This window comes from Lacerta agilis, chromosome 7 (genome assembly GCF_009819535.1).
Source record: "Lacerta agilis isolate rLacAgi1 chromosome 7, rLacAgi1.pri, whole genome shotgun sequence".
NCBI classification, from domain to species: Eukaryota; Metazoa; Chordata; class Lepidosauria; order Squamata; family Lacertidae; genus Lacerta; species Lacerta agilis.
The window spans coordinates 14,670,718-14,814,896 of NC_046318.1; the positions used below are offsets into that span (position 1 = coordinate 14,670,718).

General features: G+C 42.4%; 1 protein-coding gene across 1 annotated transcript; it reads left to right on the forward strand.

Moving 5' to 3' along the window:
- The first annotated feature begins 86,391 nt into the window (after positions 1 to 86,391).
- Positions 86,392 to 88,934, forward strand: LOC117049699. The gene is given in 3 exon segments (XM_033154530.1): positions 86,392 to 87,292; positions 87,555 to 88,160; positions 88,283 to 88,934. Coding segments are annotated over 3 exon segments (2,136 nt in total). The 3' UTR covers positions 88,912 to 88,934.
- The last annotated feature ends 55,245 nt before the right edge of the window (positions 88,935 to 144,179 follow it).

Sequence of the window (144,179 nt, forward strand, 5' to 3'; positions counted from 1 at the left end):
TTCTTGCAGTCCATGGGACTCTCAAGAGTCTCCTCCAGCACCATAATTCAAAAGCATCAATTCTTTGGTGATCAGCCTTCCTTATGGTCCAGCTGATCACCGAAGAATTGATGCTTTTTAATTATGGTGCTGGAGGAGACTCTTGAGATATGCATATGTAAAATTATATGAGATCCTTTGGGATTTTGGAGGGATTTCTCATTTGAATGATAGATAAGAGAAGTTTAACCCAACCACCACCGCCAAAATAAATAAATAAATAAAAACCAGAAGGGCTTTGTATATCTCTGTCTTTCACTAGGCTCCCAGCTCATTCTGCTCAACAGCTTCTTCCAGCAAAGTGATAAAGCAATGGAGAACCCAGATAAAAATCTGAAACCTCTCAGATGTTGTCTCCTAATGCGGATTAACATGTTTGATGTACTGATTAATACAATGAAAGTCTAACTTTGGAAGCTTGCTGAATTAATGTGTTTTGATGAGATGCAGTGCCCTGAGTCAGCAGGAATCTCATAGCCATTGTAATTAATTAGTAGCGACTCTCAAGGCTCCTCCTGCATACTGTGCAGTTGGTCCCCTGAGGAGCAAGGGGAGGAAGGGGGAAAAATTCAGATGACCCCCGTGGTGACCTTACATTATTGAGAATTATGCTGGCACAGAAGATATTGCAAAAAGAATTGCCTATGCATACTCGCAGTGTGGCAACAATGAATATTCAGGTACAGTGATTTTTATGTGTGTCGATATAGGTAGGATGTGAAACCAAAGCGTTACGCAAAACTGACAAGCTCCAGTCCACAATTTCTATTTTAAGCAATTAGCAAATGCCAGGTTGCCAGCCTCGATTTTTACCATGAGTCATCCTACGTCCATTGATTATACATTGTTCAGAATGATTTTGTAGGACTGCTCATAAAATGAACTCAGTTGGGGTAAGAGGCTACCCAGTCTATAATTTTTCCCTTTCAAAGCAAGGGAGCCTCCTAGCTTCCAAAAATTGATCCATATAAGCCCTACATTATCTAAGAGAAAATGTAAGCCCTACATTATATAAACGATAAAGTCCTTATTCATGCAGCACAGACCGGTAGTTAAATGGTGGAACTTGCTCCCACAGAAGGCTGCAAAAGCCACCAATTTGGATGGCTTTTAAAGAGGATTAGACAAAGAGGACCATGGCTTTGTTCTGTGTCCACAGTCAGAGGCAGTAAAACTTCTGAATACCTGTTGCTGTAAACCTGACGGGAGAGTTCTCTTGCACTCAAATTTCCCACAGGCAGCTGGGTCGTCTCTGTGAGAACAGCATGCTGGACTAGATGGGCTATTGGCCTGATCCAGCAGCCTCCTCTCATTTTCTTATGTGGGGATTACAGAGCTCTGGAACTGTTCCAATTGAGATGGGGGTATTTCCCCCTCTCCAGCTTGCCCCCCCCCATGCACAACTTTTAATACATCAATTAAAAGCCAATAAAATTTAGCTCAGCTGTAATGCGCACAGCATGGCCTGTGATATTCACAGCAGTTGTGAAAACACACACCCATCAATCTTCCCATATGTATATGAAAAAGAGAGGTTGCTAACCTTTGGTTCAGGGGCCTTATCCAGGCAACCAAGCACATTTTTCAGGCCTTCCAATTTGGGCAGTGGCAGCAAAAAGCAGGGGGATTTAAATAGACACAAAACAGTGGGACAGAGCCCAGATGGGGATGCAAAATCACCCACTCTTTAGTAATCAGATCAATCAGCCGAAGAACAGAGATGAGGAAATACCCCCATTCGTCAGCTGATTTCATAGAATCACAGAGTTGGAAAGGATCCTGAGGATCATCTAATCCAGTGGTTCTCAACCTTGTGTCCCCAGATGTTTGGGCCTACAACTCCCATCAACCCTAGCTAGCAAGACTAGTGGTCAGGGATGGTGGGAGTTGTAGTCCAGCAACATCTGGGGGCCCAAGGTTGAGAAAGGCTGATCTAATCCAACCCCCTGCAATGCGGGAAGATGCAGCTGTCCCATATGCAACCTTGGCATTATTACGTGTGAAGACTCCCAAACCCCCTCCAAAATAAATCACAAAGGACACAGAATATTTGTTTAAGATTTTTGGCATTAATTTGGCCACAACTTTATTGATTACAGCATGTGAGTGGTTACTTAAGCATTGGTTCAGACTATCTGAACCTGCACCAGCAGGAACAGGACTGACAACTGGAACCTTCAGAGGTCAGTAAGGGAAAACATACTGGGGGAGCACAGAGGTGGATTCCCGCCTCTTAGTTAACCCCAGATGCTCCCAGGAACTCTGGCATGGCCTTACCCCTGAGAGGGTATTGGACAGAGCAAATCGAGCCCTGGATTCCTTTAACAGAATTCCCTAGCAGCAGCAACAAAATTGAGGGGCAGGCACAGCCAATCCATAATCCCCTCCACCAAAGAATGAACCAATGCCTAACCGCCAACCTTACAAAGTTGTGACGATTTGCTACACGGTAGGCAAAAACCAAGTGGCACCAGCCAATCAGCCAAGTGGGAAAATTCCTACCGGGCCCCTGCTCCCAAAACAGATGACCCCTAGACAGGCATAGCAAGGTCAAAAGCACAACCTCAAATTATAGGGAGGGAGGGTGGGAAATCCACTGCACAATGCGAAAGAGAAAGTACTTCGACTCGTGCAGCCCCTTAAATAGCCCTTTCGTTGCCAATCAAACCCCAACCGACAGGAAATTTTCCCCAGCAAGAAAGGGGCAACCAATGAGGTGAGGAGGTCATCCAAATGGGCCTGCCCTAGCAACAAGAAGGCAGTTTGGTGATTTCACTGCAACACATGGCTCTCCATGATTTGGAGGACATGATTAATCACCATGCTCTAACCAGCTGAGCTATCCAGACTTCCATGGATTACCTTGAATGTAGCTTTTGTGCCTGTGTCTTTGTGTGAAAGAGTATGAAATGGTCATACCCACTGTTGGCCATATCCACAGTTAGCATGCTAGGGTTGGCAAAGGGAGAATATGGCTGGAACTGGTTAGCCACAGTGATCTAAAAGAATGTTCTGTGACACCATAGTTGTGCTTTAGTAGTCTTTGTGAAAGCAAGCCTAAGGAAGCAAAGCTTCTTGAAATGTTCTCTTTTGACATCATGTGGAATTGCTACTTTCCCATTACACACTGTAGAGATGTGGAGCAGGTGGTCTGAGGATTCAAGTTGTTATGTTGCTGTCACTGTGTTTAAATTAGCACACAATGGGCCGCTCTTTGTCTGGAATCTCTAAACGCTAAAGGAATCTAACTTTAATTTCTCGCTCATTGTTCGGAGCAGGAGAAAAGTAGCCTGCCTTGTCCTTACGTATAAAATCCATTATTGGATACAATCTTGATTTAGATATGCAGTTCATGTTTGAGAGCTGCAGCCTTTGGATAATGGGAGAAAGGCGAGCCTTAAATATGTAAAAAGTTAGTTAAATGGATGTCATTACCCGATCGGTAAGGAAACGAAGAGTGCACAAACGAATGTATAGAGAGGAACTCTATACATTTGATTTGTGTATCTATGGCACTCTTCACAATGAAGTGCCCTGTTAAGTAGAAAGAAGTGTGTGTGTGTGTGTGTGTGTGTGTGTGTGTGTGTATCCTTTCCATTCAGTGGCAGTAGCCCAGGAAAATATTTGAAATTTGCTATTGAATTACAAATCAATATCTTTTATAAGTTTTGTGTGTGCATCTGAGGTGCCATCTGTAGAGCATGAGCTGTAGACCCCCACTGTGTGTTTTGTAAGCTATTTGTTTTTTATCACTGAAAACGCGTAGTTTCTTATAAGGTTGAGAGAGGGTAGCACAATGGCTATAGAACTATACAGTATTGTTTTCACTCAGTAGTATGGTAGGAGATTACAAAGCACAAAATAACTCCTGCTTTTTAGGCTTGGAGAAAGGGCTTTTCCATGGTTATGCCACTTACATATGTGAAATGTTCGCCACGGAGAAGTGAGTGAGAAACCTTTACAACTCTGTTTTGTGTTTAAGTCACTGCACAAAGCCTATGAGGTTTGAAACATTTATAAAAATAATTTCTCAAAAGTCACCTACTTTCACAAATGGTGGGATTCAACTAATGAGCCCTGCTAGTGGAGAACTTTCATTAGTGAAATGGGGCTTCACCCCCAATGACATGCAATGCAAATTGGCTCTGAAGGTTCAGGAGAACTCCTGAAACAGGGCATTGCATGAGTAAAGGACAGATCATTCCATCAGGCAAGCAAGAAATGTTTTCCCCGAGAGCAATATGCTCTGTGCCATGTTGTATTCTTCTCACTTTACTCATGTGAATACATCAAAGTTCTTAGAAATGTTGCTTTAAAAGTGGTGCTTTGAAATCTGAGCACCCATGGTCCAAATTTCAGTGTGTTTGATCATCTGCTGTAAGCGGCGTCACTACTCTTACTCCTTACTCTTTGCAAGCAATCATACACTGATAGTTGTGCAGGAGCAGAGGCTGTTTCATGATCGCGCAACCGGTGCTGTTGCGCTGGGCACCACCCTGAAGGGGGCGCCAAAACAACCCTGTAGAACAGAGCACAAGAGGTGGAGGGGTGGCAAATTTTAGCAGCACACAGGGGGCTGCTGAAATTTGAGAGTCCAAAGTCCGCCATTGTCAGGAGCCTTACCAATTAGAGTCTCAGAGCAGTGTTCAATTCATTCCTGTTGGTGCAAAGATTTACATTTGCACAACAGAAGTCCCCCCTGCTTCCCCCTATGTATGTCCCCCACCCACGCCACCAAGCCAAAGGCTGAGCTTCTGCTGTGCACTGTGGTCTGCCAGGCACTTGACAACACCCGTGTGTCTTCAGTACCAGGCAGGCAGTATAGAGAGATGATTTCTCAAGACCCTGGTAGGCTTTAGTACATGGCTGATGGGTTGTGTGCTCAGCTTGGTGGATCACAAATTGGTGCAGGTCTGAAGCGGAGCAGTCACAACATTGCAATGCTGAATTCTCTATGAGCCTCATATAACAATGAGCGGAAAGGAAATAAGGCACACAAGGAAACACAAGGGAAAGGCCCTGTTTTCAAGTGGCATGCCATCAGGAGTGTCTTAGCCATAGAGGCTAGTGGCGTGGGGAACCACGGCACCACATTCTGGAGGGCGCCAGGGAAGAGGCAGAGGCTGGATGTGGTGCCTCCCAGCATCAACTCGCCACCCTCATCTGCCTCTGTGGCGATCGCACACAGGGTCCCCTGACGTTTCACCATCAATTGATCCCTGTGCTACCACACTCTCTTCTCTCGCTGCCACCAACCAGGCCCTGCCTGGTAAATCTATTGAGTTCGGTCAGGGTTAAATTGTAACAGCAAAACTTATGTTTATTTATTACAGAATAACAAGCATGTGGTTTCATAAACGATTGCAGACAATGTCAAACATGGGTGTCTTTCCAGACCTATAACTCCCTCTACCAGTTTTCCCTCACTTAACCACCTCTCAGCTATTTACTTGTCTTCTATTCTCCTAACTGGTCTTGACCCAGTTTTCCTGTTACACTAACTTCACCTACCCACACTCTTTGCTAACTCACTCCTACTCCAACCAACCTCTCAATTCCAACCCACGCCCACAACTAACTCCCTCTCTCCCTCAGCTGCCAACTAACTGTCACTCTGACTCCACCCCCTCTGGGTTCTGATTGGTAGCCTGGTTTAACCATTTCACTTCCAGCACCTTCATGTTACCGTCACAGCCTCCACCATGCCGCGCTGCGCCCTTAGCCTCCTCCCTACCGTAGGAGCTTCCCTCCAGCCCCTCCAGCAGCGCTGCCCTCGCCCGCCATGACATGCCACCACACCCGGAGTCTCCATCCTGCCGGAGGAGTCGCTCTCCAGCTGCTGCCTGCCCAGAGGAAAACATGGGGTTGGGGGGCGTCGGATGGATCCTTGCACCACAGCGCCAGATAAGCATAAGACGGCCCTGCATGCCATGCTCAGTTGACTGCAATAATCAAGGGATATACAGTGCATTTTTACTCTGATGCAGTTTGCTGGGTCTGTGTCACATTACTAGTCTTGTCAAATAAAGCAAAAGCTAAAAACGCAGCACAGTGTTTCGCCCTGTTAAGCTCTGAAGAAGAGTGACATTGATGGGCTTCTGGTGGCAGCATATTCCAAACAGATCAGTTTTGCATGATCCAGCACTTTCTCCACTGGGGTGCAAAATAAAGGGGAAGAAGCAAAGCTGATAAATCAAAATGGCAACAGCAAAAAAGTCCACCCATGATTTCAAGTAGGGTCACTAAATGTTATTGTATAGCTCTCAAAGCCATCTCTAACACTCTTTCAGTGGCCCAGGGGCCTCTCTAAGCAGGGTGGTCGTAACAAATTTTGTAAATGCTGATGATCAGCCAGGCAGGTCCTCCTAATGAGAATAGGTGAAGAGGTTCCAAAGGTGAAGTGTCACAACAGAAAATACTGTTGTTTACAGCCTATGCTTCCAGCAAGTGCTGTGCCTTGTCTGAAAATTATGGAAGACGAGTGGTAACACACTGAACAAAAGCATTCCTACAGATATCCAGGAACCAAGCTCTTCAGAGCTTGAAAGATCAGTTCCAGCATTCTGAATCAAATTAGCCTAGTATATTTTCAAAAGCCAGTCTAAAAATAATTCCATGTACATCACCTTGATTAGCCAAAATCATTAATCAGTTTCCTTCTTCCAAATTAGTGCTGAGTTGTGCTGTATTTTAACATCAACGCTGGGCATGATGTTGTGTTCCAAATTACAGTGACTTTGGCTTGCCCAATTCTCTGCAGAGCCACCAGGCAGTTCAAAAAATTATGTAAGTACACAGTGATAGCTGCAGGAAAAAAATGTCCGTCTCACATTCAACGTATAGCGTTGCAGCAGTAATGAATAATTCTTTCTAAAATAAAACAACAATCCGAGGTTTCACAAATCCAAAACAAGCTCTTCCGCCTGGCAAGAGACAAATATTACAAATTCTGTGAGGTGCTCCGGATTCCCCAGTACATGGAAGGAAACAGAAAACTAACTTGTTTTAAGTATGGTTTATTAATTGTAGAAAAAAAAACCTATGAAAGCCTGTTTGAGCTGAAATGCATTTGGCATTAATGAAAAGTGTGTTACTCTTTGACACCTTTACATTAATTCTCCTTCCCTACCTCCATTCCATTGGATCCTTCCTGTTTTCTTTTCTTCTTTTTTGTATGCCTGCTTCTTCTTTAGGCAAGTAACTTCATAAAGGCCTGAGAGAACTGTGCGTTCCCCATCCATTTGCTTACTTCAATCTCCCTGCGAAAAGGCCCCACCTGATGGATTTAAAATATGCTTGCAAAAGAAAGGTTAAGACCTCACCCACTCTCCATTTGTCCATTCCGAGTAATATAGCCTGGAGCCGCCTCCTACAGAAGTAAATGAGAAGGTTGGGCTCTTAACTGGCACTTATCCCCATGCAAACTAGAAACTTGTTAGGCTAGTCATCTAAAACAGGCGTACAAAGTAGTAATGCAAACTTTGTCACATCCTCACTTCTCTAGATTTTTCATCAGGCACAAAAGTGTAAGATTATCCTGACCACTCCACAAATCAGTACAGATGGCTGACTTCCAGAATGGTTGCATGCATATATTTCACATCAGCCACAGTCTGAAGGCAAGCACAAGAATCCAACAAAGTGTGCATGCAGCAATTGGGGCTGCATCTGCAGGGACCCAGTCAGCGAATCATCAATGGGCTTGGTCAGCTGTTGATGGAAGGATAAAGGGATTTGAGAGAGATTCAATTCACCCCCCCCACACACACACACTTCAGTTCAGATTCCTCCAACCTGGTGTAAAGGGGAAATACATCAGTCTTTTGTCAAGAAATGTGCTTCCTGTCCCACCAGAAGTATTGTGGTGGATATGTTAAATGTAATGTTGAGAACCCTCCTTTGTTTTTGGAAGTATTGAAACTACAGGGATGGAACTTGGTTAATTGGCATAGCTGTCAACTTTTCCTCTTTTTTTAAGGGAAATTCCCTTATTCCGAATAGGATTCCTCGCAAGAAAAGGGAAAAGTTGACAGCTATGTTAATTGGACCAGTTCCAAATTTATTACTGCCGCATGCTTTTGCCACTTCAGTCTACTTCAGTTGCACAAACCTAAATTTGCTACAATGCAGCTGAATCCCTCCCACAGAATAGGGATCACCTGGAAGCAACCCTGGACTCCCTCCAAAGGTGGGGAGAAAACATAGGAGTTTCTCCACTGCTTTGCATGCAGAAGCCTTTGCACAATGAGCACTGAATTTTCCAAGACCAGCAGCTGAATGCTAGAACTGTTGTGTAAGCAAATAGGTAAGAGGGAAAGCAGCAAGATGAGAGGAACTGGAAAATGTGCACACCCACCGAAGTAGTTTGGGAACTCTGCAGATATCCAGGACACACCACATAGTTTTGTGATTATCTGACATAATGAGGCAACGGCAGACCACTTCAGGAAAGTAATTGGATGCAATTCCACACATCCTTAATCAGTACAAGAACAATAAAATGGGGAAATGTGTTTCACAACAAAATATCACATACAAGGTGACCAATCTCACAAAGAACAAAGGCCCTTTCCCATTTGTTACTCCCTATTTATAAATACAAATTATTTACTTTTGTTATTTATAGAATGAACTGACATTTAAGTACCCTCTCTAACTTTTAACATATGTTATTTTTTTCCACAATGACAAAGTGCAGCACTTAGATTTTGCCACTGTTTTATTTTGCATCTTTCCAGAATTTGGCTATACAGATTCATACTGTCACCAGCAAGTATTCTACAGGATTATGATACTTTTTTTCTGAACAAATGATTGAATATTTCTCAACAAAAGTACTTCATTTTAAGATAATCTATAGCCTTTCATAGTTCTGACTGTGCATACGGTAATTTCTTCTGCTGAGAAGAAAAGAACGTGTTACATTTTCATGATGTATGTTAGCACAATATTTCCACTATGAAGTATGGAAAAGTGGCTATGTCGTGGGGTGTTTAACCCAGAGGGGGATTTAGGGAAGTGCAACCAGTTCAGCTGCCTTTGTTTGCAACTTAACCAATTGCAAGAAAGGGTGTGGCACAAAACACTAGAACTTCTTTACCACTGTTGGGCAACAAAAGTGTCCTGCATTTGAAGGATTAGACCTGGGCCAGACTTAGGTTTGATGAGGCTCTAAGCTACTGAAGGTAATGGGGCCCTTTATAAGTCCAGCTGTCCTTTGTCAACAACAAATTGTCGTTTTTTTGTGTTGAATATATGCTATATGGTAATTTATGGACCTAATAGGTATCTAAATCCATTTGCACATTTAAAAAAAAATGTATTTTCTCAAAGTAATTGTTGAACTGAAATACAATTAAGAAGAAGCATAGTAATAGTAATTTTATACTATTTTATAAATAAATCATGTATTACACGAAATCAATCAATAGGCATAAGACTCATACCCTTAGTCTATGGTGGAGGATCCTCAGTCTACAAGCACTCTTTAATATTAGATAATAGGTACAACAGCTTGACATACATTCAACTGTGCTGCACTGCAGTCTGCAGCTGCATGCTACAATTGCTACATGTTGCCATGCAGACTGTAAAGTTAAAATTAAAGGACCCCTGACAATTAAGTCCAGTCATGAATGACTCTGGAGTTGCGGCACTCATCTCGCTTTACTGGCCAAGGGAGCTGGCATTTGTCCGCAGACAGTTTTTCCGGGTCATGTGGCCAGCATGACTAAGTTGCATCTGGCAAAACCAGAACAGCACACGAAACGCCATTTAGCTTCCTGCCGGAGCGGTACCTATTTATCTACTTGCACTGGTGTGCTTTTCAACTGCTAGGTGGGCAGGAGCTGGGACCAAGAAATGGGAGCTCACCCTGTCACGGGGATATGAACTGCTGACCTTCCGATCGGCAAGCCCTAGGCTCAGTGGTTTAGACCACAGCGCCACCCACATCCCTTTTATGCAGACTGTAGGCACCCTATATATAAAGGTAAAGTGACTCCTGACCATATATAGAAATGAGCAAACCAGTGATATTTTAGTGAGCAGGCTAGCAGGTTGGGCCCATTAGGAGCCTACACAAAACAAAACACTGTTGCTGTATATAGGTTGTGTGTGTTTTTTTTTTATCTTATATTTTGGAAATGTACATGCAGTTGTTGTTTTTTCCTTTAATTTTTTGGGGGGCCCCTAAGAGAGTGGGGCCCTAAGCTATAGCTTTTTTAGTTTATACGTAAATCCAGCACTGGATTAGACGTGTGTGTGTGCGTGTGCAAGATTTTATTAAGACTTTTCAAAATACAATAAAAGATCAAAACAAAGCAGAAACAGAAGCAAAACAAAGAAAATAAAAGAGTAAGGATATTAAAGGAAATAATAACATGATAAAAAGAAAAAAGCTAAGAAAAAAAGGAAAAAGGAAATAAGTAAAAGTGACTTTCAACTATCCGTCAGCTATACATACAAGAGTTCCTCTAAAGAACCAAATGTTCAATCCAGAGTAATATACAGCTGTTCCAACCTCTGATTAGACCCATGTTAACCCATTCTCACAGGCACCAATGGGGATAGCCTCACTGATGTAACTCAGACAGGATACGTCACCAAATAAAACAAGCAAATCTGATTTTTCGTATTTGTGAATTTTTGTACTTTCTCATGTCTATCACCTCAAGCATACTTCTCTGTATCCATCCACTTTTATGTAGAACAATGCACAGCTTCATTTTCCAGCAGTGTATTATGAGTCTATTACATGTGTTTGAAGATAATTTTTCATGTCATTATGATGTGTAGACTTGTAAATGATTCATCTGAATTTATAAAAATGCAATTCTAATAGGAATGCAGCTGCAACCATTTCCTGTGCTATAAAACGACTGTGGTGTAAGCTGCTGTAACATTTGTTATGAATTAGGAGGGCATCCTTCACAAGAGAGCTGGGTTTTCATTAATGTCGGACTGACATTTGCGAAATTGATTTGTGTTGACATTTAGAGTACTTCTGTTGTAGTATGGGCCCATGTTTGACATTAAGCAAACTAAATTACATTGGTTATGCTTAACAGCCTCCTACATGGAACCCTCCTTTAAACAGTGCTACTGTGTAGGGGTTTTAGAAGATTCAAGGGTACACATCAAGTGGACAGAAAAGCACTGCAGTCTCAAAGTATAAATGAAACCTTTGTGGAAAGTGATGACTTTTTTCGGTGGGCTGCATTTTGTGGGGTGTGCTGAAGAGAAATTGATCTTTCAGTTTCAAAAGAAGGATACAGTTTTGTTCCTCGAAGCACCATGAAACTAGATCAAGAAATCAGCCACAATGCTCAAAATCTTGCACTGACAGTAGATAATGTGCAAAGGAAAGGCATGCACAAATGAAAGAGAGGGGCCCTGTGCCTCTAGGCTAGAGGGTTTAAGCATCTTTTCTTAACCCTGTATGATGAGATGGTAATGAGGGTTGCCAGGGCAAGAAAAGGATAGGGCTTCTACAGCAGTTACAGTTGTGTGGTACAGTGGAACCTTGGTTCTCAAACGGCTTAGTGGATGAACAAATTGGCTCCCGAACGCCGAAAACCCGGAAGTAAGTCTTCCGGTTTTAAAACTTTTTTTTTTGGAAGCCGAACATCTGACGCAGCTTCTGCTTGAGTGCAGGAAGCTCCTGCAGCCAAACAGAAGCCGCACCTTGGTTTCTGAATGGTTTCGGGAGTCGAACAGAATACCGGAATGGATTTAGTTTGAGAACCAAGGTTCCACGGTAGAGGGTATTTCAATAGGTGTAGCTTCCCCTTTCTACACAACTGTTAAGGGTGCAGGAGCTCTGTCCTCTGCTGCAACAGGCCACCCAACTGCCAAATTTTGCTTCTTTGTGGACTTCAAACATTTTGTTTGCTCCTGTTTGTATCAGTGGCAACTAGTTTGATTGGGGCACAGATTGCAAGCACATGTGTGTGAAAAGTAGGGCCACAGGCAATCAATACAGAGCCAAACTTCAGTGCCAAACTTCAAACAAAGCCATTTAATGGCTCTAGTAAAAGGGGAGGTCCAAAATGAGCTGGGAGAAACTCATAACTCATTGGTGGAATACATGCATCCCTGGTGTCTCTAGGTAGTACTGTGAAAGACTCCTGCCTGAAACCATGGACAGCCCTTCCAACAAGCACAGAAAAACACTGACCTAGATGTGCATATGGTCTGATTTGGTATAAGGTAGCTTCCTACGTCCTTAAGATGCAATGCACCACGTGGAAGGTAAAGATCAGGAGGAAAGAAGGCAGACAGGGAAGGCCTAAATTACAGTGTTGCTATGAGGAAGACACACACCCAATTTAGAAGTGTTCACAGCCAGGCCGTGTTCCTCCTTCAGGCTTACCAACGAGCCACTTCTAGAAACATCCCTCTCCTCTCGTTAAAATAATCATCAGGGTGACATATTGAGAAATTCCCTATTGGAGCACAGATTGTGATGGAGGGAAGAGGAAATTTGCAGTCCAATCCTATACATGTCTACTCAGACCACTGTGTTCAATGGGACTTCTTCCTAGATAAGCCTATATAGGATAGATTGCAATCTAAAATGATCCCCTATTCATGGTCTTGAGATTGACTTTATCTCTCCAGTGTACTCAAATGGATGGCAAGTTTAGGTAAGTAAAATAAAGTCAGTTTATTTAATTTAATTACAAATTAAGATCATTCATTGCTTACTTTAAGTTAACATTCAAAATAGCACATTTATTATTATTATTATTAACCTAAAAGAGTATAAGAATTGATCTGGTTTGTGCATTTTGGGGGAAAGTGATTGCACATGTAACTATCTTATGAACTAATAAGTCTTTATTTTGCAAATGCATGGGTTGAATGAGCTCAACAGCTGACATGTTTCAATTTGCATTTTAATACTGTTTTGCAAAGTGATATGTCAAATCAAGGACATCCAAATGTATTTACATAGAAAGAGGGAACCAGTATTTAATTCTGACATTTAGTTTAAGAAATGAGGGGGAGGGGTGAGAGAATGGATATCAGAGTTGTTCTGAGGACCGGATTACGTGTTACATGAAATTGCAAGTGAAAGGGGATGGTAGTCAGCACTGGGACTTTGTTGAGTGATGAATTTTATCCATTTTCCCACCATAGTCCAAAAGAAAGCCACCCCCTTCCAGCAGCTACTATTTGTATGTGCACAAAAGGTCCCATTGGTATCAATGGGAGTTTTTCTTCCAATACAAATAGGAGCTTTGAGGAGAGAAAGGGTTAAACTCCCTCTCCCTGCCTGCCATGGTTCTGAATCATTTGACCCTCAATTCTTATAAAACGTCTTTCAGTTTTGGCATTGTACTGCTTTGAATTGTTTTGGTAAGGCAAATTCGCAGCCTGCCTAACCTATCAACACTATTGGGATAAAATGAAGAGGTAAACCAAGGCACTTAAAAATTTCAAAGCTCGCCTATCTTTAGGGAATTCTTATTACACGAGCCCCCGAATCTTTGCTACAAAACCCTTGTCAGTTGCACTTCTTTAGGGGGGGTGTTTCCTATGGTGCATACTCAGGTAATGTAAGGTTTGGGGTTTTTAGGGTTCACCACAATGCCAAACAAGTTGATGTTGCAGAATAAAACCAGTGTGAAATTGGAGAAGATTCATAATGTCAAACAAGCTGTCTTTTCAAAAAAAAAAAGTTTTGTTAATTAGTTTTGCTTTTGCTTATCTTCTTATTGAGGGGAAACCAGATAATACATTGTTCCCTGAACAATGATTGAAAATCAGTGGCTTAAAACAATTTTATTAAAGTCTTCTGGTTCTGATCTGCCTTAATGGAGGCAGCCCCCAAGACAACGGGAGATCAAGGATGATTGAAGGTAATTATCCTTTGCAAATTCCCTCTGGGGGGGGGGAGCAGGCTTCACTCAGAATTCGTCTTGGTACCTGGCTCTCGCTCTGGCATGGGATGTGGGCGGCAGGGAGGCAATAAGTGCAAAAGCACTTTGCCTGCCGAAAACCCTCCAATGCCACTATTAAGAAGCAGAGGTTCTCCTGTAAATTACAGCTTAAATGGACTTAAATACAGGCGTGTGCTAGAAGAGATGAGATCACAAACTGCGGAACAAAGCAGCTGCAAGGACTTTAAGGTTTGAACTTGAGATAAGATTTCATTCGGTGCCAAAGGCAGTGGGGAGGGGAGCCTACGGTTTCTGTATTTAAAGTTTTCTTCTCTATATTTATGGTTTGGCCACCCTCCTCTGAATTTTAGTTCAAATTATATTTTTACAAGCGGGGATGGAAGAAATTGGATTATAAATATGGAATATAGCATCAAACGGAACTGCGTGTGTAAAAAGGGGGAAAGGGAGGGAAGTTCTATTTTGCAAAAGATTTACGATGGAAACTTAGAACTGACTCTTCCCTATCTTTTCTTATTTACGAAGTGAGCTCAATAACATTAAGAGGACTTGGAATTTAATTTAATTTGAAGTATTATTGCTCATATATCTTCAGTTGGAAGGATAAAAGGAGTCTGTGAACTGCCAAGGAACTGGTAAGTTTCTTTTTCTTTTTTTTCTTTTTTTAGTCATCTGCAGTTCAGCAGACCACTCTTCTTTCCAGGCTAAGAGGAAAAATGATGAAAATAGGTTATTTACTGGGACAGAGTGACGTTTGCAGCTGTTGTCAAAGTTGCAAAACAACGAAGGACGTAACGGAGCGATGGAGAAATTTCTGGAACAGCAATCGGATATCAGCTCTGCCCAAGGCATGATGGATAACAGCAACAACCGAGGGAAAGACAGACATAATATCTTCAAGCATAGGAAGAAACACCACCAACAGAAAATTTGCCACAAAAGGAAGAATAAGGATATATTTTGAGTTCCTCACTTGTAGTTTTATAGATCATTTAATGAGTCAACACAAATAGAAGTTATTAATATTGCAGTTGTTGTATAAGGGATTGTTATTATGACTGGAATGTAACTGAAATTAAGAAGATTTTGAAACATAGAAATAAAGAAAATCATCAAACCATCAAACCTCGCACATGGGGGGCCACTTTATCTATTTTTTATTCTGTGAACTGCCCTGAGACCCACAGGTATAGAGTGGTATATAAATTCAATATAATATCATCATCATCTAAATTATATAATCAGTATTTGAAAGATTGGTGTTAATAATTGTATTATAAGTTGATACTGTTATAATGAGGCTATTATTGGACTGTAATTGAAAACTAATAAAAATTAATATGGGGGGAAGAATTTTATTAAATATAATTGAGTATAGGTTTCAAGTAAATATATATTTATGTATGTGTGTCGGACAGCAACCCAGGAACTGAATGTCCTTCAAGTGGCATGTGTGCATTTAAATCTTCACTTTGTTATCTACTACTAATGAAGGAGAGCAAAATGCATCCAAAGAGTAATAATTCCAGTGATGTTAAATCATTGTCCTTGAGAAGACAGGTATTACAGTTAAATAGATTGATCCAGCCAAAATAATAGTGATACTTCTATTTTCTAATCATCCCAAGAAATCCATGAACATTTTAAAAAAATGTTCCAAATTATGCACTACTGGTTTCCTTGCCATTTTTATTTCCAGTGACTAATGAACATCAACAGCAAGGGAATAATTTAGAAGTCTACAGGTAATTACTGGAAAGTAAACTGAATTATTAGGCTGTGACTTATAATACGCCAAGTACAATGCTCATTACATGGCTTTCATTGTTATTCGAGGCTTGTAGTTACTATATCACACAATCAGCTAACAGACTCTTGTGACACAGGGCAGGCTTGGGCTCTCTGATTTAATGGGAAATGAAATATGGATAATTTCTCAAGCAATCACAGTTCTCATTACATATCCCCAACACTGGCTCATCAATTGACAGACACAGAGAAGGTAACGGCCCCCAATTTATTTAATCTAAGGATGGGTAAACTCACAGTTGTCAAGTTCAGGAAAACCAAATTAATTCTGGGTTGGCTTTGTTGGTTACTATGCCAAAGAGCTCAGAACCTGCTGTTGCCCCTCTTTCAGGAGGTTGGGTCTCTCCACTACTCCACAGAGGGATCCCAAAGCAAGAATGCTGTAACCAATGCTATTTTTCTAGAAAAAGGGGTGCTGGAACTCACCATGAATGCCTCCCTTGTTCTCATATAATGGCAATGGCGCCAACCTGAGAGGTGCCGGAAATGAGTTCCAGCTAGGGCCGTCATACATCCAGAATTTCCCAGACGTAGCTGGGATTCGTCCTTCAAAAATGGCGTCTGGGTGGAATTTTTGACAATCGGTTAAAATGTCTGGGGAAACCCAGTCATTCTGGCTGGGGTGGGGGAGCCCTGGTTTTAACCAATGCTGGGCAGACTGTAGACTGCATCCGGCTGAGAGTTATCTGTGCCCTACTGATAGCATCAACTATCTTGCAAGAAAGCCTAGTGGCTGATCTGTATGGTTCTAATGTTTATTGTTATTCTGTTAAGTTATGCACACATGCATATTATAAAAATGTAATAACATTGTCATGCTGCGGTTTGCTTGGCCACAGTCAGGCGCTGCTGCAAACTAAAGTGTGATGAGATATGTTGGATGGATGGCCCAGGTGAGCTGCAGAGAGACAGCTAGAACAGGCCAGAGCAGCCCCCTCCTTGCATTCTATGTCTTGTTATCTTGCCAGTTTTTTTTGGGGGGGGGGGGTTGTCCTCATGACCAAGTTTTTCAGGCCTGCAAGCACTGGTACTGGCTACCTTCCTCTCTCTAGTCAGCTTGGTGATTCACTGTTTCTCCTGCCACTGCTGAAGCTGAAGAGTTTACCTGGCAGGAGGAGGAACAGCATGAGAAGGAGGAAGATGTTGTGCTGGCCTGGCAATCACCTGCTGCTCTTGAGTGTTAGAATGAAGAGTCAGCACAGTTAAGGCAGCCATGGCAGCTGGCAATCTGGTGGTCACTTCTGGCCTCCATCCTGTCAAGCCAACTGTCAAAGAGCTAGCCGGCAGGAAATCATATCACTGAAAGTTGGAGTCAACTCTTTCTTAGCAAAAACACAACCATCCGTTGGCTGAGTATCAGGCCTAATGAGCACTGCAGCTCATCTCTGGTAGGTCTTTCCCCATGCATCCGTTGTCAAGACTGAATGTTCCCATCTCCCCACAACTGTCTATGTCAAAGTTCTTCAGGGCTTTTGCAATAATCTGGGACTGTGCCTGCATGCAGCCAACCACTCCTCTGCCCTTTTCATGCCTCTTCTGGTTCTAGGAGTCAAAGGGGAGGGGAGCTTGTCACAGCAGGAAGAGCAGACACCTGTTACACTTCACCAGCCTGACTCCTCTCTGCCTCTTGGCCTCCCTCATCCCACTCTTCTGCTTCTGATTCTGGATTTCCCTCTGCCACAGACTCCCCCAGCTCACTAAGCCCTGTTACCTTTTCAGCTTCCAACACCTCCTCTCCCCATTCTTTTCCCTCTTCTCCCTCACCACTATCCCACCACCACTCCCCAGCTCTGAGCCTTATTCCCTTTGTGGTTCCCAACTTGTTCCTCCCACCATTCTACTGGGTCCAACCAGTCCAACTGTTCAATTTGCTTGCCTGTAGTGGTGGCATATGGTGGAAATAGGAGGAATTGGGGAGGAATTACTGAGGCCTAGGGAATGGGCTGGTGTTGGTGGTGCTTAGTGGGTGTAGTAAGTAGTAAGTAGAGTTGGTGAGCAAATTGAGCAGGGGTGAAGCATAGGTGTGGGGTGTGTGTGTGTGAGAGAGGGGGGAATCAAACAAAAATCATGTTTAAAGAAAGCAAATAAAATCGTTTATTACAACATGTATTACATGTATCTCATCAGTGACATAAAAACTCATGTCTCTTCACTGGGTTTCACAGAATGTGACCTTCCTTGTGGAAAAATTACTCTTGAATATAAAGAGTGCATGAAATATATAAGAATAATTATACATCTCAATAGCTCTACATTTTAAATGTCCAGTGAACATCATACTATAATCAATAGCAATTCTGCATGGTAGGCCATTATTATTCAGATTGCAGGGGTTGGAGAGATGTTGATGCTGAGAGAACAGCAGTTTATCTAAGACCATTTTGTGTGTTCATACCTGAAGTAAGAACTGACCCAAGATTTCCTTACACTTTTACCTGCTGGGCCACACCAGCTTGTAAGGACCCAAGGTTGTTCTCATTCTCTGATGTATAGCTAAAGCAGTCTATTTTGGATTAAGTCACAGGTGGGCAGCACATGGACTTTAAAGGCATTCAGTGTGGTCCATACAGATGTCCAAGCTGCCCAAGCTGAATTCCTCCTGCCATGCCAAGCTGTGCAATTATGATGGGAAGGATGGCAAACAGAGTTAATTATTCGTGCACACCATCCTTTCCATCACAACTGAGTTCTATCCAAACAGGTGTTGTACAGGCTGGAGGGAGTAAAATAGACACAGTGAGGCTGACACACAGTTGGTCATTGCCACACACCATCCTTTCCCAGCAGTGTTTGCTGGGATGGGAAGATGTGACAGTGATGGCGACTGTTATGGTTAACCCTCCCTGAAGGCATCTCTCCATCCCATGTGCAAGTGTGTATGCATGTGTGTGAATAATAATAATAATAATAATAATAATAATAATAATAATAATAATATTGGAGGTGGGGGAGCAAAAATCTTGACCTCTCCAGATAAAGTGACAGATACCTAAAATTACACACACAAAAATAACTTCAAGGTAAATGGTTGTCCTTTTAAAGCACATGTAGGACTACAGATTTAAAACATCCTAGGTATGGCTTTCTCCTGCATTCTTTTTGATGGGATTAGAGTCTGGATCTGACACTTCTCTGTGGTCTTCACCTGCTGTGGTTTCCTCATTTCCTTTGATTCCCAGCCTCTTGGGAACATGCAGGTGGGCATAAGGCATTGTCACACGTTGCAAAGAAGAGATTATACAAAATGAATTTACACTTCTATCACACAATGTGGAAAAGCCAACCATTCATGTCTAAGTCGGTTTCTTGTGTATTCTATGGTCCTCAACCACTGTGCTTTTGATTACTGTCAGCAGCTGGACTTCTGAGCAGCAGGGAAAGCATTAGCATAGCAATAGCAAGCAGAAACGCAAGCAGCAACCTTCTTACATGCTAGCCATTCATTCACTCATTCCTCATTCACTCTGGAATTCATAGCATACACACATCCTTTTATTTTCCTAGCATGCTGCAGTTGTTTTCTTTTTTCCTCCCAGAAACACCAGCTTGGCGGTAGAAAGGTGTTAAAAGCTGCTCTTTTTTTACTACTACTACAAAACCTGTAATGTAGTAGTAAAGAACAGATTTCATGAAGAAGAAACCAGAGGTTCTTAAGCATGGCTGCTATTCCCCAACAGCTCCATCTCACATTACTCTCAATGACAGCTACAACTCTGTTCCACACTGCTTCTGATAATATAAGCATGCAGGAGAGCAGTAGAATAATGTTACATGAATCAAGCTCATACATGCACACAGCTCTTCCACTTCGTGTGGTTTTAGTCTTATTATGTTACTGGTGATCGTGCCAGATGGAGCCATTTGACAGGGAATCTTAGCATTCTTTTCTGAAATGCCCTGCCTTGAACCAGTCCTGAATATTTCTGCTGAATATAGGAACGTCAGAAGGTGCTGATTTCCACTTGTAGCAATTACAACCAATGCTGTTTACATTCTGCTGACATTTGGTCTTGTCTGTCATTTTATGTCATTAATGTAAGTTACATAACTCATGTAAGTATTTACGTAGATTATATCAATTTCAATGTAAAGAAAACATCAAAACAATGAAAAACCCACACCCTGCCACAACAATATATCATTTGCAGGCCTAAAATAAGCAACATTGATGCGAATGAATACAAACCATAGCCCCTTGATTGATTTACGCTACTAACCACATATGAACATGCAAACAGCAGCTATTTCCACTTCCTTTTTCCCTTTTCTTAGTTATTCTCTGACATCCCTAGCTGAATTCAATCTATCAGCCATTCATTCTTGCCTCACACAGATGCTCAATGCCCCCTCATAACATAGCTGTCAACCCTCCTTGCTGTTCCCCACTGCTATATACATAGCTGTCAACACCCCACTGTTTCCCAATACTATAATAAGGGAATTTCCCGCCAAAAAGGGGGAAAGGTTGGCAGCTATGCATATATACTGTCACAGTGAGAACAGGAATTTTGTTAAGCCTTCAGCTGACTAGACTACATCTTGGGGGCGGGAATGGGGGAGGTTGAATTATCCTTAATGGATCAAAAGTGTGCAGGTCTGTCCACATAACAGCATTCATTACTCTTGACAAGTGAGAACAATCTACAACTGAAGCCATCTTCTTCACCTGTTTCCTCTCTGATTGGGAGCTTCCAGATTGTTACTATTTTAAGGTGGGATTTAACCACATTCCAGCAATTTTTGGTTGCACAATTGCAGCTGATTGTGAGGTCTCCTGCATCAAGCCTGCTTCCTCAAAAGCTCAGAATTTTTGCAATAAGCAAAGTAATAGGAAAACAGTGGAAAAGTGTGGGATAATGCTTGCTCTGAGGCAACATTATCTAGCAAACAAATAGCAGTGAATGCACATTAAATACTCAAATCTCCTTGCATACAAATCATGATGAATACTCAGTAAACAAGTTGGCTGTCATTGTTCAAAGTTAGTTAGAACCTAAGTTGGTCTAAATGCCTTATGCCCCACAAAGTTCAAAACAGCCAACCAGCCAGGGGAAGGAGAGTTCTAGCCTAGCTTTCTTCCTTGCTGCACACCCCACAAGGCAGCTGCCACATTTTGTCTGTGTGGGATGTAATCCATTGGAGCAGTCAAATACAACATTCCTTGTTTCCCTAGAGTGGGCACAGGCAGGGGGATGTTACTTCAATCAGCATAACTTCCTTTTCCACTGGTCTGGAGCATCCTGCCCCTGCATGTGACGAGGGAGATGGGTTGACCCTGGCCGACTCCATAAAAGAACCGAGTCATGAAGCCATTTTCTCTCTTGATGCCATGCTGCTCTCCTGCTGCCATTTTGTTCTCTTGATGCTGCTCTCTTAATGTATTTTGCTTTCTGCTGGCTCCCAGCCAGCAGCACATGGGCTCAATCCCCATAAAGGATGAACTTACACTATGTTCTGTAACTACAAGCTAAAGTCTGCCTTCAGGGATCATACTGTGAACTGAATGTGAGTAAATTTCTTGTTACTTTTAAGGAAAGATTCTTCTGTCTTTATTCTTTTTAAAGGGATCAAAGGAGACACCAGGAATAATCCAGTCTCATCAAGCCAGACTGGATTGCTTAACTAAAGAGATTCAAATGATATGCAAACTATCTTCCTGCTGTATTAAGGGGAATCTGCTCTGCTGCATGGCTCACTAGCATGAGTGAAGGAAGGATTTAATCAATATAACCTGTCCTACTATCCTTAACATTCCCACAGTCTGATGGTATGCCCAGCCGTGCTTGTGATTTTCACATATGGTGACTCTGTTGAACTGAGCTTCTCAGTATTTCAGAAATGTTGCTTTTAAGATAAATCTGGACTCCACCCACCCCTCTTGTAACTGCTCAGAAAGATAAAACATATGCCATTTAGAAAGAAGGGGAAAGGTTGTAGAATGGAGCACATCACAGAACAGCCCAAACATAACAAATACTATAAATAAACTATAGTATATGTATCCTGAAAGCAACAGCCTGCAGCAAAGCATCGTGTAGAGACAAAAGCTATCAGAAATTTAAATTAATATAAGAAGACCAAATGGCAATTCCCATCCATAATTGTTTTCTACCATGAAAAGGAGAGTGCCAGTTCTTCCTTCACAGCTCCCTGGATAATGTGTTTTCGTAAAGATGGGCAATACTTGGCCTTTGACTCTGTACCCTTATTTTGATTTGGTATAAAACAATAACTTTATAGTTTCAGTTAAATTATGTAGTGGTAAATAAATGTGTTTCCTGATGTCTCGGACAGGAAGCTTGAAAACACGCTTCCTTAATTTTGAGGAAAAACTGCTAAAAGTAACAGTTCCTTTTTTAAAAATTTCAATTGAACAATTCAATACACCCTCTGTGTTTTGTCATGAAAAGGGTTCAGCTGCTGTTCAAATGACATTTAAAACACTACTGTTCAATTAGTGATCTTTCCCCCCTTTTTACTTCAGTATTTCAAGCTGTTCTAGAAATCTGCAAAAAAGAATTTCTGTTAATTATTTTCTCTTCTGAGAGAAAACATTCTAAATAAAATCAGGATATTTGCTTCTCGGGGATCCTTTCCCCATTAACTTTAATGGCTCACAGAAACTCATAAGGGATAAAGAGATGGGGGTTAGTGGAACCTATTAACTAATCTATGTATACAAATAGGAACTGTGAAGGTATTCACTAGGTTTACAGAGTAAAATGCTCTTGCAGTTTATTTTTGTTTCAGACTACAAAGGAAGGGTTCAAACACCCAGCCCCTTCTATGAATTACTTGAAATAAGAGTTTATTCCAGGCTCATATGAATTGGCAAAATTGTTCCTCTCCACCCCACATTATGAAGCCTCCCAAACCTTCATGCTTTCTGCCTATTTCTCCAGCACATTTTATTCCAAGCCATGCTCTGTATAAACATTGCCACCCATCCCCTTCTCTCAGTGTTAGAAACTGAGATATGAAAGCTAGGAGTTAAATGGCACCTTAAACCTAGGTTATGGGCGCCACAGCGGGCTGTCTAGGTGTGATTTTTTATAACGAGAATACAAAGCTGAAAATGAATGAACTGCAGCTAAAATATTATGATCATTTTTCACATGGTATAGTCCCTCCCCTGCCCACATCCCCAATATCCTTAAGAGGGTCTCTTCTCTAGTCTTCAGAGAGTAGCTGGAAGTGGGGAGGCAGAAAAAGGTCCCCCTTTCCTTCCACTCTGCAGTTTCAATCTGAAATCTTAGGCACAGTACGGCGCCCAGAACTCAGAAACTGCCCGCGCTAATGACATTCCCTGTCGCAAAATGCAATGGGCGTTTCAAACACTGCCTGCTGATTGTGATTCACCTAGCAAGATAAACTTTGACCCCCAAAGCCTATACAGACAGTCATTCTGTGTAGATCTTGAACTGCGACAGCTGAAGATAGCAGCTACTTCTGCCTTTTCCCTGATAGAGTTTACAATTTGGGGGTACTCTCTCATTGCTTGGACTTAGAATATTAAGTTTGGTTGAATTCTATCCTGCTTGTAAAGTGCTTCCAATTTAATATTGACCAATTCTGGTCCATTCCAAGGACAAAGCAGCATGCCACCTTGATTCTGTCCCTTTACTCTGAAATTCTACTACTTCTCCAGAAACCCCAAAAAGAAGACTTAAAACACCAATAGGGAACCTCTAGCCCAAGGTGTTAACTTGGTCCAGCAAGTCCAACTATCAACTTTTCAGTGAGGATGAAGTGGGCTGTATTGGCAGACATCTCATACACCTTTTTCAATCGTTTTTGAAGCCCCATGGAACATAAAATCTATTCCCAAAGCATGGATTTCATTCAGCTGTGCCTGAACAATGCATTTAGTAAATTTTCTTAGCTTCTGGTTTAAATTATGAAACTCCCAATTTATTTTACTTCATAAAACTCGCTGTTCATTTAAATGTAATGACCGAGTCATCAAAAACCGCCAGACCTGAGAATAAAAGCCAACAACCAGACAGGACGCTAAATCTTTTAATTTTTTCATAATTACTTTTGATGTTGATGTTTATTGCTTATTTGTTCTATCACTTGGCATTGGTAGGTAATTATTCACATCTTTATGCATGCAAATCAAATTCCCAGCTCAAAGCTAATGCTGTACCATAATGCCCATTATACTACCTCACACAATAACCGGATAATGTCTTAAAACTGACAATAGCCATCCACAGTAAAGAGAAGACAGGCTATGCTGGAAAGATATAAACATATTGCCCATATGTCGTTTGTTTCCTACTCATAAGAGCTGGAGATGATCTTAAGGTTCATCTTGTCCACCCCTCCATTCAATGACACAACTCCCTATACTTAAAACAAACTTCTTTTGTAAGGGACCAAGATATGGGGTTCCATCGTGCTTTGCTGCTCAACTGTTCTGGCAGTTAGAAAATATTAGCTGTTTCATCCTACTTCAATTTGTTATGCTGCAATTTAAGAGTATAAAATTGCTTTGCTTCATGGTACCAAAACTTTAGTTCTGTTCGGATGATTGCCATACATGCAGTGCATACTATCAGGGACCATACTGATAATCTTGTGAACTTGCATAGGTTATGTTTGTGCATTTCTGTCCCACACACCATGCTAAAGGTGCATTCTTTCAGCAGAACACTTCCATTAAGAACCAGTGCAGTTCAACAGTTAAGAGTCAGAGCAGTGAGCTGGGAAGTTCCTGGTTAAAATCTCACCTCCTCAATGAACTCAGTAGGTGGTCTGATCTTAGCCACTACTTGAGGAAGACCTCAAGCCCCCATCTGCAATACGGAGATAGTCATACACAGGCCCTGTGAGTATTACTGATGTAATGCATATGAAAGTCTTGTATAGAAACTATTCTTATTTTGTCATCTTGTCAAAGTGTAATTTATACTGGATTTTTTTAAGTCTACTGGTTAACCTGAACTGCAGAAAACCTGATTTAAATGTACAAACCACAGGAGTCCAGCAAATGCAACTGTAATTGCTGCCTTACATTATATCTGCAATTTTGGTGAACTCCAGCCATTGGCAGTAGCTCATAAGAAAAGAATGTGTTTTGTTCCTGTCCCTGTTTATTCACTCATTTTCTTCTCTGACTCCTCCTCCCTCCATTCCCTGCAGCTATAGTTCTCTTTCTCCTTGCCTCCCTTCCAGCTGCTCATTCTGAATAGCTTACTTATCCTTTATCACATACAACAGACCTCCTTGCATAGTCTTTAATTACTTTCCATTCCCTCATATGAAAAAATGGGGGGGGGGATTGAAACTGTTTCAAAGAATTTTTTATACTTGTGAAATGGCCACCATACAAGGGCTACATGCCTACATATTGGCAACAGCTGAGTTCAGGAGCACATCTCCAGCCCCTTGTTCCTGCTGCATTGTTCGGCTGGCAAACAAGGTCCCCTCCAAGACTGAATTGATTGGGAGGGAGCTTACTTGAAATAAAGTGGCTATTTTATATCCAAGGTGCCCCAAGGCATCTTTTACTTCTTAAGAAAAACATATTGCCATCACTTCAGATAGCAGCTTGGCTGATCACAGCATCTCAGTAGCATTTCTCAGCAGAATGCCCCATGTAAATTTAAGACATAGCGATTAAAAAAAATATTGTTCAGTCACCTCATATTTATGTAAGTAGCAGTGGTTGGCCAAGTCAGAGTGACATCAGAGGATGTGGGTGGTTCACAGAGGACCCTGGGGATGGCTCCAGTGGGCTGATAAGGTTGATGATTGAGGAGAAACACTGTAGCATTGGGCATGTCATCATCTCTCAGCCTAACGCAGGTGGTGCTGTGGTCTACACCCCTGAGCGTCTTGGGCTTGCTGATCAGAAGGTCACCAGTTCAAATCCCCACAACAGGGTGAGCTCCCGTTGCTCTGTCCCAGCTCCTGCCAACCTAGCAGTTCAAAAGCACACCAGTGCAAGTAGATAAATAGGTATCGCTCTGGCGGGAAGTTAGGCAGTGTTTTTGTGCGCTCTGGCTTCCATCACCAGAAGCGGTTTAGTCCTGCTGGCCACATGACCAAGAAAGCTGTCTGTGGACAAACGCCAGCTCCCTCGGCCTGAAAGTGAAATGAGCGCCGGAACCCCATAGCCGCCTTTGACTGGACTTAACCATCCAGGGGCCCTTTACCTTTTACCTTATCATCTCCCAGCCTAACAATCACATGATTCTTGTTGGGGTAGAATGGTATGAATCTTGTATACCTCACCCTTGAAGGAAAGGTGCAAAACAAATGCAAAGCAATACACGGTAACAAAAATAGATAAGGAGAGCAGACACATACAAGGGCTAATGCCCATCATTTGGAATTCCAGCATTCAGCTTGCACTGCCCTGCAGGACAGCTCAACCCCCTTTCCCATCTTCTGTGTGTAAATAATGGATGGGGTTGATGGAAGCCTAACATCTTCCCAGCTGCTTTCTATTCTGGAAGATTGCAAAAAAGTTCCTGAGTTCACCAACCTTTTATTTCTCCTATTTAAAGTCATATTTTTAATAAGGCTCATTCAGCCGAAACATGTTTTTCTAGCTGAAGTGCAGAGCTATTAGTCTTGAGTACTTTCTCAGCCATGCATTAAGGACAGAACAATTCCCCAAAGCTTGACTGGAATAAGGTGAAAGGCCTGTGTGTGTAGCATATACATACACTGCATCTATTTTTCATTACTAGTTTTTTTTTCCCATCCTCCCCACCCCCTTCTCCATCTCTTGGTATTAGCTTTACATTCTGCCCCATTTCTCACCTTATGTTAAAATAGTTCTTCTCTGCCATTCCAAAGTCCCAGATATAACATAAAGTTGCTGAGGTAGCACATGAAAAGAAGTGACCTTACAGACTCTTCTAATCTTGCCCAGCCAACACAGAGTCTCAGATGGTGTAGATGGGTCTGTAAACTGCTATTTCAATTGCTAGAAAAGTGTATGTTAGGTATATGTGGAACACACACACACACATACACACACCTAAGAAATTTTGTTAATATATGTGGAACTGCCTCAAAGTTCATTGCATTTTTTTCCCTGAGGAGAAACTTGAAAATTCAGTTCAAAATTTCACTGCAGAAAATGTCTGTGAGAATTTAAAAATGTGCAGAACTCTCCTGAGAAATGTTTCTGGCTGCACACAGACACAAACACATCTTGAACTTTCTAGTATGTACCTGTATTGCCAAGGAAGAAAGCCCTCTCAAAATCACAGGTAGCTGTGTAAATATTGTCCTATTGTTGATTTTACGCAGACCATGCTCACTCTTTGGGGGGGGGGGAATACAACGTCCACAATAGGTTTATTGTACCTCCAAAAATGTCACAAATCAGTGCACACATTTTTAAACTCTTCAGAAAGGGGAGGGGGTGAGAAAAGTCTGATGCATTGTTAAAGTAATCAAATCTGTTGTTGTAAGATGGAGTGCTGGATAAGTTGTGCAGAATTGATTCAATCAACCTGTAAGAGGTAGCAAGAGGATTCAAGTTGCATTGATGACTGGTGAGACAAAGAAAATCATAGAATAATAGAGTTGGAAGAGACCACAAGGGCCATCCAGTCCAACCCCCTGCCAAGCAGGAAACACCATCAAAGCATTCCTGACAGATGGCTGTCAAGCCTCCGCTTAAAGACCTCCAAAGAAGGAGACTCCACCACACTCCTTGGCAGCAAATTCACCTGTCGGACAGCTCTTACTGTCAGGAAGTTATTCCTAATGTTTAGGTGGAATCTTCTTTCTTGTAGTTTGAATCCATTGCCCCATGTCCGCTTCTCTGGAGCAGCAGAAAACAACCTTTCACCCTCCTCTATATGACATCCTTTTATATATTTGAACATGGCTATCATATCACCCCTTAACATTAACCCCTTAACCTTCTCTTCTCCAGGCTAAACATACCCAGCTCCCTAAGCCGTTCCTCATGAGGCATTGTTTCCAGGCCTTTGACCATTTTGGTTGCCCTCTTCTGGACACGTTCCAGCTTGTCAGTATCCTTCTGGAACTGTGGTGCCCAGAACTGGTCACAGTATTCCAGGTGAGGTCTGACCAGAGCAGAATATAGTGGTACTATTACTTACCTTGATCTAGACGCTTTACTCCTATTGATACAGCCCAGAATTGCATTGGCTTTTTTAGCTGCTGCATCACACTGTTGACTCATGTCAAGTTTGTGGTCTACTAAGACTCCTAGATCCTTTTCACATGTACTGCTCTCAAGCCAGGTGTCACCCATCCTGTATTTGTGCCTTTCATTTTTTTTTTTTTGCCCAAGTGTAGTACTTTACATTTCTGCTAGTTAAAATTCATCTTGTTTGCTTTAGCCCAGTTGTCTAATCTGTTAAGGTCATTTTGAAGTGTGATCCTGTCCTCTGGGGTATTAGCCACCCCTCCCAATTTGGTGTCATCTGCAAACTTGATCAGGATGCCCTCAAGCCCATCATCCAAGTCATTGATGAAGATGTTGAATAAGACTGGGCCCAAGACAGAACCCTGTGGCACCCCACTAGTCACATCTCTCCAAGATGAAGAGGAGCCATTGATGAGCACCCTTTGGGTTCGGTCAGCCAGCCAGTTACAAATCCACTGAATGGTAGCATTGTCTAGCCCACATTTTACCAACTTCTTTACAAGAATATTATGGGGCACCTTGTCAAAGGCCTTGCTGAAATCAAGATAGGCTATATCCACAGCATTCCCTTCATCTACCAGGCTTGTAATTCTGCCAAAAAATGAGATCAGGTTAGTCTGACATGACTTATTTTTTTCAGAAACCCATAGATGAGCCACCATTTTTCTGCAAATGTAACACCCAGAAGTTACTCAGTCCCATATTCAGCAATCAACAGAGACCATGAAAATTTTCTTTGAAACTGTGGTTTAGGCATAGACAGAAGGAGCCCATAGCCATCATGAATAGCAGGCACATGAGATAAATTTATCCACTTTCCAAGGTGTCATTACAGGATTATATACTAGATTCTGTATATCAGATTATTGGGTGGTTGTTTTTATTTTGATTATATATTTTGTGGTTTTATATTTTGATTTTGTTCTGTGAACTGCACTGAAACCACCGGGTATAGGGTGGTATATAAATTCAACAAACCAATATTATGGATTCTGTTTAGCTAGCAGGATCCAGTTATCATTTCACATAGGAAGTATACTAAACACATTCTTTAGGCTTGCTTACACTACCAGTTATCATGGTGTAGCAATGCCTTCCTTACCCTCTTTCTTTCTCTTACTTGTTTACACTATAAAGGAATTAAAGCAAGAACAAATCAAGCTGAAAGTGAGGAAAAAAACCACCAACCCCAGTCCCTGTGTACTTGGGGTGTTTTGACTCTTGGTGGTTAAGAATGTCAGCACCCAAGACTATATAAACAAAGAACCAATATAGTAAATATAAAGTGGGGAAGAGATGCACAGAAAAGCAGAGTTTAGCACATCTACATTTTAAAAAATCACAATGTGGGGGCTAGAGAATAGCTGAGAGTCACATGAGCCAAGCTTCCTTAAAAGTCTATTCTGCTTGTGTCCTGTTTTTCTCTTGTGCCCTGAAGAACATCTCTCACACAAGGAACCTATCAACATTTGGGTAGGGATGTGACTGTGATTGTTCTCTTTGGGAATTATGTTAGCATTTCACAGCTGTGGACATTCCTGGGTATTTTTTACTGATCAAGAAAAAAATTGACTTTTTTCAGGGTTTATTGACAATTTGAGCCAATGGTGCACAATGATAAAAGGGAACACAGTAACAGGTTGGGCAGCAATGGAAAGGAAAGCTACAATGAACACTGGCTTAGCACCCATGTGAAAAAGTTAACCAGACTTTACATTCACTGGGGAATATGATGAGCCCTAGATAGACCTGATGGATTATGTAGTTTAGACAGGCTGTCTCTGCTATTACATGGGAGAAACAATGCAAAACAAAGCTAGTTTTGTTAGGAAAATCCTGCTCTTGTGAAAATTTCATGTTTGTTCTTTTTGTGAATAATTGTCCCAATAATGTGTTGCCACTTTCTGGCAATGTAGGGGTGGAGGGAGTCTGCAGAAGCATTAGAGGAAATTTGGCAAATCGATACTTGGAAGAATTATGCCACATTAGGTCCTCCAACTACTTTGAATCTAACCAGCCTTGAGAAGTCCAATCACTGGGTTTTTTTTGTTTTGTTTTTGGTTTTTTTAGGGAAGGGGGAAAATAATAATTTTGGATGATTTATAGCTCATCCTACCCTACTGTGGGAAAGTTAAAACTAATTTTGCTTTCATCTTAACACGGTATGGGGCATTGCCCATTTGGGAACTATTTGCAATGAAATAACACAACTGAGGGACAGGCCATTAAACTATTCTGCACACATAGGAAGGGATACCCATGATTGCAGGAACTGAGGAGCCCTTGCACAACAACATTTGTTCTTTATTGTATTAAAAGTCCCAATGGGTTGTGTTGTAAAAACATTTAGACTCTTAAAAACAAAACAAAACAAACCCCAAGAAACCACTGCATATAAATCAAATACATTAATACTTGGCATTTATATAACACCACTCATCTCAGGAACTCCAAGTGCTTTACAAACATTAATTACTTATTTCCCATTGAGGTGAGGAAGGTTTATTACAGCTGCTGTACTACTGAGAGGCACAAAAGCTCAAGGTCAATTTCTGAGATAGCAACAGAGTCTAAGAGCTGTTGAGTATGATATGTTTTGTACTCAGGGATAGAAACTTGAGTGCAAAATATTCAGCAACTGTGGCAATGAATAGAGAGGAAATAGTCTCTCTCTCTCTCTCACACACACACACACACACACAAGATTGTTGCACACCACCCCAATCTTTAAGCAGTGTGATATTCTGTTCATTTCCAAATGCAGTCGTACCTTGGATCCCGAAAGCCCTGGAACTAGGATGTTTTGGCTCCCGAACGCTGCAAACACGGAAGTGATTGTTCCGGTTTGCAAACGTTCTTTTGGAACCCGAACGTCCAACGGAGCTTCCGCGGCTTCTGATTGGCTGCACGAGCTTCCTGCAGCCAATCAGAAGCTGTGATTTGGTTTCGGAATGTTTTGGAAGTCGAATGGACTTCCGGAATGGATTCTGATCAACTTCCAAGGTACTACTGTATATACAACCTGAGCCTACGATGGAGAGGTAAACAGCATCAATACCCCACTCCCACCCAGAAAAGGTATTGTTTCTCCCATAGCCGCAGTCTTGGATTCAAACGGAGATTCAGTGGGGGGTTGGTGTGTTCAGTTGAACAGCTAGGGCACTGCCACACCAACCAAAGTCTGTTTCAGCCAGCCCTCACTGGCCTGCTTTCCTACTTAAAACAACTCGAGGCAGGTTCACCACCTGTCACTTTCCTTCCCCTTAATCTCAGAAGGCGGCAAAACTACAATTAGTTATTTCTTCATTTCATTGGCCCTGGCTTCATTTGCTGCTTGGGTTCCCTGCTTTCCACCCCACTAGTCTCAATAGACACTAACCACCTGTGCTATGTGTTGAATTCTGTGATAGATACACAGTGACTACAAGCCCTGCAACTATCACAGCCAGGTTAGCAGGCCAATCCATTACACTGCCATTGTTATAATGCTTTATAGCAGGGACGTCGAACCCCCAAGAGATTGTGATCTATGTTTTTTGAGGACTAAAGGACAAAGTTGTTCAGCCTTTTTTTCCAGGAGGAAAGCCTTATTTTTTTAACTTCGATAAAGGGGAAAGTTTGAAAGCCGCTCACCATAATATCGCTAAGGAAACAGTCAGCCTCGTAGTGAAAACTCTGTCTTCCGTTCTAGCGCACATGCGAGAATGGAGGGCAGGGTCGGATGCTCTTTTGCAACAGCAAAGGAAAAGGAGCCCAGGATCGGCTGCGATCTACCAAAACCAGCCAGGGATCGGCCAGTCAATCCTGATCAACCTGTTGGACGTCCCTGCTTTATAGGATCACTGCAAGCCATCTACTCCAACTCCTTAATCAGTTCCAGAAATCCAGACTTAGAGAATACCCAACAGACACTAACCACCACTGCTCTTATCATCATCTTCTAATGTTCAACTAAATGTTACCTCCCTGCATCTTATGCCTGGTAGGGCCTAGTCCTGACCTCTGGGGTAAGTCTTTGCCCTTTTCTATGTTATGACCCTTCAAGTATTTTAAACATGCGATCATGTCCCATCCCACCCCTGTCTTCTCTCCTCCAGCATAAAGATGGCCTGGTCCTTCAACCATTCCGCACAGAACTTGTTTTCCATATGTCTATGTATTTGATAGCATCCATCCCAGCCTGCAAGCCCACCCAGTTCTTTGGACCTACCCACCCCAACAGAAAATTCATCTCTAAAATCAACTTTTGGATAAATTTGATAACAACTATAGTTGTGTGTAATAAAACAGTAGAAATGATGTTTTGAGATTTAGATGGAAACACAGTCACAAGCATCCACACTTAAAGAACAACATTCAAATATCTAGCTTTTGAAGCTGTATTTTTTTTTTTTTGCCAGATGAACAACTTAGTACAAGCAATCTATACACTGTAGCCCAAGTATCTTCCACTAATTCTGTTTGCTGACCAACACAGTCAATTCAGCTGCTCAGAATAAAATAAAAGAAACACTTGGTTTTGAATCTGATGGAAGACATTGAGCTCTGGGGGTGGGGGTGGAGGGGGGAATCATTAAGATTTCCTTAAGTCCTCTGTACAAAAAGTCAGAGTTTAAACAAAGTTCATTCAGTGTAATTTTCGAGACCAGCTAGAGTAAAGAGATCAAACACTTAACTGATGTGTTTGGTACTGAAGTTATCTGCTTGTTCAAAAGAGCTCAGATCCTCATTTGATCTTCCTCATCCTAGCTTTGCATATATCCAACAGAGGCATTTCCTAAGCACTCCAAACAGTGAAACAGGTATTAACCTATTGATCTTTCTGCATAGCATCTGCTGGGTTTTCTTAAAAGTGTATTGATTGTGGCAATAATATTCACCCAACAGCTACCCTAGGAAAATGAGACAGGAGGCTAAAAATAGAACATTCTACCTATATGTGTGGTGGTGGGGGAGAGAGATGTTATTTGCTTTTCCATTTTTCAAAGGTTCCAAGAAATTAGGTTCAGGATAAACAAATGTGAGTCTCGGGAAGGGATGCATACCTACTACCCTAGATAAATAAAAAAAATTCCTTCCCAGGTAACAAACGAAAGTGAAATCTAGAGTCACCACTGAATGCTGGCCTATAGAAGAATTCAAAATGGTTCCTGATATGGAATGCCAATGAGGAGTCATTTAAGATTCACCAGAATGATAGGCTTAACGAATTCCCACCTCCACTCCTACCCCACAACCTCAGGGATGAGGATTCCTTGGTGTTGAGAGATCTGCAGGAATGAATTTATGATCTCCATTAAAATTTCTTTGGGGATGCACTCCCAAAATTCTGGAGGTGGATTGTTCTATGGAAAATGAGGGTTTGCTTTCACCTATATATAGCTCCACTGTGATGAATAATGATAAGCAGTGAGCTTCTTTGGTGCAATTAGTTGCTTCTTAGATCAAAATAGCACTCTTGATGGATCAAAGACCTTGTAATAAAAGCCACATGTGCTTTTGATGTTACAAAACCGGTGAAAATATTCCAGTGTTGCCTATAGAAATAAATAAAGGGAAGTACCACTTCAGCTCCAAAGACCTCTGAGCTGGACTAGTGATAAAAATGTTCAAATGAGTGGAGTGAAGCAAATGCTGATTAGGGTAATTTACAGGCAAACAGCAGCAGTCAACACAATCTATACAGTAATTCACAGAAAATTAACCAATTCTGGCTTGGAAACAGAAATAATGGTCGTAAAGGCGGACTGTCTGCATTGAGTCCACACAGTGTAATCATATGATCTTCCTTCCCTCCCATTTTTGGCTGGGGGCTTTTATAGCAACAAAATATGAAGAAGGCTTACTCGGGAACAAGAAGTGACGATAATATAATGGACTCAGTGACCACAGGGTGGTCATAGACAGCAATTCTGTACTGAGGACATATGGTGTTTTTATACTAATGATTAGCAAACACACCCACACCCAAAAAAGTAAAGGCAAACCTGACCAGTGGCTTTCTGGCCTTCAATTCCCATCTTCTCCAGTCAGCATGATGCACCTGACTGCTTGGCAAATTTCTGCCAGTCAAGCACCCATCAAAAGTCTAGAGATGCCATCAGAATTTGCCTGAGCCTGACTCAGAAAAAGACTTCCAGGGGAAGAACATCTGAACCTTTCTCTGGGTTGAATCAACATATGCACCAGAAAGGAAACTCCAAAACCTATCACTGCCACCCTTTCAGCCCCCAAATTACCCTTTCCGCATTCCTTTATCTGCCAGTGGGGTTAGGCAGCCCTTCTCAACCTTGGGTCCCCAGATGTTTTTGACCTACAACTTCCATCATCCCTAGGTAGCAGGACCAGTGGTCAGGGATGATGGGAGTTGTAGGCCAAAAACATCTGGGGACCCAAGGTTGAGAAAGGCTGGGTTACAGGAAGGAAGTGGTGGTAGCAGTGAAGAGTGATCAACTTTTTCTCCCTTCTGTTTCTGCAGCATCCTGGAGTCATGTGACACTGACTCTGAAGGACTTAACATCGGCTGCCTATCGGCTTCCAGGACAGATTCAAGGGGCTAGTGATGCACTGAACAACCTGGGATGCAAACACCCAAAGGAACACTTCTCAGTATAGTGGCCTTCCCATGCAGAGCCCCCTCTTGTTGCACCACTATTGGGCACTGTATACTACATGGTGATACAGGAAAGGGTCTTCTCAGGAGTGGCACCCCAGTTATGGATGACCCTTCCCTTAGAGGCATTTTTGGTGGCAACTATTTTCTCATTCCAGCACCAACCTATTTGTTGGCTAAGGCATCTCAAAGATAGCAGTTCTAGTTAGTTATCGCAGGAGGATGTTGCTTGCTCTGTGGTTTAACAGAGGAATTTTTTAAAAAAAGGATTTAGGGTGGTATTAAAATAACTTGTCCGCTCAGTGCAAGGATTTCCATTTGAACAGAAGACTTTCATCCCTCTCCCCCAGCTCTGCATACTCCACAAATTGGTCATAGAGGGAACCCCTAGAACAGATTAAGGGGGCACATGGGGAAGGAGAGGGGGGGGGGACGTTTTATTGCATAAGCATAAATCCTTGCATTGATGGAAAATTCACACTACATTGGATTCAACATTGGGAAGTTTTTATTATGTTTACATACATGCTGGAAGCCATCCAGAGTGGCTGGAGAAACCTAGACAGATAGGTGGGGTATAAATTATTATTATTATTATTATTATTATTATTATTATTATTATTATTATTATGTTTTAATTCTATTTGTCTTCAACTGTGATTGCTTAATTTGTAGTTTTAGTTGTACTGTAGCCCATCCTGATATACATTATAATGAATGGAAAATTAGATATATTCCCGTCTATCATAAATAAACTTGAGGCATTCTCAAATCCAAATGCCTCTGCAGTAATGTTGTGACAACAGTTTGCTTCCAAATCTGACAAAAGTTGATAAGCTTTAAGCCTTTTATTTTAAACTTGTTTACTCATAAGCCCCTCAGTTATTTATAGCACTGACTGGTGCAATGGAGGCTGGATTTTAGCCTTTATTAAGGTATTACAAAGATACAAAGATTATGTTAAGTGCTTGGCAATTAGAATTTAGTTCCATCCTTTGATAATGAAGTGTCATTAAACTATGGAATAAGAATTATTTCTGGAGGCTATATTACACCATTACAAACGTGTAGATCAATTCAACATAGCAGAATGGGGCTAAAAGGCTGGCTTCACACATGCAGAATACCGCATGCTACTGCAGCAGTCAAGTTTGCAGATGTGATCACTAAACCTGCAGGTGTTAGCTGCAGTGCCATTTGTCCCATGTTACACCACCTATGATTTGATAACTATCTGTGGTAGCATGACTAACTTAGACCCATTCATTTGAATAAGTCTACTCTCTGTAGAACTTAGTTGGGATATAACCTACGCAAAGCAGAGCAATGTAGGCCTGTAAAAAATGTTGTTTAACTTAGATGGTGTAAATGTTGGTCCAATGCAAAGCTTCATTTGCAACACTGCAAATTAAATGGCCCTTCACAATCTGACTACAGTGGGCGCTCGCGTTGTGAACGTGATCCGTGCAGGAGGCATGTTTGCAACCCGCAGTGTTCGATCTAAAATTCTGATCTAAGTCCACATTTAGTTGCTTTTTTAAACCCGTTTTCTCCCAAAACACACATTTTCATTGCATTTCAACACTTTTTCTTGAGACAAGAACTGCATCAACATTCAGAGATGTGTGAAAGCAAATGGATAGTTCTGTTCCAATCCACACATTAGTTAGATCAAGCCATTTTGTATAAAAATGCAGAAGATCATCCCTGTGGGCGTACAGTGAGAATTCCAACTCTGAACGGCTGCTTGTATACTGGTGCTGATAGTGGCCTGAAGCTCAGTTTGCACATAGTTACGTATAACACATAGCATGGCCCTGAATACCTACATTCTCAGATAACCAGTCGGCTGGTTGCCACAACAGTGGGAGAACCTTTCTTCTCTTTATTTCTTACTGAACCACTTTCACTGTGGGCAGAGCATTATTCAGAGCACATTGTTGAAGCTGCTGATTATGTAGGGATAGGATGAAGAACCCTGCTCACAGCTGTCATCCCACTGTGCTCAACGGCACTTTCAAACAAATGAATATGGATGGCTTTTTGGATAAACGTGTCTGTCTCCCCTTGATGTCTGAAGGTACGCAAGAAGAAGGTGACGAATATTAATAGAAATCACCTCTTGCTTGGTCCAACCAAGGCTGTTCAAATCTTTTCTATGCCTCCAATTAACTGTGGCTGTCAATTCTTAGATTACTTTAAAAGCAGGGAGAGAGAAAGGCACAATTATGGCCAACAGCTTCATTGTTCCCAGGCAAAGTTATGGACGGATTGGTGTGAATGTGAGAAATTGAAGGACATGAAAAATCCACCCATTGAAATCATTTGGGATTTGCAAATGTTTAATTGTTAGGGTGAGGCTGGGGTCATGACTAACCATATCCAAATCCTGACTTGGCAAATGTGCATTTCAGATTTGGGTGCCTGCGGCTGTATCTGAAGATGTGAGGAATGCATGCATTGGTTGATGAAGCAAAGGTAGAAACCAAACACTTAGCGTTGATACCAGGCCTGGCCAATCCAGAGGCTTCACACTGCTAACCAACCACAAAGGCTGATGTTGCCCATCCCATTCACCTCTTTTCCGTATGTGAACTCAGCACATGTTAGCTCACCAGGCTAGGTTACAGAACCCCTGTTCATTCAGATGTAGCATATTTCCACACTGTGAGAATTTGCTTGGGCAATCCTTGGTCTCACATGCTCCCTTTCCTCTCTCCTCCTCTGGCAGGGCAAAATGAGGAGACATCTGAAGATGAGATAACAGTAACAGTAATGGCATTTTCTTTATTATTCCAAGGGTAGCCAATGTGTTCCCCGCTGGATTTTGTTGGTCAACAACTCCCATCAGCCCCAGCCAACATGGTCAATTGTCAGGACTGATGGGAACTGTAGTTCAACCACATCTGGAGGACACCACATGGACTACCTTATTTTGATTGTCACCTCTTTTCTCCCTTTCTAATGCTTTTGCCAACAAAATTAGAATGCTGTGTTGCTTGGAACTTTTGTGGGTAGTTGTAGGTTAAAAAAAAAGAATAATCAAGATCTATCCACTCTCTCCTTTATAAAGAGTCTGAAAACTTGCAGAATAATCATTTCTAATGATAATGACAGAGAAAAATGGCATGATAAGTCAATACAATTTCATGATCCATATTCAAGTGCAGCCCCTCCCGCCACCTTCAAGAATAGATCCACAGAATGTATTGCATAATTAGGCTGTCCTAAGGTGACACAAGGAACACAATTCTTGGAATTAGTTCTGAAGCAAGGTTCCTGTGTGGCAAAATCACCATGCAGTTTCCTCTCTGGTGGGCATGCTGCCAACAGCTTTAAAGGATCATTAGGCAAACTTTTTAAAGTGTTAAGGAAATTGAATGTAACAGTTATGGGCACAAACTGAGATGGGAAATCCCGGTGATGCGGGACTCTGTGTCAAAACACAGACCCAATGGAAGTAAACAAAAGTGAAATGTGATACAAAGCAATGCCTAGGAAGGCAACTGATCTGTCAAGATATAAAAGGAATGAAGGAAAGTGATCTCTCCTAATGGAGTTTCTTGTTGCTTCCAGCCTCTCCAAGAATACCAAACATATCAGGTTGGACAGATTTGGGTTTTCCCAGTTTCCCATTCTTTCCAAGTTCAGTATGCCATGTTTTTGCATCAGTTTGTGATTTATTTGGTGTTGTTTTTTTTTAAGTCCATGTGAAAATATTTGCAGGTACATTTTGGCTCATACTCATTCTTGGGGAAATGTAAGCAATTTTGTGTAAGTCCCTTCCACTAATATAATGATTTTTTTTTTGTACTTTTCAGACTATTCTTTACACATTTGTGCTGTTTTTCCAACACAAATATTTCTATAAGCATGGTTTGGTTGGGAAACTACATCTCAAAATTTGGAAAAGTGCAAATTTCAGGTGGCATACTGATTCAGGGAGTGAGAATTAGGTAGGCCTATATTAAATCACAGGGATCCAGGTGGTGCTGTGGGTTAAACCACAGAGCCTAGGGCTTGCTGATCAGAAGGTCGGCGGCTTGAATCCCTGCCACGGGGTGAGCTCCCATTGCTCGGTCCCAGCTCCTGCCCACCTAGCAGTTCGAAAGCATGTCAAAGTGTAAGTAGCTAAATAGGGACTGCTCCAGCGGGAAGGTAAACGGTGTTTCCGTGCACTGCTCTGGTTCGCCAGAAGCAGCTTTGTCATGCTTGCCACATGATCCGGAAGCTGTCTGCAGACAAATGCCGGCTCCCTCGGCCTATAGAGCAAGATGAGCACCGCAACCCCACAGTCGGACACAACTGGACCTGATGGTCAGGGGTCCCTTTACCTTTACCTTTATATTAAATCACAATACAAATTAATTTCTTCCCCAATATCACACCCACATGGTCCACTCAGCAAGTTCATCTACTAAGAGAAACAAGCAATGAATCAGCTCAGATGAAGCTAGGAAATTATTTACATCACATTCCAGTTTAGAAGGATTAGATGGTAGATTATAGGAAAGACTGATTCCTGAGACATTTGAAAGCTGCAGTCAGTCAGACTACACAATAGACAGACAAATAGTTTGACTCGGTGTAATGTAGCAGCCTATCTTCTATCCCATCCTTTCCCAGTCAATGCCTGCCATTGATAGTTGGACCTAAAAGCCATCAATCCCAGCCAGCACAGCCACTAGTTAGAGATGGTAAGATTTGTAGCTAAAACCATATGGAAGACAGAATATTGGGGAAGGCTGCTCTGTTCAATGTATGATTGGCTGAGCAAACAAATTGACTGGAGTGGAACAGCACCTCAATTTGCACCAATTTCAAAATACAAAGCTCAGTACAGAGGTGTGTGAACTGACATTGTTTGCTCAGGTTTCCTGTTTTGAGGCCAATTTCAGTGGTTGTTTTTCTTCACGAGGTAATGGTTGACCAGTCTTCCACTGAGTTTCACTAAGCAATTTCTATTGTAGCAGTTCAGATCACAGAAGGCTGTTTCTCAGTGTCTCAAGGAACAAAACATTTTGTTTCATTATGGGATACTCAACTCATTAATCTAAGAACTTCTCCTTCTTGGGTAGGACTTGCCATTCTTATTAAGTTATTATACTGTTATGTTCCTGGATGAGCTTTTTAAGTATTTTGTATTGATTTTTTTTTAATTTTCTTTTTTTTTTAGACAGTTCCCCTCTGTACTTTACCTTGTTAAACGGCTTAGATACTTTTCAAAATAACTCGCTAACAAAGCTAAAATAATTAACAAGCAAGGGAGATCAGAATGTATCCATAATAATGGTAGCCATTATTAAATAAATAAAACAATTTCTCCTTTGTCAGAGGACAGATTCATTATGACCACCATAGAAAAGGCAAGTAAAGGGGGACGTAATAGAAGTAAATATCATTATGTAGAAAGTGGATAGAGTGAAGTTTTCCTTCCTCACTCATAATGCTAGAACCAGCAACAATGAATGGTGGGAGATTGGGAACAGACAATAGGTAATACTTCACTATGGAATTCAGTGCCACCAGATGTAGCAACTGGATCCCTTTAAAAGCCTAGTAGACAATGGAGGCTAAGGCTACCTATGCTTACTGATGATTATGGCTATACTACATCTGGCATCGTAAGCAGAATATCTCTGGATACAAGTTGCTGGGGATCTTAGGCAGGATAGAAATATAGTGCTCACATCCTGTTTGTGAGAGGTGACTTTAAAAAGTGAGTCATGGTAGAAATGATGGTTGTATGAACTAGTTGTATGGAGTTACTTGCTGCTGCTTCTGTAACTCACAGCTCCTGGTGGCAAACATCAGAGGTGCAGGAGAAGTAATGGCATTCCCAAGACTCCCCCAACTCCTATTCAACTGTGACTCACTTGTTGTTATATTATGTAGCAGGGACGTGGTTGGAGCTATGGTCTAAACCACTGAACCACTTGGACTTGCCGATCATAAGGTCAGTGGTTCGAATCCTCGCAACAGAGTGAGCTCCTGTTGCTCTGTCCCAGCTTCTGCCAACCTAGAAGTTTGAAAGCACGCCAGTGCAAGTAGATAAATAGGTACTGCTCCAGCAGGAAGGTAAATGGTGTTCCGTTGCACCAGAAGCAGTATACTCATGCTGGCCACATGACCTGGAAAGCTGTCTGTGGAAAAACGCCGACTCCCATAGCCTGAAAGCGAGATGAGCTCCGCAACCACATAGTCGCCTTTGACTGGACTTAACCGTCCAGGGGTCCTTTACCTTACCTTGACCTTATATTAAGCATTTTAATTTTCTAAATTAGCAGCAGCAGCGCAACTTTAACACATCTGCAAGGATTTCCATATTACAGATGTAGAACTGGGGACTGAGAGATACCTAAAGTTATTCCACTGAATTACAGCAGAATTCACCTCAATCTAATGAACCATCCTGGCTCTCAAATGAAAACCAATAATGGACAGTTGACACATTCATTCATAAACATTTTCCTGTCTGTGTTCAAAGGGAAGTGGACATTCTGTCTATGGTTTTTGGCCAATGATGGCTCGTACATGTATCTCCAGTAGTGAAGTTTCAGGTATATGATCCATTCTTTGTTTTAAGCTCAATTTATCCCATAAAATAGTGCAAACACCTCTTTCTTTCTTTCTTTCTTTCTTTCTTTCTTTCTTTCTTTCTTTCTCAAACTGGGGAGGTGATGAAGTTCTCAGGTTGTCTTTCTGTTCATTGGGGTATGTTACCATGGCAACTTTCTTGGCATTGTTAAATGGAAAATTTGAAATGCCATTCTATTAGCTGCATGCTTGCATCCAGTTTCGCCACAGGGGGATCGTGGTTTGCAGTCCTTAACAGCAATTGTCATAAAATATTATTGCTTAAACAATTTTGAAGATAAATATTTTGGGGTGGATCCTATTTCTGTTGCCTCTGAGCACGCTGTTTCAACATTTTAGCCAGCTGATTGGGAGGTGGGAGAACAGCTGAAGCTGTGGGTTTGTTTTTTTAACAACCCATTTTTGTTTAGTAGCATTGAAGAGCATCCCCACAAAAACAGGTTACTGAGTGCATGGTGCATGTGAAGATGTTTTGATATATTATGTTTTGCCATTCACAGAATAAAAGAACACTGAACAATATATTACCAAATATATTGTAGATAATTGCTAAATGTTCTTACATAAGCTGTTTCAAATGGTTATTCTTATGTAGTTCAAAATTAAGTGGGAGAAGTTAGTTCTCGAAGGCTGGTTGGAACAAATTGGTTGGTCGCCAGGATTCAACTGTTGAATGGGCTTGGTTTAGTTGAAATTCTGTGATATGCCACATGTGTTTAATTATAGCTAATTGTCTGTGTTACACTTAGAGTAAGGATGAGAGTAGCATCTGATTAGCTATAATTTATTTCACTAAGTTTCCTACTCAGTTCAAAAGAAATAATGGGTCTTCAGTAATAATCTATATAGGCCATGATAAAATATCCTTGAAAACATAGTCCTTTGTCAACAAAGCAATATACCCTTCTGTTATACTTAACCAAAACCTGAATTGTTGATTATGGCAAACACTGTCGCACACACTTGGTCCTATGGTGCTATGGCAACTAGTTTCTATGATCAATTTATTTTTAAACTACTTATTATGGGGGAGGGGTGATCAATTCAGTTATATGGTATTTGTTTTGCAGTCTTTGATCCTAAGATAACAGAGACTACATATGTCATCCTGCAAAAAGAATAGATAATGTATCAAAGTTATAAATATGATAGGTCTTTGATCATTTCTGGAGCCTTAATAAATGCTTGAATAATATCATTACCAACTCCAAACACATCTTCATTAGCCAAATAATGATAGTTTAATGTAGCACATTAGAAACATTTATAGGAGGGGTGCATTGGGCAGAGAAGCAAGGAGATCAAAAGCAGGGAAATGCAAATTTGTACGTGATTTTCATAAGCAGCTGGAGATGAAGGAAAACTTCAGACAAATGGGAAAATGTATGCAAATTTGCCAGGAAGAAAAACAAAAGCTTGTATTGTCATTCTACAACTCTACTGCACAAGGAACAATGTTACTTTAACTAACGTGGCACCTTGATCCTGGGGCACAATTCACAGAACCACCACTTGGAAACTCTATGCATGTGTAGGGGGGGGACTTCATATTCACCTATCACGCATGAATCTGTACTACAAGCTTGCGCTTTTCATGTATATCCTCTTTTTCTGCAAAAACTATACATATACCAACACATAACTACTGTAATGCAGAAAGCCTGGCGTGCTCTGGTCCATGGGGTCACAAAGAGTCGAACACGACTAAACGACTAAACAACTACTACTACTACTACTGTAATGAGGGAAATGGATAAGGATAAGCAGTGATGATAAGAAGAACTGATGCCACTCTTACAAACAAGCCTTTCTGACAGCCTTCCGGAGAGCTTTAATACTTGGGGTGTTACTAATTTGAAACCTCTATACCAATCAGCACTGGAAATCTCAGTGCCTTTGCTTTTGTAGTCATAAATTACAACCACGCTTGCATGATTAATCCCAGGAAGATGATTTGCAATGAACTGCAAAGTTTAATTGGGATGTAAATCATGAAACTGGTTATAAACTTAGACTGATGTAACAATAATAAATGATTAGACTTTCTTCACTTGTTTTGCATGCTTAATGTAATGCAAATTAATGATCTTCTGGTAGCCTTTACATTCCAACAGTTGTAATCAGCTGCCAGAACATCATCTAATCACTCTCAGGAAAGCTGGTTGTCAACAGGCTAAAGAAAGAACATCTAGTGGAGACAAGCAGAAGTGGCCAGAAATTAAGACCTTCAGTGAGTTATAGAGTGAAGTGCACAAAGGGGATAGAAATACAAGTACGATAAAGAGTGCTCATCTCTATGGGTAAAGGGCATAAAGAGCAGCTATTTTAGACAGTGGGTTTATCCACATTTTCTCATGTTCCACTGCTTTCCCTGTGAGAAAACCACTCTTTACTGCTCAATTGGAGCAAACAGCAATTTCTGTAGTTTGCCATTTGTTCCAATTTAGAGCTAAAGAGCAAGTTTTTCCTGGGAAAGGAGCAGAGCAAGGGGGAAACCACTCAGACCTGTGCTTTCTAGGCCAGTGTTTTTCAACCTTTTTTGGGCAAAGGCACACTTGTTTCATGAAAAAAATCACGAGGCACACCACCATTAGAAAATGTTAAAAAAATTAACTCTGTGCCTATATTGACTATATATAAAGTAATTTTTCAATTTTTCCCACGGCACACCAGGCAAGATCTCGCGGCACATTAGTGTGCCGTGGAACAGTGGTTGAAAAACACTGTTCTAGGCACAGGACAAGTGGACTTTTGGATGAGCCCAGTGTTACGTATGCACTAAAGGGTGACAATGTTACTGCTGCTTAGCCTCTGAGGTCCTATTCTGTAGGTGGTGGGATGCTCCTGCTGTTGCTGTCTGCCTCTAAGGGAAGTGGGGAAATGTTTAAAAATGTTGTATGATGTTGTGTGAATGCTGCCTGCATGGCAGACAGCAGGAACAGGGATATTAAAAATCAATTAGAGCTTGAAAATACATAATAGTAACAGTCAGGGGTGCCACCTCTATGGGGCTGAGATGTCGCTGGGCTGCTCAATATCTGTTGGGAGGGGACCAAGCCCCCTCAATGTTGATGCAGCAGAGGAGGCCAAGTGCAACATGCTTCCATGGCTAAGATTAAACACAAGTGTCTTTTGGTGCTGCGCTGCCCCATCAATCAGCTGATCTGCAGGACACCATGACCCCCAAATCCCTCTCTCCCTTCTGCTCATTTGCCTCTCCACTTTAAAGTGCCAGCCAAGATCTAGGCTCATGTATTACTTTCTGTATGGAATAATGGAAAGCTTCCAGCAGCTCCTGCCTGCCTGTTCCTCACCAGCTTTCCCCAGAGCCCCAACTTCTAGCAGTGGGGTAGACTGAAAGATGCTCCAGGCAGCCTTACTCTTCACTGCTGCTGCTGCTGTAGCAGCAGCAGCAAGGCCTTGATCGCTTGGGCTGAGGAGTGGATTTTCCTGCTATCATCACCACAATGCTCTTACTGCTGTTTGCAAGAATGCCTCCTTTTTTGGCCTTGCACGGTGCTGCCTGCATGAAGGGGGAAAGAGAGAGTCCAAGCCTGCATGAAGGGGAAAAGAGAGAGTCCAAGCCCAGGCAATGCAATCTTTAGCCACTGTTCCCCAGTGTTGTTGTTACTGCTGCTGTTTTTGTGAGCTGAGGTTGTGAGTTCTCTGCTCCCAAGTCCTGAATCCTGCCCCACCACTGCCACCAGAACAACATAGAGAGTTCAGCAGATTCATCCTAGAGTTCAGCAGACCTGCCCCCCCCAGGCCTCGGGAGCAAATGCTAGTCTTGGTGGCTGGAGTGGGAGGGAGCAGAGAGCTCTTTAGCCACCAATCCCTGGCACTGTTGTTGTTGTTACTGTTATTTTTGTGGGCTCCAGTGAATTTAACACTGATGTGATGTAACACATGCCAAGTTTCCTGTGTGAGATGTCACACAAATACTGCCAGCCCTCCCCCATCTGCTTTGTAAGTTCGTGCCTCTGGCCTCAGTTTAATTATTGCCACACACAACCATTAGTGTCATTGGAAGTAATATGAGTGCATATTCCCACCTACAAAAGACACATCCAGTCAATTTAGTGGAATTCAAAGAGTATTGTGATGAGGATGTAGAATTGCATCAATTGTACTTGCATAAGTCTGTTGCTGCATTAGATTTCAAAATAGCTTGGCTGTACCAAGTAATGAAAGTGTGCATATAAAAGAAGAAAAGTAAATAATTTAAGGCTCTTTTAATAGCCAAAATGAGTTTGGCTTATGTTATTAATTCAGCTTCTCAATCATTTGTCAAAACTGCTATCTAAACGTGCATGGCTTGAATATACATTATTTTTTTATTTTTTATTTTTGCAATGGTAGAGAATAAGTTGCTGGAGGAAAATTTGCTGGAGCGATCATTTTGCATCCCTCTCCTGATAGCGGCCTGGCTGCTGACATGACATTTTAATCAGCCTGTGAATCTATAAGAATACTAAATGAGGCAGCTTTTTCTTCTTCTTCAATTCAAGTAGTACAAGTGTGAATATTGTACCTCTGAACAAAACTACCCTACCGCCAATGCTAACAAATCAAACTGCTGGGATTGAAAAGAACATCTGCCCAAACTAGAAAGCATCCTTTTCATATTAAAATGTTCATTATACCAGAGACATATGCAGCATTCTGAGATGTATCAATGTTCTTATTGGTTCTAGTTACAGGTAGGTAGCAGTGTTGGTCTGCCGTAGTCAATTTTTTTTTTTAATCCTTCCAGTAGCACCTTAGAGACCAACTAAGTTTGTTATTGGTATGAGCTTCCGTGTGCATGCATATATCTGAAGCAGTGTGCATGCACATGAAAAGTCATACCAATAACAAACTTGTTCAGTTGTGTCCGGCTCTTCGTGACCCCATGGACCAGAGCACTCCAGGCACACCTATCTTTCAGTTTGGCCAAACCCATGCTAATGGCTTCGAGAACACTGTCCAACCATCTCATCCTCTGTCATCCCCTTCTCCTTGTGCCCTCCATCTTTCCCAACATCAGGGTCTTTTCTAGGGAGTCTTCTCTTCTCATGAGGTGGCCAAAGTACTGGAGCCTCAACTTCAGGATCTGTCCTTCCAGTGAGCACTCAGGGCTGATTTCTTTAAGCATGGATAAATTTTATCTTTTTGCAGTCCATGGGACTCTCAAGAGTCTCCTCCAGCACCATAATTCAAAAGCATCAACTCTTCGGCGACCAGTCTTCTTTATGGTCCAACTCTCACTTCCATACAGTACTACTTAGGTCTCTAAGTACTACTTAGGTCTCTAAGGTGCTACTGGAAGGATTTGTTGTTGTTATTGTTGTTGTTGTTGTTGCTGCTGCTCTTATTGGTGTCTTACTCATTTTATTGCTATCTTATCTTATTTTACTGGGCAACTTATATTTGCCAGGAACAGTGCCTCAAAACCTTCTATATGTCCAGGTCAGGATAAACATTTGCTCCCCCAATCCCACATTCCCAGCATGTTTGCATTCCTATCTCAATGAGATCTACGATGGCTTGGTCATGTCCACAGAATGGAAGTTGGCTGGGTTCCCAAGGATGTGCTTTATGGGGAGTTTGCTTCAGACACCAAGCCTGTTGGCAGACCAACTCTGTGTTATACAGCAGGTATCTGCAAATATGACATGAAGGTTGGCAATGTTAACCTGCTGGGTGGAAATCCCTTGCAGATGATGAAGAAGAAGAAGAAGAAGAAGAAGAAGAAGAAGAAGAAGAAGAAGAGTTTGGATTTGATATTCCGCTTTATAACTACCCTAAGGAGTCTCAGAGCAGCTAACAATCTCCTTTCCCTTCCTCCCCCACAACAAACACTCTGTGAGGTGAGTCAGGGTGAGAGACTTCAGAGAAGTGTGACTAGCAGGAGCTGCATGTGGAGGAGTGGGGAAGTGAACTCAGTTCACCAGATTGCGAGTCCACCCCTCTTAACCACTACAGCACCACATAGCCTGTAGACATACATATAGACAGGTTGTTTATCCACAGCAGTGGCTGTAGGGGAAATGACTGCTGGGAGGAGCACAGAGAGAAGAAACACCATGCTGCATCTCTAACAGTGAAATTGGATGCCTTCATGTGCCCCAGCTGCAAACAGAAAACAAACAAAAAAACCACGCCTCTCCCATGTCAGTCTCTACAGCTGTAACTCTCTAACAGCTTGACTTTACCCCAGATCACACACTCTTCCATTGTTTCTTGAGACAGACGGATGCCAACAGTACCAGACATATATGCAATATTCTCAGATGCCTCAGTTTTTTTACTGGCATCTCATATTACCAACCATTACGCAGCAGCCACATTTTGAAGATTGGAAGAGTTGTCACCCATATCTCAACAACTTGAAGCAAACCTGGAGGTTGATGGATGCATCAAAATTCCATACACATGCAACAGCAAATTACAATGCTCAGAAGGCCTTGCCTTTATAAAATAATTTAAATATTTCCTTCCACAAACATGGGTGATGTTCAAAATTGACATAAATATCTCTCCCTCTGTTTCTTCTTTTTTATCCTCTGCTGGCAGTTGTATTTACTTACAATCCTTATATTCTCAGTGTTCAAGCCAAGACAATACTATCCATGCACAAGAGGGAATTGAGTGAATCCCAAAGTTTGCAGAAGAGAATAGCTCTATGAGGACTGAGCATGCTCTATAGTGGCAGAATGCTTACTGACTGTTACAGTAGTGGCGAGATGAAAACTCAGGGGGGAATGGAATTGAATTGAGAATTGTGGAAGAAGTCATGGGTGAATGATTGGAAGAACAAAATGAATCATCGCAACATTTTGTTACAAGTCCTTGTGGACCGCCCTCCCATCAGATGTCAAGAAGATAAAGAAATACACAACTTTTAGAAGACATCTGAAGGCAGCCCTGTATCAGAAAGTTGTTAATGTTCTGATGTTTTATTGTGTTCTTATATGTCTTGGATGCTGCTCAGAGTGGGTGGGGTATTATTATTATTATTATTATTATTATTATTATTATTATTATGTTTTACTGATGATTTGTTAATTATTGTATATAATTTTGTTGTATTTGTGATGTTCTGTTCTGCTATTGTTATTTATTGTTTGTAAGCCACTTTCAGATTCATCTGGATTAAAAGCAGCATAGAAATATAATCAATCCATCCATGATATGTTGTTGTGATATCTCAGCCTCTTACACAGAAATATTGTAATATAGTGTATGCTGCATATTCCACCTCTTCTTGAAAACAACTTGGTGGAGATTGAGATGGCCTTCTAGCTTGAAATGCAGAATTCTCTCCTGAATGTGTGGACCAACTTCATTCTAAAACCTCAGTATGCAAGAAAGATAAACAATCAAGAATACCCAGAGGGCATGTTAAACCAAATACATTTAGTTTATTTATTTCTCTATTGTTTCAGGCTGGAGACTACTCATTATAGTTAACTTAGAGTAGGATGGTGTTATTGTTGTTGTTGTTGTTGTTGTTTTTTGTAGGGTGCCTCGTGGAGCAGGCTTAGTTTACCATAGTCTGCAAAATATTCAGTTAAAAAAAAAAAAAAAACTTAAATGTTTAAGGTTCTATCCAACCTGGTGGCTAAAGGCATATGTGGCTAATTTAGCATCTTTCCCAGGATAAACGATGGAAAAATCACTGGGGCATAAAACCACAACCTGTTCAGAGTTAATCATGATCATTAATCTCCGTACCACATTTCCCTGTCCCTTGTGAAAAATTGGATGTTGACAGGAATTGACTTCATTTTTGTTTACTGAATATCAATGAAGTCCAGACCAGAGGCTGTTGGCCTCTGAGAACTTTAAAAAAGAAAAGAAAGAAAAAGATTCTGTCTGAAAAGCTGAATTCTCAGGTGGCCTACTAATAGTTTAAGAATTGGGCGGGGTTGTCTTCTGGGGTCTCTTTCCCCTAATTAATATGTGTGTGGCGGGGAGAAACAGCAACACTGCAGAACTTAGTCCTAGTGAAGTTGTCAAAGTATTAGAAAGAACTGAGGACTCATCCACACTTATATTTTTGCTGTGGTTTTTAGGAACATGTTCATGATTTGCAGGCACAAGTCTTGTTCCACCGCTTTTCCCATGGAAACTCGATTAATATTTGTTCCAATTAAGCAGTAAACAGTGGGTTTTCCCGGGGAAAGTGGTGGAACAAAAAGCCTGCTTACAAATCACATTATTGTGCATAGAAATTGCAGCAATTTTTTTTTTAAAAAAAAATGGCAGTGTGGCCCAATCTTTTGCCTTTGATAGCAATCAGAAGTGCAGAAACCAGCCAGTGATACTTTGTCTCTACTCCATACAGGAAAAAATTACCACCTGGCTAACAACTACACTTTGAGATGCTATCAGAGATACAATAGAAGCAAATGACTATAAAGTTGGCAATCACAGGGTCTAAATATAAAAATATTTTTAAAATATAAGAATAAATATACAGTACAATGGCATGTTTTTTAGAAAACAACTTGTTTCAAAAAAGCAATCAAATGCCTTTAAGCAGGAGCCAAATTAAATAGAAATTAGCGAACAAGCATTTGAGTCCTGAAAGATTTTTATGTTGTTACATCCCTTTCTTACTCCCTTTCTATTTACAAAACAGATGAATATTAATGACACTTTTGACACATAATTAGCCACCCAAAATAAATTCCTGCTGGGTGATAAAAAGAGCATTATATAGAAGTAATGAACAGCTCATTCTCCAGCACACACATTCTCAAAACATAATTGTTTACAAAGATTATTTATATCTGTATTACGGTATTCTATAGTGCAGATAAGCAAAATTAGGGCAAAATGCTCAGAAAATGGAACAGAAGTCTACACCCACAGTGTAGTTTAGGCCCCTTCACCAGGATCTAGTTAAAGGAATCAAAATATGAAAGGCACTTTCCCAATCCAGAATAGGTCCACTAGAAATTAACTGACCTAAGTTAGTCACACCTACCTATTTCAAGGGTTTATTGTGAAGGATCCCCTACATTTACAATAAAAGTTTTAAGCCCTTTCTCTGTGGATGTATCCACAGCAGTGAACTGAGGAGAAATGAACACTTGGAGGAGTGCAGAAGGAAGAAACACCATGCTACAGCTGCATCAGCCCAACCAGATGCCTCAACCTGGCCCTGCTGCAACAAAACATGTCTCTCCTGTATCGATCTCTACAGCCACAGCAGGCACTGTAACTCTGTAATTTTTTTACTTAACCCCTGAAAGCGCATTCTTCCACCCTCTCTTGAGACAGATTAATGCCAACCAACTATTCTGAATATGACTAATGTTGAATCCAACGTTCCACCTGGATAAAGCCAATTCATTGTTATTGATGGCTGGTGGCACATCTCTCTGGTGTGGTTGAGGGCTGGAGGAGAAAAGTCAGGCAGCTGGAATATAGCTGGTGAATGAATGAATAGACTGTGCTTTGCAGCAAGAAGCTGAAAGATTTGTGTGTCTTCACTCTTGCATGCTCCACATTGGCCAACTAGTCTATAAACAGATACCATGCAAGACAACATAAGCCCCCAGTACTTGTTTATCACAAAAGAGTGTCTCTGTAGGTTTTCTCCCATGACTTCCTACTAATCAATGAAGTGGAGAACACAAGTAATTAAAGAAGACTGTGAAAAGCTTGAATAATGGGAGGGTATTTGCTACTTCAACTATAAAATAGGGATACTAGCAGAACTAATTAACCTCCTTAGGCTGCAAGACAAATCCTACTTATGCTGATTTGTGTGTGCGTGTGTGTGTATGTTGAGTTGAGTTGAGGTATCCCTCCTCTTGCTTCTCCCAACTCAGCTAACCTTCAGCTGGCCACTGAATGTGAAGGCAGATCAAAGACCTATTGGGACATTCCCTACCGACTGAAGTCCCTGAAATGAGGCATTTCATGAGCACGGCTGAGCTGGCCTGGGATCCACTGGACCCTGAGTTGCTCTCCCAGTTGGTGCTGACCAATACTTGGCCTCATTTACCTGCCTCCCCTGCATTGTTGCTTCCATGAGTGGCAAAGTTAGTGGCACACACGTTGTGCAGCACTGGCAACTGCAGCAGCAGGAAGTTTGGATTGCTCTGTTATATAAATGCAAGCTGCTGAAATAGCCCCGTAAGCCAAAGTTTTCTGGGACAAATGTCCAACAAACTGAATACGAGGTAACAAATTTCTAGTGAGTAAACTTCAACCTGTCACTTTAGTGCGGAACAGCAAATTCAGCTATGTGGTGATTTGATGCATCGATGACAACAAACCTCTTACTATATTCAGTTGCAGAACATGGTGACAATGCATATTTTGAAAACACTACAACCTTTTTCTCTTGCTCTTTATATCTGTAGCCTGGGACAGGATTTTGAAAGCAGTTACAAGGGCAGTAAGCCCCTCTTTGCACCCTTCATGAGAGTGATTATATTGAAATAATTCCCAAAATGGATCTTTGATTTCTGCCCATCCATTGTTTCCTTCCTTCACCTAGCCTCATAATACTACAGAGGACTTTTCAACTTCACTTTTGACTTCTTTGATTCACACATTCCAGCACCCCACTAGAGATTCATTCACTAACCCTCTTTCATAATATTAGAGCTCGAGGCCATCCAATGAAACTGAATGCTGTAAGATTCAGGACAGGAAAAAAAGAAGAAGAAAAGAAAGTGCTTCTTTACGCAGCATAAAGTTAAACAATGAAATTCACTCCCACAAGAGATAGTGATGGGGAGCACCTTGGATGGCTTTAAATGATGATTAGACAAATCCATGGAGGATAAGACTACTAGCCACAGCTACATGATACCCGTGTTCTACCTCCATTGTGCAAGGCAGTATTCTGAAAGCATGGCAGTGCAAGTAGATAAATAGGTACCACTGCCAAGTGAAGGTAAATGGCATTTCCATGCACTCTGGTTTCCATCATGGTATTCCATTGCGCCAGAAGCTGTTTAGTCATGCTGGCCACATGACCTGGAAAGGTGTCTGTGGACAAACGCCGGCTCCCACAGCCTGAAAGCGAGATGATCGCCGCAACCCCATAGTCACCTTTGACTGGACTTAACCATCCAGGGGTCCTTTACCTTTGCCTGTTACCTATTCATCTGAATGCCAGCTGCTGGGAATGACGAGCAGGGGGGTGCTGTTGCACTCAGGCCCATAACTGTCAACTTTCCCCTTTTTTAAAGGGAAATCCGCTTATTCCGAATAGGATTCCTTGCAAGAAAAGGGAAAAGTTGACAGCTATGCAGTCAGGCCCTGCTTCAGAGCTTCTCACAGCTCTCTGGTTGACCACTGTGACAACAGAATGCTATCCCTGATCCAGCAGGGCTTTTCTTATGTGCTTATAATGCCCCCAGTCACCCATAAAATATTTCTAGCCTTAAATAAATAGTTTTGTTGGCATCACCTTGAAATCCCTCAATTGTTTCACTAAATAGCAGTGAACTTGTCTTGAACTTCCCTTTGAACTTGCTTCAAAGGCCCCATTCAGGTTCCAATATGCATCTCAGCTATGTGGATAGGGGAACTCAGTCAGTTCTAGTGGACCAAGGAAGACTTACTACAAGACAATTGGGTCCATAATTAAAAGAGAGATTATCTTTATAAGGTATTTGACCTATTTTGCCTGAAATACATTATGCAGAAGTGAATGAAGAATGTGGTACCCTCCATATATTGTTGGGCTTCAAATCCCATCAAGCCCAATCAGCATGCTGGGAGTTGTAGTCCAACAACATCTGGAGAACATCATGTATCCTACTCTTGGACTATACCATAGCTTCTGGGGGGATTTTCAACCCAAAGAAACACACTTCTGGGAATAGCAACCCAGAATCCTGCTTCTGTGCATAAGTTTCTAAGTGGATATGGGAAACAGTATGTGTGGAAAGCTAGATTCAGGTAGGTAGCCATGTTAATCTGACACAGCCAAAACAAATAAAAATAAAAATAATTGTGCAGTACCACCTTAGAGACCAACTAAGTTTCATGACATTTGATATATCCTGACAGTTTTGCACATAATAGTGATTAGCATGCATGTGTAAACTTCATTATTCTTTTAGGCTACAATACCCTATCCACTTGGGACACGGGTGGCGCTGTGGTCTAAACCACAGAGCCTAGGGCTTGCTGATCGGAAGGTTGGTGGTTCAAATCCCCACGATGGGGTGAGCTCCTGTTGCTCAGTCCCAGCTCCTGCCAACCTAGCAGTTCCAAAGCACGTCAAAGTGCAAGTAGATAAATAGGTACCACTCCGGTGGGAAGGTAAACAGCGTTTCCGTGTGCTGCTCTGGTTTGCCAGAAGTGGCTGAGTCATGCTGGCCACATGACCTGGAAGCAGTACACTGGCTCCCTCGGCCAGTAATGCGAGATGAGCGCCGCAACCCCAGAGTCATCTGCGCCTGGACCTAATGGTCAGGGGTCCCTTTACCTTTACCTTACCCTATCCACTTATCTAAGAGCTCATCCTATGAACTCCATGGAACTTGTGTAGACATGTGCAGGATTGCACTGCTCATGAACTTTTGGTGGGGGATATTTCTCAAAATTCAAGTACACAGAGTTAACTGGGCCAGTGGGCCACTCCATCTTAATTGTTCGTTTAATCGACAATTTCCAGGTTTTCTTTTCCTGCATGATAGTACTTATTTATTTAATCCCTCTTTAGACTCTAATTTCTGCCAATCTTCAGGATCACTAGCCTATGATTTTTCAGAACTAAGGATTTAAAGGCTGGTGTTACCCACGTTAGTAACCTTGCTAAAAATGTAAAAGTGTGAAATGAGTAGTTGTATTTTCTGCTGTGTAGGCTAGACTGAATGTGAACCAGAAGGTAACACAAACATACTTGTGAAGTTGAGAGTCATAAAAGTATGTTACAGGTTATTATTTGCTAAAGATTTTATTTTGCTCTAAAAGTGCCTGAACATCATCATACCATATGCTTTGTTTTGATATCACTGACCTAGGGAAAAAAATATATCTTTGTAAGTAATATTGGAAGTACAGTGGTACCTCGGAAGTTGAACGGAATCCGTTCCGGAAGCCCCTTCAATTTCCAAAACATTCAGAAACCAAGGTGCGGCTTCCGATTGGCTGCAGGAAGCTCCTGCAGCCAATCGGAAGCTGCAGAAGCCCCATTGGACATTCAGCTTCCAAAGAATGTTCGCAAATCAGAACACTCACTTCTGGGTTTGCTGCATTCAGGAGCCAAAATGTTTGAGTCACAAGGCATTTGGGATCCAGTGTATGACTGTATTAACACTTTTAAAAAAGGCATTTGGGAATGTATCATTTCAGCTGCAATATTTTGTAACTTGGTATTTTATTTTCTATTTTTCACAAATTGCTTTCCAGAAGATTCCAGTGAATGGAAAGCAAGAGGATCACATTCAGTTGTTTGATAATGCACACACACAGCCATATAGGAGAGCCAGTGTGGCGCAGTGGATAATGGGGACTGAGCAGAACTGAATTTGAATCCCCACTTAGTTATGAAGCTCCCAAGGTAACTTTGCACCAATCATTGCTTTCCAGTGTTTTCCATGTTGTCGTCCCAACTTCTTTTAGAATAGCTCTTTAAAAATATAGCAGCAGTACAAGCTTATGCACATCTTAAGTACAGGCTGCTGGATTAGGCTTTTTAATTTTTTCCTTTGTAGCTTGAGCAATTCCTCACTCTTTTATTTTATTTTGTAATGAGCACACTTACAAAATTCTGCTCATAAAATTTAAAATAAATTAATGAGCACTTGCACTGCCTGCAAAGAAAAAGACAGCAATTAAAACCCTTTCCCCATTCCATAATAGGAACTAACTAATTAAAAGCCAATTTCGTCACTATGTAATGATCAGAATGAACAGGAAGAATTTAATGACAGATACAAAACAATCAATAAAACCTATCCTACCACATGCTAGAAGTGCCCAAAGGAGATTTCTTTCACATGTGGTGGGAAAACATTGTGACAAAAACAAGTATGTACTGGAGAAAAAATAAACGTCAAATTAAAAAGGTCTTAAGAGTATGACATTCTTCTCCAGCCAGTATTTTCCTTTTTGTCTCAGGTGAAAGGTTCACTGGTGTGCCAGGACAAACAAAAGTATCTTCCTACAAGCTAGCTGTAGCAAGAATACTCCTTGCCAGAATATGGAGATTGGGATTCTATTAAAGAATGAATGGACAAACTTTGGAAATTCACGGCTCCCTAAATTGACACATTATCTTAAGTTTAGAGAACAAAAACAGCTTTGTGGTAATAATTTTACTAAGTATAGCATACATAAATGCTTGTGCCCAAATGTAAGTTGGAGTGGCCACTGATACCATATGACACTGGTCTTTAAAGACCTGTCTCCCAGTACATTTTCGAGCACAATTCAAAGTGTTGGTGCTGACCTTTAAAGCCCTAAATGGACTCGACCCAGTATACCTGAAGGAGCATCTCCACCCCCATTATTCAGCCCGTACACTGAGGTCCAGCTCCGAGGGTCTTCTGGTGGTTCCCTCACTGCGAGAAGTGAGGTTACAGGGAACCAGGCAGAGGGCCTTCTTGGTAGTGGAGCCCGCCCTGTGGAACACCCTCCCATCAGATGTCAAGGAAATAAACTGACTTTTAGAAGACATCTGAAAGCAGCCCTGTTTAGGGAAGTTTTTAATGTTTGATGTTTTAATGTGTTTTTAATATTCTTTTGTGTGTGTGTGTGTGTTTTGTGTTTGTTTTTTGTGTTTTTAATATTCTGTTGGGAGTTGCCAAGAGTGGCTGGGGAAACCCAGTCAGATGGGTGGGGTATAAATTATAAATTATTATTATTAATTATTATTTTAAAATGGTGATTTTATTATAATTTAGCAATTATCATGCCTTCAGCAGGTCAAGACAACCTTCTCATATATGTTAGCGTGGCATGCTTAGTTTTGCTTGCAGTAGTTGCAGCTAACTATAACTTTGTCTCAGCAACACTGAAAGATTATGATGTTCTTGGGGGGGGGGGGTTTGGGGGGGGGGAGAGACCTGGTTTGGAAGCTACAACCATCCATACTGGAGTGTTGCTACTTGCTACAAAATTAGTCTGAAAGGCAGAAGAAGAAGAAGAAGAAGAAGAAGAAGAAGAAGAAGAAGAAGAAGAAGAAGAAGAAGTCCAAAATTCCCTTCATGGTTCTTAAAAAAAAAAAGTTAAAAAGGGAATACTCTTCTGAGAAGCTGAATGCAATTTATATAATAGTTTATGGGAGGATAAAGCACCCTGAATCACACAAATTCTAGAGAAAGGAGACAAAATGCTTTAAAGGAAGGCTTTAAACTCTATCAAAGCAACAACATCCTAGGGAAAATAAGAGATCTCGTACCTTTGTTTCACTATAGCACTATATTCAATGTTCTGCAACTGATTTCTGTATTTATTTACAGTTTAAGGAAGCTGGAGAACTCATAGTCTAAACATGTGCTGGGTGGCATGGCTAAAAATCCAAGCAAATCCAGGCCACATGGTGACCCTATATCTTTTTGAGACCAGACTGAGGAATACAACTCTGATGAGGAATGGTGGGAGCCTACCCTTCCCCCTGCTCATGGCCAGGATCCTGAAACTCCACAGTAACAGCGTAGTGTTGATTTGAAAGAGCGGTTTGCTGAGGGGCACAGTTCGCAAGACAATAGTTGGGCAGAACTGGGAGGTGAACAGCAAGAAGAAGAAGTTTCTTGTAGTTCCTGGGCTTTCACTTTGGGCTCACAATGTGCAATATCAACATAATATATATACTTTTTTAGAATATATGTTGTTAACTGCATATTGCTGACAGGGGAAGGTTAAGCCAGATATGTTCAGGAAATATTTGGAGGAAGCATTTCAGACAACAGAAGCAAACTGTCAAGGTAAATGCCTGGTCTAATTTGAGTAAAAAATAATCCATATGCCAATACTATAGCTACTAAATTAAAACAGATAAGGAGCTGCTTGTGAATTGTGACAGCAAACTTGGTAATGTGGTCCATTCCAATTGGTGCTCCCACAGCATCAGCAGGCTGGCTTTGAAAACCATATTTTGTTGCTCGGCCATTGTTATGAAAATGCAACAGGGAGCACAAATGCTTTAAAAATAAGCCCCTTTATCAGTTGCCTCCCAGAATTCTCCCAGGTAATCCACAATTCTCACTCAATGAATAGCTGCATATAATAGCATGTGTTAGTGGGGGGAAATACCACCATCTTGTCTGGCATATTTAAACAACCTGCCAAACATTAACACAATGCAATAAAGCCTGGTTGTCACTTGTCAAATAAACTATCTAAGGGGCACAATTTATCTTTAAATCGTGTGCCCATCACTATGGGAAAGGGAGATTTCATTTGACCTCTAAAGCAAAGACGAGCAACTCTAAAAGAACTAAAATCTGAATAAACTCTTGTCTGTAAGATGAATGAAAATAAATTAGATTTCCTCCAAGAAGTAGATAAGGCAGACCTGCACAACCTGTGGCCCATCAAGCTGAATTTAGCACGTAGGCCATATATGACAAGCCACTATGAGCCACTAAATGAACCTTTTCTTATTCCTGCTCCTTCTTAAAAGACACAAGACTTGTTTTGTTTTTTAAAAAATACCTGGAACAGAGCAACTGATAACACATACGTCTTGGGGACAAAATATTGACGCGAATACTTACAATTGGCCCAGAGTGGGGCCTGACAGGCCTCACAAGGACTGTTGCTGCGGCTGCTGTCCAGCAAGGACTGGGGTATTTTGGGGAAGGTTTCATTAGGAGGGAGTTTTTGCTGTCGCTACTGATATTAACTGATATTACTGATACTAACTTTTTGTATATTTTTATGTGGAAATTGTTCCGTTTGGTTGTGTAGTTGTAATGTGTTTTACTTATTTTTATGACTACTTTGCTATATTTGTAATTATGTAAAGCTTTTCATATTGTAAGCCGCCTTGAGCATTGTTTTAACTGTGGAAGGGCAGCATGCAAATAAAATGATGATGATGATGATGATGATGATGCACATCTTAGCTGCTAGGAATCAGAATTCAGTATTTTTCCTATATTCTTTTACTTGCTGTAGAGTCTACTCTGCCTCTGTGTGTATTCTACTCAGTAGAGTGGTTGGGGCAACCCAGTCAAATGGTCAGGGTACAAATAACTAAATAAATATTGTTATTGTTATTAAAATGTGGCTGTTCAGCCACTCTAAAATATCTTTCTGCTTTGGGCATCTCCCTTTTTTCTTGGTAGTGATGGTGGTGGTTGGATTAACCTCTTTCCCTAACCACATGCTAAGAAGGATTTTGTGCAGGTTCCCATATCCCCCTCCTTCATTTTTAACCCTTTACAATTGCATGTACAGGTGAAACTCGAAAAATTAGAATATTGTGGAAAGGTTCATTTCTTTCAGCAATTCAACTTGAAAGGTGAAACTAATGTATGAGATAGAACTGGCTGCCAACAATTACCACCATCACAATCTAATAAAGAGCTCTTTAAGACTTTTAAAATTTTTAAATCTTTTCCAGTATCATCCCATGTTTGTGTTTGATGCTTCTGCGTCTTTTTATTTCAGCTGAGAAAGCCAGATCTAAAATGCTGACAAGGGTAATAAAAATTAATTACGGAAATGTCTGGTTTGCTGCCCATTATATGATTGCCTCCTACAAAACCATGGACTTCTCCAGTTAGGACTGGCACCAGAGGGAATTTAGACTGATTCATCACCCATTTTAGCTGGTGGACGGATCATTATAAATGACTTTATTGACCCATGGTTTTGTTCAGCATCATATGCTTCAGTGAACCAAGCAATCAACAGCTGCTAAATGCAAGTGAGGAGCCACAACAGCAAACACAAGTATTGAACTACCAGGTTGCACTAGAGTCAGGATGATTCAATTCGCTAAGTTTCTATTTACTGGGTAAATTGTTGTTGTTGTTGTTGTTGTTGTTTTCAAATAAAAATGGCTACATCACTTGCTTCCAGTTTTCATTTTCAGAGATGGGTGGAGCCATCCAATCTGTTACTATTTGAGAATTGGACAGGAGTTGACTTTATCCTAACCAACGTTATGTATCAGAAGGAGATAAATCACATAGACATCCATTGTTCCATTTGTTGGATGAAGAGACAAGCCACTGGATTGTCTTTCAAGTGGTAGTAACTAGCGGAATAAAAAGAAACAATGAAGCTATCATTGACTCAACACTTTTTCCTCTAGGTGCAGTTCGGTCTGGTTCCCATATTCTCCTCAAAAGAGTGTGCATGTGGTGGAGTAAGCCCCAAGGATCATGTACTCCTTGCCCTCCACCTAGGAAGCCATGTGTGAGTGCCTTTGGTGTACATGTGTAATATGTTGCGCACAATTTTCCTGATTGCAATTTTCTTTTCCACATGAAGAAAGGCAGAAGAAACTGGGAAAATTGCACATCTGAATGTGTAGACACCAAGTCCCATGAAGTGTGCATGTGAGCGCACTATGAACACCTACAAAATCTACTCCATCTCAGCTTTTCCAGATTTTAGAGTTTTAAATTACTGAACAGGTTTCCAGCAGCATTGAAAGAGTCTCTAGGTTTTCAAAATATTCCATTCATAATATTCATATCGGATCGCATCAGTATTCCCAATCTGAGTGTTGACATTCACCAAATTTTGCGCGTTGACTGTGACATATAAGTGACATAAAGTTACATTTTTACAGACATTTTTAATTATAGTAGTCACTGCTCATTGCAGTTTGAGGAGATATTTCAATTAGATGATACTTGTACTCGAGCTGTGATGATATAAGTGTATGGGAGGGATCCACTCTTACATGTAAAATGGTGGTACAGACTTCATTAAACCCAGCTCCCGTTTTCATTCTAAACAGCTGTTATGATTAAGCAACTTGTGCTAATCTGCTTTCCTCCAGATGTTTGGGACTACAACTCACAAGAATCCCAGCCAGCACAACCATGCTGGCTGTGTGGCCGATATGAGTTGCAGTCCAAAAACTACATATTCACCAAAGTGAGTAAGTGTGTGTATGTGTTGTGAAGCATATTCTGATCTAAAGTCCATGGCTTACTAAATTCTTGGATGCCAGTTCCTAATTTTGGACAATGTGCCAATAAGAATAGAATCTGATGAATTGGAAAGACAGAAGCAGAACTACTATTCATTCTCCAAGGGCATAGTAACTCCAGCTGCCAGGACTGCTGTATTTGTGATGAGGTAAAGAAAGAAAGCAGACAGGAATATGGAGGAGTCAAGTCATATAATCGGAAACATTACTCAAGACTTCATTTTGGAAACCTGGGCAGAAGACTTTTTTCTGAGAAGAGAGAAAGTTTCTGCACTCTGGTGAATAATCCCCCCCATGGAGCTTGTTCTGCCTACTTGCAATGAAACCTGGTTTCGATATGGAAGAGGAATCCCTTTTATCGTGATTTATATACTGAATTAGGCAGTTCTGATCCAGTCGAGTTTCACTTGCATAGGACTGTTTGCATTGAGCATTTGCTTGTGTGAGAGATGCTCAAGTATCATGGTGGTGTTTAAAAGCAAATTGTGCACACAAAACGCATATATTATGCATATAATGCATGTTTTAGAAAGTGTAATTTTATTTTTATTATTATATTGTTATGAGTTCATGGGTGCCAGAGCCCTCTAAAATCTGGACCCAACAAGTGTTAAAATCTAATCAAGCCAGGCTAGCTTCCTGAAGCCCTGGGACCAACAAGTGTTAAAATATAAGCCAGGCTAGCTTCTTGAGGAGGTAATTGCCTGGGTGATGGGCCATTAAGAGAATGAAGCAAAGAGAGTTCTGTGTGAGACAGCAAATGGGTGCGGCCCCTACCACAACTCACAGATAGTGAGAAGGACAAAAAAAAAAAAAACAGAGTTTGAAGTCTGGAGCTGTAATGTGAACTAGAAGTAAAGCTGCAAGCTGGAGAGAGGATCAGAGAGCAATGTTTGATTTCTCTTTGAATCCAAGGCTGTGCCTATGGGAGAAACAAGACTCTTTGGGGGTATTAATGCTGTGAACTCCTCCATCATAGGCTCAGGTTGTATATATGTGTAAAGAAACCATATATCATAAAGATACTGCAGTCTCCATTGTGCCTCATTTCCAAAAGGAACCGCGAACAACAGGCAAGTGCCTGGAACACTTGGAATCTTGTACCGCTTGGAGATTGGGGTGGCATGCATCAATATTTATTTATATCCCACTTTTGCCCCAGACCAGGATTCAAGGCAGCTTACAGATAAAATAGAAAAAGGAAAAAAAGTGGGAAAGATAGTCATTAAAATGGAATCAAACACGAACAGAATTAAAACAATATAAACAGATATATATTGCTTGCTGCAAATTAGGGATTATTCATACTTCCTCTAGTCCCCCTGCTTCACCTCGGCGGAAATTACTCCTTAGTGCTCAGTTGGAGCAAATGGCAATTTGGGTTTCCCCCACAGATTGCCATTTGTTCCAATTTAAAGTTAAAGACTGGGTTTTCCCCAGGAAAAGGGAATACTCCCCCCCGCCGACCCATGCCTAAAAAGAGCATGCTTTCTAGGCATGGAAAAAGAGTGGTCTGTGAATTGACAATTTCCTCTACTATAAAAAAGCTGTCATTTAGCTTAGCTGAATTGTACAGATATTTGAGAAGAACCAACCACCGAATATATTTGTATTTTTTTTATAAAAAAAAACAAACCCCAACAATAACATGATATGATTTTTATTCTAACCCCCTGCTATTCTTTAGGAGCATAAAGCAGGCAGTCATATATTTTAAGCATAGGATCTCACTGGTTTGGAATTGTAATTAACACTTGCTTTGCAGAGACACTGAAAACAACAACAACAACAACAACAACAACTGTCTCTACATGTGTTATATCATCAAGAGCTGCTGCAAAGCTCTTGTAAAATTGTTTCTGAGATATTTAAGTGAGAGTGATGTTACCGTGGGATTTCTCAGAGTGTTATCTGCCCTGCCTAAAATAAGTCGTTCTCCTGCTACTGCTTCCCTCCAACATTTAGGATATTCCACCCCTGAGACATGGGTGGCGCTGTGGGCTAAACCACAGAGCCTAGGGCTTGCCGATCAGAAGGTTGGTTGTTTGAATCCCTGTGACGGGGTGAGCTCCCATTGTTTGGTCCCAGCTCCTGCCCACCTAGCAGTTTGAAAGCACATAAAAATGCAAGTAGATAAATAGGTACCGCTCTGGCGGTAAGGTAAATGGCGTTTCTGTGCATTGCTCTGCTTCGCCGGAAGCGGCTTAGTCATGCTGGCCACATGACCTGGAAGCTGTACACCGGCTCCCTCGGCCAGTAAAGCGAGATGAGTGCCGCAACCCCAGAGTTGGATATGACTGGACCTAACGGTCAGGGGTCCCTTTACCTTTTAACCCCTGAGACAACCAACATGGTGCCCACAGGTCCACAAGAATCTACAGAAGTTTTGTCTGGCACCCACTGGGTCCCCTTCCTCTGCTGAAATTCGCCTTGAAAGAACCATTCTACTGTAGTCAAGATAATAGGTTGCAGTATGTGCTTGACTGCTCTGTGTTTGCTCCAGTTTGCAAATGTGCCCATGGGTCTCCAAAGGGTGACAACCCTTGCTGCATACAATTAATTAGTAGAGTCCTGCTTCTCACATGGGCATACGCATCACTCAGTTTCTCCTCACTATACTATTCAACACTTGGAGACTGACTACACATTACTGACTCCACAGGAAATTCCACAAGTCTGCACAGAATTCTGAAAACTGTCTCCTGACAATCTGAATTACTGTAGTGTCATAATGAAGAGGAAAATGCAGCATTCTTGGCAAGCTTCTCAGAATTCTAGTTTTTCCATTCTTATTCTTTCTTTAAAGCAGGGGTCCCCAAACTAAGGCCCGGGGGCCAAATGCGGCCCAATCGCCTTCTAAATCCAGCCCATGGACAGTCCAGGAATCACCGTGTTTTTACATGAGTAGAATGTGTGCTTTTATTTAAAATGCATCACTGGGTTATTTGTGGGGGGCCTGCCTGGTGTTTTAACATGAGTAGAATGTGTGCTTTTATTTAAAATGCATCTCTGGGTTATTTGTGGGGCATAGGAATTCATTCATCCCCCCCAAAAATATATAGTCTGACTCCCCCACAAGGTCTGAGGGACAGTGGACCGGCCCCCTGCTGAAAAAGTTTGCTGACCCCTGCTTTAAAGCATTGTCAATTTAAACGGGGAAAACAGGTAGAGAAAAATGGGACTCCAGGTCGCCATCTGGTGACACAATGTTATATCGCATATAAAAAGGTAAAGGAACCACTGACCATTAGGTCCAGTCGCGGACGATTCTGGGGTTGCGGCGCTCATCTTGCTTTACTGGCCGAGAGAAACTGTGTTTGTCCGCAGACAGCTTCCAGGTCATGTGGCCAGCATGACTAAGTCGCATCTGGAGAACCAGAGCAGCGCACGAAAACGCCCTTGACCTATTTATCTACTTGTACTTTGATGTGCTTTGGAACTGCTAGGCTGGCAGGAGCAGGGACTGAGCAACACGAGCTCACCCCGTCGCGGGGATTCAAACCACCAACCTTCTGATCAGCAAGCCCTGGGCTTTGTGTTTTAGACCACAGCGCCACCAGTGTCCCCATATCGCACATACAACACATATAAATCACTTTTTCTTTACCAGTCTAGATGAGTTTAGAGTGCAAAACAGAGGCTCGGGGGGGGGGGATACCTGAGGTTCCCCATTCCTGCACTAGAGATCACATGTATACCTACCATCCCCAGCTCTTAAGTTGTACTATGCTGGGTTAAAAATCTTGTTCTGCTTTCAGCAATCCCATGAACTGTCAAGGAGCCCTAAATACCCCTGCTGCTTGCCCTTCAATGTTAGCAGAGAGCTGCAGACCAGAGAGGGAGGCACAGTGAGAGAACGCCTCCTTCTCCCACCAACAGGTTAGAGAAATTACTGCTTGTTCTGAACCTCAAACTTTGCAATCTTTCATGCCGCCCCCCGTGAATTTGAGAAAGCAATTCATTACCATGTGTTATCAGCAGCTGAAACAGCCAATGACCAGAAAGTTAAACTTGCATTGATTTACGCGGAAACTCTTCAATAAACTGCACAGTATATACTCCCTGATACGGCGCTTCCATAACTACCAGAATCCATGAAAAAGACCTAAGCTAAAAATAGACAGTATAAATAATTAAAGGCGTCGCAATGAGTTTGTTTTTGCAGTAAACAGCTTAATTTTCCAAAGTGCCATTTTGCCGATGGAGGACAATGAGCCCTAAGAAACGTTTTCTTGCTATCAGCTCTTCTGCAGGAACCTTTTGATGTATTTTGTACTCTACAGACCTATGCCATTAATTAGTGTCCATGCACTGTTCTAGTCCAAAGCATAATCAGCATCTTAGCTGAGCAGAAGTGTCTCTGGCTCTGCTCTAAGGACTCTGAAATTCAAGTAAAGGCAACGGAAACTGCACTATCTCTGGCTGTCTCCACAAAGAGGACCACTTCCACATGGGATACAAGAAATTCACTGTATTTCGGCTACCCATCTACAGCCTTTAATACTAACCAAGTACATTTTTCAAGATGTAGTACACCCCGCCCCCCACGTACAGTAATTAATGTTGGTTTGCTGATGCTACATTGTCTACCCACATGGTAAAACAAATCATTCCTACAATATTGTTGTGTGGACTGAACTTGCAGTTTTGGAAAGTCCAGGGGTTGCCACATGCAAAACTGGTCAGTGCTCCTATGTCATTATTTGGCTGGAATAGATAGGGTGCAACAACGTCTGGAAGGTCACAGGTGTCAGGGATTTGCCTTCTCCTCAGAGGAGAGCCCAGGCAGAGGTCCTACTCGTGAGGAGGGCCAGGGCGGGAGTACTCCTCGCAAGGAGAGAGGGGAAAGAGATATTCCGAGGGGGGAGGATCGGGACAGGGAACTTCCTCAAGAGAAGGTCTTGCTTAGGTACAGGGATCCCCTGCCACTGCAGTCATCTGGCTCCTCCCAAAGCCCGTCGCCAGAGCTCTCTCCCACAGAAGAGGAGGAGGAGCAGACAGTCAGGGATGCAAGGGAGAGACCCAGCACCGCCAGCCAGACGCGATCGGAGGGAGAGTTGCAGCTTCCGGCACAGGCACAGCGTAAGGGGGCTAGGTTAGCAGTTCGAATCCCTGCGGCAGGGTGAGCTCCCGTTGCTCTGCCCCAGCTCCTGCCAACTTAGCAATTTGAAAGCATGTCAGTGCAAGTAGATAACTAGATACCGCTGTGGCGGGAAGGTAAATGGTGTTTCCGTGCACTCAGGTTTCCATCACGGTGTTCTGTTGGATCAGAAACAGTTTAGTCATGTTGGCCACAAGACCCGGAAAGCTGTCTGCGGACAAACACTGGCTCCCTCGGCCTGAAAGCAAGATGAGCTCTGCAACCCCATAGTCACCTTTGACTGAACTTAACCATCCAGGGGTCCTTTACCTTTACCTTTTACCTATACCTATTGAGAACCAATGGAGGGGTAGATCTGGAACCCCAGTTTCTCTAAGGCTAGATCCACCCAGGTTAAGGTGGAGTCATTGCTCAGCCATCAGATGTACCAGAAGTGGCAAACCTGTTATTTGACTCTAGTTACATATGTTGATTTATTTGGAGTATTTACTCTCTGTCACTTGTGGAATGTGTACATCCAGAGAATACAAAAGGCCAACTGGAATGGATCAGTAGGTAGGCATCTCATAGGAGATCCAGGAACAGCAAAGACCAGAAGGAGTCTTAAGTATTTGGTATGTTGGTTGGTCTGTTGACATCCTGTTAGGATGCTCCTCCAGTTTCATACTGAGACACATCTGAAAAATTGCTTTAGCCATCTTTAAACATTCAGCATTGCTGAATGTTTTATTTATATTTAAGAACCATGCCTCAGACTGTAAGAGATTTCATTAGCTTGTGTTTCAGAATCACTTATCTTTACCATAGAATCACTTTGCACCACTCTTCCTTGTGAAGAATTTCAGAGCAACGTAGAAATTGCATCAAAGGAAATCTATTTACCAACCACTATAAAAATCACAATGCCAGGAATAAACAGAGCAGCCACATATTCAGAAGATAGCCTTTGGTAAGCAAGCCAATCGTTCTCAGCTTCAGTCCCCCATCTTCAGAATGGAGATAAGAATATTGACATATCTTACCAAGTTGATGTAAGCATTACACTATGAAGGAATTGTGAACACTTTAGAATGGGATATAAAAATGATAATAATGTCAATGTTCTCATCGCATCAGTTTTGACACATGACAAAAAATAAAATATTTGTACGATTCCCATTTGTTCCTTGTCATAAATGATAATGTTGATCACTTAGTGATGGGAGCTTTGGTCCACACAGCAGTGATAGGAGGTGGTGGCAGTAGCCGCAGCCTGCAAGGCCTTGTGGTGGCTGCAGTAGTGGCAGCGGCCTGTGAGGCCTCATGGCAGTGATGGGAGGTAGCGGCAGTAACAGTGGCAGCCTAATTTAGAGGTGCATAACCAGTTTGGTTGCATTGGGCGCAGAGCCTCGGAGGCGCCACAGGGAGTGCTGCAGCTATGAGGTAGAATGGAAGCAGAGAGGTGGTGATGGTATTGCATAGGGCCATTGAAATTTGAGATCCCAAGGTCCCCCAGTGGCTGAAGATCCATTGTGAATACCGTATATACGTGAGTATAAGCCGACTTTTTCAGCCCATTTTTTGGGCTGAAAAAGCCGCCCTCGGCTTATACTCAAGTGATGCGGGCGGCTGCAAAGGGACAAGCGGCAAGAAAGGGATCCTTTCTTGCTGCTTGTCTCCCCTGCCCTGCCGATCCCCCATCTGTGCCTGCTCTGCGCGAGGATCGCCTCCTCCTCCTCCTCCTCCCGTCCCTTCTCCCCGAAGGGGAACAGAGGTAGCGACGGGGCAGCGGGAGCAGGAGGAGGACAAGTATCGAGCAGGCGCGCGAGCCGGCTCAGCCCCAGAGAGCCTGTTGCTTTTGCCCCCATCCCATCCCAGCTCAGTCCGCCATAGAAACTGCCCGCCCTGAAACTACCCACCCCTGAAACCTTCCCAGAAACTTCCCCCCTTAATTCCTCCCTGAATATGCCCCCTCCCCCTGAGCCCTCCCTGTAAAGAGACCTTTCTTTCCAAGCCTTCCCTCTTAACCCCTGCCCATCCCAGCTCTGCCCACTGTAGAAACTGCGCTGAGACTCTATGATCCTGTGCCTGCTCTACCCCTGCCCATCCCAGCTCTGCCCACTGTAGAAACTGCGCTGAGACTCTATGATCCTGTGCCTGCTCTACCCCTGCCCATCCCAGCTCTGCCCACTGTAGAAACTGCGCTGAGACTCTATGATCCTGTGCCTGCTCTACCCCTGCCCATCCCAGCTCTGCCCACTGTAGAAACTGCGCTGAGACTCTATGATCCTGTGCCTGCTCTACCCCTGCCCATCCCAGCTCTGCCCACTGTAGAAACTGCGCTGAGACTCTATGATCCTGTGCCTGCTCTGCGGAAGGCATCGGGGAGGGAAAAGTGGGGAGAAAGTGCTCCTCGATGTTTTTCCTCTCCGATGCCTTGCACAGAGCAGTCGCTGCTCTGTGCGAGGATCGCCTCCTCCTCCCGTCCCTTCTCCCCGAAGGGGAACAGAGGTAGCGACAGGGGCAGCGGGAGCAGGAGGAGGACGAGCAGGCGCGCGAGCCGGCTCAGCCCCAGAGAGCCTGTTGCTTTTGCCCCCATCCCATCCCAGCTCAGTCCACCATAGAAACTGCCCACCCTGAAACTATCAACCCCTGAAACCTTACAAGAATCTGCTCCCTTAATTCCTCCCTGAATATGCCCCCTCCCCCTGAGCCCTCCCTGTAAAGAGACCCTTTCTTTCCAAGCCTTCCCTCTTAACCCCTTCCCCCATCCCAGCTCTGCCCACCCTAGAAACTACCCACCCTGAAACTTTCCCAGAATATGCCCCCTTGCCCTTGATGCCCTCCCTAAATATGCCCCAACCACCCCTGAAACATTCCCAGAATCAACCCCCTTCCCCCTTAATCCATTCCAGAATCTCCCCCCTTAATTCCTCCCTGAATATGCCCCCTCCCCCTGAGCCCTCCCTGTAAGAGAGACCCTTTCTTTCCAAGCCTTCCCTCTTAACCCCTGCCCATCCCAGCTCTGCCCACCCTAGAAACTGCCCCCATCCCAGCTCTGCCCACCCTGAAACTTTCCCAGAATATGCCCCCTTGCCTCTCATGCCCTCCCTAAATATGCCCCACCCACCCTGAAACCTTCCCAGAATCTGCCCCCTTCCCCCTTAATCCATTCCAGAATCCCCCCTTAATTCCTCCCTGAATATGCCCCTCCCCCTGAGCCCTCCCTGTAAAGAGACCCTTTCTTTCCAAGCCTTCCCTCTTAACCCCTGCCCATCCCAGCTCTGCCCACCCTAGAAACTGCCCACCCTGAAACTTTCCCAGAATATGCCCCCTTGCCTCTCATGCCCTCCCTAAATATGCCCCACCCACCCTGAAACCTTCCCAGAATCTGCCCCCTTCCCCCTTAATCCATTCCAGAATTCCTTGCCCCCTGAAATGTACCCACAATATGCCCCCTTACCCCCTGAGCCCTCCCTGTAAGAGACCCTTTCTTTCCAAGCCTTTTATTGGTATTTATTTTTATTTTTGAAATTTACCAGTAGCTGCTGCATTTCCCACCCTCGGCTTATACTTAAGTCAATAAGTTTTCCCAGTTTTTTGTGGTCAAATTAGGTGCCTCGGCTTATATTTGCGTCGGCTTATACTCACGTATATACGGTATGTGCATGGGTGGAAGCTTAATATGCAATTGGAAAATTCCCAGCATATGTACTTACAAAACATTATAAAAGAAACAATAAAATGGAGAGCCTGTAGTTGAGGGTTCTTCTGCCTCCCAGCCTATGCCACGTTGCTTCACAAAAATGTTGCTTCACAAAAGCAACATTTAATTGCCGTTCATACTTATCTGCACTATTCACTTGAGGTACATCAGGAAAAATAAAAGTTGTACTCCAACAATACTGTAATGTGAGAGCAGGTCTACATAGGGGACCCAGGTGAAAATGAGGGCAGCTGTGCAGAAGAGATCCTCAACAAGTGTAACTTGCCATGACCACTAAAAAAGGTACAGGTACCCCTGACCGTTAGGTCCAGTCACGGACGACTCTGGGGTCGCTTGCTCATCTCGCTCCATAGAAAAAGAGAAGAAAAAGAATTTGGATCTGATATCCCACTTTATCACTAACATTCTCCTTTCCCTTCCTCCCTGACAACAAACACTCTGTGAGGTGAGTGGAGCTGAGAGACTTCAAGGAAGTGTGACTAGGCCAAGGTCAGCCAGCAGCTGCATGTGGAGGAGCGGAGATGCGAACCCGGTTCCCCAGATTACGAGTCTACCGCTCTTAACCACTACACCACACTGGCCGAGGGAGCCGGCGTTTGTGGCCAGCATGACTAAGCCGCTTCTGGCAAACCAGAGCAGCGCACGAAAATGCCGTTTAGCTTCCCGCCGAAGCGGTACCTATTTCTCTACTTGCACTTGATGCGCTTTCGAACTGCTAGGTAGGCAGGAGCAGGGTCCAAGCAATGGGAGCTCACCCCATTGTGGGGATTTGAACTGCCGAATTTCCGATCGGCAAGCCCTAGGCTCTGTGGTTAGGCCACAGTGCCACCTGCATCCTGCCATGACCACTCCCCTCTTCTACATAACTATCAAAATGTGCAGGAACCCTGCCTTCTTTTTCACCAGGATACCCAAACGTTTGCGCATTTTGAGCCACCAAGATTTACTAAAGCAAGCCCTCTGAGCTGAATACAGCCCATCAGCTGCACCTAAGCATCCCAGCAAGTGTTCAACAATCCTCCATCTTTTGGTTTCTTCCTGTGATTACAAAAGCAGGGAAATAAATGGTTTTCAAGCAGCTGGCAATGGCTGCATTCAGTTTGGTGGCTTATATGATGGGCTTCTCCTAAATCATCAAGAGAACATTTCACAGAGCGAAATACTGTGCAGAGGGGAGGGGGTAGAAGCTCTTCAGAATTGCAACACGCTAACTGAAATTTGCATTCAGCACATTGGTATTTCAAATCTTACTTGATATATCGACAAGAGAAGGAACAGCTGGTGAGGCTTCTATCCAACAATAGCTAACTCCCTGCTCACTCGTTTCTCCAGAGCAATTTCAGGAAACGAGAGGTTGTACTTTATCAAAACTGATGATCTCACTTATAAGAACTGCTTAGAGTTACTCCAAAAATAATGTCAGCCTGCTACTTCATGGGTTATCATGGCTATGGAATAACTCACAAAACAAATCAGTATTATGCCGATAGCAAGAAGCCATTTTACGCATGCAGCAGAAATCCTTATTATAAGTGCAATCATTCAACAAACAGCATCCAGTACATCTGTTTGTTTTCCCACAGACGTTTAATTCAAGTCTAATACTGGAATTCAAGTCTAACAATAAATTATGAAATTCTCTAGTTCAAAAACCCAAGTGAAATGAGTAATTATATAATTAAACACTATCAGATGTTTTGGGCACTAGCCCTGAAGAGCTATTTTAGTGCAAAAACAGTAATATTTATATAGTGCTTTAAAAAACAACAACAACCAGGACTGTTGATACTGGTTCATAATCTAAAAAAAGTATAAATGTGGCATTTCCTTTGCTTTCAAATAGTAATAAAAGACAGCTCCCATTCAAAGCTGACACCGCCTTTCTGCTACCAAAAAGCATTTAAGAGCCCAGTAGGTTGGGTAGTAAATGACTGCATGGCCAGGTTGGGTCAGTGAGGGGACCTTACAGGCTCTTAGGGCCCTCACCCTGTGCCCAATCTGGCCAACTTTTTTGGGCCTGCGCTCTGGCGTGAGCCAACTGGTCATGCTACAGGGTGGGACAGAGCCAGTTATGTCTTTTGGCCGCATGCTCTGGCACGGCCAAAGCACGGGGGCGAAAACAGGACAGCTGGGATTGGGATCGGAAGCGAGGGAAGCTTCTGTCAATCCGGGATGCACCACTTAAAATGGGACAGTTGTTTCCCAATGAATTGGGCACAAAAAAATATTTGCCTTACACTTGTAAATCAACTTACTTAAAAGCCTAACTAGGTTATATTGAGTTACAAGTAGGTAGCCGTGTTGGTCTGCCATAGTCAAAACAAAATAAATAAAAATAAAAAAATTCCTTCCAGTAGCACCTTAGAGGCCAACTAAGTTTGTTCTTGGTATGAGCTTTCGTCTGAAGAAGTGTGCATCCACACGAAAGCTCATACCAAGAACAAACTTAGTTGGTCTCTAAAGTGCTACTGGAAGGATTTTTTTATTTTTTTATTTTGTTTAGGTTATATTGTAGATTCTTGTCTCACTACGAGTACTAAGTGACCCAAGGACTGAGGCCCTTATAGGTTGAACCAATTACATCCTTTTCATTAGCTTTTTATGAACTCCTGCAGCATCTTCTCTCCCCACATCTCTCAAGAGCAGATTCAAGCATCTAGATGGAGCACATGTTTTGGGTCTGGCAAATCTGCTATCCAATGTTCCTTAAATAATGATGTAAAGGACTGAATATGGTTGGGTTGTGCTGGCCTAAGACATTTTGCTGCCTGAAGTGGAGGCCAAATCATGCCTTCCTCCAGCACCAAATCTTTCTGCACCAGACATCAGTTTGTGCCTTCAGCTATCTCTGCCACCCAGAACCACCTCAGTCCAATTCCTCAATCAACTCCCAAACAGCCACACTTCTGATACCAGAATTCTTATCCTATGTACTGGTATGCTAAGAATGTTTATGCTGTATTGAATAACACTTCACTCCATCTTTTCAAGGAGAGATTGAAAGAGAAAGAAAGAACTAAAAATCTAATATATTAATGTATGGTGATCCAATAACATCTGAAACAGTTTTTTCCTTATCATCAAATATCAAGGAGGACAAATATTTCTAGCTGGTTACAGTATCCCTACATTTAAAATAAGCCAATTGAAGCAGAACTTTTTAGAATCAGTAAAGCAGGCCAGAAAGGATCAATTGTATTTTTGTAACATAGCCTGCTGCGTGAATAACATAGGAAGAAAGAGCCCCCTAATGGCTCTAAGAAGTTAACTGCAGGGGAAGAAAAAAAAGAATTTCTGTTCCACAGCATAAAGAAAATTAGTTCCCAAACAGGCAAAGTTATTAGAATGAGGAAGTCTAAGTGAGCCTGAATAAAAACATCGGAACAAAATACGGATTGATTGTGCTCAAAGGTATAAAGGCAAAAATGGACATTTCCAAAGCATGTAAAACCAATTTTAGATAGTTAGTTAGGAGTTTCCATTACAGGGCCAACAGCAGAGAACACATGTGCTTTCAGTCATCCTTGGAAAACTCTCCAATCCATGTTAGCTTTACCATACAGAAGTAAAGAGCATGCCTGATATCTTTAGCTTGTAAAAATTATTATAGAAGCTCCATATTTTTTTGAGTTACCCAAGTGTGCATATCATAGTGGTAATGTTTTTAGACACTGTGTATGAGTGGGAGTCAATTATATTCCCTCTGCTGCAAAGTGACATTGCTAATTATTATGAGGGCTTCTTTCGCAGACAGTGGAGAAAAAGCAAATCTCCCTGGGATAAGTAATATGTTGTCATTAAAGAGCCCAGACACAATGACCAAGGATGCCCAATGTAGAGAGCAGAGATAATTATGTCATGAAGCTTCACCACAGCACTTCATCTAAATGAAATCTAATGCAGGAAATGTAAAAGAGAGAGACTTCACTATATTTGACATGATGCACACGCATAAAAACATAACAGGATGCCACAACCAGTCCACCTCAAGAGACAGAGACAGGAAGTATTCCTCAGCCCATTTGTGTGGTATTCTTCCTTCCCCAGGGATACGTTGGTTTCAAATTGAGCCTCTTCATAATGTAAACAAGGCTATTATAATCTTGCTTAAATGATGCTGATCTGTGTAACTGCATGCATGCAAAATAGGGCCCATGGATTTCAAAAGCTTTAGCTGAAACCAGCATACATACTACATACAGGTAAGTCAGCATTCCTCTTCCTAAAATATGACCACAGCACACACTTAAAGCATGATCCAGCTAGCTCAAGTTTCAGTCCCACTGATTTCCATACGATACATTAAAGCATCGAACTTTTCAACTGGGATATAAGAGTTTGGCTGGACTGTATTCCTAGAGTTTTGCTGAAGCAAAAAAAAAAAAAAAAAAGCTGTGTATTTGGTTGACAATCAATACCACAGCCTATTTGCCTGCCATTGTATATAACATATTAAGTGTTCGGGTTGCAAGTGTTCCTTCTGTACCGATTCTTAAAATAAAAGCCTTCGGTTATTGATTCCTCCAGTTCGCAATTCAAACAGACACCTTGGTTCATCAAAGGGCTGCAGATTTTTAAAATGTGACAGTGCAATCTTTAACGTGTCTGCTCAGAACCAAGTCCCACTGAGTTCAATAAGACTTACTCCTGAGTAAAAATGTGTACAGAAACCACAACCCACATTTCCACTGTCACAAATAACTAATGCGAAAATCCTATGTGCAGCTACCTGGAAGTAAATGTCAGTTAACACAGTGTAACGTACGTATGCCCAGTACTTTGACACCGAATTTCATTTTAATGAAACTGGATATTGGTTGAAAATAATTTAATGTCTGCCTATATATATATATATATATATATATATTACACAGAGCCTGCTGAACTTAATCTACTGGAGGGGAGTGGGGGGGCAGGGAATATTAATTACCGTGTGCATAAAAGCATGTTTGGCCATGTGAGACCACCTTTTAGACTAAGAAGTCACTGTTGTAAGGGTAGCATGCTATGCAAATTGTGTTAATTGGACAACCCCCAGGAAAGTTGTGGTTGAGTATGCAAATAAGCTAATCAAAAGCTCCATTATAGCAACTCCCATTACTCTACACATAAGAAGAAATCCTAGCAATTAAGCAGCATTAAAAAAAGAGAACACAAAACCCTTTTGGCTGTGATCATAAGCAGCGGAATAAGCAGACTAGGTGATATTTAAAAGGTGATGCAGATCATCACAGCTGGATTAACATAATGCAAAGCCTATTAATCTGAAGTGATACTGCTTTAACTCTATATACACCCATCACCTACACAAACCAAAATCAAGCACCCTCCTGATGTCCACGCAGCTTACAGAGAGAATTTCCCCTCACATCTGTGAGTTTCCAGATGGGGCTTAAGAAAGTATTTCCTTCCAATCTTGATGATTTTGCAGGTGAAGCAAAACCTATCATTTTCACGCATGAGAATAGGCAATCCATTCAGAAATGGGACAGATGCTCCAGAAACTGAAGACACAAGATCGTAACCTCATGGGATTCGCATGCTGTCTCAGAAATATTGATCTGGTCTCTGCAGGCGGATGCATTCTAGTGTTAGGGTACCATTTATTAGACCTGCCAAGCCATGTTATTTTTTAGACATCCAACAACAGTTGCATTTGCACGGGACTTAAGTTCACAAGTGACAGGTTTGTTTTAAAGCAGTTGCAAAAACAGCAGTAAAAAAAAAATACCCCCCCAACACAAAAAGCAAGCTATAATTAATAAAATCATAGAAATAAAACATCTTACCATGTTGTCCACCCCCATATGCTGCTTATTGGGGGGGGGGGTTGTGGGGGGAGTTTGCTAGCAAAACATTTCCCAAGGAGTTAGCGGAGCATCATTTCACTACTATTGGGTTGAGCTTAAACAACCATTATTCCCCTTTACAGTTTGTTTGTTTTTTCTCTTGCTATACATAGTACTTCTTTTTCTTGCTCTCCCACATACAGGCAAGCCTACATTTAAGGATGCAGAAATGCCAGGCTTGTACTACCTGAAGCTTAATCATATGCTAGTGATAAGGGCACATATTTAAACTTACCTTATTCAATAAGCATCTTCAGCTCTGAGGGGGCTTACTGACCCCAGGCTTGTTGTCAGTAGTGAATCTTCAATTCAAAGACACAGATTATAAGTCAAATGAACTATTCCAATGTCCAGTCCTATTAGCTGATTCACCGGCATACGGCTGGCATCCTCTCACGAAGGAAGAAAGCTGCACAGTAAGTTGTCCACGGAGGGAGCTAGGTAGCAGGATTATCTGGCTCCAGCAGTTACATACTGATGCCATAGTACATATTCTCTTCCTCTCTCTCTCTCTCTCTCTCTCGCTTCCTCGCCTCAACGCTCACTGTGCACTCAGCTCCTCCTGCTGCTGTATAATCAATCCAGCTTATTTGGATCCAACAGGCCCCCGTTTAAACAGCCAATCAATAGGCAAGGTTCTGCTGCCGGTGGCCAGGGTCTTTTTCCAAGAGCGGCACAAAAACAATAAGAGTTTAAAGCCAGGTAATTGTTACCCAATCCTCCTCCTAGAAAGAAAGAGGGAGATAATAGGAGATGCTGCATTCAAAGCTGGATTTGTCACTCTAAAAACACAGCTCCCAATTTTGCTCTGGCAAGTGTCAGTTTAAGAAGCACAAGTCAGGTAAAAAGGTAGGAATGTCTGCCTCTCCAGCCTGCACTGCATGCAGGACCTGTTAAAGGCTGAATGTTTTGCACGCTGAGGTTAAAATATCCTCATGCCCTCACACACTTTCAATCCGATTTCTGGAGTTGCAGGACAAACGTGGAGCATTATAATTATTCCAGTCCGAAACCCTGAAACACGCATCCCAGTTTGTCTCTCCCTTGACACTCTGCCAGTGTCCCTCCATTTCATTGTTCGCGGCAGTCCCCTTACATCGGCTACTCCTTTGCCTAGCCCAGGCTCTGATTCTCAGATCTAGGGTAGTCAAATGTAAGAGAGGGCAGGCCAGAGGTACCATTAATGGTTGTGTTTAAGAAAGGCTTGTCAACCAAGCTACACAGACCTGCTTAAAAATGTCCTTCTCTATATATATATTAAGAGCACAGGAGCCTGGCCTTCTTTTGTACCTGGCCACCCTAGCTCCTGTGGTGGAGGGGGAAGGTGGCTAAAAACCAGTCGTCTTGTCAGGGAAATGTCTCCTCACTCAGCCACCTTCTCCTCCTTCAGCTGAGTGTCTCTTTGTCCAGTGAAGCAAACAGCCCCCATACATACATACATACTGTCACGGCAACATACATACATACAACAAAGTCTTAAAGTAGGAAAATGTAACAGAGTGACATACTGACTGAGAGAAAAGAAACATATTGAGGCAAGTGGCAGCTAGCCTCTTTTTAACTCAACTGAATGGAACACACAGAGGACACAACACGAAAGCCCTGCCCACCAGATGCCAGACATTCTACTAATCAAATTAGGTCCCAGTGTTTGTTTGTTTGTTACAGCTCCAAATCTTTGCTTCTGCTGTCACAATTTTGCCATCCTCTTTCCTCTCTCCTCCTCCTCCTCTTCCTCCTCCTCAGCCCTAGTAAGTAGTTCGGTGTGTGGCTGAGAGAGTGGAACGAGTATGAAAAATTTCTGCTTGACTCTAGGAAGAACTAGCACAGTGCAGTGGATAACTGAGCTACGAATCAGGTGGCCCAGAATCAGAACGGCATCTCTGCCATGAACCAGATGTGTCCTTAGGAAAGCCGCTTCGTCGCTCAGCTCCCCTTTTGCAATATGGGGACACTGGCCTATCTTTCAAGAGGGTTTTAAAGGATTGCTGACATCACAGATTAAAATCATTTGAAATCCTCAAATGCATTACGTTAGGGCTGCCATACGTTTGGATTTCCCCAGACATGTCCTCTTTTTTTTGGGGGGGAGCAGATTTTTCTATTTTATATGAAATGTCTGGGTTTTTTGGTTTCTTAAATTATTTATTATTTTTTAAAGGGGGCAGCTGCTAGGATTTCTGACCTGGAGTTGGCTCTGGGGGTGGCACTAGGCCTGGTGGAGCTTCCAGCAGCCTTTCCTGGCACGACCTTCCTGGGGCCGCTCGGCCTCCCATCGTCCAGTTAGCAGGAGGCCAGAGACAGCAAAGGAAAGAGAAAGAGGAAGGGAGGAGCAAGCAGGCAAGGAAGGGGTAAGTGGTAGGGAGGGGGCAAGTGAGGGAGATGTGGGAGGTGCCCCAAACATGCCCGTGTTTGGGAGCTTCGAAATATGGCAACCCTACATTATGTTGCTGTTTTTCTACTGGCCAGATGAATAACTTGCGTTCCTGTTTACTTCCATGTACTACAGCCACTTGAGCCCCATGGTTTGGCCACCCTAGAAAACAAAATCTTGGGATAAGTTTGGGATGTGAGGGAAGTATTGCACAGTCAGGTAGAGTCCCCCAAACCCCAGGCAGCCCCTGAGCGGAATAACAACACAAGAAAACTCAGGCGCTTCCAGCTTACCATCTATATACTTTCAAGCCAAATTAGTCTATAAACAGGCTTTGAAAATGGCAAAACGGGAGTGGCAGTCTACCCGTTGGCAAGCCTTGATCTTAGCTTCCAAATCCCGCAGAGCTAATGAATTCTGGTCACTAATTAACAGTAGAGCGAGGAAATATCCCTTGACTGTTATCCCGGCCCCTACTTGGGAACAGTTCCTTAGGAAATGTTTCTCACAGGCAGAAGCTCCGGTTCCTCATCTGGAGCACTTGTTCGAACACCTACCCAGATGGCCGCCCACAGATCCAGGTGAAATACCAGTCCTAATATCCCAGTTGAAAGTGGGTAAGGCCCCCGGCCCTGACCTGGTTCCTGCAGAGGCCATTAAATCACATCCTGAGTGGTGGTCAGGAATCCTGGCCAAAACCTTTGACGCCATTAATGCTACTGGCTGTATTCCCAAGACATGGAAGGAAGCCATTATTATACCAATCTATAAAAAAGGTCCTCCTGCTGATCCAGGGAACTATCGTAGTATCAGCCTCCTTTCGACTATAGGGAAAATTTATGCCCGCTTGTTGCTGTCTAAACTGTCTCAATGGGCAGAAGAATTCAACCTGATTGGCCATGAACAAGCGGGCTTTAGACCCAATCGTTCCACCATAGATCATGCCATAATCCTTTATCATCTTGCAAGGAAATACTCCTTCCCCAGTCGAGGACATTTATGCGCTGCCTTCATAGACCTGAAGGCAGCCTTCGACAGCATCCCCAGAACCATTCTATGGGAGAAATTGGCGAGGTGGGGCATTGATAAAAGGCTCCTTTGGCTCATGATCCAACTGCATGGTGGATCCTCTGCCAGAATTAGACTTACCCCCGCTGGTGACCTTACAAATGTGGTCCCGATAAATAAAGGAGTCCGACAAGGTTGTATATTAGCACCTTACCTTTTCAACCTGTTTGTCAGTGATATGAGAGAGCCTCTAAACGAGTCGCACGCTTACATTCACGCCCCCCGCATCGCAAACTACCGTTGTCCGCTGCTTTTATACGCAGATGATGCGGTGATCCTTTCTTACTCAAGGGTTGGGCTATGTAGGGCGTTAAAGATCTTTACTGCTTACTGTCAATCTAACCAATTGTCCATCAACCACTCAAAATCAAAAGTTGTAGTCTTCTCTAGAAGTCGGAAACTTTTTCAGTGGAAGCTTGGTGGAGTAAAAATAGATCAAGTTTTTAAGTTCCAATATCTAGGGATTGTTTTCCAATACAACCTGAGCTGGAAATCCCAAGTTCTACATCTACTTAACAAGGGCAAAACTCTATTGCATGCACTTCTCCAGTTCTTTTTCTCAGACGGAGCCCTACACGTGCCCTCGGCTTTAAAGGTGTACAACGCAAAAGTTATTACCACTCTTACTTATGCTGCTCCGCTTTGGGCAGCTCTGGTAAATCCGGCCCCGCTGGAGGTGCTGCAAAATCAGTTTCTTCGCCGGCTTTTAAAACTCCCTACGTGTGTTAGTAATGCAGCTATACGACTAGAATTGAAGATTCCCTCACTAGAGACTCTCTTATGGAAACGAATATTCACCTACTGGTTAACTCTTTGGCATAGATTACCCAGCCATTATCTCATCCAATGTCTTTGGCGTGACGAATTTGCAAACCCTTGGACTGGGAAAATCCACGCCAAACTTCTGTCTTTTGGAATCTCTCCATCAGATTCGCTTAATTTAGACCCTGCTTCGGCAAAAAGATTAATCAAACAAAGACTGGACGATATGGAGCTGCAGCGTAATCATATGCTGGGTGGGGGTGTCTGCTCGCCTCGGAATTTTGGAGTTACTCCAATGTCGGAATACGTTTCACGGATCCGCCATGGATTCATATTTATTTGGTTATTTTATAAGTTTTTCGAGGTCTACTTTTGGTATAATTGCGCGTAAAAGCGAAAGTGAAAGCATGAATGAATAGTGTGGTTCACTTATGAGATTAATCCGCCTTTATTTTGTAGATCCGGTCATGTTCAAAATTGTTAATGAGCGTTAAACTTGCTTCCCGCCTTTTTGGAGGGCAGCAACAGTGATTTTATTGGTTAAAGTACTAATGATGATGTCACGTTTGTTCCCTAATAAAAGGCAGAGGCACCCCGCTTAGGCACGTTTTCTTTTGCGGAGACCGCACGTTCTTTTGCGGAGACCGCACGTTCTTCTTATGTTCTTTTAGTTGGGTTTTAGTTGAAGTCAAGTTTAGTTTAAGGGATCAGGAGCGGGTTGGATGGGTTGGATGGGTTTTTCTTTAGTTAGAGTTAGATCGCGGAAGATCATTCGGTTTTAGTTTTAGTTAGGTTTTCTTATAGGTTAGCCTAGGGTTAGGCCCGCGGAAGATATTTCGGTTTTAGTTTATTTAGTTAGCCTCGCGGAAGATTGGGCGCGCAGGGTCTTTAAGCTTAGGAGAACTTAGCTTAGGGGACGAGCCTACGCGGGTTCTGCCGAAGCCACTAAAGATACAACCGGTGTCTGTCTTCCTTTGGGGTTAACGGGGGGAGTAAAGTAAAATTTTTAATTTTCTGTAAATTGGTCCGTCTATTCAGAGTCAGGGTACATATTTTATTTCACGAGGCAACGTTTCTTTAAAGAAGGCAATTAGGAACTCACACACCACCAGAGTCTTCAATTGGCTTACTCATCATCCTTCAGACTGTGAGGCTTGGCCGGCGACCGTGCTCAAAAGCACGCGGAACGCTGGCCGCTTTCCCCGCAACTGGTACCTCGTGCATAACCAGCCCAAGGCCGTGCACGAGGAGCTCCAGCACCCATACCCCGACACTCCAATACATCATGTCCCTCTATACCTATCCTCCCTCTCCACTGCTGGGCACCGATTCGCTTTCACCAAAGCGAGGTTTAATGTTTTTCCTTCTAATGTCCTGAGACATAGATTTTCCAAGGGCCTAGTTTCCGCCTTCTGTGATTGTGATAAAAAGTCAACGGAATCTCTCCATCATATAATCTTTATCTGTTCCCTGCATAGTGAGGCTCGGGCAAAATTACTAAGACCAATAACTCAGAAACTTACAGGTGCACCAGCTGAGTCACACCTTGCCTTACTCCTGCAAGACAATGACTCCTATACAACCTTGCAGGTGGCAAGGTTTCTAAACTCTGTCATATCTCAAAAAAGGCGCTGTGGCCAACTACACGACCACTAATTATTTTTTTTGTTTTCTGCTCCCTGGTTGCAATTTTAAAAATTTGTATTTGTGCTGTGGTTTGTTTCCCTATGACTCCAGGGTCTATGGTTTGCTGTAATTTTATGTCATATATTACATATTTTATGTTTTTATGGGCATATAGCCGCAATAAATTTGAATTTGAATTTGAACGTGCTATGGGATTGAAATTAGGCCACAACTTTATTAAGATTCAAATGTAGGGAGACCTTGGCTCAGGCATTGGGCGTTTATCCTTCCCAGCTCCCCAGACAGGGACCTGGGTAACTTCAGGGTTATCCAGCATATGAGGGGATGGGGCTAGCTCTGGAAAACCCCTATTAGTGGTTGACCCTTACTAGACTACCTGCATGGTGGGCACGAGTCAGATATAGTCGGTTCAATTCCAATGCCTAAGCCAATACCACTCGCATTCTGTGACCAATAAAGTTGTGGCCTTAATTATCCCATTAACCCAAAACATGACGGGCAGCAGGAATTATTTAAGCAGAGTTTTCATTGAAACAAATAAAAACTTTTACTAAATTTAAAATAAACTTCTTCATAGAATATAGAATACATAGAATATAGAATACAGGCTCTTCTCTATACTGGCACACACTCTGAGAGAAAACTAGTCACCACAGTCAAGGTAAGTAACTCACACAGCACTGAAGGACAGTTATAGACTAGAATGGCAGTTATGGCAGTTAGACTCCAACAGCTATTCCTGCTCTCATGCGTCCAATACCACTCACATTCTGTAACCAATAAAGTTGTGGCCTTAATTATCCCATTAACCCAAAACACTGGAGTCTGTGTGTTTCATTATTCACAAAGGGGGGGAGGGGGTCTTGGGGTCTTGACATGCAACAGCATCCCTGTTGAGATACAGCCCACTGTTTGTAATTTCAGGAAACACTGAAGAGGTTCTTGTTTCAACATAAGGACTGTGTTCTTTCCTTCTCTGTATTGTTTTTAAATTTGCTTTTATTTATTCAAATTGCATTGTTGCAAATTGCTTTGAATTGTATTTGTTGCAAATCACCATCGATGAAAGGTGATTCATAAATTGGAAAACCAATCCCGAGCAGATGGAACAAAAGGTGAACTCCGGGCTGCTTTCTTGCTTGGGGACTGGAGGAAGAGAAATTAATGGAACTTTCCACATTTCTCTCACTGCAGTAGTAAAACTTGGCAGTCCTATACTTAGTGGATATATTTATAAATAACTTTAATCTGTGCTGGGTTCTGAAGTACCATCATGACTTAGTATATTACTTGTATTACAATAGTATCTAACATACCAGATTCAGGGCTCAATCACACTATTTATAATTAATTGTAATTGCCATCCCTCTCCACTGCCCCCAGGTAGGACTCCTCTGTCTTCAGCAGCTGGGTAGCTGTGCGGAAATCCAGAATAGATATAACTTTGACTGCAAGGCAGGAAAAACTTCATCTGTTTTGTTTCTGCTTGCTGTGCAGTTCTTAAATGCAAAAGAGCCCTGACAAAAAGGAGGGGTCACTCTCCACCCCCCCAAAAAAATATTGGTGTGATAATATGTACGTGATCGTTCTGGTTTATTTTGTATAATGTTTTACTGCAAATGCACTTTGCAAAATTGGCACAAACAAAACACCCAGGTGTAACAATAACAATAATAACAACAACAACAATCATAATAATAATAATAATTTATTTGTACCCCACCCATCTGGCTGAGTTTCCCCAGCCACTCTGGGCAGCTCCCAATTGAGTGTTGAAAACAATACAGCATTAAATATTAAAAACTTCCCTAAACAGGTACATCCGTATGTATAAATACAGTGGTACCTTGGTTCTCAAACGCCTTGGTTCCCAAATGCCGAAAACCTGGAAGTAAGTGTTGCAGTTTCTGAACGTTTTTCAGAAGTTGAATGTCTGATGCGGCTGTCAGCTAATGTTTCCTGGGCACCTGCAGCAAGCAGAAGCTGAGCCTTGGTTTTCTTACATTTTGGAAGTCAAACGGACTTCCTCTTGTCACTACTTCTCCAACACTTTGCTGCCCCCCCCCAGACCCATCATGCATCATCTAAAGACCCTGCTTCACTTGGCCTAATGAGAGGAACGGCCTTGTGTACATCAGGCAGGGGAAAGAGTTAGAGCAACTGGCAAAAACATGTGCAGTAGCACATCCACATAGGTAATACAGAGGGCAGCTTGCTGTAAGCTGTGTGTGTAAAACACTGGGGCGGGGTCCAAAATGAAGAACTTCAGTTGGTGACTCTGCCAGTCCCCTTGGATAGTGAGAAGTTTAAATGATTCTCAGAAACTGGGAGCCAAAGTGAGATCACCTTTGGAGCATAGGTGCTTTAACTGGAGAATGTGAACCCCATTCAACCTTGTGCACCTTGCTTCTGAGTAGACCTGCATAGGATTGTGTTGTTGGTGTCTCGGGTCTCTATTCCAGCAATGGATTCTTAACATAAATCTGCATCCTTTGACAAAACTTGCTTTCACCTCCAATATAATTTCCAACTGAATCACTACTGCAGTGTGTACATACGAGTGGCTTATGGTGAGCTTTTTGACAGGGCCTCAGATTCTGGCTAACAGACCCATCCAAGAACATTAGCATGGACATGGTAACTCGGTGCAATCCACTACTGTACTTACGCTAGCTTTTCTTCAAACACTAAACCACTGCAAGCAAACAATTACATTGGACTGGTGTGACACGACTAATGTTTCAAATGGATCTTAAAGTGTGCCATCACGTTGAGCATGACTTGGGTGCAGAAATGGGTGGGAGGAAGATTTTGTGTCACCTGGAGAAGGGGGGGAAGTCACATGACTCAGGGTGTGTGTGGGGAAAACCTTTCAGAGTTTGATGATCTACATTCTCATCTTTGCTCACCAAATACTTGTACAGATTAAGAAGCACACTATGAATGGATAGTCTAAAAGTAACAGCAGGGCAAAGTCCAAAATAGAGGGATGGCTGTATTAGTGCTTAGACATCAGTCTCATGACACGCACCCCCCTCCAGATCCAAATTAAAACTGGACACAGATACTGCCACGGGCTAGGTCTGATCCCAATCAACTCTTGTTTCGGCATCCAGCATAAGCTCTTTCTCCTTTAAACTTGCTACTGTGGTGGAGTGCTCTCACATTGGGTGCTGCTGAGATCTCCCAGCACCTACAGATACTATCCCAAGATTGTACAGCAGTATCCATAGATGCTGAAAACCAATAAGGCTATGGGGACTCACATTCCTCATGGTCCTGCACATTCACAGCAGCTTCTGTGGCCTAAGAGAGGTTCTACTGTGGCAGCAGCAACATGTTGATGGTCCTAGTAAGATGGGGGAAAGGGAAATGGGCAGCATATGTTGGGGCACTGTGATGTGCTTGACACAGTTTCAGGGCCTTCTGCATCAACAAAAGGGTCTAGCTTGCCGGTAAGAGCTCAGGATTTTAAGCATGCAAGGAGGCATGGGCATAGGGAGGAAAAGGAAGGCAAGGGAAGGTGTTGGTCTTTCCATAGCTCAGTGGTGGGGTACAGAAGGTCCCAGTTTCATTCCGCCACATCAACAGGTAGGGAGGGGAAAGACTGTCCTCTTGAGCAAAGCATGGAGAACATGAGTCAGTAAAGGCAGTACTGAGCTAGATTGACCATGGTCAAACTCATAAGGCAACTTCCTCTGTTTTCCAATCTATTGCTTGAGTGTTGATAGCAGTAGGAGGAACCATTTCAGCTGTAATTTTTAAGCTTGCCAATCATAAACATGTTCTGTGGTTGGCTGCAGCAGCAATCTTAAATCCTGGTTCTGCAGAGTCTTGGGCCAGACTCCCTTTGAAGTTGGGGCAAGATTTGCCTGAACAGAGTATGAAATTGGCCTAATAATATACATATTGCTGTTTTAGATTCACCTCATTGCACAAGAAAATTGCAGTTGCATCCTGTAAACAGATAAACGAAAGACAAAAGCACCAGCACTCCAAAACCCCATCTCTCAAATGTTTCCAGCCTAGACAAACTTCTAGATGAGCTGGGGGCAGGAAGAGAAATAAACATAGCTGTTGGTGTCTTCATGTTGTTATTCATGAAAAAAAAATCCACTGAATATTATGTTGATGATGGGCTTTGCTTTGAAATGAAACATTTTCCTGATGCTCAGCCATAAATCTTTCCTAGCAATTACCCAGAGAACAGATTTGCTTATGTATCTAAAAATACAATATATATTTTTTAAAGCCGAAAAATGGTCTTGTAGGAAAAGGGTAAAGTGTCATCCCTTGTTCAACCTTAATTGCAGCCTCCCTTTGCTGTCTTTCATGAAAACAAAACAAAAGCCCTACTGGGAAGACCTTGCATATGCTTGTTATGGAATGTCTGGTTGGCCCCATATCTTCTACAGCAGGGCTGGAAAATTTATGACCTTACAGGTGTTGATAGACTCCAAATCCCAAGCCCCAGACAGCATGACGGACAGACAGGAAAGTGTTTTTATCTAGCACCCCTTGTTTGACAGACACATCTAATAATTATATATCAGCTCCTACTTCCCAACAGCATTAATAACTACAAATGCATCACTATAGGGGAGAGGGGGGTACATTTCAACATGGGGCACCTTTCAACAACTGGAATATCTGACTTCTAATACTGCACAATGATTGGCCAATATGCCAGCCAATAAGCTTTTAGTATGAGTAACTGCTGACATTTAGTTTTCACCCATTTCTTTTTACAACTGTTGTGTTACTCAGTGGATCAAGTTCTAACACCCCAAAAGTAAAAAAGGAAACTTTGATTTTCAAACAGTTAATCAACCAGTAATCTTTTAATCAGGTAAGTTATATTTATTCACCTAATAGTTTATTTAATTATGCTTCTAAATACACTATCAATAAGTCACAAGTATTTTTCTAAAATGGTTGACAATACTTTAACCAAAATGGCTGCACCAGGGGCAGATTTCAACAGAGCTTAGGGGGGTACATTTCAACAGTGTTGAAAGGTGCCCTTTACCATTTAGGAGCTGTTCAACCACCTTACAGGGTCCGCCTCCTGGCGCGACCTAGCCAATTACAGACGAGCTTGGTGGGTGAACACTCCTATCGGAAACAAGTTAACTAACAGAGTTTAGCAGCAGCTAGTCAGTCTGGCTCGGGCAGGCTCACAGGCAAAATGGCTGTTCTTGAAGTCTAGTTCTGTTTTCAATAATAAAGGACTTTTGGAACCTACACAGCCTCTGCCTCTTGTTCCAGCTGAGTATGTAACACTGGCAACGAAGATGGGATGCTTGCCCAGCCAGTTTTAAGGCCTGAGTTGTAGGCCTGAGTTGTAGGCCTGGACTTGAGGCCTGAGTGTCACTGCAGCACCGCCCTGCCACTCAAAGTGAGTGAGACATCCAGTCACGCTGGACTCTGCGGAGAACTCCGGTGGCGAAGAAGGGTCAGCAGCTCCTTCGGAATCGACCACCACCACACAAGCGACAGCTCAAGGTACGAAAATGGCCGCTGGGCTGACTAGGCCACCACCAGACTTTGACTTGAGCCATCCCGAGCAATGGCCTCAATGGCTCCGCCGAATAAAGAGCTATGTTCGGCTTCAAGGGTTTACTAGGGAAATTGATAAAGTAGATGTGCTTCTCACCGTGCTGGGAAGTTCTGCCATCACCTTACTGGAGGGTTTGATGGCACCTAAGAACATTGAGGACTGCTCTTTCGATGAGCTAACAAAGGCAATGACAGGGCACCTTGCACCCCAGCCGTCAAAGAACCACCGCCGTTACGATTTTGCCCACAGAGAGCAACAAGCGCATGAGTCAGTAAATGAGTATATTGCTGCTCTCAGGGAAATTGCGATGTATTGTCAATTCACTAACCTGGAGGAGCGTCTGTTGGAAAGGTTCATCGTTGGCGTGCGAGACAGCCATCTCCGCCGCAAGCTGCTGGCGAAAGATGACATCACGATGGCCACTGCCATGAATATGGCCATGGCTTCCGAGAAGGATAATGCCCACGGAAGGGCCCCAATTTCCCGAGCAGAAGGGGGGACCCATCGTGTTCAGCGAGACCGTTCATCTTCTGGCGATTCCCCCGAGGATGTCCACCGAACCCTAGGCCAACCCGACCGCAACCGCCGCTCCCAAGCTGCGCGCAAGTCGAACCAGCATCAGTCCAACCCACACAGCACCTGTGCCAGTTGTGGAGAGAACCATGATCGTAAGACATGCAGGTTCCGTGACGTCACGTGTCGAGGCTGTGGCAAAGCCGGGCACATCATGCGTGTCTGCCATTCCAAGAACGCAGGAATACGACCCAGACAACGCGTGCACGAGGCCCTCGAAGAGGTGGAGTTGCAGTCAATCTCTTCAGACAGGGTATATCAGTTTCCATCCCTGGGATCTAATAAGCTTAGGGTGCAAGTTAGAATCGAGGGAAAGCTGTGCAATATGGAGCTGGATACCGGCTCATCGTATTCCATAATATCGGACAAGACATTTAGAGAGCTTTTTCCCAAACGGCCCCCACCTCTCCGACCAGCCACTGTGGTGTTACGAGACTTCCAGAGAAATATAATTCAGCTAAGGGGTATGGGCACTTTCAAGGTTCAGTTTAAGAATCACATTAAGAAATTGGACCTCATCATAACTAAGGGGCCCTTTACCAGCCTTTTGGGTTTGGCGTGGTTTGGCCCGTTAGGCTTAAGCGTGTCAGGACTAAATCAAATTTCACCTGGGACAGGATTTGAGTCAATCTGCCAGGAGTTTCCATCAGTTTTTGACGGAACCTTAGGCCTTTACAAGGGACCCCCGATCTCCCTACAGATCAATCCCATGGTGCAACCCATTAGGGTCAAGGCTCGTAGAGTTCCGTTTGCGCTCAAACCCAAAATTGAGGAGGGGTTGGCCTGAAAAGCCAGGACCGGAATTCTCAAGCTTCACAGCTCGCAAAGACGAGTTGTCGTCACACAGGGGGTGTATACTGTGGGGTAGCCGAGTCATAGTTCCCCCCTCACTTAGGAGAAAGGTCTTAGAAGGTTTGCACGTGTCCCATCCGGGAATAGTCCGGATGAAGGCACTGGCCCGGAGTTACGTCTGGTGGCCGGGCATAGATGCCGAGATTGAAGGGTGGGTTAAACATTGTGAACCCTGCCAAGTGTCGCGGCCGGATCCCCCCAAGGCACCAGTTCAGTCCTGGGAATCCACACGGTCCCCATGGTCCAGGGTGCACATAGATTATGCAGGGCCCTTCCAGGGCCAACTGTTCCTCATCGTGGTGGATTCCCATTCCAAGTGGCTCGAGGTGACACCGACCTCCACCATGTCCAGTAGGGTGACTATAAACTCACTCAGGAAGTTATTTGCCACACACGGCTTGCCTGACACCCTGGTGAGTGACAATGGAACAGCTTTCACTTCAGCGGAATTCCAAGAGTTTGTGTCTAAGAATGGAATCCGCCACATCAGGTCAGCTCCCTTTCATCCAGCCACCAATGGCCAAGCAGAACGTATGGTTCGCACAACTAAAGATGCGCTCAGGCGTATAATACAGGGAGACTGGACCCTCCGTTTATCAGAGTTTTTTTGGCTCAACACGTCACCCCAAGTGCAACCACTGGCCATAGCCCAGCTGAGTTGCTTATGGGAAGGAGGCTCACTACTCTCCTGGATCGCATACATCCCGACAGGGCCTTAGAGCAGTGACCACACACCATGGAGCGGAAAGCACCTAAGGGATTTGCCCCAGGGGATCCTGTATATGTTCGGAACTATGGGTTTGGACCAGGTTGGGTACCAGGCACCATTGAGCGTTGTACAGGGCCGGTTTCCTATGAGGTGAGGCTGGAGGGTGGACTGGTTTGGAAAAGACACCTCGACCAGATCAGACCCCGGTCATCTCCCGACCCAGTACGGCCAGCGGAACCACAGGGTAGTGCAACAGACGCAGCTGGTGACTTGGCAACTGGGACAAGTGGGGAAACGGAGGGTGTGCCGCCAACCGAGACACCTCAACAGTGCGATCCTGGGCCGGTGCCCACAGCAGCCCCGCAACCGGCAACACCTGCAGAGCCGCCTCGGTTGATGGCACCAATCAGCAAACAGGGACTTGGAGATGTTCCTCAGTCGCAGGTGCAGACCCCGGAACTGCGACGGTCCCAAAGAGAACGTAAACGTCCAACACACCTTAAAGATTTTATTTGTTCATAATGTTTGGAATTTGGGGGGAGGGGTGTTGTGTATGGGAACCAATAGGAGCTGTTCAACCACCTTACAGGGTCCGCCTCCTGGCGCGACCTAGCCAATTACAGACGAGCTTGGTGGGTGAACACTCCTATCGGAAACAAGTTAACTAACAGAGTTTAGCAGCAGCTAGTCAGTCTGGCTCGGGCAGGCTCACAGGCAAAATGGCTGTTCTTGAAGTCTAGTTCTGTTTTCAATAATAAAGGACTTTTGGAACCTACACAGCCTCTGCCTCTTGTTCCAGCTGAGTATGTAACAAGCTCCTACTTCCCAACAGCATTAATAACTACAAATGCATCACTATAGGGGAGAGGGGGGTACATTTCAACATGGGGCACCTTTCAACAACTGGAATACCTGACTTCTAATACTGCACAATGATTGGCCAATATGCCAGCCAATAAGCTTTTAGTATGAGTAACTGCTGACATTTAGTTTTCACCCATTTCTTTTTACAACTGTTGTGTTACTCAGTGGATCAAGTTCTAACACCCCAAAAGTAAAAAGGAAACTTTGATTTTCAAACAGTTAATCAACCAGTAATCTTTTAATCAGGTAAGTTATATTTATTCACCTAATAGTTTATTTAATTATGCTTCTAAATACACTATCAATAAGTCACAAGTATTTTTCTAAAATGGTTGACAATACTTTAACCAAAATGGCTGCACCAGGGGCAGATTTCAACAGAGCTTAGGGGGGTACATTTCAACAGTGTTGAAAGGTGCCCTTTACCATTTTTCAGTTAAGTAATTATGAAAATTGACTTGTAATTTTTTAGATCAACACTTAGCTTGGATTAAAAAGTTTCAGGATAATTTTAGGCTACAGTTTATGGCTACATGAAGCATGATAAGCCTAGGCCTATAACAGTCTATAGTAGGACTATTAGGGCTAATCAGGGTTGTTACATTTAAAACACTCAACTTTGTTTTGTTAGGCCTACTGTTGCTTTAAATAGAATTTATAAACAAAGAACTCATTAGAAGCATCAATAAAATCTTTTTTCCTCTTAAAATTTTAATAATCACTTAAACTATTCAAGACAATTTATTATTTGTTTTTAAATTAAAAAAAAATAAGTATAAATTTAGGAGATTTGAAAAGTTTAAGATGTTACTTTCCATACAGTTTAAAGACATGTATTTTAATATTAAGATCCTAATAATTAAAATGCTTAGCCCCATTATTTTGGCTCTTTCAGATTATATCAGGGAATTGTCCCCGCTGCAGCGCAAGGTGATGGAAGGGCTCTCCGGATGCTACAGAGAGCCCCAGTCCCACCTTGCCAGCAGCTCCTCCTCTGGTAGCGAGAGGAGCTGCGAGACATCCAGCGAGGATGGGGAGAGTTCATAGGGGAAATGGGGTAGCGGCTCTGGGGATGCAAGAGAGTCCCAGCACTCCCACAGTCCCGAGGGCGATACAGGGGGAACACAATTTCCGTCGCCCCAAAGACGTCGTGGGGTGCAAAGAAAGGATGGAAGGCGGGGTTTTCGTATACCGAAACTCTTTTGTTGGGGTCAGAACCGGAAGGGGTCATTCCCGGATTCTGACACCGCTTGATACAGACATGAACTTTTAAGCTCTGCACTTTACATAGTTTGCACAATAAAATCTTTAAAGGAAACAGCAGAGTTCTGGCTGCTTACTCATGAGCAACTAACTGAGAACCTTACAGCAATCCAGGAATCACTGCAGTTATATAATAATAACTATATTATTTTGTGAATAAAGTTTATTTTGGTAAAATGTATGAAATTAGTAGATTTTTTTTTCTATTGTTGAAATGTACCCCACCTCCCGTTCATAACTGCCCCCCGGGAGGGGCAGATTTCAACAAAGTACATGCTTCATTAAAAATGTAAAATTTGGTATTTTGCCTTTGTCTAGAAACTATGGCAAAAATTGAGAGGATACCTCAAGTATCAATTTAGTTAATGGTACTTAGAACTTTTAGTTTTTAAAGCAGTATTACTTCACAAATAATTCTTAAGTAAAAATTGTTGAAAGGTGCCCCCCTCTCCCCTAATATATGGACAAAAAACAGAGTTACGACAATAAAAGGTTGTTGCTGGTTATCCTCAAGCGCTCCTGCCTGGCCAGCTCAATCATCTCAATCTGAATTAAGATGCTCAATTGTAGCGTTACTTGGGAAATTTTCCCCAACTGGAATTAAGCGATCTTTTCTTATGGGGCAGTATTACATTAAGATTTCCTTTTGCGCTGGGCTTTAATTTGAGCACATTTATGCTCACGCATGCCAGTTACCTGTAAGAGAGACGGGAAGACAGCAAAATGAAAGTTGTGGGAGCCTATGAGTGTGCCAGTGCTAAAATTAATTTTACAAGTTCTCCAAGTTAAACTGGAAGGCAGGCAGAGCTGAATACTGATCAGTCAAGCCATGTTACGGAAATAAAAGACGGCACATCCACTCTGCCTTAATCAAAGCCTAGTGAGGATCTCTGCAGCACTGACAGAAGCGGGGGACTGATTTTGTTGACTGGCTTTTAATGTGACCGGAGTTGCTTAATTAATTGCATTTGCTGCTTTTAGGGTCTATGGCTGTCAATGACTGTAAATATTTTACGACTTTTAACATTTTTATGATGTAAGTTTTCTTTATTGGGTTTACTTTTAAATTTTATTTTTATTGGCTGCAGCTTCCTCTTGAAATTGCAGAAATTGATTCCCATTATAATAATGATATTTTTTTTTTGTTAGTTGCTATGACAGTTTCTCTCTTGTTTTTTTTTTCTTGGATAGGAAGCAGAGTCTAAATTTTAGAATCAGTTCATAAATGTGGGCATATGGGAATACACTAGAAAGCTGCTTTATGGCAACAGAACATTACTGGCTCTTTGGAGTCTGAAGCAGAGGCCTTTCCTAGTTCTTTTACTTGATTTTTTTTTTTTAAAAAAAACTTGACTTCCTGGGGGTCAAACAAGAGACCTTCTACATGCAAAACACCTACACCATCACTGAGCTATGTATCCTCTTTTATAATAAATAATGGACAATAGCTGGTCAACACCTGGAAGAGAATAAAAGAAAGTTGTATGTGGCGTTTGCCCTTCCTAGGGTATACATATAGGAAAAGGAGTAAGTAAGGGGTTAAGTGGCTGGCCCTAGGCTAACCAATAAACAGAGGGGGGAGGAGCTAGGGGCAGCTGAAGGAGAGAGAGTTAGAGAGCGAGGGAGTTGATGAAGAGCTGTTGATCGAGGGAGTTGGTTGGTGGGTGGTGGTTGATTGTGAGGGTTGGTGGTGAGGTATAGTGGTGAGCGTAGGCAGGGTTGTAACCATTATCTTAAGTTGTTGAAGTTTTTAAATAAACACTTATTATTTTGTTTAAAATTGCACCCTGACTGTGAAAGTTATTACCAGGGAGGGGATCCTGGTTGGTGGCAGCGAAGCGCGTGGTGGCACAGGGATCAATAGTCCGTCAAACGACCGGGGACCCTGTGTGATCGCCACAAAACTGGCGGCAGCGGCGGGATAAGATCAATACGCCGGCAGGAGACATCAATAAGCTTGTGCCTGTTCACCACAAAATTGGCAGAAGCAGCTGGGGTTAAACAATACACCTGGAAGGGGAAGGGTAAATCTGTGAAGTGATAACCTAGCCTGGGGGTGTAGTTGTGGTTACCCAAGGACGCTGCAAGGCTAAGATAACAAAAGGAGAAAAGAGAGCTCACAAATCTGTTCTGGCAGAGGGTTTTGACTTGGGGTCGGGGGAAGTAAGCTTAACGGGTAGAGAGAAGACCCATAGCAGAACTTTGAGACCCGAGTCTGGAGAAACCTAGCCAGGGGGAACAGTGCTGAGAGGAGATTTCTCTTATTTTGTTAATTTAACTGTCAATCCTCAATCACACAATATGCCACCTAAAAAGACAAAGAACCCTGTGAGGGAACCAGCTCAAGATAGTTCTGAAGGGGAGGAAAATGGGAATCCTCTGAGGGAAGAGCAGAGCTTAGAAGATGAAACTAATATTGTACCTGAGGCGAGAGAGCCACAAGTGTCTATAGAATTAGAAAAGTGGAAACTAGAACAACAATATAAATTTGAATTAGAAAAAGTTAAGGCTGAACAAGAATTAGAAAAAGAAAGAATTAGAGCTCAGCAACAGAGCGAAAGAATTAGAGCTGAGCAAGAGCGCGAAAGAATGCAATTTCAGTTGGAAATGAAGAAACTAGAATTAGCAGCCACGGAGAATCAAAATAACAGTAATAACACCGGTAGTCAAACACCAGGGAAAGTGGATTTAAAGCGTTTCCCTGAGTTCAAGGAGAAAGATAGCCCAGAGGCTTTTCTGATATCATTTGAGAGAGCCTGTAAAGATTTCCAAGTGAAGGATGAGGAGAAAATGGTGATCTTAAGGGCTAGAATTAGTGGGGTACTGGCAGAAATATACGCCCAAATGACAGAAGAACAGTCAACAGACTTTGAGATGTTTAAACAATTAATTTATACGAGGTTTGGAATTATCTCAGAACAACTAAGAAAAAAATTCAGAAGCCAGATAACCAGTTCTTATGCTGCTTTTGAGGACTTGGAGACGTTTGCACAAGGCATCGAGCTTGAACACTTAACAGAGATCCTGAAGGAGAGCAAGGGTGATCCAAGAGAGCTTTTGACCCTGAGAAACAAAGACTCTACACAGCTTGGAATCCATAATCGTTACAGACGCATCGACTGCAGGGATCGGAGTGGGACTGTGTCAAATGGCGGGGGAAGACAACTTGCATCCCATCATGTGTGGCAGAGAAAAGACTGGTGCCCAGAGAAAGACACTTCTTGTGGCGGTTAAGGACAATAAGGAGCGTGAAAGGATCCTGGACATCGTTGCAGATGCCTTATCACGAAGACCCGAAGGCATAGATTAAAATGGACAGTTACAAATTTTCTTGCAGTTAACTAAAGGTTTAATATTGCATGATCTATTGTATATAATGTGAAAAAAAAACAATTATTAAGCCAGTATAAGATGAGGAGTTAAGGTTAGTAAACATAGAAAATGTTTGTTTGAATTAAGGTGTCACGCAGTTTGATCAGGAGTATAACTCTGTGCAGTTATCCCTCCTGAATCAAACTTATTTAAGGGGGGAGGTATGTGGCGTTTGCCCTTCCTAGGGTATACATATAGGAAAAGGAGTAAGTAAGGGGTTAAGTGGCTGGCCCTAGGCCAGTGGTGGCGAACCTTTTAGAGACCAAGTGCCCAAACTGTAAACCAAAAACCACTTATTTATCACAAAGTGCCCAAACTTGTTGAGCTTTTTTGGGGGAGCTGCCGACCAAAGTTTTGGAGCTTTTGGGGGGGGGTCGCACAAAACTTGCTTTGCTTTTTGGGGGGGTGCCCCAAAACTACTGAGCTTTTTGGGGGGAGACAGGGGTATAGCAAGGTAAATTGGTACCCGGGGGCAAAAAAAAATTTGTCACCCCCCCCCCAGGCATGGGAAGGTCAGGTGGTACCCAGCAGCATGGGTTGGGGGGGCCATCTGTCAGGGATCTTCATTCTTGCCTCACAGGGGCTTGGACTAGATGACCCCTGGGGGTCCCTTTCAACTCTACAGACCTGATTCTATGGGTTACGTTCAGCCTGGCTGGGCAGGAGGTGGGAAAGGAGGACCTCCTCTCAGGATAGTCCAAAAGCCATGCCTCTTGCCTCCCCCCTTCCCAAAGCCTCTCAGGCAAGAAGGAATGGTTTACAGCAGAGGGGTGAAACACCAACCCTTTGTTATTTCTTCTGTTTATTTAATAAAATTTATATATTGCTTGATTGTAGGAAAAAATGCAAAGCAGTTTTATAGAAATGATAAAACAATGAAATTACCGCTAAAATCTTTACAACTGTGATTTAAACACGCAGAAGGTTAAAACCGCAATAAAACTGACTGAAACAAACTAAAATTGCTACAACTCTTTAAACACTTCCAGGGCCAGCATCAGCTCATGTTCCGGGGGGGGGGGGGGCGCTGTGCACAGATAAAGCTAAAACCACCATGTCTGATCAGCAGCGGTGCATAATATCTCAAGAGGAAAGGCTCTCAGATTTGAACCTGTTCGAAGCCACAACCGCTTTCTCAAAAGCCCCCCTTTTTTGCAGATGTGTGGGAAAGGAACTCTGTATGTGCTCAGAGGCATTCTGTTGCTTCTTCATCTTGGAGGAAGCACCAGTTGCTCATGGTCAGGGGCCAAGCTTTGTGCAGGGAGAAGAGTGCATGGCTCTGAGAAAATCCACCCGTGTCCATTGTAAGAAATGAAAGGGTACCCCCTGGCATGTGCAGAGGGCTGACTGCTCATCCGGATATGGCAAGGAGGAAACAAAGGCCAATGCCTCCTTGAGTCAGCTTCTCATGTGCACTCAGCCTGGTTGGGGTGTGTGTGGACTGGGGAGAGGGAGTCGAGTAGTGCCAGGCCCTCCAGCCCTCTTCAATCAGAGCTCTGCAGAGCCAGTTGCTGCGGGCTGCCAAAATGCAGGCAATATCTGGACCCCTGGAGGGCTGCAGTGGTGCTTCAGGCCTCCTCTTTGCACCCCCTGCCTCCGCGACACCCCAAAAGGCACCCCAGTAGTGGCAGCACTTTTGGGGGAGTGCCCCCCCCACACACAAGCAGACACTTCATTCATGACACAATCCCCTCCTCAATACAGTCTCTCCAACCCCCACCCCACCCCCAGTGGGTTCTTAATTTATTCCCCACATATTGAAATAGAGCAGAATCCACGGGGGGGGGGGGGTTATCCTGTGTAAATTCTTGGGAAGGTTGGACGAGGGTACTGAAGAGGGAGAGTTTTAATTCTCTAGTTTATAAGTTTATAAGTCTGTTTGTAACCAAGCTTTCTTGGTTAGCTTTCTCTCTCTGTATAAGTTGAAAAAAAAAGTTTTTAGCTAAGAGCTTGTCTGCTAATGCATTCTTTACTGACATACTGTTAATCCAGAAGTGGGCAGCTAAGGGAGGGGGCTTCCTCCCCTTCTCCTCTCCTTATCACTTTCTCCTGGTACTGCGTGGCAGTGGAGGATTCTTTTTGGCTAGAGCTTTCAACTTTCGCTGAACTGAAAGTCAGGTTTTTTTTTTAGTGGCTCAGAGCCGCGCATTTGGTTTTCTCTGAAGGACAGTCTCTGAACAGAGAGAGAGAGAGAGCTTTTAATTTTGAACTGGATTTCTGGGCTGAAAATCTTCCTTTTCTGGAAAAGAAAGGGACCCTCCTCCCTGAATACAGGTAGATTCTTCTTCTGAAAGACAGTCTTTTAATTTGCTACCAAGGAGAGACTCCTTCTTTGGAGGTCTTTAAGCAGAGACTTGATAGCCATTTGTTAGGCATGCTTTGATGGAGTTTCCTGCTTGGCAAGGGGTTGGACTGGATGGCCCTTGTGGTCTTTTCCAACCCTATGATTCTATTCTGTGATTATATATTGAAAGCCTCCTGGAAAGCCTGATGTAAGTTCCCCTTTTACCTTGTTCCCTATGCAATTAAGTCCTTTTAATTGACTTTCCTTTCTCTATGTAAGTCTCTCTTAAGTCCCCTTTTTTACCTTCCTTCTTTCTCCCTTTTAAGACTTTTAAACTGAGATTCTTTGTCTCTCTCTCTCATGCTTTTTAAGTTCTTTTATTTGACATGTAGCTTCTACTGATGTGTAGCATTCCTAGCCTCACTATAAATGGTATTTAGACTTTACCTGAGTTTGTAAAACTTTGGCTTTTGTCTGTAGCCCCTTTTATTTGATACTATTTGCATGGCCTTTTTAATATTTCTATGTTATTGGTATAATATTTTGCTTTTTCTGTAAGCTCTCTTTGTGCAACTTATTCTGTTAGTGCATACCTTTATTCGCTGGCATATCATTAGTCAATGAAAAGCGCCCCTTCGCTGGAGCGCCCCCTTCCCTGGATAGCACAGGAATTCCTGGCCGAGGGATGTGAGAGTTGCCAGACAGCCAGAGACAGGATAATTCTTTGATGGATGGTCCTGCCGGGTGGAAGGAAAGGCGGGAGGTACCAGGGGCAGCCAGGGGCTGCTTAACCCCCACTTTGAGATAAGAGTGTGAGACAGGAATTTTCACCCAATAATGAACTCAAGGCTGAAACCCTTTAAGTGAAAGCTTTTCTGTAACCTGTTTAGATTAAACCTTTTCTGATAGATATGAACCTTGATTAGTAGTGCATTCCTTACTGGCATATTAAGCCAGGAAAGGAATAGATCAAGAGGGGCCCACTCAAGGAGACAGGCAGGCACCAGGAACGAACTCAACGCTAAGTGACCTTTTGGCCTAGAAGATTGTAAAAACAGGAATTTTCAAGGATGTTACTAAGGCTGTGACGTGCACAGATTCCTGGGGAGGGGGAATGAGGGGTTTGAAGATTATATAAACTGTATGCAACTGATGCTCGGCGCAGTTCGCTGTGAATTATCACGCGGGTGCCTTCCTGCCATTCTAAATGACAGGAATAAAAAACTCTTTCTCTATTTCAAATCCTCAGTGTCTTTTTTTGACTCCTTTCTCCCTCACTCCCCCGGGTGCAACAAAGAACCCAAGGTTAACGGAAAGGTCTGCAATAAGGCTACATTTTCCTGGGGGCTCGTCCGGGATTTGGCGTTCCCCGGGGTTGAGGGACTAGGTCTGAGGCATCTCTGCAAGGCGAACAGCTCAGTTCGGCTTGGCGCTCCTGCGCGCACCTACCAGTTTGTAGGAGGAGCCAGCCACTCCGTTCTTGAGTGGAGACGCTGCAAGAGATGAGAGAAAGAGAGCGGCCGCACAGGGGGGAAATCTGGAGGGAAAAGGTAAGCTCCAGAGTTTGGGAGGTACGGGGCTTGATCAACCCCACAAAGGCAGTGAGCAGTGAGTGCCGCCTTTAACCTGGCAGTGAGCACATGGCGTGCCGCCAGGGCCAGCAGTGTGCAGCAAATGCCGCTGGTTTTTGGAAAGAAGGGAATAGAGGGGAGGTTTACTTTGTTCAAGTGAATGGGTGTATGGGGACACTCCAGTGAATGGTTTGAGTGAATGAGACGCTAGGACTCAGAGTCACTGGCAAGGCGAAATGTTGGTCTTTAATGTGAATGTGGGCGTGAGAGAAATTTGGTTAGGTGGGGGGAGTGTCCCAGGTCAATTGGAATTTTTGTTGCTGTGTAAAAATTTATTATTTGTAATAATGTTATGATATTGTGAATTTCCTCTTGTGTGTGTATGTGCCTGTCTGTGTCTCAAAGATGCCATGCTGTGTGATTTTGTATGAGTCTGTCTGTGTCTGCAGTGATGCCACAAGAGGCTGTTTTGACTGCTAATCCAGTATGCCTTGTAAAATGAATTTTTTGTATGTGTGGGTCTGTGCGGGTTTCTAGGAGATTAGCCTATCTGGGTGAACTTCTGTTGCCTCTGTGTGTAGGTTCCAGTGAAAAACTGGGACGGGAGAGATTATTTCCATGCTTTCTTTCCAAGTGTTATCCTTGGAGAGAAGGGAATTTTTTTACTCCAGTTGTCTAGCAGACAGGGATTGCCTGTCCTCTTGCCCTCCTCCTCCTCCTTTTCCTCTCAATGTGTATGTGAGTGAGTGGGGGTGCAGGTGGCACCCACCTTACACCCTATTTCTTCCAGATCTCTGTGAATGATTATGTCTCCTTATTGCTTTTTGCAAAAATTATGAAGGTTTCTTTTCTGTTTGAGGCTTGCATTTCATTCAGAACAGGGGGTGCAGAGGGCAGCCCCAAGCGTTTGGCATTAAGTAAGTGAAAAGGGAGGGCTGCCACCTCCTTAGAGAGTGTGTGAATAGAACTGTGTGTCCCCAAAGCAAGCAGTATACCTGCTTGTTCCCTGCATCCCCATCAAATTCCCAGACCCTGCCTTGGAAGGGGGAAGAGCTACGGGCTGCCAGGCTATCTGTGTGCACGTTGTTGTGGGAGCATGGTCTTTGAAACCTCCATGACAACTTACACCTTCTGGTTGTGTGTTTCTTTGACTTTGGAAGCAAGTTGCACCTGTTTATCTATCTGTTGTGTTGTTTTTCTAATTTCTAGATTTTATTATGTAAAATAGCCCCTCTTACATAACAATCTAAGCAAGAGGGAAGAAGAAGGGGGGGCCTCACAACCCCTCCAATAATTAGTGATCACTGATACTGTGTGTGTGCCAGCAGAAATTAGCCAAAAGGGGGCTAAGTTGCTGCAGGCTCTCTCTCTCTCTGTGTGTGTGTGTGTGTGTGTGTTTGTTTGTTTTTCCTTTCTCTCTTTGCCTTAACACAACTGTGTTTTGTGTCGAAGACAGAACTTCGGGTCTCAGTGAAGAGCTGGGATAGAGGAGAGAAGATTTATTTTCATTAAAGTCAACCCTCCTGCAAAGCTCTATCTCTGTGTATGAAGGGAGGTTGGCTTTCCCCAATCTTTTTCTTTTTTATCCTTGTAAGTTGACCTTTGTCTTGTCCCTTGGCTTTTCTTGTAGGAATTTGATATGTGGCTGCACAACGGCAGCTTTCTCAGGTGGATTTGAAATTGACATGTGTCTGCACAGTGGCAGTCCCTTTGTATATGTTTTGTTTTTATGTCCTCCTGCTTCCTTTTGAGGAATCTGAACCTAGGGTTTGGTGAGTGTGTTTTATAAACTGTTTGTATGCCAAGGCTTGTATATTCAATAGAACAGGCTGTAAAAGTCTATTTCTCTGCAAGGTTTAGGTGAATGTGAGTGTGTTTTGCATTGAAAGGAGGGCTGCTTGTTTGTTTGTTTGTTTGTTTTTGAAGCTAATACAGTCCTTGTTTGTTTCTTAATTGACATTTGTTAAGTAATAAAGGAGTAACGTGCTCACTAAAGGAATGTGGCAGGGAAATCGCCACAATCTCTAACAAAAGCTTGCAAGCAGGAATGGAAAGGAGGGGGAGCGGGGGAAACAGAAAAGCCTCATTTTTAAAAAAAAAACAAAAAGCCTCATTTTTAAAGAGCAAAATTTTTTCTCTTCACAGCAGCAAACCTTGGAAGGGAATTGGCTCTCCTACCGGCTTGAGGGGAGGTGATATGTCTTCTAAGCAGGCTGATGATCTTCACTAAAGGTTGATTAGAGGAAAAGTTTTATTTTATATCCCAGGTCTAAAGTTTTTCTAGGAAGTTTTTTTTTTGAAGATATAGTATGTGGAATAAAGAAAAAAAAGGAATGTTAAAAGCAGAATAGGAAGGGCTCGTGGCAAGCAGTAATTGCAACAGGAGCCCTGACACTGTGAGGATTTGGAAAATTTTGAACCTCAGGAGAAAAGGGGACAGAAATTTGAAATGATTGGAAAAAAAATGATGATGGCAAAGAGAATGTGTGTGCACATTGAAGGCAATATTTATATCCTACAGATTTGAAGTGTGTTTCACCACCCGCTGTGCCCAGGTTGCAGAGCACATCTCAGGGGTGACTCCGTCGCCCGAACGAGGCACCATGGAGCGGGGCTGGTGGCCCGGCAAGGAGTTGGCGGCCTGCCAAGCTGCCGCTGTGGAAGCATAGGACGATGAGAGGAGCCTGGAGATGGCTCTGATATTTCAGAGGTGGTAAGATATAGCAAACCCTTCAAAGACTGTTTTAAATAGACAGGGGCTCTCCTTATTGCCCTGTCCATAATTCGTTGTTACCTAAAAGAACCTTGAAAATTGTCACCCTTTGAATGAGCACATCAAGGTTTTAACTCCATTGTCCAAATGAAACACCGTTGTGCGGAGTTGTTAACCTTGCTAAGCTGGCTACCACACGTGAGATGATGAGAGTGACCTACCAATGGCTCTGAAGCGAAATAAATAGGCCAAGTTCTGTCTGGCAACCCAAGTCTGTCAGACTTGTTCCCTACTGCCCTGTTTGCAGATCCTACCCTAAGTTCTCCTGAGGGTCAACAATGGGCTGGTGGTTTCAGGAGACATACATACATCACAAAGTGCAGTCTCTCTCCCATGTTTTGTTTTTTATTGAAGAGTGGGTAATAATGTCCCTGGGCGGGATTTGCAGATTCTCATTGCTCATACAGGCGGATTGTACCAAGATCCAGCTGGGCATGATTCAGGTGTAAAGCAGATTTCTGAGTAATTGAATACACCTGTCATCCACAGGTGATGGAGGCATTGTGTCTTAGCTGACACGGACTCTCCAGTCTGTTTGGATGCAGGCAAACAGAAGAGGAGGGAAAGTTAATCTCTGATATTGCTGTTAGAACTGATAATATAATTGGGATAGGAAATGGATCTTATCTGGGAGAGATTGTATCTTTCTGTTCCTTGACATCAGCAGTGTTTTATGCTAAACTGGGGTGAATAATAATAAAAATAATAAAAATAATAATAATAGAATGTTACCTTTCAGTGTATGGATATTTGTCTAATAAAGGTATCAACTATTATAAAATTTGGTATTATGGAATGGAATCAATCCCCTGTGGGATGACTGAAGGGTTAATGAATGGATAAGAATATATAACTTATATATTTATATATCAATCTGATTTGCAGGAGTTGGAGTTATTAATGCTATGGGTTTAAAAGTTCTGGATAATAAACTGGCATTTTTAGGTGGTCATCTTGAAATGATAAATATTGCAGGAAGCTGGTGTGTTGATTTAAGATATAAAGGTTATAATAAAATATTATCTAATCAATATGATTAGACAGGAGAAACAGACATTAAGGGCAAGATCTACCCTACTGCACATCTATGAAGATTGAAATGTGATATTCAAGTGGAAGTGCTGAAGGTATTAACAGATAGAAGACATATTATCTTGAATATCAATATAGATGGAAAATGGCTAAATATGTGGTATTGTGTATTTGTTTATATTTGTGTGTATTCTAAGTTTAGAGTGTTTGCACGGATTGGGAAAATGAACCAAATTATTTCCCTGGGCCAAAGAGTAGACCATGTAAGATCAAGGGGTGGAGCTATGGGATAATCATTGCGGAAGAACATTGTATTTCGAGGAGATAGTGATCTGACATGGTCAGCTTTACCTTGTGAGTGTATGGGAGGCCATCCTTATTTGTTTAGGGTATTCTAGCTTACCTCAAACAGGTAGGAGGACTGAGGTGTGACCATTATCGATCGTACCCTCCAAGCGCAGATATTATCTCTGTCACATGTCTTCTATTCTTTTAACAGGAAAGCCCTCTAATGCACGCCGTGTAGTTTTGCTAAGCCAGTTTATCCCTATGCAGCAGCTCTGAAATCTAAGCGGCTGAGGTGTCTCCCTGCTCATGCAGAAAGTGAATCTGCTGCAGCATGCTGGAATATCCCTAGAAGCTGAAGATCCAGAGAAACCCTGTCTCTGACCCCACCGGGAGTGGGTCAGAGCACGGTCTCCAAAGGCAACAAAGGCCTGCTGCCAATGCACCGGGAGCCATTGGCCCTGCGCACGCCTATAGAAGAAAGGGAAGAAAAGAACACTGAATGGGAGGAACGGACGATCATATTGCCTTAATTTGTGTTGACCAGTTGCAGATAGGTTAACCAATCTAGGATGATTCAGGGGTATTTTCATTATATTAGAAAGTCCCCTTGCTGTTTTATTGCTTTTACGCTTCTGTATTCCCTGCTTAATGCAATGTGTTCATATAATGATTCACAAAGTTGTATCATGGATTCTACAGCCTATTGCCCTTGCTAGAGAATATCGGTCATTTCCCAAGGACGAGCCGTAAGGCTGTCCAAAAGAAGAGGAGGGAATGAAGAGGGAGAGTTTTAATTCTCTAGTTTATAAGTTTATAAGTCTGTTTGTAACCAAGCTTTCTTGGTTAGCTTTCTCTCTCTGTATAAGTTGAAAAAAAAAGTTTTTAGCTAAGAGCTTGTCTGCTAATGCATTCTTTACTGACATACTGTTAATCCAGAAGTGGGCAGCTAAGGGAGGGGGCTTCCTCCCCTTCTCCTCTCCTTATCACTTTCTCCTGGTACTGCGTGGCAGTGGAGGATTCTTTTTGGCTAGAGCTTTCAACTTTCGCTGAACTGAAAGTCAGGTTTTTTTTTTAGTGGCTCAGAGCCGCGCATTTGGTTTTCTCTGAAGGACAGTCTCTGAACAGAGAGAGAGAGAGAGCTTTTAATTTTGAACTGGATTTCTGGGCTGAAAATCTTCCTTTTCTGGAAAAGAAAGGGACCCTCCTCCCTGAATACAGGTAGATTCTTCTTCTGAAAGACAGTCTTTTAATTTGCTACCAAGGAGAGACTCCTTCTTTGGAGGTCTTTAAGCAGAGACTTGATAGCCATTTGTTAGGCATGCTTTGATGGAGTTTCCTGCTTGGCAAGGGGTTGGACTGGATGGCCCTTGTGGTCTTTTCCAACCCTATGATTCTATTCTGTGATTATATATTGAAAGCCTCCTGGAAAGCCTGATGTAAGTTCCCCTTTTACCTTGTTCCCTATGCAATTAAGTCCTTTTAATTGACTTTCCTTTCTCTATGTAAGTCTCTCTTAAGTCCCCTTTTTTACCTTCCTTCTTTCTCCCTTTTAAGACTTTTAAACTGAGATTCTTTGTCTCTCTCTCTCATGCTTTTTAAGTTCTTTTATTTGACATGTAGCTTCTACTGATGTGTAGCATTCCTAGCCTCACTATAAATGGTATTTAGACTTTACCTGAGTTTGTAAAACTTTGGCTTTTGTCTGTAGCCCCTTTTATTTGATACTATTTGCATGGCCTTTTTAATATTTCTATGTTATTGGTATAATATTTTGCTTTTTCTGTAAGCTCTCTTTGTGCAACTTATTCTGTTAGTGCATACCTTTATTCGCTGGCATATCATTAGTCAATGAAAAGCGCCCCTTCGCTGGAGCGCCCCCTTCCCTGGATAGCACAGGAATTCCTGGCCGAGGGATGTGAGAGTTGCCAGACAGCCAGAGACAGGATAATTCTTTGATGGATGGTCCTGCCGGGTGGAAGGAAAGGCGGGAGGTACCAGGGGCAGCCAGGGGCTGCTTAACCCCCACTTTGAGATAAGAGTGTGAGACAGGAATTTTCACCCAATAATGAACTCAAGGCTGAAACCCTTTAAGTGAAAGCTTTTCTGTAACCTGTTTAGATTAAACCTTTTCTGATAGATATGAACCTTGATTAGTAGTGCATTCCTTACTGGCATATTAAGCCAGGAAAGGAATAGATCAAGAGGGGCCCACTCAAGGAGACAGGCAGGCACCAGGAACGAACTCAACGCTAAGTGACCTTTTGGCCTAGAAGATTGTAAAAACAGGAATTTTCAAGGATGTTACTAAGGCTGTGACGTGCACAGATTCCTGGGGAGGGGGAATGAGGGGTTTGAAGATTATATAAACTGTATGCAACTGATGCTCGGCGCAGTTCGCTGTGAATTATCACGCGGGTGCCTTCCTGCCATTCTAAATGACAGGAATAAAAAACTCTTTCTCTATTTCAAATCCTCAGTGTCTTTTTTTGACTCCTTTCTCCCTCACTCCCCCGGGTGCAACAAAGAACCCAAGGTTAACGGAAAGGTCTGCAATAAGGCTACAGTACGACTTAGTGTCTGGTGGGAGAGGAAAAGCTACCCCCTCCCCAGTTAGTAATTGCTTCGTTAATGGTTGTTTTTTTTTTTCATTTTCAATGTGCTACTTTTATATGCTGCTCTGCAGCAGAAGCAGAATGTTTTTTGTCTTTTATTTTTTAACGAAGCTTTGAGCAAATCTCGCTTCTTTGCAGAACCACAGGAGTTAACCCAACAATCAGGACCAGCCAGCCCTGATTGCTTCCGTCCCTCCTCCACACTCTCACATACACTCTCCTATAAAGAAGAGTCTGCTCATGTCCTCTGTTATTTTGGGGGCACGCACTCTGCACATGCTCTGCGGCTTCCTCTTATTTGCTCTCCTATGTTTTGAGAGCTGTTCTCTACACATGCTCCGGGGCATTCTGTCATTTTTTTCCTTTCACTGATTTGGAAACACTGGGGCATTTTTACTTACTTTGCCTCTGTGTTTCGGGAAGCACACTCTGCACGTGCTCTGGGACACCCTGTTCTTTCCGATTGCTCTCGATGCATTGTTGGGTTGAGGGCTGGGGGGCGGGGGTGAGTTCTGGCGCTGAAAGAGGGCAGCCCCATCACCATCTCTCAGGCGGGTATTCCCCCCCCCCCCCCGTTTTTGCTCTGTTTCTGTCTGAGCAGACCTGATCCCTTCCTCCGTGCGTTCTCAGTCGGAGAGGCAAGCGAGCGGGCGGTCCGAGGCCGGAGCGAGGGGAGTCCGAGGCAGGAGGGCGCTGGGCTGGTCCTCTCCCCGCTGCCTCGCTATCCCCTCCCTCCCTCCTTCCATCCCTGCCCTCCCTCCGGTGGCGAGACGCGGCTGCATTTTGCATACGCCGAGGCAACGAAGCACGAGGAGTGTGACTGCCTGTTGCTCTGCCGGCCCACGCTTTGCAAAGTCCCTTCCGCTTCCTGCTGGGCTGGACCCTGGGCGGAACGGGGTGGGCCAGCAAGGAGGGGCCGCTGTGGAAGGTTTTTTGAGCTGGCTCTGGCTGCCTCGCTGATCGCGGGGGTGGGGCCAGCTCCGAGAGTGTCACCCCCCCTCCCAGCCAGGGAAAGCTGCTGGATGAGAGAGCCTGAGAGCAAAAAGCTGAGATCAATCGCCGAACACAATCTCCAGGGACTAGCAAAAAAAAAAAAAAAGTTCAAGGTTTCAACAGCGGACGCAAGCCTGGGGAAAAAACGACAACAACAGCATGGATGCGCGTGCCAGCAGTGAGGGCTCTGCGTGCCAACTCTGGCACGCGTGCCATAGGTTCGCCACCACTGCCCTAGGCTAACCAATAAACAGAGGGGGGAGGAGCTAGGGGCAGCTGAAGGAGAGAGAGTTAGAGAGCGAGGGAGTTGATGAAGAGCTGTTGATCGAGGGAGTTGGTTGGTGGGTGGTGGTTGATTGTGAGGGTTGGTGGTGAGGTATAGTGGTGAGCGTAGGCAGGGTTGTAACCATTATCTTAAGTTGTTGAAGTTTTTAAATAAACACTTATTATTTTGTTTAAAATTGCACCCTGACTGTGAAAGTTATTACCAGGGAGGGGATCCTGGTTGGTGGCAGCGAAGCGCGTGGTGGCACAGGGATCAATAGTCCGTCAAACGACCGGGGACCCTGTGTGATCGCCACATTATCCATCCCCATGTTTGTATTACATCGGTCAGAAAAGCCTTGTCCTGTGTGTTTCTTTCAGCAGGAAAACGCTTGCTATAATCTGTTCAATTTCAAAATTTTGTGAGGAGCATTTTCAACAAAGGGGGCAGAAAATGAATGATTTCATTAACTTTTCTGATTATACCAATTTATACTAGTCAAGACATGAGTTTGTTTCATTTCCTGAGCCGCTCCTATTAGTTTGGCTCCACCACCTCCCCACCCCTTTGCACATTGGATGTAATAAAACCAAGTATATAAGACCAAGTGAGCATGAGTGTGTGAGAGAGAAATCCTTGCATGGATCAAGGAGATGTAATTATACCCCCCCCCCCGCACCAACATTGAAATTGATTATCTCCTGTTAGGGACTGTGCTGAGGAGGGCTGCACTGAGGAGGAATGGTGGGAGCCTCCCCCTCCCCTGCTCCTGATCAGGATCCTGAATCTTCCCAGGAGCCAGGAAGTAGTATAGATTTGGAACAGTGGTTTGCAGAGGGACATAGTTCAGAAGGCAGAAGCTGGGGGGGGGGTACTGTGTGGGGAACAGCTAGGAAGAGGAGAACTTGGAGAGAGAGGGTGTGTGTGTGTGTGTGTGTTAACAGACTCACTGTCACTGGAAAGCATCTAGCCGCTCAGCCCAAGGTCAAGGAGAGCAGATAAAGTGGCAGCACAAAAAGCACAGTGGTTGTGAGATCAGGTTGCAAGACACAGAAGTAAAGTGGGTGACTAGGGAGGAAGTGGGTAGAACCCTTAATTGGGAGCACCTCCATTCTGAGGAATGGATCCTTTGTTCTCTCGCTGTGATCATTAAAATTTCTAACTGGTAAGAGACTCCTTCCGCTTTGTTCTGCTTATCTACAGCCAAAGTGGGGGAGGAAGCTGAGTCCCTGAAGCCTGACATCTCCGAAATAAGCAAGAACAGCAGTACAATGCTCTTTGGTCTGGTTTACACATACATGCTCATTCATCACATGGTGACTACGATATCAAGTGACGACTTTAATGTGTAAATGTGCTATCGTAACTGTAACAACATCACAGAGAGAACTTTTACATTACTTCTTACACAATGTTCACACGTAAATTGTTCTGAGAAAAGGCTCTGATTATGTGACTCATGTGCTGTGGAAAAAGCAGTGGACGGATCACACGAGCGAGTCTACATGCACTAATGGACCAATTCACATTCACATTCTGGCTGCTGATTGGTTTAAATGCCCAGGGTTCACCCCACACCCCTCCATACCCCCACTACATGCATAAGACTGATTCACGGGAAAGATAATATACTATGTCCTCCTTTGAACAATGGATAGAAAACATGACAATGCTTGCAATATATGAATAGGTTGCTTTTAGACACAGATTGTGTATGAATAAATATAATGATACTTAGAATGTATTTACATAATCTATAAAGATTTGTTAATCATTGTATTCTCATTGGAATAATAGCACTACTTACTATATACTGTATTGTATTACAGTGTCAAACACCTTTTCTTGTTTTTTTATTTCATTTTATTTGTCCACTGATACAGATATTATATATATATATATATATATATATATATATATATATATATATATATATATATGTGAGAGATGGATCACTGCCAGCTTCCTAGGGGGTTAGGTACCAGCTATGTATGACTTTTAGGGTTAATTTTCTGTTGCTTGCAAAAATGGATTTAAATGGGTCAAATTCTATTCCACTGACCTGGGTCAAGTTCATATCTAATATCTCATCCCCATTGGTGTTAAACAGGGTAAAGTGAAACCATTGAAGCACTGAGTAAAAATTTAAAGATTGTGGATGTTAGTCCTGGGTCTTGTTCTTCTACAGATATTGTTGTTGTTCAGTCGTGTCCGACTCTTCGTGACCCCATGGACACCAGACACTCCTGTCTTGCACTGCTTCCCGCAGTTTGGTCAGACTCATGTTGGTAGCTTCGAGAACATTGTCCAACCATCTCATCTTCTGTCGTCCCCTTCTCCTTGTGCCCTCCATCTTTCACAACATCAGGGTCTTTTCCAGGGAAAAGACCATGGCTACAGATATTACAAGTCTTTTAAATGGGGCTAGTGGTCTTGTGCTTGGCTTACTAGTAACTGGGTTAGCCAAAATAATAATAATGCAGATTTGGTAGAATACTAGCCAAGGGGTTTGTAATTTTCCTAGTTTAGTCTACATTTCTGGTTTTGTAGGTCAGGGGGTGGAGGGCAGAACTGTGGCTCTCAAAGAGTGCTCCTCACCCCTGTATTGTATTGCCAACTCCTGGAGAAACTAAGAAAAATAATCAAGTTTGAGAACCAACAGTGAGTTACATAAGATTCAAAAGAAAAGTGGGAACTGATAAGGAGAACAAAAAGAAAAGAAGAAGCCACATACTGAAATTCGGAAAGAAACAAAATGTTTGGATGAACTTCCTCTGCTTTTAATTTGAATGAGTAAGCCTACTTGCCTCAGCTGGCAATGATACTGCTTGGAGACAGAAAGCTCTCTGCTTCAGTTCCTTCTGACTCTGCAGTGATTTATACTATATGAAATGCTAATATGAAATCATGTCCAAAAGTCTTGCTGGATCACACAGGTGGCTGATTATCAGAAAGGCATAAATGAGATGCATCTTGAGTGACTCAACAGGAGGCATCTACTGAAATTAGAGCATTTATTATACATGGGAAATAATTAAGGGTCTCTAAAGAGAAGCACATCGCTACATGAAGCCCCACATGAAGAATGTGATCTTGACAATCTAGTCCGCTCTTATACACTTTACCCAGCAACTGAATCTGGACATGGCTGCATTTGAGACAAATCAGATGGGTAGAAGTTGTGTGTGATTAGACTCATTCCACACCCAATAAATGTGGGGTGCCTTTCCCCAGTGGCGCAGGTGCCTGTAGATTGCAGCAAAATGCTGGGCAAGCTATCCCAAGAGCCCTTGCAAAGCTCAGGGCCATTTTGACTCAAGAGCTTCCCACCCTCCCTCCTTCCGTTTAGAGCCTTCACTGATCAATTTTGGGCTGTTAGTTGACAGGGCTGGAAATGATTCCCCCCCCCCCTCTCCACTTGGTTGGGGTTCTTTTCCCCACCTTCCCCTTAGTGAAATTATGGCTTTCCTTTGTTAGGCAGAAAAACGTTGTTTGTTGAGAGCAGAAGTGGAATTGGGAAAGACAGAGTGCCTGAGGGGAGGATTAACCAGGGTGCTCCCAAGCTCAGGTTGGGGTATCTGCCTGGTAGGAATCTTCATGCCGGTCACCCAGTGAGATCTTACTTGCTTAGCTTGCACCACAGCAAGGTTCAACACTGGCCGACTCCCATGAAGTGGATTTGGGTTGGTCCAAACCCAACAGACCCTTTCCATCAACATGAGGGTTGTGGAATGATGAACTGATCCTGACCCCAGTGCCATACTACTAATCTGCAGCTGCAGGGTGTTGGTGAGGCTCTGTGTGCTTGGACAGTGTCCTTTATAAACTGTGCCTAGATCAGGGATAATCAAGGTGTTGTTCTCTAGATGTTTCCAGCAGCCCAAGCCAGCATGACCAATGGGCAGTGGTGGTCCTGCACCATATGGAGAACAACACATTGGCTACCCTGGAAAAATGCTCCAGAATTTTCTGCAACACGCGGAGGCTTCTTAGCAGACAAATCAAAGTGGAAAGTGTGCTTGAAGGGTACAAAGTTTGAAAACCATCCATCTAATCAAAATTATGTATCTCTTAAGCTTATACCATTTCCCCCCCCCCCACTGAAATCAATGGGTTCTTTGAGTTATTCAGCTTGACAAACCTCTGCCCTTCTCAAGAATAACTTCAATGGAAAGGTAGAGAGTTTAAAAAATCTTTGCTCATGAACATCTTAAACTAAATATGACTGCCTACTGGAGACATTTTTGTTTAGAGAGCCTTTCACTGCAGTTTAGCCCAGTCCTTTAGGGAAGATCAATTTTATACTTGATGAAATGGTTTCATTGTTTTTAGAGTTTGTATGGATGGTTTTATGGTTTTATAGTTTGCTGAGCTGATTTTATTGCTCTTACAGCTTGTGCTTTATTCTGAAAACACCCTACAAAAAGTATGGCATTTGAAATCCCACTCTCCTCTTTCTCTGAGAAAGAAAATTCAGTTTATTTGGCTATGGTTTGATTCCAGTTCTGCAAGATTTTGGAGCAACTGAGCTTGAAGCAGGGAAACCTAACTGTGTGGGAAGTTGATTGCTAGCACCTATGTCATCAACAATCCCCAGAGTAGTTTTGCAACCATTAAGGTGGTACCTTGGGTTACCAATGCTTCAGGTTACACACTCCGCTAACCCAGAAATAGTACCTCGGTTAAGAACTTTGCTTCAGGATGAGAACAGAAATCACACAGCAGCAGTGGGAGGCCCCATTAGCTAAAGTGTTACCTCAGGTTAAGAACAGTTTCAGGTTAAGAACGGACCTCCGGAATGAATTAAGTTCTTAACCCGAGGTACCACTGTACTTTAAGGTTGTAAAGCTAAATGTAGAAAGGAAGAATGAAAATGAGTAGATATGGTGTGAAGGAAATGAACTCACAATAAAAATAAAAATCTTTTTTTTTTGCATTTGTTTGGGGATTATGGGGTTATTTTTCTGTTGGTATTGGCCATAGAGCTTGAGGGAGAGCTGAATTACTTTTTAAGATATTGCTAAATTCTGCTTCAATCTCCACAATGATGCAAGATTTCAGGAGTTCCAGTTTACCCACTAGGGTCTGTGTTTTCTGTTGGGCAATGAGACACCATGGGGTGTCTTTATGACATGTGGTTTATTTACACATATATACAACCTGAGCCTACAGCGGAGGGCCCACAAGCTTTCCCACCTCTAGGTTCTCCCATATCTACAGCATCCTTGATCCTAAGCAGACCCCACCCAAATGTTGCTCCTTCTCTCTCCAGTCCAACGCTTCCTAACTCTGTTGCTTAACTTCTAACAATCTGCACTAAGCTTCTACCCACATTAATTCTCCCTTTCTATTCTAAACCTCTGGGCCTTTGGTAACACAGGCAGTTCGTCTCAAGAGTAAGTTGAGATGGGGAAGACATTGTCTTAGGTCTCTTCTTTTCATAAACAATTCAGGTCTATAAGAAAACATGCTATTCATAACTGTGGCCACGTTACCTGTTGTTTAGGGCACATGTATCAGCTATCTCCTCCTGCCAACCTAGCAGTTCGAAAGCACATCAAAGTGCAAGTAGATAAATAGGTACTGCTCCGGCAGGAAGGTAAACGGCGTTTCCGTGCACTGCTCTGGTTCACCCTGGCAACATGACCCGGAAGCTGTACGCCGGCTCCCTCGGCCAGTAAAGCGAGATGAGTGCCGCAACGCCAGAGTCAGACATGACTGGACCTAATGGTCAGGGCAGGGTCCCTTTACCTTTATTAGCCATCTCCCAACATTATGCCTTTTTCATCTCATTCCGCTGATCAGTTTTAACTCCATTCTTTGCCATCAAATGGCAAGTGGAGTGCATTAGGGGACAGAGTTGTCTAGTGGTGTTTCCATTCTGACGCACATCAGCCCATGACCTCCCCATGCTGAATGAGGAAGGTTTGCAGAGGGCTTTCACTTTGTTTGTTTTGAACATCAGCAGAACCCCCTGTGCATTTGGGAACGCTGAGCTCTGTCTGCATTTATGCAAAGATGAGTTCATGTGTCTCCTACAGACCATCCTCACTTCCCAGTGCTACTGCATCACTGCTGTCTGGTCGGGGAGTGGCAGGTAGCTATCAAACAAAACAAAAAAGGGACCAAAATAAAGCAGAACATTGTGGTATAGAAGGATTCAGTGGGACGTTATGGGATGTGCACTCACTGGGAATGAAGTAGTGTAACCACTCCAAAAATTTGCAAGCAGAACCTGTGTTGAAAACTGTTCAAAGGGACCGTGTGTGACAACCCTGAAAGGCACAAATCATCATGAATGTGCAATACAAAGGATATTGGGTGTGTGTGTGTAGGAAAGGAGACTTAAAAAATTAAACTGTAGACTGTTTGGAGCAGCCTTACTATGATTCTCACATTACAGACAGGAAACTGAAGCTGGGAGGCACTGAATTATCTAAAACAAGCTCAGAAGATATGAGAAACGAGCACTTTCCAGTTTGCAGCAGCTACCGGTATATTTTAGCTTGTGCTTTTAGTCTACTATGAGAATCTGGAGTGGTGGCTTGCATCCACCCTACCAGGCATACTGATGATCTATATGCAGATCCATGCAAGTTAGCTTGCAGCCCTGCTTTCAGAACATTTGAACTCTTTTCTAATTTCACCCTCAAATACAAAAGATGTTGCCCATTCCACTGAATGGCATTCAGCAGATCTAGTTTTGCTATTTTGTATGCAATGTGATGAAGCAAAAGGCATTTTACATGCATTTCTTTCTGTACCAGACCACTTAATCAGAAGGCATAGTGATTGTCTTTATTTCCCTGAATGTATTTGCCTTGGAAATTTACATTACTCTGTTTTTAATGGTTTAAAAAGCCTATTTGATTTGTATAGTTGTCTGGCTTTATTGACATCAAGGGTGCTATCAGACTGAATAAATGATGCCTTTGAATGAAATCAACATAGGGTGTGCACTTTCAATGGAGAAATATTGTGATAAATACAAAAGTATAGTTCTGATTTATAACATTTTTTGAGATAATCAAATTATAGCCGTTCATATTCTCTTGTGTGAACATCTTTAGATTAGGAAATATATTCTGCTTTTGCAGTGCAGCTTCCTCTACATGCAAGAAACACTACAAAATATATTGAACTGGGGGTGGGAGAGTATTTTGCACCATGTGGTACTGCTGTATTTGTATAGTTAAACCAGATATGTCAATCTGACTCAGCTATTATAAAGCATAGGCACTCTCACATTGTCCCCCTCCTGCAAATGCCCGACCTATGCAGAATTTGACATACAGTACTTAAATGTACTCTATGTACAACCTTGTACAACCTTGATGGCAGAAAGTGAGGAGGAATTAAAGAACCTTTTAATGAGGGTGAAAGAGGAGAGCACAAAATATGGTCTGAAGCTCAACATCAATAAAAACTAAGATCATGGCCACTGGTCCCATCACCTCCTGGCAAATAGAAGGGGAAGAAATGGAGGCAGTGAGAGATTTTACTTTCTTGGGCTCCATGATCACTGCAGATGGTGACAGCAGTCACGAAATAAAAAAAAACTCCTGCTTCTTGGGAGGAAAGCAATGACAAACCTAGACAGCATCTTAAAAAGTGTAGGGGGCAAGCAGCACCTCTCCGCTACAGCGGAGAAGCTGCTGCTAGCCCGCCCCGCTCCCCGCCCAAGCCTGGCCAGTGCCCCCTCCATTTTGGCGCCCTAGGCAATTGCCTAGTTCACCTTAATGGATGCACCGGCCCTGGAAGTAAGCACAAAATATACTCCTAGCTTAGCTAACAATATCCATTACCAATAATATCAGTGTTAGCCCCATGTTAAGCAATTCATTTAGCAGTTCATATTAGGAAATCTAACAATAAAATACTTCACCTGCATCAATACTACCAGCAAAGAGGAAAAGTTAAAACTAATAAAATGATTTTTAGCAACAGCCTCCAATGAAATTTATGACATCCTTCTACAGATATCCTTACAGTATAGTATGTTGTACCTTTTGGTACCTCCTCTTCCCCAAACAATAGAGTATCCAAACCTTCATAACCTGAGATGCTTAATGTGTTTGACATTTGCAAGTCATAATGCAAAACTTCCAAATTAACAGTTTCTGAAACCCATTAAAATGAATAAATGAATGAATATTCCACCTGTGGTGGGACCACCTCACCTCTGACCTTCCCTGGGCATTATGATCAGGGTTCCTGACTGCAGGGAGGACTGTACCACAATCCCTTCAGACTTTTCCACTCACCACAGGGAATGGAAAGAGAGAGGAGTGGGGATGGTGGATGCAACCTCATGCCACTTTAACAGCCAAAATTAAGAATAGCTGAAGAGGGCTTGTCTTAGCTGTGAATCAGAACTTAGCCACCTGAAGCTGTCACGGCTAGTATGGGGCTTGGTCGTATAGGAGACACCAAAATGAATTGTTGTGGGTGGGTGGGGAAGACAACTTGAATGGAACAATAAGAAAATGTTACAAGAACTCTGAGGTAAAAAGCCTATTACTAACACACACACACACACACACACACACACACACACACACACACCTGGTCAGGAATGTAATGAAAAGGATGGAACAAAAGCTTACACATACTCCATATTGCACCTTGATCAAGAATTGTCTCAGTATAGACTCATAAATTCACAAATGGCATTTGATGACAATTGACTGGAGAGGAGAATAGATGGCTTATTCTTCTGTCTTTAATGTTTGCTTCATTAGCAGACACCAGCAGGTTCAGGTTTCCACAGCATCCTACTTACTGCAGACCATGCAACTATTAAAACTGCAGGGATGGAGGCTATTTCAATAGCTGGTAATTCTAAAGAGAATCAATTGTTTCAGAAGGACTTTGAGGAAAAAAAAAAATTCTCCAGGCATCACACTTGTCTGTTTGGTTGCCTGGAATGGCACGAACAAACAGTTGTCACTCACCTTTCCATTTAAAGATAATGACAAACACATGAGTTTGATGTGCACAGCTTTGCACCCCAGAAGCATCCCACTGGCAACCAAACCTTTAGGTGCATGCAAATACCCACATGTATTAGCATTTAGACAGCAAATATTTGCATGAGCAATCGGAAGAGACACATAAGGAATTCAAATTATAAATCGGTTCTCAGCTATGCTTACAATTGCCCTCCAATTAGGTCACAGTGAATAGTGACTTAACCTAATGTCACCAGAGGATGTTTAAGGGTAGTGTGACCAGCTGCCAGGGCTGGTTCAGCTGCAAGTCAGCATGGGGACTCAGAGACGAGTTGTAAAATTAATTCTTTATTCGAGAAAACAGCATACAAGCAGAGGAACCTCAGGAGAAGACTGGCCCCCACAATGACAATCTGCACCTTCTACTTTCCTCTGAGTCTTCTCCCCAGCTGGATGTCTCCCAAGGATCCTTAAGCTACACCTGGGAGAGACCATCTGCCCCCCTCTTCATCCTCTGATCTATCCTCAGTGTCCCATCACCACTTCCCTGGCTCTGAGCCTTACTCCTCTGGGGCTGGAATCACCAACCACTCCTCATCATCCAGCCAGTCCTTGGCTATACTGGACACCGCACTGCAGACGGCACCACAACAATGTTGCAGAGGCAGGAGGTGCCGGATGAGAGCCCAAAGTCCACCACCGATGACACCCTGTGAATTCTTGGCCAAGGGAGGCTGGAAAATCTTGTCATAGGATTGCCCCCTTTGTGATGTCCTCATAAATATGAGAATGCTTCTGGAAATGTGCATCCAAGTCAACATCTGAATCTACATCAATTGCACTTGTGGAAGCCTCCATCTATACACAAGCCTCCATTTCCAGACTATGCCAAATGCCTTTCCTTCAAATAAGATGAAATAGCATTTCTCCCCCCCCCCCCCCAGATCACAATGTGGTGTCTTTCAGTTTTAATCCCCACTCCCTTAATGCATTCTTTCATTCAGTGTATCACCTGCCATGGAAACACATTCATTGTAATAAATAGAGCCAAATAAATTACAATTTCTAACTTCCACTAATTCACATGTCATCACTTTATTAATGGGATTGCTTTTGTACTATGTTCCCCAAGCTTCTTTAATTGCTATGAACTGAAATATGTGTGTGTGTGTAATTTCTTTTCTTGAACAAATAAACTGATTTGAAAAGCTGTATGTTCTTGTAGTACAAACAGCATCATTAAATTCACTTGAGTACACAAGACCCAATTAATACTTTTATTCCCTTATGGTTAGGGAACAAAGTCATAATTGGATCACACAGACGTAATTTGTAATAAAAATATGAAATATTGCATATAGACATTTCTTTAAAAGCAAGAACCGTCAAATAGAGTATAAATATGCTTATAACACAATGAGAACTCCCCCGCCCCATGATTTGAATAAACATTAAATAGCTCTGAAAAGATTTTCAGAGTTTGCAAACCTTTCACCATTAAGAGAGGCAGAAAACCTCAATATGATCCAGATTGGTGGTAAAAAATATAAACATAAATAAAACAATTGTCAACTTTCTGCTTTTTAAATGGCATCACAAAAATGTGGCTGTTGAGGTAAAGTTGCTCACCAAGCTGAAAGGTCATCATCATACGCCATCGTTAATTACCTCACATTGCAGATCCACGTGGAATTACTTAGTTTTCAATGTGCAGAACGGATCAGGATTGTATTCAGCAAGTTCCGCTTATGAGGTCATTAACTAAAATGGAATGGGGAAAGTTGCTTCTCCAGGGACAGAAATGGATACTTGCCCCTTTCTCTGAGTGGGCGGCAGTTGCAGATCCTCACACCTGGTCACCATTCCTGGGCAGCCAGGCGGCAGTTGGGGAATTCCGTGGTCACCTGGGTAGCTGGCTGGAGTTCCCGCCAGCTCTTGCATTTTAAATTGTCCAATGAGAGGCCTGCTCTTGAGGGTGCGCCTCGCTAGCTGAAAGGGCATTGGTTGGCCAGCTGCCTGGGCAGCCAGAAAAGCTGGCGGCACCTTCAGGGACAAGAAACAGTTGTGCAAGAGAATATTTCCACAACATAGACAAAGTGAGGGATTGCAGTTGGACAGAAACCACTCTTGGGTCACAATCTTTTTATATTAAAATGTTTTTTTTATTATTAAATATTTCCTTGAATTAATAAAGTACATACAGTGTCTCTGTTTCCTGTTCATAGAATCTTTTCTGCAGATCATTCATATTTGATGTGAGACACTAGTGTTATAGACAGTATAAGGTTGGGGAAGAAGAGAGGCAGGGAGAGAGGGGAGAGAGAGAGAAGGTTGGGGTAGTAAATTTTCATTCTTTTACACAGTGTATATGCAATATTTTTTGTGTTCACACAGAGAACCCAAGTCACCATTTTTGTGTGTCCCACTCACATGCCGAAGTTGCCCCATACATAGGAATAGCAGACAAATGTGAATCTGTCAAATTCACACTTTCTATAACAATAAGATAACTGAAACACAGCCAACACTTCCCACACCCTTTTAGCTAAAGGTTGATGTAAAAATTACTTCATAACTAGTGCTGTAATCCTGTATCCACATACCGGTAGCTAGAAGTAAGTCCCATTGGACTACATTAGACTTACTTCAGAGTAGACATTACAGGATTGCACTGCCAAAGCCCAATCCTGTGCTTTTGCCTGCTCTGCCCTGCTTACCGGTACTTTGTGCCAGACATGGCAAGAACTGTTGCAAATCTGTAGCACAACAGCACAACATAATCAGAAGAAACATACTCAGTTTTGGAAATATTCAGTACTGAAACACTTACAACATTGAAAGTGAATGCTGACATTTCTAACACCCCAGCAAAGGCAATTTTGAAAGATGATACCAATTGCTTAAGGCCAAACTTGAAGTGAGATTTAAGTTACATGCTCAGGCTAACGATATAAAAAAGTAGAGAAATTTTCTAAGGAAGATTTGCCTTGTCCTGCTTTACTGTCATTGCAAAAGTAGCTGAAGAACAATTTGGTAAGGGTGGAAAAGCCAATGAGAATAAAAATGGTATACAGCATTTTGTATACAGCAACTATGAAGGTGAGTTGAAAACTGTCAGGGTACACCACGGTGTTGCTCATGAGTAATGACTACTAAAGACTACTTTATTGTGCATAACTATTTACAGTGCAAAGCTAGCTAAAAACATGACCGCTCAGTCACTTGCAGAATCCGGAAGTGCCCCTCTCCTGTTTCCTGCCCAGCACCAAAGCCTCGGCACTCTGAAACGATGTCTTCTGTGTCCCCTGCCCACCCACCCACCCCCCGATGCTGTGCTGGTGCCAGAAGCTGCAACTCCCCCTCTGATCGCCTCTGGCTGGCGTTGCTGGGTCTCTGCCCAGCATCCCTGACTCTCGGTTCCTCCTCCTCTTCCACGGGAGTCAGATGACAGCAGTGGCTGGGGCTCCCTGTACCTGAGCAAGACCTCCTCTCGAGGAGGTTCCCTACCCTGATCCTCCCCACTAGCAGGCTCACCTTCCCCACTCTCCCCGCAAGGAGTACTCCCGCCCGGGCTCTCCTCACGAGGAGCAGGCAAATCCCTGACAAAAACCTTCAATTAATTCAAAATGTGGCTGCTAGACTGGTGACTGGAAGCGGCTGCTGAACCATATAACCCCTGTCCTAAAAGATCTACATTGGGTCCCAGTAGGTTTCTGAGCACCATTCAAAGTGTTGGTGCTGACTTTTAAAGCCCTAAATGTCTCCACCCCCATCGTTCAACCCGGACACTGAGGTCCAGCTCTGATGGCTTTCTAGTGGTTCCCTCACTCTGAGAAGTGAATATAGGGAACCAGGCAGAGAACCTCTCGGGTAGTGGTGCCTGTCCTGTGGAATGTCTTCCCATCAGATGTCAAATTGATAAATAATCATACAATCATAGACAGGCAGCCTTCTGTTGGAAAGCTTTTAATATGTGATATTTTCTCTTTGGGCAGCTTCCAACAGGATATACAAAATATACAGAGTTGCAGGGGCAACCCAGTCTGATAGTTGGGGTACACACACACACACACACACACACACACAATCAGTTAATTAGTTAGTTAGTATAAAAAAGCATGCAGTTTTCATTTTTTTAAAAAATAGCTGCCACTGGGAGGGTGTGATATCAGGACTGTGACACAAGGGGATTGGGAGGGGTTAAGTATTTGCCCTAATGTGGTCCTGAAAGAAATCTCCCCTGGAGCTGGCTACTGGCACCAACGGAAGCATCTCTCCATGAGTGGGTTGGGGTGGGAAAGCAATTTTCAACAGGGGATGAGGAAAAAGTTTTTCAAAACCCCTTCACATGATAGGGTTCATTCCTGCCACCTGATGCTCATGCCTATTTACATATTTTGAAACAGCACACATTGATTGCTTACATGCAATTAACATAATGTGTATTCACAGTGCTCTGTGAATGGCCTGGAAGGCTCTTTGTCACTGTTTTCAGTACTGAGTCTCTCCCAAACTAACCAGTTTCAGATAAATTGTTTGGAACATGCTAATTTGCACACACACACACACCAATTTTCTTCTTTGCAGACTCATGGGTTTCAGAATGCACTAACCCTTCAAGATGAAATTGATTAATAGGAATTCGATGTCATTTTGTGAAGGCATATTAAGCTTGCATATGACTCACAATAAGGTTTACTTTGGATACACTTTTTCGTTTGCTTCTCAAGTCATTGATGCTGAGCAGCTTTGGGGAATACATTCTCTCTCACATTAAGCTTCTTCGCAGGGCTGTTGTGTGACTAATATGTTAAGCCCTGTGTTCCTTGGAAGTGTGGTACCATAGATGGCTTAGAGAGTACACACAAATCAGGAAGCTGGGCAAGAACTTTATGGTCTCTCTTAAGCTGGAACAGTACACCAATATGAAACAGATGTTTGTGTGTTTTGCTCAATGAGAAGAATTTCCAAATTTAATTGTTCATTATTCCCACTTCAAAAGCCCAGAGACTGGCAGTGCAATACTAAACATGTCTTCTCAGAGTTAGGTCCCATTGAGCTCAGCGGGGTTTACTTCCAGGTAAGCTGGTACAGGATTGCAGGGTTAGACTGGGCTGATCTGAATCCTTGCTGTACGATATTTGGGATTGTGAAATAGGTTGCACAAATTATTGCTTTTTCCAGAGATTTGTTCACAGAACTGCAAGAGCAAATATAGAATTCCTTCTCCATGAGGAGAAAATCACAGACGTTTTGGCATGATCAAATATTGGCAATGAAAATTGCAAAAAAAACAGTCAGCTGCAAAGCACCAGAAATACACAGCACACTTAGCCAAAGAGTCTATATAGGAGGAAGAAGAAAGAAGAAAGAAGAAAGAAGAAAGAAGAAGAAGAAGAAGAAGAAGAAGAAGAAGAAGAAAGTGTCAGTGGCATTCTTTGCATTGATTTCTTCTCGATACAAGCACTGCATCTGGAGATGATTGGCATGACACCTAATGCAGAATGAGGTAGATAAAATCTTTTGTTTGACAGCAATTCCACATGTCAGCTTTGAGGGATCTAATTTCACCATCAGCTCATTCAACAGTTATTCTTTTATTTTTGGATTCATACATCTGAGCTCACCACATAAAGCAGAGTCCTAGAGGTAAATGGAAAACAATAAAAAAGGAAAATGAGAAGACATCAAGGGCCGGATTAATTACAAATCTAAGGTGACATTGCTCCCTCACGTTTAACAGAGCTTTGCCGGCACAGCAGAGGAGTGTTGGAAACCAAGCAAATGAACAGAGGAAGTGGATAGTTGTTGCTCAAGGTGCCAGTAAAAAAACAGGCTGATTGCCTATCCAGGTTGTCAGAAACTCTAATTCAATGATGGGGAACCTGTGGTCGTCCAGATGTTGCTGAAATCCATCAGACCCAGCCATCATGGGCAAAGGTCAGGGATGACAGGAGTTATAGTCCAGAAACATCTTTAAAAGATGCATATTTTTGTCCAGGCTTTCCCTGACCCATACAATCAGGTGCTTAAATGCCCCCAAATTTTGTTTTACATTATTTTTATATATTGCATGTTTATTTATAGATTCTTAGGTTGTATTTTTTGTTTTAGTGTTATATACCCCTCTACCTATGTACAGTACACCACTTTTTCCAAATATTAAGAAATTTATTAATGCATTTAAATAAATATTTTTTTCCAGTGAAAGAGAGAAGCTTTCAGTCACCTTATAAGTTTATAAGGTAGGCACATACACCAGCCTGGTCCTAATCTCCCCTCCCTCCACAAAGTTCCCTCACAATGCACAAAAGTGGCAGGGAGAAACAAATATTTTCATGTTAAAAGCAAGCAGGGGTTGGCACAACATTAGATACTACACAGCAGCAACAGCAGGAGCAACAGCAAAAAATCTCATTAGCCTGCTGTGGGCTAGCAGAGGCAATTTGGATAGTCCAATTCTTCCTGCCAGCAATCTACTACATTGGTATGCTGGGTGTTGACAGAAAGGCTTTGCTTATTTGGGTTCTATTGCGGGTGCACAGGATTTGAAATATTTTCTACCAGCTCATGCACATGTCTGCGAGCAATTCCTTCTTGCCTGTGGCTTTCAGGAAAGTGCTTAAATACAAGGCTAGCTTAGTGAGACTGTTGTGTATCCAGTGGTCTGTGTTTGCCTGCGCTTGAGTTTGGACTAAGGACTCTGAGTCCCTGTGTTCTGATTCGATACATGATATCCAATCACAGAACATTTCAAGATTTGGGCCTCTGCCATTGGCCCTTACGCTCTGATTCATGATTCGCAGCTTGGAAGTTTAGACAGCCAATCACGTTGGGAGTGGGAGTGGCCCAGGCCTTCAGAAATGTATATAAGCAGTTGCTTTGCCCCTGTTGTCCAGTTCTGTTAGTTCAATAAAGGTTCTTGCTGTTATCGCTGTGTCTTGCCACCTACACTTCAGAGACAGAACACATATACAGTTAATGGTTGGAACAGAATGATCGCATGATATACAGTCAGCGTCAACACAGTGTGCTCATGTTACTCTTTCTGAGCTTCACAGAAGTACGTTTATCAGGCTCAAGTTTTACTAGCAGAGAGCACAAAGTAATTCTGATTATATCTCGAGCAGTGTGTGCATGTGTTTTGAGTAGAAGAGTGTATAGTGACTAGCAGAGACCATGGTTAGTGAAAAGATCTTAACAGCAAATTCAGTTTCCTGGACTGCCATTTTATCCATTTACACCTGACAGCTCCTGATTACAACTAATTGAAACCCAAACTATTGTAAAGCATGAGTGCAGTGACCTTGCCACTTTCCATGGGCTGACATGTTAAAAGGCTATTTGAAAGGAGTTCTTTGCAGCTGGTTACATTGGGGGGGGGAGACCTTTATCAAGGCAGAAAGAACCTCAGATGAGGACAGCAGGTGGGCAAAGGTCTAGGATTCATCCTGTCTATATTTTAAAGGTCATATGCAAAAACAACAAGTCAGAACTACAATCCGGTCTTCCAGTTCGGAGCAATAGATCTAGAAGTGAGAAAAAAAGTCCTTGCACAAATTTCACTTCCCTCTTTGCAAGCTTTGAGTGTGAATATTTCTTGCATGGTTGATTATGTATTTCCAGATTTCTGTACCACTTTGCAGCCTGAGGCCATCGAACTAGTATGTACACTGAGATCCTTGGCTGATCAGGGTTCAAGATTGGCAGAGAGCAGGCTGTGGTTCAAGCCAGGAAAACAAGATCTCACTGGGTGACCAGGGTGCTGATTCCATACAGGCAGATACCCCAACATAGAGCTTGGGAGTGCCATGGTCACTCTTCCCCTCAGTCGCCATATGGAGTCCCCCTATACTATATTGATCCTGCCCGATGCCATTTCCACCTTCATACAAACAACGTTCTTCTGCCTAAGAAAGGATGGCCAAAATTTCACTGAGGGAAAGGCAAAAGACAACAACACAGCCGGTTACGTCTTGTGTGTTTGTCAAACAAGATACTGGGCAAAACCTTGCCCAGTATTTTTCTGCAATTGATGGGCCTCAGTGCCGCTGGGTGAAGGCGTCACATGCTTATTGGGCACAGAATGAAGCTAAAAATGAAGGAGCCCTGCCCACTTTTTCACCTGGCCACCAGAATGCATAATAACAGTGATGGAGGAGCACAAAAAAGAGCAATGTGGAGGCAAGCTTTGTCTTATCTGCCAGTTGTCTGAAAGTCAAATAAGGTTTATATTTCACATTAAAATCCTGTCCTAAACATATTTTCTCTGATGTCAATCATATTGACTGTGACTTGGGTGGAATCTACACCATAGCTGTCAACTTTCCCTTTTTTGCAGGAAATTCCCTTATTCCAGCGCCATTTCCCACTGCAAAAAAAGGAAGGTTGACAGCTATGGCCATTTCCCAATGCAAAAAAGGAAGGTTGACAGCTACACACATGTTAAAAACATTCTGAAAATGTTTTTGTTGTTGTTGTTGTTTTGAAAAATGCATTGAATTTGCTATAGCTCACAGTTGCCATCTAGTGTCACAATTGTATATTACACTTCACAACGTTTTATTTGTGGCTGTACAGTTGAGTCTTAGGTTGACTTTAAATTGAGCATGCTTAGGAATGAATCTTTATTTAAAATTTCCACTTTCTGATTAAGTTTCTTTTTTGCTTTGTTCATTACTGAGCAGCTACCACCTTATGAGAGTGTTTACAGAGCATTCACAGTTCAAGAAAGCACCAAGCTTTCTGTATTACCCAAATTTTGGGGGGTGCTGGTAACTGGTTTGCTGGCATCATTCATAAATGCAGGTATGGCTGCCACATGGTTAAAAGTTAATATGTTTCTTTTTAAGCAAACAATATAGTACTTCCAGTTTGATGGATGAGGCTTTGAGACCATATTCATTAAATGGTTGCTAAGTGCTAATTAAAATCTAACTAACCAAGTTTCTTTTCTATAGCACTTGGGGATTACTATGGGCTTTTTTTGTTCTCTTTGCTCTTGTTTGTGAATAATTGTGAGAGCAATCCATTTATAATACTATAGTGGTGCCTCTTTTTTTAAAGACCTGAATACTAATTGCAAATTGTGATGCATGATTATGGGAAACCCTTAAAAACCCAACCATCAAAGATGGTTGTTTAGCACTTGCTTTTCTGCATCAAAGCAGAGCAATTTGCTACATCCCAAAGAAGCAGAAGACAAGGGGCTAACAACAAGTTGCATGTAAGTGTGTGTAACAGAACCCCAACAGCTTCTTCTAAGGAAGCAAAGCTTGGGAGAGGAGGTGAATTGCAGCAGAAAAGTGTGTGTTGCGAGCATTAATTGGAGATTGGTCAATTTTTGCATTTGACTTTTGCCATCTCACTATGCTGGCTGGGGTTTATGAGAGTTACGAGATTTGAGAGCCCACAGATTTCTAATCCCAGGATTAGGGAGTGAAGATGGTAAGAAAAGTGATGGGCACATACTCGTATATTGGAGACGGAGACCTTCCCTCTTCTCCTTATTCCATCACTGCCTTGACTGTGCATTGTTTTCAGCAATTACCAGTACCTATTCATTTATAACCAAGAGGACAATGGGAGAAAACACAAATGAATTCCTAACTGCTGGAGAAGAGGGGTTGAACTCATTTGGTTCTGAACTTGTAATTTTCTTCCTATAGGAGACCTTAGGTAAAGGTAAAGGATCCCCTGACCATTAGGTCTAGTCGCGGACGACTCTGGAGTTGTGGCGCTCATCTCGCTCTATAGGCCGAGGGAGCCTGTGTACAGCTTCTGGGTCATGTGGCCAGCATGACTAAGCCGCTTCTGGCAAACCAGAGCAGCACTCGTAAATGCTGTTTACCTTACCACCGGAGCGGTACCTATTTATCTACTTGCACTTTGACATGCTTTCGAACTGCTTAGGTTGCCAGGAGCAGGGACCGAGCAATGGGAGCTCCCCCCATCGCAGGGATTTGAATCACCGACCTTCTGATCAGCAAGCCCTAGGCTCTGTAGTTTAGACCACAGCGCCACCCGCATCCCATATAAGACACTTTAGGTTGCATCAAAGTGCAACTCGTGAATGGAAACCAAACTACACACATTTAAAGAGCACTTTTGTAGTAGCACGTCTGCAAACACCAACAGGTCAAATTGTAATTACCTTAGCAACAAAGAGTAGCTTGCCTCGTTCATTGTGCCTTGCTGTGTAAGCTCTTGTTAGCAAACTCGCTATTACAGGGTTGATCAATTCACAAACTCAAGTGATAATATAGGTGCTAATAGCAGCTTCCACAAAACAGCCTCAGCAAAGTTAACCTGGCAGCACCAACAGCTGTTCCACAATACAGAAGGCACTGTATGTCTTATAATTCTGCTAAACCTGTGTCAAATAACTTTTTTTTTTTTTTGGTAGAAGAATTCCACCACAGATTTAATGTAGGAAGCATTCTGACATGAATACAAATTGGCCTTTCCCCAAGGGTATACTAATATAACTAATGCAATTGTTTTTCTATACTTCTCGCTTTTTTTCCTTTTTGGTAGGATAAATGCAATTATGACCAGAACTGCTGCAAGCTGTTCACTAGATTTGCATTCTTGCAACCAATTCCTAGTAATCCCTCTTGGAAAACAAATGCTTTTTTCCCACTAGGGGATGTGTACATATATAACCCTTTGAACACCTTCTGGGATATTTTCTGGATTTGCATCCCTAGGCAGAATTAGCAGCCTCTCATTTAATTCACATCAGCAGTAGAGAGCTAGCTTGTTCCCTAAATCATGGATGGCCAACTGGCTGGCTGTAAAACAGATGGAACTTTCCAACACAATTTTATCCACCTTTGATGTGTCTTCCAGAAAATGCTTCCTGGTTGTAAGAAACAAAATTCTATTTTGAATTTGTATATAAATGTACTCATTTGTGTGCAGTGTTAAACTTTGGGTACCCATGCTCCCTAACTGTGAATATCTGAATGCTAAATGATGCCAACTTATGGAACTAAATGCTGGCTGCCCCTGAACTATTCTCACGTGAAACAATACAGGTATCCTTGCCCAACCGAGTTCCTCCAGATGTTTGGGTTTACAGTTCCCACCAACCCCAGCTAGAATGGTCACATAAGGGGCAACAGGAGTTCAAAACTTACAGGCATGGCCAAACTTGGCCCTCCAGATGTTTTGGGACTACAACTCCCATCATCCCTAGCTAACAGGATGATGGGAATTGTAGTAGTCCCAAAACATATGGAGGGCCGAGTTTGGCCATGCCTGCAGGACAAAAGGTTAGGGGAGGCTACAGCCAGCTGTCATTTTCTCAAGGGCTTTTGGCCTTTCTAAGAGAGAATAGGCCACCCAGAGTACTAAAACCTGATCCTAGATCCATGTAGGGATGGGGCAGAGGATTAAATTCAGTCTGCATTTAAAATCAAACCTACCAGAATTGCACATTCTGAAACAATACATGAACCAAGAAACAGCTATCCTTCAGAATTTGCATTTCTCCAGATTTTGCAGTGCAGTCCTCCAAGCAAGTAACGTGTACAAAAATACACCTATTATGATTTTTTTTGCCTAAAAATGCATAGATTTAATATTAGAAGAAACAGCTTGCATATATGTGTATATTAGTCAAAACTGCATACAAAATATGTCGATTAGGAGACATTTGCACTGAAATGCTGGTTAATTTTCATCAGGATTTTTTTAAAAAAATAAATCTAAAATTGTTGCGGAAATGTGAAGAATTGAATTTAATATGGTGGGGGATAAGAACCCTGCAGAATGTAAAGTTACAGATTTGTCCGTATCTAAGTACATGCAAACTCAGTGCGCACTAGAGCCAGTTATAGGGCAAAATGATAATACAATTGCTCTGCTATATGGTCACTTTGATGTTCTTTAGAACAAAGAGCTAGGGAGAGAAATCGTCAGATTCCTGCTATGTGGAATCTCTGTGGTAGCAGGGTACTTCCCACCTGTGGAACTGAACTCTTCCTTCAGCCTCATATTTTGGATCAGTTTGCATAGTTTTGCTTTCCTTGGTAAAGGCTCCAACATGGAGGGATAGAGATGCTTGCCACAGTATGTTCACAAATTGTATTGAATTGTCCATGTGATCAAGCGGGAAGTGGTACCTCTGGAAAACCAGGGTTCATATCTCCACTCAGCCATGAGGTTCACTGGGTGACTTTTAGCCAGTCACTATTTCTCAGCCTAACCTACTTCACATGACTGTTGTGAGAATAAAATGGAGATGAGAGGTGAGAGTGATGTATGTCACATTGAGCTCCTTGGAGGAAAAGTGGGATACAATGGGGGATAAAAATAGGTATAGAAAAATAAAATAAAAGTTAAACTCATCTCAAACCATCTTAAAATTAGCTAACAGTTATTTAATCATGAATTAAAAACAATGGTTTGAGGAATCAAATTAGTGAACAACAAACATCATGAGCTGAGATGGCCATAAGCTACATTTGTTTCTCTTTTAGATCCGCTTTAATTACTTTCTTTTACTAACTTGGTAACAGACTTGTGAAAGTAATAAAACATTCTCTCATTAATTTACTCACTATTTTTAAGGTGAATGAAAAGTAAAGCATAAACTGTTAGTTTCCTGATGTGTTAATGTCTATTGGGTAGTGAGAGAAGCAACTGTCTTATCCCAGTCCTAAAACATCCCAATTTTGAAATATTCTAGTTGAAAACTTCACACGCAACATTTTAAAAAGTGTATACCATTAGTTATGAAAGAATGAAAGAAAGTCAGGAAAGAAACTGCAGCAGAAACAGCAAAGGAAAAGAATGGCATTGAACAGGTCAAGAGTGTTTTGAGGAAAAGCATTTCTTTCACTATGCATTTTTCTCCCAGCCTAATAATCAATATTTGGAAAATGTTCACAGCTTGAATCATACCTACCTAGCCACATTGTCTTTTATTATTAAATGCGGAACTAAAAAACTCTTCACTAATGCCAAATGGTCATCATAGCCCTATACTATCCTACAAAAACAACATGTATATATTGTTTAATACATATACCTGTATATCCCACCCTTTAGAAAATTTCTTACAGCAATAATATATGTGCTACTCAAAGTGGTGGCCATGGGCTGGTCCTGTTCAGTGAGCCATCAGATGTTGGTCTGCAGTGATTCCACCACAGCCTTGGGACCAAATATGGGATGGACCCTGGCTCATTGGGGGAGGGCAATTGTTGGTCCATCACATCAGATTGTTTGAGAAGTGCTGATGTATAAAACATCTTACATATAAAACATTTCATTAAAACACAGCGAAGTGGCACAAGATACTCATAGGCAAAAAAAAACCTAGAAACCAGCAGAACAAACAGCCAGTTTCTACACAGCACCTTACTCTTATTATTATTGGTCTGTTAATACTAATTTAAGCCATTTTATTCCTAATATATTTCCTCCACCACCACAATACATTGTCAAAGCAGAAGTTGGTTGGTTCACATTTCCTCATCACAAAAAGATATGGAAAAAACTCCTTCCACAATATATCTTCTGCTTGTTATGTGCAGAGAGTCTGAAGTATAAAAACCATTCAATATGATGAACCAATGGCAACCTTATCAAATCTTAATTGCCTCTTCAGTATATTCTGCTGAGATAGCAGCTGCAATCCTATTCTGCGTAGACAATGTATAGGGTTGTGCTGCTAGAGATACATGCACTATTTGTGACAGATATGAAGCACATGTACGTATTTTAAGGTGGGTATCTACAAGCCAAGTAGAAAAGATAGAAGAAAAAAGATAGCTTCTCTTGTATTGGAATACCAAGCAACTGAAGCTAATAGGGCTCTGGTATTGTTGTTTTTTCCCCTTTGAAGTCAACATTCTAACCCTTAAAATGTGAATTCCATGGGAGACATACCAGGATTAGCAATGTAAGTTATGTTATTCATGAGAGAACGAAAAATAAATATAAAGTTGCATGGTGATGAACGCAGCACTACTTAGGATATGAACCTCTTTTTCTTTTGCACAGAAAGCTTCTAAGAAGATCTTATCTCTTTGACCTATTCCTAACCTAAGAAGTCCATCTTCCCTTCATCCTAACCCCTAACTCCTTTTTAACTGATAAAACAGGTTGCTCTTCAACATTCTGCTCTCCAGTAGACCCCAAACTCCTATTTTTGGTGGACCTTGTGAGGCTTGCAGAATCAGAAACAACAGAGAACTTAAGGAGCACATTAGAGCAGTCTTGATGGAGTGAAATGGATGAATTACATACAAGTCATAGCCTGTCCCATTTTGCCCCCTGAAGTGAAATGGGAATGTACTGCCTCCTGACCGCCTTGTTGCCATGCCCTGCCTTCCCCACCACTTCTACCACCACTGGAACACCACTCACGCTGAAATTGGCAAAGGATCATCCTACTCGCGTGTAGGACCCTGGCAGAGACACATGCCCGACTGGCATGTTCTCTCCCTCCTGGTCAGTCGGGAGCTTCAAAAGCTTTCTCCAGCCCGAACATCACAGCGACTGATACCAAAAGGCATTAGCATGCTTACTATCCTTCAGAGTATTGGCAGTTTACGTAACAAACTTAGTAGCACAACATTTTGGCCCTATCTCAGTTAGATTATGGTAATTCCTAGTTTGCAACTCATATGGATCCAACTAGATATGCAATTATGGCAAAATATGGAAAAGTCTCCCTCTTCTAGTTACGGATCAATATAAAATGTGTATAACAAATCATTTTGCTGTGTGTGTGTGTTTGGGGGGGGGTTGGGTGGGATCTACTTTTTTCCTGCTATCTGATGCCTGCTGTAAATCCTACGCTGCTTTACATGATTGTGCTCAACTGAAGGCAAAGTGGTGGCAAAGTCTGGTATAATTCATACCCCCACCATTCAATGTGTGTTCACTTCACGGATGGCACCCCCCCCCCCACCTCTCCTTCTTCAAAGTTCCAAGTGGTTTGCAAAATTTAATTCCCTTCACACTTGGGCTGAATATAGACATATATATATACATATATAGACACACACACACACACACACACAGAGTGAAAATGTGTTGTTGTTGTTGTTGTTGTTGGTTTTTTTAAATTTTTTTAAAAAAATTGAATTTCCCAGTAGCTCATCTAGTGTCACATTTGTATAATGCACATAAAATGTACTTAAAACATTATATTTGCAGCTGCATAGCTGAGTCCCTGGACTCTCAGAGCTTGCTATTGCTTAGGATTTTCAGGGTTTGGCTGTAGAGAATGCCTCTAGACTACCAGTGGCTGCATAGAATGGATCATTTCACCAAGTGTCTCTGTAACTAAAAGACCGTCTGTCTTGATTTCAAGAAGGCATGAAATTCATTAGGGTTAGGGCCTCTACTGTGGATAATGGCCAGAGTTGTGCTTTACTTAAAATGTGTTTATTTGTAAAAGGATATAAGATTGACATGATATTGCTTCAGGCTAGAGAGATTATATCTCATAGCAAGAGGTCAGAGAAAGAGTACATATTCAGAATGTTAAATTTGTATTCAGACCTTTGGTTGAATGTGGCCAAATAGTTAACTTGTTGAGCCATGGGTGTTGATCATGCCAGGACCTATCTCCTTTCATTGATTTGGTGTCACTACTTATCTTATCTGCTCACTTGTCCACAAAGTGCAGTCAGAAGGTAAATTGGTGATTTCTATCTTCACAGTAACATTGAAGAACTAGGTCTCAAGGGCATTCATCCTTGAGACCTTCGGTTATTTACATCTTTCCTCCCTGAAAGAACTTGTGCACTTTGGGGGTGGCGCCCATAGATTTTGAGATTCTCTTCAGTAACTTTATGTACCCAGAGTTTATAACAAGGTAGGCTGTGGGAGAACAACCCTAGACTCAAAAATACAAGCAGAATGTGAATTTACAATTGTGGACCCACCTTCGCACAAAGACCCACACTCCCCAATAGGTAAACCAAAGACAGCCAGAGGTGTAAACAAACCAGACAAGACAATGTTCTGGGATTTAGAACTGGCCACAACTTTTTTATTACAGATGTAGGTAGGCTTTGGCTCAGGCATTTTGCTTATATCCATTATCAGCCTATAGATGGAGGGCAGACGCTAAAACAGGGTTGTACTTGGGTGGAGGGCTCCTCAAAATGTGGGTCTACCAAGGTGGCCCTCAGTTGGAAACTCTATGGCCCATCTGCCCCACACTTGGCTTCTGGACATAGAGTTCCACTTAGACCCTTCTAATAGGGTACCCCGAGATTGCACCTGCTTGAGGCTGGGGTGAGGCACTACGGTACTTTATCCCAATCCATAATTCGACTAAGGATTCCACCCCATGCCCTCTTCCAACTTCAGTTCAGCAAAGCTCTGTCTTCTGCTGTTCGAAACAGCTCTCTCTCTCTCTCTCATACCTACCACTCATCCATTGGAGGTGGAATGGAAAGAAGAGCAAACATATTGGGGAAACATCCTCTTATTTGCTTTTCATTCTTTTTCAAATCTCTTCCTCAAATTCAGTGAGGAAGAACTGGTTGTCTTTTTTATTTTTTCCTCCTGAGATTAGTTAGTAAGGGAAGGTTGAAAATCCCTCGTGGTCCACTTGAGGAAATATTAGTTACTGAAATAATAAATATCTTCTGACCCTGTGAGACTATAGAAATAAAAAGAAAAGAAAGCAAAGATTGGCTTAGCTTCTGAAAGATGCATTCACTGTACTGTACTATGTACGCATTATTTTATTTTTGTTTATTTTTTTACAAAGTCCTGCTTCTAAGGCTGTTTCAATTGTATCCCTGAAGGACACAATACCCTTAAAAATGGAATTGTGTTTTATTTAGAATTGTATGATTTGCAGCTGAGTTGTTCTAATTCTGCAGGGTTGTGTTTTACAGAAAATGCAACAGAATTTAGTGCTTCTCATTTTCTGTCAGGAGGAAACAACATCATATGGTTTAATTGGTGAATAAAAAGTTTTGCACTCACCTATGCTTTTCCTTCATAGGAAACCGACAACTTTGTGCTCAGTTGTGTGAGGGGAAATGATAACATTTTAATTCACACAGAATACCACACAGGTTTCTGAATGGACTGTCTGTAGTTTCTTTAAAACTATGGAGTTAGAAATAACAGATTTTCCACCTTGTTTGGGCATACACTTACATACTGCTGCAACAAATAATAAGAAGACTGGTGGCTGGACTAAATAAGACTTCAGCCAGAAGTATGATTGACCTTGCAGAGTGGATCAGTCATGCTGACTGTTATAATGTGCCCTCAAAAAATGTCCAGAAACAGAAGCTAGTACAAAATACTGTGGCACGATTGTTTAGGGGTGTCAAGAATTTTGATTGCATTGTGCCAATTTTGTGCAACCTACACTGGTGACCAGTTGGTTTCCAGGCCAAATTCAAGGTGCTGGTGTTAACTTTTAAAGCCCTAAATGTCTTTGTACCTTAAAACCTACTTTTTTTTCTATATGTCCCTCTGTGCACACTTCAATCATAATATGAAGCCCTGCTCCAGATCTATCAACCTCTTAATTCATGACTGATGGCAACCAGGATTAAGGCATTCACTTTGTTGGCATTCATCCTATGGAATGCCTTGCCCAGTGAAGGGCATCAGGCCCCAACACAATATGGTTTCAGCCAGCTAGTGAAGACATAGCTGTTCAGACCATTGGCTGATTATTTTTGTGTGGTACTTGGATGTGTTGGAATCAATCCTCCGGTGTTTTGTTTTGTTTTTATTTGCTATTTCTGATGGGGTATTATTTGTGGGTAGATTTATATTTTGAAATGTTGTTTGTGTGTGTGTTGTGTCTTGTTATTTCCTTGGAAACAACAAAGAATACACACACACAAACACACACACACACACACAAAATACGTACATATATTGAAATTGGTCTAATGACCATCCCCATTATAAGAATTGCTTAGGTGTACATTCAACTGAGAGGGACGCGGGTGGCGCTGTGGGTTAAACCACAGAGCCTAGGGCTTGCTGATCAGAAGGTTGGCGGTTTGAATCCCCGCGATGGGGTGAGCTCCCGTTGCTTGGTCCCAGCTCCTGCCAACCTAGCAGTTTGAAAGTACATTAAAGTGCAAGTAGATAAATAGGTACCGCTCCGGCGGGAAGGTAAATGACGTTTCTGTGCGCTGCTCTGGTTTGCCAGAAGTGGCTTTGTCATGCTGGCCACATGACCCAGAAGCTGTGCACCGGCTCCCTCGGCCAGTAACACGAGATGAGCGCCGCAACCCCAGAGTCGGACACGACTGGACCTAACGGTCAGGGGTCCCTTTATCTTTAGCTTACATTCAAGTGAAGTAGAACTGTAATGTCTATGGGTGATAGCCAACAACTGAGTCATGCTCAGAGTGGATTAAGTCAATTGATGTCAGTAGGTCAGTTCTCATAATGACTTAAATTGGCTGTCACTCTATTATCAATGCAAGCAAGGCAGTGCAGAATCAGAGATGAATTGCTGGGTACGGCTAAGCTGCTATGCTAGCTTCTTGGCAGCTGGGTTGCTGTTGCTTACTGGGAGGAGGGGAGGTTGGTATGATGCCATCACACCAGTGAGACCAAACCAGCACTCCTGCTAATGTGTTCACATATTGCTCCTCCTCGACTGGTAAACAGCAGCAACCCACCTGTTGGGAAGCTAGCATAGTGAATCTGCCCCACTTGGCAAGCTACTTCTGTCCCTATACCTTTTTTTGTTGGTATCTGGTTTGAAAATCTGTATGAACTGGACTCTTGAACCATATTGGACCATTTTGGTTGGTACACCGAATGTTGGACTGCTGGCATTACAAATGCAGAAGTATGTTGAAACACACACAGGGTCTGCATCCATCAGACAGTGTGAAAGTCTTGAAAGAAACAAAAGCTTGAATAAAGCTTAGGTGTAAATTGATTGGTTATCCACTGAGAGTTAGTCGCCCCATCCAAAATTCACCTAAAATCGAGTCTGAGGGGTCCTCCTTGGGTGTGTGGAGACGGGGAACTTCAAGAGAAGCCAAAAGAGCTCTGAAATGACTAGAATCATTTATCAGGGTGATTGTACCAAATCTTTACATTGTCCCATAATTTCAAATTCAATGAAATATGAAGCAAAATTGGAGTTTCTCTTCAGGCAGAACACATGAGGTGTTTTGATAAGGCAAGTGAAGTCCCCACCCCCACCCTGGGAGTTTCATATCGCATCCCTAAAAGATAAGCACAATAGACTCTGTCTCATTTAGAGAGAAGCTACAAAAATTGACCCTTGGCAATTCTATGTCTATCTGTGAACTCATAATGCTTCCTTAGCAACAGAAAACTTATCTTTTTGTTTACACGGTGCACTGCTGCTTTAGTGAACCATGCATATAGTGCATTCAGCACAATTTCTTTTGATGGCTTGATAAGTATAGGAAATTATATGTGTACTCTCATTTCCCTCGAGGTCTTCTTGTTCTTCATTTTTGAAAGCACATAACCATAGCAGCTGTCTTTGAGTTTTAGATTTTATAACTGTGACTTTGTTTTCCTCCAACTGACAAAGCGGTTCAAATGTCAAGCTAGCAGCACCGTACTTGGGGTATGCAGATGCAGATAAATGGGCTGGTAGCTGGAATGAAACTATTCATGCCCTTTTGCAGCCAAGAAAGTTTCATGACGGCCATTAAAATGCTTACGGTATTTCCTAAAGTAGTAACTTAGAATTTGTGCAACAGAGAGACTTTCAAGCATGTTGTGGCTCATATTTATGCAGCTAAAACTCTTATTAGTAATTCATGTCGCACATTAGTTAATAAAACAAATAAAATGCAAACATCTTGCAAGAGGAAGACAACAAAAAGTATATCTAGCTGTTCAATATATATAGGAACACTCTTCAAAAGCGTTAGTAGAAGTTAGCAGAATAAATCAACTCCAGTACAATATTACCCCCCCCAACAAAGCTTTTACCCAGCAAGGCTTTTGTTTCAGTCTTCCAGGAAAGCTCATAACAAGACAAGCTAATGCACCCAACTGAATGAAGGGGGTTAGCCATGTGTAAAAAATGATATCTGTAGGGCAGGTCTAAAGAACCTGTGATCCGCCAGGTTGAACGCAGCCCCCCCCCCAGCCATGTTTGGTGGGGGAGCTCAACAAACCTGCTTTTGAAGTCTGCTTGGGCAGCGAAAACAGGAGATGAACAAGTACAGAGAAAGTTACTGCATGAACTGCAGTTTGGTAACATCTGGAGGGACAAAGGTTCCCCAACCTGCTTTAGCCCTCCTTGTAAACAAGTTATGAAGCAAAATGTGTAGGTACTCTTCTAAGCAATTTCTGTGAAATGACCAAGCCTGGCTGCTCCCATCAGTTAGTGTCTTTCATCAGTAAGTGAAGTCAGAGCTGTTATTAAGAAGTGAGTAGTTCCCTGGGGTCCTAAAGAACTGCTGTTTTCTTCTCCCCTCAAGTGCACTTTCCCACATTCTGTCTTATTTCCTAGTAGTCCTTGGATTCATGCATTTGCTACTCTCTTTGTTTTGTGTTGCTGTCTGCCACTCACATGGAGCAGGCAACTACTTGAGAGACGTCCAAGAAATATGTGTGTGGTGGTGGTGGAAGACATGAAGAAACCACTTTTTTTGCTGCCTAGTGGCCACATGGGACATTTAGCAGGCAACTGCTTGAGAAACCTCTTGAAGATGGAGGGTGGGGTGGAGGAAGAAACATGGGGATCCTCCCATTGCAGATTTGTTTTGCTGCCTGCTGACATATCAGTCAGGCAGCTCCTTGACAGTCTCATTTGAAAATAGGGTGATGCAGTGCTTTTCTTCTAGAAAAAAAGCACTGGGGTGATGGTGCAGAGAAATACAGAAACACTTTCTTGCTTCTGTTGTGTACTCTGCAGCAGGGATTTTTCCAGAGTTGTGGGACAGGGAGCCCAGTTTACAGGCATCATAATGATAAGAGTAATGCTAATAAGCACATTTTCCCTTATTGTTTCCAACTTGGTTTTTTTTTTTCCCCTAGCAGCTTTCCAACACATAGACAAGTATAGTACAAGTGAAGAAAGGGTCTGAGTTATGATCAAGTGCTTTTTATATTTTATATATATTCACAGCATTCAATGCCGCTCTTTAGTTTTCTGTTCTTCCCAAAGTAACATCCATAGAGGGCAGAGGGGAATTACCTGTCTGGTGCTGGAGGAGACTCTTGAGAGTCCCATGGACTGCAAGAAGATCAAACCTATCCATTCTCAAAGAAATCAGCCCTGAGTGCTCACTAGAAGGACAGATCCTGAAGTTGAGGCTCCAGTACTTTGGCCACCTCATGAGAAGAGAAGACTCCCTAGAAAAGACCCTGATGTTGGGAAAGGATAAGGGGATGACAGAGGATGAGATGGCTGGACAGTGTTCTCGAAGCTACTAACATGAGTTTGGCCAAACTGCGAGAGGCAGTGAAGGATAGGTGTGCCTGGCGTGCTCTGATCCATGGGGTCACGAAGAGTCAGACACGACTGAACGACTGAACAACAACAGATCCCACCCACAGACACCTCCCTCTCCAATATGGTTTTCCTTAATGGTCTTCCATGAAACACATCTCATTCCTCTCTTCTGCAGATAAGTGCTCTTTATTGTTCTTTCCCAATGTGCTTATATTTTACATGCATGCTTGTGACTAGACATGACACAATGACAGCAGTGTTTCAAGCCCACACCTTCATGCCCTCCCTTCTTGGATAGTTTAACCATAAAGAATTTGCAAAGATTGTGTATGTGTATTCAGCTTCATTAGTGACAGGGTGGGGTTGTTCCAAAAGATAGGACAGCTGGGATGCTGAATGGCCTGCAGTTTGTGTGCTCGTCCAGACAAATAGCCTACTGTGTTCAGTCACTACCAAACCTGAAGCAAAATTCCAAGATGAATGAAGAAAGTTCTCCTTGGTCTGAACATGGGAGAGTTTTCAAGGGAAGCTAAAATGATTTTGGAGAGACTATCAAAGCTCATGTAGGGATGTGGGTGGCGCTGTGGGTTAAACCACAGAGCCTAGGGCTTGCCGATCAGAAGGTCGGCGGTTCAAATCCCCGCAATGCGGTGAGCTCCCGTTGCTCGGTCCCAGCTCCTGCTAACCTAGCAGTTTGAAAGCACATCAAAGTGCAAGTAGATAAATAGGTACCGCTCCAGCGGGAAGGTAAATAGTGTTTCCATACGTTGCTATAGTACACCAGAAGCAGCTTAGTCATGCTGGCCACATGACCTGGAAGCTGTACGCCGGCTCCCTTGGCTAATAAAGCGAGATGAGCACCGCAACCCCAGAGTCGTCCATGACTGGACCTAATGGTCAGGGGTCCCTTTACCTTTATCAAAGCTCATAAGGCCAGGTGGGGGGTATTACAAGAATCCACTGACTCTCATCTGAAGGTGAGGCGAATGTGTGGGTTCTACGGGAGAAACACCTAAAGAATACTTAGAATGAACTATAAGAACTTTCAGTAAGATTTCATATTTTCTGGGGTGATGGCAGTGTGTTTTAGGTTCTGGTTACTTGAGCTTTCCTTTGCTTTTGCATTAGTTCGCACAGCTGAGATATGCTTATGTGCACACATTCAAAAGTCAATTATTTTGGAAATGGGGAAAACAAAAATAACCTGCGACCTAGAAACAACAACATGTAAGCAGGTGTCCTGATGAATATTTAGGAACTATAAATGTTAACAAAATATTTACATATATTGCAAAACTCCTGCATTTGCAGGAATTAGGTGTCATCTTTAAATTAGTAGCTGAATATCAAAACACCTGTACAGCAAATCAGTCTACTCCAGTTTGTCCAAAAAAGCGGAAAATCAACAGGAAGTCTTCAGCACTTTCCTTCTCATTTTATTTGGGAGCAAACACTAATGAACTTTTTCAAAACTGCACAGATTCTTATTAGTATTGTTTAAGACTGAGCATGATGAAGCCAACATGTGGCACCATTGATTTCTATAGAATAATGCAGCTTGTTTACATTCTCTCCAAGTGAAATAAAAGACTTGTTAAAAGTACTTAACTCTGCCTTGGCCATGCCTATTAAAATCACAATTACATTTCTTCCATCCATTCTTCCTTATGAGAAGTGATTTGAAATTATTATTATTAATAATAATAATAATAATAATAATAATAATAATAGACCAATATGGATTAAAACAAAATTTGAGGTTGTTCAGTTATTACGAAGAATAGGCTGCAGGTCATGTGTGTGATCCCATCAATTTTAAACATATCCACCTCCCATTGCATTTGATGGGGATGGTAAGCATGTGCTTAACTGAGTGATCCTGTAATCACATCATACCACCATTGGAACTATATGCCACAGATGCATTGGCATAATGGCTGCCATATACAGTGAGTGCCCAGCCAGGAAAGGAAGAGGGAAAAACATTTTGACTACGTCATCTCAGCAATCCTTGCAACAATCCTGAAAAGTATATGTGTTATTACCACAATTTTGCAAATAGGCAACTGAGGCTGAAAAGAATGGTCGTCTAAGGCCACGGAATGAGTTTATTGCAGGAAAAAGATTTGAACCAGGTGCTTCAAGTTCACAGCTCAGTGCCTTGGGACCACACTCGACGCAAAGATGGAGATGCCTGAATACATCTCCATATCTTTACCTTTTGCAAACAGTAGCTGATGGTGCAGGGGCCAGATTGGAGAGGTATGCTCGTATGTGGGTTTTTTTCTTTTCTTTCCAAAATCAGCCATTTCAGATGCGTCATTTTCATTGGGAAAATAGTGTGGGGGAAGGGTGAAACTCTTCTACTCATGATCTAAACTGAATCAAGTGGCCTCACGGATGTTATTTCCAAAAAAGTTAGATACATTGACATATCTACATCATCATGTCTGATTTGATCCCTTGACCAGCTCTCAGACACAACACTTTCCTTAATAATACTGTCCATACTAGACAAGGATTAATTATAGAACTCTCTTTGTGTACCTCGAATCTTCATGAAAAAAGATAATACAATAAAGGGTTCGTTAATTAAGCCATCCTGGTGAAACAGATTATTTTATCTTCAGTGAGAGAGAAGATGTTAATGCGCCGCATATCCCCCAGCTGTGAGAGTAAAGAATAGTTCATCAGATCTTATTAGGGTAGCATTTGTAAAAAGATAAAGGCAATACAAATATTTGTTCAGCATATCACTGCACTTGACATAATGACATGAGCTTCAAATTGCTGCAGCAATTTGATCTCAGTGGCACACAGATGGTGCACTTTTAGTCCAACCTATTATTTTGTGTTAACACACACACACACACACCTTATTACCTTTATATTTTATTTGCACAGTGTGCATGCTACATATTTTGGTGTCCTAGTCCAGGATGTTTGACCTGCATGCAAAGTTGTCAGTTTGATTTAAATATTTTAACTATGTTCTGAATTTTTGTGAGGTAAGAAACCTTTGGTTTGAACATTTCACAGCCTAGTTTTCCTAGGATGGATCTTACTGAATTAATCATTTCTATCTCTTCACACATGTGTGCACACACAGACAGACACACACAGAACTTCATCAAACTAGTGATCTCAGAATACATGTAGTATACTGCATACAACTATAATACAAAAAGGGGAGAGTATTAAAACCACATGGAATTCATTGCTGTGACCACTGTGTCTACTCTACCAGTTAACCGACACATCACAGAATCATAGACATGTAGAGTTTGAAGGGACCCTGAACACCATCTAGTTCAACCTGATGCTATGCTATCTCAACTAAAGCAAAAACCCAGTTATAAGCCTAGCTGATTTGGCAGCAAAGGTTTGTATTCTGTCCTACTGAGATTTGTAAACAGTTTTATTGGGTTGTTTATGATTATTGTTATTTTCCTATCTTTTTAAAAATAAATATTTAAAAAAAATTGTCTGGGCAGTACATTTTGGAGATTGCCTGCTAGTGGATGGGAATCTGCCTGTGGAAACAGGAGAGAGGCAATTTTCAGCAATACTAATCCCCACCCCCAGCATTCCATGCCCTCCCAAATCCTTGGGAGTAGATTTAAAGGGGACATGGAACACTGCTTCCCTCTCTGTTCTGGGCCTGAGTTGCCCTGCCCTCGCATGCAGTCTTGGGTTTACAATTTTGGGAGAGGGAAAACTGCTGCACTGGGGAGTGGGCAGGCTGGTGAGGCCCCCTAGATTTAGAGGCCCGAGTTGCCCTGCCCTCGCATGAAGTCTTGGGTTTGCAATTTTGGGAGAGGGGAGACAGCCTGCTGGGGAGTGGGAGGGCTTGCAAGGTAACCTAGATTTAGAGGCCCTAGGCTTCAGCCTACTTAGCCTATACATAAATCCGGCACTGATCCTAACTGATTGGGTTGTGGGTGGCGCTGTGGTCTAAACCCCTGAGCCACTTGGGCTTGCCATTCAGGTCAGTGGTTTGAATCCCCGTGACGGGGTGAGCTCCCATTGCTCTGTCCCAGCTCCTGCCAACCTAGCAGTTCGAAAGCACTCCAGTGCAAGTAGATAAATAGGTACCATTGTGTCAGGAAGGTAAATGACATTTCCGTCATGGTGTTCCGTTGTGTCATGCTTGCTACATGACCCAGAAATCTGTCTGTGGTCAAACGCTGGCTCCCTTGGCCTGAAAGTGACATGGCGCTGCAACCCCATAGTCATCTTTGACTGGACGTAGCCATCCAGGGGTCCTTTATCCTTTTCTTTTCTTTTTTACCTATCTGATTGCCTCTTTGTATGCTCATGTTTTCCCTCCCATGATATGGAATATTTGAACTCAAAATTAGGCATTTGGATTCTTTTTTGATTGAAATTTGACATCAACATTCATCCACTCAGGCTTGCCAGCTCCGCAACCCTGTGCCCAGTTCTCTGGGAGTAAATCCAATTGAACTCAATGAAGTTTATTTCTGATTTGAGGACTGCGCTGTTCATGAATTAATTACATTAATATTAAATATCTAACTTGAAGCGCAATTCACTTGCCACATACCACCAAACACTGATTGCTCTGTCTGCTGTCATCAAGTGTTTTGATCTTCTGAATGTCAGCTGTCAAATATTTGTCAAATACTGATTGCTGTATATCTAATGCTAGGTGGTGTGACAGCTGTCAAATGCTGATGCTGAAGGTCAAACGTTTATCACATTGCACACACATATATCCCATCAAAATTCATAGAGGAGAATAGCAGAGGAGTTTAATTTTGGCTTTGAGGCACCCCATATTTCAATCTGTAATGGTTTTCAACTAAACACAGGTCCGCTGAGAAAGGGGTATGGAGTACTACTGTACCCCAAGCCAGCAGAGGAGACAAAATCTAAGCTTTCATTTTATTTATATAAAAAGTGTCTAGTGCTTGTAAAATGAGAGTTATGAATCAAAATGTGCAGACACACTTCAAAGGTGTGTTGTTGTTGTTGTTTTTTTAAAAAAGATCTCAGCTTGCTCCTGCTTTTCAGTGTTTTTGGGATGTAGCTGACAACTGCGAGAGAGAAATGTACTCTCATATGGGGGCACCCTGGTTCATTTTTTAAGATATTTGGGGGCTTCCCTTGTTGCAGAAATCATTCTATTTTTCCAGGGGGAGGAGGCTTGAATTTATTATGTTTAAGATGGCCAGACTCCAAATGCCCAGTTGTGCGTTTTCCAGCTCTGCAGTGTGTACTGGAATGTATGGTAGGATCTCTGTTATTTAAAAAGTGGCATTGAAAGTGGCATTCAGAGAGCCTTCCAGACTTGAAAAGGAAGTCCATTCAATTGCATTACAAGCACAAAAATGCTGCTAGTGATTTCAAACACTAGATGAGATGTGTATTTGCTGCTCAGATTTAATGATTCAGAATACACACACACACACACACACACACACACACACACACACACACACACCTCAAAAAAGACTCTTGGGCATGGCATAAACTGCACTTGTCATATGTAGTATAAAGGAACACAACGCAATGGTTAGTTTTCTCTACATCTTTCTTCTTCTTTCAAACCTTCTGGGTTTGAAGCAAGCCAAAATATTCAGTTATCCCCCTCAAAAGATGACTAGAAAATGAACCATTCAAATTGTAATACCCCAGGGGGTGCCTCTGCACCGCTGCCCCGGGCAGCGAAGAGGCTTCCTCCGCCGCTGATTGTGGTGGTATTATTTATTTATTTATTTATTTATTTATTTATTTATTTATTCGCACAGAGTGAATTAATTGATCTGAAGGAAGCTTGGAAAGAAACATGCCTACTGTAAGAGAGAGGGATATTGAATTTCCATAATTAAGTTGAAAAGCTTCTGCTTCATGAACAGTAAGCTGCACTGCATTTTAAAAATGAAATTTCTTAGTGGTTATTTAATAACAGATGCCCTGTTTGAAACATGTTCACTGAAGACAATTTTAGATTTTTTTTTAATGCTCATACACTAATAAATGTGTATATTTCATCTGTTAATGAGATTTCTACACTGCATTCCATCATACTGAGAATATATATATATATATATATATATATATATATATATATATATATATATATATATATATATATATATATGCTGTGAAAAAGTTTTTTCATAAAAAGCTTTAAAAATATATATTGAATTTGCCATTAGCTCATCATTGCCATCTTATGTCACATTTGTATAATGCACTTAATATGTTATATTTGCGACTGTATAGCTGAGTCCCATGTGATCACAGGGCAGTTCACAACATATTATAAAACCATGGAACAATGTCAAATTAAAATGCAATCAATAAAAACAATACTTTTTCCAATAAGTTTCAGTATTAACACTCCCCCTGGAGTGACCAAACACCACTCTCTCAATGCAGCTAAGAGACACACAACTTCCAGTGTCTTATTTCCTTGAGCTTTCCCATCCCATCTTGTCACTAGAACTTGGACCCAAATTCATTTATTTATTACCTCCTCTCTCCAATTCATTTTCCTTTCGTGCCATGTCTTTTTAGACTGTGAACATAATGGCCATTTTTGGTTGAAGCGCAAGATATAGAAATAACTGACTAAATAGATGTAAATAAATGTCAACATCTGAGCAAGACTATTTACTGTGGCAGTTAATGAATATCAAAATGCTCACTCTTCAGTTAGCCTGTATGGAATATTGGGGCATCAAAAGTAAAGGTATGCCGAATATATTGTTTTAAACCATTACCCCCAAAACCAATACCCCAGTTTCATACACATGCCATCTACTTTACTCTGGTTAATAAAATGGCTTATTCTAGATAAATTGGAAAATTAAAAGTGTGTTCTTTTGCCATATCGGATAATGAACCACAGTGGAGAATAGCTCATAAATGATATGATACTAAAATCATTTCAGAAGTCAGGAGCTTTAATTAGAAAACGTCAGAAAAGTCATAGGATTCTGCATTGAATTCTTCAGAGACTTTTTGACCTAACCAAGATAGGTTGAGAATTAGAGGGGATGTTTCAAAACATGGTTATTCTGACAAAGAGAATGTCCCAGCCTGCTCACTGAGTTCAATGTATAATCTTCTGCATTATAAATCTAGAATATAACAGGGTTTTGTTGTTGTTGTTTTTTACTTTTGCTTTCTTTCTCTCTCCCCCACCCCAAAACTGGTGGCTGGTTCGAGAGGATAAGAAAGGAAAAGAAAAAAAAAAAAAACTTTCACACAATTATAAATTGAATGTCCATTCCTCTCAAACTTGAAAAAGGAAGTTTAAAAGGGGGAAAAAACTGTAGAACAGCAGACTGCTTCAGAGCAATTTGCAAGGGAGTCTTAGTAATGCTGAAAAAAAAGTAGTTTCTGTAGAATTAAGACCCTAAAAAACCTCATTGATGATGATGTGGAGGATTATACAACACAGCCAAGGTCAGAAGGAGCATCCAGACAATGAACCACTTGGAGAACTTCCCGTCCCAGCAGATCGGGATTAAATTCATGCCTAGTTCAAAGCAAAACATGCCAAATGAGCAATGCTGCAACAGGGATGAAGGCTAGGAAGAAATTTCTCAGGCACTCTCCTGCCAGCTGCCTAAAAGTAGTTAAGGCACACACCATACATTCAAAGCATGTTTCCCCTCCCAAAGAATCCTGGGAACTATGGTTTGTTCAGGGTGCTGAGAATTGTACCTCTGTGATAAGTAGACTACAGTTCCCAGAATTCTTTGGGAGGGAGGGGTGTGCTTGAAAAGCATGGTACATACATAGCATTAGGCACATTCAGAAAATTACTGTTCCCTTCAATTTGTCACCAAAACTGATCATTAGGAATGTCGTCAGGATATGGGATAAGACAAGCTGTTAGCCTAACAAACAGATTTTCAGGCTGATGAGTCATGACCTGTTTTTCCTTTAAAAAAGAAAAGAACAAGCTTAACCAAATAACAAAAATGTGTGGTACCACTGCTAATACCCACCTTAATTTGTCATACAACCATGGTATCACCAATCTTTTTTATTAGGTTTAAGCTCTCCAAGAGATGAGGAAGGGAGACAAAGGGGAACAGAAGAGAGGGGAATGAAAGGACTGTCTAAGAAA